Source organism: Amphibalanus amphitrite, unplaced genomic scaffold (assembly GCF_019059575.1).
Source record: "Amphibalanus amphitrite isolate SeventyFive unplaced genomic scaffold, NRLGWU_Aamphi_draft 000210F_arrow, whole genome shotgun sequence".
Classification (NCBI taxonomy): domain Eukaryota; kingdom Metazoa; phylum Arthropoda; class Thecostraca; order Balanomorpha; family Balanidae; genus Amphibalanus; species Amphibalanus amphitrite.
In genome coordinates, this window is record NW_024881705.1 from 537,826 (window position 1) to 679,605 (window position 141,780).

General features: G+C 53.8%; 3 protein-coding genes and 4 non-coding genes across 8 annotated transcripts in view; 4 read left to right on the plus strand and 3 right to left on the minus strand.

The window, feature by feature from the left end:
- The first annotated feature begins 28,770 nt into the window (after nucleotides 1–28,770).
- Nucleotides 28,771–85,550, plus strand: LOC122385166 (probable E3 ubiquitin-protein ligase HERC1). Its single transcript, XM_043373242.1, has 85 exons — nucleotides 28,771–28,896; nucleotides 29,654–29,786; nucleotides 31,442–31,687; nucleotides 31,993–32,161; nucleotides 32,482–32,649; nucleotides 33,092–33,218; nucleotides 33,499–33,659; nucleotides 33,954–34,114; nucleotides 34,685–34,806; nucleotides 35,538–35,641; nucleotides 35,966–36,142; nucleotides 36,420–36,554; nucleotides 37,007–37,146; nucleotides 37,457–37,624; nucleotides 37,858–38,030; nucleotides 38,419–38,553; nucleotides 38,828–38,956; nucleotides 39,244–39,409; nucleotides 39,671–39,835; nucleotides 40,097–40,255; nucleotides 40,529–40,652; nucleotides 40,906–41,076; nucleotides 41,724–41,894; nucleotides 42,439–42,588; nucleotides 43,015–43,180; nucleotides 43,544–43,641; nucleotides 44,245–44,440; nucleotides 44,906–45,068; nucleotides 45,357–45,536; nucleotides 45,838–46,030; nucleotides 46,240–46,453; nucleotides 48,715–48,888; nucleotides 49,143–49,296; nucleotides 49,510–49,818; nucleotides 50,747–50,873; nucleotides 51,164–51,325; nucleotides 51,578–51,713; nucleotides 52,123–52,327; nucleotides 52,612–52,758; nucleotides 52,969–53,052; nucleotides 54,230–54,460; nucleotides 54,731–54,894; nucleotides 55,088–55,208; nucleotides 55,573–55,803; nucleotides 56,087–56,212; nucleotides 56,681–56,883; nucleotides 57,127–57,283; nucleotides 57,643–57,839; nucleotides 58,382–58,509; nucleotides 58,803–59,020; nucleotides 59,451–59,601; nucleotides 59,794–59,880; nucleotides 60,603–60,826; nucleotides 61,272–61,413; nucleotides 61,690–61,872; nucleotides 62,202–62,538; nucleotides 62,826–63,226; nucleotides 63,540–63,700; nucleotides 63,990–64,153; nucleotides 64,663–64,865; nucleotides 65,108–65,323; nucleotides 65,581–65,708; nucleotides 65,874–66,060; nucleotides 66,276–66,461; nucleotides 66,723–66,868; nucleotides 67,091–67,271; nucleotides 67,534–67,662; nucleotides 67,910–68,011; nucleotides 68,343–68,527; nucleotides 68,974–69,175; nucleotides 69,448–69,629; nucleotides 69,913–70,068; nucleotides 72,151–72,273; nucleotides 76,921–77,079; nucleotides 78,911–79,099; nucleotides 79,523–79,753; nucleotides 80,054–80,173; nucleotides 80,500–80,640; nucleotides 81,025–81,232; nucleotides 81,534–81,724; nucleotides 82,124–82,276; nucleotides 83,057–83,190; nucleotides 84,025–84,178; nucleotides 84,411–84,497; nucleotides 84,742–85,550. Exons 2-85 carry the CDS (start codon nucleotides 29,658–29,660, stop codon nucleotides 84,859–84,861), a joined length of 14,097 nt encoding a protein of 4,698 aa, XP_043229177.1. The 5' UTR covers nucleotides 28,771–28,896; nucleotides 29,654–29,657; the 3' UTR covers nucleotides 84,862–85,550.
- Trnai-aau lies at nucleotides 50,035–50,108 on the minus strand. Its single transcript has one exon. It is a non-coding gene; the product is annotated as a tRNA-Ile (tRNA).
- Trnar-ccu lies at nucleotides 53,729–53,801 on the plus strand. The gene has a single exon. It is a non-coding gene; the product is annotated as a tRNA-Arg (tRNA).
- Trnar-ccu lies at nucleotides 54,037–54,109 on the minus strand. Its single transcript has one exon. It is a non-coding gene; the product is annotated as a tRNA-Arg (tRNA).
- Trnak-uuu lies at nucleotides 71,899–71,971 on the plus strand. Its single transcript has one exon. It is a non-coding gene; the product is annotated as a tRNA-Lys (tRNA).
- Nucleotides 85,551–94,528: 8,978 nt separating the features above from the next.
- On the plus strand, nucleotides 94,529–108,296 carry LOC122385145 (aquaporin-like). Its single transcript, XM_043373195.1, has 5 exons — nucleotides 94,529–94,592; nucleotides 98,535–99,173; nucleotides 102,946–103,116; nucleotides 103,407–103,487; nucleotides 107,632–108,296. Exons 2-5 carry the CDS (start codon nucleotides 98,583–98,585, stop codon nucleotides 107,869–107,871), a joined length of 1,083 nt encoding a protein of 360 aa, XP_043229130.1. The 5' UTR covers nucleotides 94,529–94,592; nucleotides 98,535–98,582; the 3' UTR covers nucleotides 107,872–108,296.
- A 4,508-nt stretch (nucleotides 108,297–112,804) lies between these two features.
- Nucleotides 112,805–141,780, minus strand: part of LOC122385146 (trafficking protein particle complex subunit 8-like) — a 35,558-nt gene continuing 6,582 nt past the window's right edge. For both annotated transcript variants that reach the window (XM_043373198.1, XM_043373197.1), the window contains exons 11-21: nucleotides 138,230–138,349; nucleotides 137,033–137,189; nucleotides 136,531–136,728; nucleotides 136,055–136,224; nucleotides 135,552–135,676; nucleotides 134,981–135,165; nucleotides 134,470–134,709; nucleotides 133,191–134,207; nucleotides 132,696–132,952; nucleotides 127,587–127,673; nucleotides 112,805–114,096 (exon numbers count right to left, since the gene is read on the minus strand). In XM_043373198.1, coding sequence (XP_043229133.1) covers nucleotides 113,820–114,096; nucleotides 127,587–127,673; nucleotides 132,696–132,952; nucleotides 133,191–134,207; nucleotides 134,470–134,709; nucleotides 134,981–135,165; nucleotides 135,552–135,676; nucleotides 136,055–136,224; nucleotides 136,531–136,728; nucleotides 137,033–137,189; nucleotides 138,230–138,349 — 2,833 coding nt within the window. In that variant the 3' untranslated portion in view covers nucleotides 112,805–113,819. The remainder of the gene's footprint in view (nucleotides 114,097–127,586; nucleotides 127,674–132,695; nucleotides 132,953–133,190; nucleotides 134,208–134,469; nucleotides 134,710–134,980; nucleotides 135,166–135,551; nucleotides 135,677–136,054; nucleotides 136,225–136,530; nucleotides 136,729–137,032; nucleotides 137,190–138,229; nucleotides 138,350–141,780) is intronic.

Here is a 141,780-nt window from a genome sequence, read left to right on the forward strand (position 1 = left end):
GTGCGCGGCCAAAACGGTGGCGCCGTGAGCCGGCTGGAATTTATAGTGGGCAGACGGCGACGGAAAGTGTCGCTGAATTAGTCACCAGGTTGGCATTTTTCATCGTGCGCCGCGCCGCGGCAGCCGGCCGCGGCGACGGTGGCAGCCCGTCCGACACTCTAATGAAAAATGAAATTCCGGTAATGTAGGCGGCGCTTTTTAGAGAATGGATGCTCCCGTGGGAACCCCGGCTGAATGAGATGAGAGGGGAGCCGGTGGCGCCGAGATACCCGGCCGCCATAAGCAGCCATGCTGAGCGTCCTCCGGCGCCCGAGCGCTGTTTTATGCTATTGATCCGGCTGCGACCATCTGCACTGAGCTTGGGTGCCTCGAGCTGCGAGCTGCCGAGGTGCTTAGACACCGTTCGTCTGCTGGTAGGGGCCGGTGGGCCCGGTCAGTCGGACGGTAGTCCGCCTCATTCACAGCCCGGCCGCGCGAGCTGCCTCCCGACGGCGCGTTATCTGACCGCGCGAGCTGAATGACCGCCCGGAATGAGTTCATATTCTCAATTTCCCGCGGGATAAACGATTCCTCATTCATTTTATCACCCGCATTTCTGTCGCGATATTGCTTGTTTCAGCCTGCTTTGTTCCGGTAACGAATTCAGTCGGCCGTATTTCGCTCTTTGTGATTTTATTTCCGTCCGCAGCTCGAGATCACCCCAAGATCCTTAATCAGACGTGGACCCATTTTGAAAGCCATTGTGATGCTAATACCATTCTCTGGCGGCTTTTTCCGAGGCCGGAAACGTGTCCAGGTGTCACCCCTACTCTCTCCGCCTGACGAACATTATTTTTCCATTTTATCTCGCCGTTTTATTTAGGCGAGTGGGTTTCGACAAAAAGTTTAAAATTGGACACCTTCACGGGCTGGAAACGGCCTCATGTGTCAACTGAAGACTGCTCGGAAGGACGCTTTGTAAAGGTGGCATCCGGAAAACACACGTTGCCACACTTGCAAACCGCGTTGCACTGTGTTAATTTACGGCACAAGCTTTGTTTGTAACATGGGACAGATATGAACGCAGCATTGTGAAAGCGATATCCAACCTCAGAACCAGACAATTCATCTCGCGCTGGTATTCTCTCGGTTGGCCTTTGCCTCGTCGGTTGTGCTGCGGTGTTCTCTCCAATTCTTATCCTTTGACATTCTTTCCTTTCTTTTTTTTCTATCGTTCCGTCTCCGTCTGGGCGCGTTGTTCCCACCTCCCCTGCCCGTCCGTTCTGCCCCGTTGTTCTCCGGCTCTGCTAAGGTCACATACCTGCCCTCTCTCTCTCTTTCTCTCATCCCTCTCCCCTCTGTCTCTCTGTCTCCTCTGTTCTCCCTCCTGGACCAGGGCGTCTTTGATATCGCTGGTCTTTCTGTCCGAGGGGTCGCACGGCCAGCGTCGCCGGCTTAGCGCGTCCACACACAATGCCGTATTAATTACCGTTATTGTGTGCGGTCTTAGCAAACAGAAATAAATGGCACAGTAAATGAATTTCGAACTGCCGGTGGCCGCGCTGTCTGGGGTCGTGGTCGGAGGGCCTGGGTCGCTGCCAGCTCGGTGGGTGGAGTCGGGGGGGGGGGGGGGTGCGGAGGGGGATCTGTTGCTGTTCGGTCTCCGGGCAGGGTAGGACTGTGTAGCTAACACCAGTGGCGGTCACTCCCCGTCAACACTGCAGGCCGAAGATCGGAGAACTGGAGTGGTGCCGGGGCGACCTTGATAACCCGACCCTGCATTGCTGTAGCGCTCTGAAGGGTTGATGACGTTATGCAAGTGTAAGGAATGCAACAGCTCTAATTACCATATGAATTAGTGGGTTAGCAATGCTTCACGACAGCTAAAGCCACAGCTAGCTCTTAGTATCCCCAATTGGTGGGAAAAGTTGGCACCTTCCAGCACACAAAATGCAGCCTTCTGATAATAAATATACACAATAATTAATCTTCATGTGGCCATTCGGCGTTTTGCAGGCGTCGCTGAATCCGAAAATTGTCAGCCGCTCGCCGTCTGATCTGTATTATTTCGGCCGTTAATGGGGCGTGCTGATGATGCATGGCTCGGTCGGTGATCAGCGACTGACGGCTGTCGTTACTGTTATATTCAGCGGGTCTGCGCCGTGTGCGGGGTGTGAACGAAGGTATAGTGACGTCGGAATCGGGCCGCCGGCATAGCGGTGCTGGGCGGTCACAGTGCACGGGCAGCGGGACTCTGATGACATGACGTTGTAGGGAAATCAGGCGGGCTGGTGCAATGTTCCGTGGTTGATGTAGTTATGGTTATTCATCTAATAACTCATATGTTGAGATAGGCTTTGGCTACTATCTGATAAAGGTAACTATTTCATTTACTATGTGAGAAAGCAATGCATTGCACAATACACATCGTATATGCTTACAAATCTAGCGTATCAAATCTGAAATGAATAAGCATCCTTGGTGCGGTGTGAGTAAGTCTCGGCACACACTACCCCGACCACCGTCTGACCAATCCCACCCGGGCGGCGCTGACGGGCACTTCTGCAGGCCGCTTACATCCCGGACCTGCGCGGCCGGCCGCCCTATCAATGGCAATGACAGGCGGGCTCCGTACCGCCGCCGCCGCCGCCGCCGCCGCCGCCGCGTAGCCCGGTAGCCGGCCGCCGTCGGCCGGCGCCGCTCAGGTGTGAGCTGACCACGGGCGGGGGCGGGGGCGGGGGCGGCCATCAAAGGTGGCCGCCGCCGCCGGGCGGCTCGCACCCGCCGCTAATTGCACGCCCGCCGTGCAATTACACCGAATCGGCGCGCAAACGCGCTGGCAAAATAAAGTCACGACGCGACTGCAGAGGCGGCAATTACGCCTGGGTCTGATTGGGGTGGCGGCGACGGTGGCGGCGCCGGCGACGCCGACAGAGGCGGGGCGGCAAGGACACGCCACGACTGGGACGGGAGAGGGGGGGGGGGCGAGGGACACAGGAACTGCTGCTACTCCAGCTGGGGAAAGGTGGGTGATGGAGAAGGGAGGAGGGTGAGGTGGCATGGGAGGCCACATCTCGCCTTGGGATTGGGAAGAAATTTCTATTTTTGAAAGTTTTTTTTTCTGCTGGGATTTTGAAGGGAACAGACGGTTGGGTCATCGCGTGCCCTGAGCCGCACCGGGAGGATGACTGGCCCCGTTTTCCCAGTGTCGAGTCGATGCCATGCCGTGTCGGTTCGACGCAGATTGGCCGGAAGAGCACCATCGACACGCAACCGACACACTCGCTAGCAGACCTTAATTGACCCAATTAACCAATTAGTCAAAGCGAATTACTCTAATGAAGCGTTGCTACAGTAATCAAGTTTGATTGAAAGAAGCGGCTGAATTGGTGTAATTAAGCGAGTTAGCGAGCCGAGAGGAAACCCAATTAGATCTCTGTCGAAGCATTCATCCCGGCACTGCAACGGCGAAGATTTCTCTCTCAGAAACAGTCCCCAGCTAATTGCTGGAAAACGAGCGTCATCGTCCCTGTGTGTTCTCCGAGTCTCAGATGTGTAATTTTTGCTTCGTTTAAATTTCAGATTGGCAAAGTTCGTACCCCTTTTTGATAAGTGGCGTCGAGTTTAAGAGCGGCCCGGTAATTGCATTTGCGCGATGCAGCCGAGTCAAGAGCTCTCTCGGTATCCAGCCGGCAGGGTTTATGTCTAGTGGGAAATCTCGCGAGTGGGATTTCCTTGATTGGCACTAATTGGAACCCAGGAAATGGAAGACAGAGTGCCGCGCAAGGGTGGGTTATGGGAATGAGAAAAATAAAACCGGCGACAAGGGAGAATATTAGTGAGATGGAGAAATGAGAAAAATGAAGAGTGGGGGAAAAGAGAGATAGCGAGGGGGAGGGAGGGCTGGGGAGAAAGGAGGGAGGAGAGAGAGAGAGAGAGAGAGAGAGAGAGAGAGAGAGAGAGAGAGAGAGATAGAGAGAGAGAGAGAGAGAGAGAGAGAGAGAGAGAGAGAGAGAGAGAGAGAGAGAGAGAGAGAGAGAGAGAGAGAGAGAGAGAGAGAGAGAGAGAGAGAGAGAGAGAGAGAGAGAGAGAAGGGAGAGAGAAGGATATACATAAGGTGAGAAAGTTAATTCTAACACGTTATGATTTTGTCCAGTGCTTCTCGATTATCTTTACATGTTAACAGCTTTTTGAAAAGTTTTATGAAAAGCTTACACAGATGGTTGCTTTGTCACATCAGCTTTTTGTACGGGCATCCCGAAGTTGAGCAATGCCCAAGATCGGCTTCAGCATGGCGTCAATGTTAACTTGTCCAGCTCGAAGCACGTTTCTGGCGCACCACCGAACAGAACAGGTTTGGCAGAGCGCAGCGTGCAGTGGAAGCCCGGTTTCCCGGCGTGAGTGTACACTGCACATTGTGCGCCGGCCGCTCGAGTCTGTTGACCTTAGCCTGAGAGGGAGGGGAGTGCAGTGCCCCCGGCAGCGCCCCCGAGCCGCTCACAAAGCCAGCGGATATCGGGGCGGCAATAGAATCATTAGACAAACCTCATTACAGCGGCTGTGAGGGAGGGGGCTGCTGGAACCCTGCACTGGGCCTCAGAGAGCCGGGATATAGGGGTGACATGGGACCGGGCTGCCGGCCTCCTGCACTGGGCCCCGCGAGCTTGGCCTTGCGCTGCTCTTGAATGCACTTTGAAGTCGAACCCAACGTGCTCTTTGGCTAACGGTCAGCAATCGCATTGAGGCACTATTTTTTTTTTTTTTTTACACAGATATGCTCCTAAACGCTGGTGCCCGTGCATTGACTCTTACGTTATTGTAACTTCACCCACATAAAAATAAAACAAGGACTAACGAGCTATCCATCGTATCGTTACTTCTTGGGCACGAATCACCCGAAGACCTCCCGAGGACCGGCTGTCATCTCCTCAGCACCGGCTGTCTGTCTTTCCTCACCCGCCGAGTCGGTTATAGTCTGACAGCCCACAGGACTGTGATGAGCATGTAAAACTCCAATGAGCGGCCCCAGAATAACGACATCAGACATGAGCTGATTAGGGGCGATTTGTGAGGCCATGACCGGCTGGCGCAGCCGCCCCACGGCAGGGCGAGCCGCAGCCCCGAGTCGCCGCAGCTCCGAGCAGCAGGTGCCTCGGGCTGTGACTAAGCTGTAGCAGCTCGGGGATGATGATGATGAGCTGAGACGCAGCCGCCCCCGGGGCAACGTACGTACGGCCCGGCATTTATTTGCACTTAGCTGATGGCAGTCGGGCTTCCGTTTTGGCTTCAGTTGGATCTAACGTATTGGGAGGCCCAGGAGAAGCGTCCTAGGGGACGACTCCGGACAGTTTTAAGGCTAGGCGGCCCTCCAGGTATTTGCTGGATTGGTGAGAAATGTTTAGCATATTATTGAAGTACCCGGTTGCATGAATATTTAATAAATGAGTCTATGGTTGTGATCATACACATCCGTCTCATAAAACATCCTCTTTAAGGTCAAGCTAAGAGTTATTCTCTATAGATTCCTTTTCCAGATCGCCACATTTAATTTTAGTTGGAATCACGTCACCTCCACACTCGATGTGCACTTTAGACCCACATCCGGTCTCTCCCCTCCCCTCCCTCGGCCCCTCCGTTAGCACCCCCAAGGTCGGCCCGATCGTCACCCCTGACCCTCCCCGTCGCGCGGTTGGCACGCCTCTTATGTTGGCGCCGCGCGAATCGCCCAAGATGCCGCCATTGAAAGCCCTCTCAGTATTGACCCCGGTCGCGGACCGGCGACTGGGTGCTGTCAGTGACCGTGGGCGGTTCCCGGCCGTGACCCCGGCGCGCGCCTCCGGCTGTGTCAGTGTCGTGTCACCGTGTCAGTGCCGTGACCCGTCCCTCCCCGGAGGACGGCGCCGGCGGCCACCCCGTGATTAGCGAGTGCGGGAATTGCACAGCGGCCCGCCGTCCGCCGCCGGCTGCTCGCCGTCTAATTGCTGTGTGTCTCCGCGGCGTGCCGCCCCCGACGGCGGCGGATCAACCCTTCATCGGCGGACGGTCCTCCTGCGTCTCCGCTCCAGCGCCGCCCCTCGACCGTCTCCGGAGCCGTCTCCGGCCCTTTGTCTCCACTGGACTGGGTGTCGCCTCCGCCGCCGCCGCCGCGCCGCCGCTCCTCTCAGACGTATTATTTTATTATTGATTTTTATGTCCCTAATCTTTGGTAATATGCAGACGGCACAGGCGCGCGTCGCCGGCCGGTCACCTGCTGCCATCTGTGGGCAGAGTGGTGAACTAGCCGGCGCCAGCTGACTGCTCCCCGGCGAGGATCGAGCGCGGCGATTTTTTATCGAGCCCTGCCGTAACGCCTCCGGTCATTAACGGAAAAATGACGAAAACAAGACATTAGGGTTACGTCCAGTTCATATTTCAATGCGCCGGCTGTGGTCACGCGACCATCGACCCTTATTCAATACCGGGTCCAAAACAGAAGGTGTCCCATCTGCGTCCGTGCCAATCGAATCAAATGGCTCAGCCATCAAGACAAAAGGTGCAGCTCGTCTCGGAGCGAGAGCCATCTCATCACCCGGCCAGGTTTCGAGGTCCCGTCAATGCAGGAATGCTGATGTGCAATCCAGCGAGCAGCCAGGCACTGGGCAACAGAGACGGCGGGTCGCTTATAGGAGGAATGTCCACCGTATACCGGTGATTGACGAGTTAAAAGGACGCCGCCGTCTGACTTAAAGACGGGCAGGAGCAGCTCGGGCGGGTCACAGTTCGGTCACAGATGGTCTGCAAACTGCGCAGATGTCACCGACTCTGTCGAGGTGTCCATCTGTCTGTCTATCTGTCCGTCCGTCCGCCCATCTGTCTGTCTGTCTGTCTGTCTGTCTGTCTGCCTATCTGTCTGTCTGTCTATCCGTCCGTCCGTCCGTCTGTCCGCCCAGCTGTCTGCGTGGTCGTTCTATCGTCTGTCCGTCTGTCCGTCCGTCCGTATGTTTGTCCGTCTGTCCCTCTGTTCTTCTGTCCGTCTGTCCGTCTGTCCGTCCGTCCGTCCGTCCGTCTGTCCGTCTGTCCGTCCACCCGTCTGTCCCCGCCCGTCCGTCTGTTCGTCTGTCCGTCTGCTCCGTCTGTCCGTCTCTCAGGCCAATGGACCCGGATTAATGATCCGGTTCTCGATGCATGTAATAACCGTCGCCGAGCGGGGGCGGGGGCGGGGGAGGCTGCCGGGGATGCCGGGGGTCAGCTGTATGCAGTGGCGGGGGCGTTATTTCAGAGCCACTCCGTGAAGACCATGGCGTCTGTCGGAGGCAGACGCCGCCGCTGCCGAGCCGAGAATGATGAGCCTGCATGACCAAAGTAGCGGTATAGCGCATCTGCCGTGGGACACTGCACACTGCACAGGGCACGTACGGGCCTCCGAACGGCAGCGCATTTGCCGTGCAACAATGCACATTCGGGATTCTGCGACGTGTGTTCATGCATGTAGAATCAGCCGTCTTTCAAGGTGACACTTATTAGGAATATCAGGACTGAATACACCGAAAGGAAACGGTTGCTGTAAAAAGTGGAATCTGTTGTTGCCAGGGTTGTTTCGAGCCTGGAGGACATATTTGATGCGTGAGAAGGATATATTGGAATTCATTTATGCCTATTTATATGCTATTTATATGCTTCCAAGCTATGATTTTAACATGAACTTTAATGCTGGATGTCCTGTTCCTCGCCGGAATTAATGAAATAATTAGTGGTGGTCGTAACTCGTATCTTAAATCGTACTCATCAGTCACTCGCAATGTCGGACGAAGCCTCTGATCCGTCAAAGCTTTTGCTATTTCATTGTTATATTCAACAAATGCAGTGATAATTTTTTGCCTTGCCACGCGCTTGAGTCGACGCATAAATGGAAATCCGTCCAACTGTAAGCTTGCGTCTTCCCCGGTATCTCGTGAAAGTCCTCTCCTGCGTATTCCGTTTTGCCCTGCGCTGGTATACTGTGCCGCCGGACATGGGTGACTGCATCGTCGCACAAGAAGCAAACCCGGCGCATTTTTTATCTCTCAGTTTTGAGTCCCGTCATTTAGTAAATTTAGTCAAGAAATTTAGAAGCATGGATTCATGATTCATGGTGGTATTGTGTTGTTTTTGAGCCGGCGCTTCCACGGCTGCAGTGTTGGCACCGCATATGTAGTTAGTCTACGAACGACATATATTGTACTCGTAGACTATATAGTACCCATATATCTCGTGGTATTAGCTTCCTTGAGCTCTTGGAAACTAAAAATCGCATCATATCAAAACCTGGCGTTTCATTTTAACTGGACGCATGTGAATGACGAATGTGTACAGTGCCAGGTGTCTCAGCTGTCATGTTTTTTGGACATGACCGAAACGAGTGAATTATTTTAGGAAAATGAATATGGACTGCCACTGTGCCGACGATGCTACAGGTGCACTGTGTTTGGTTCTGTCAAATGAGCTGCGGGTCGGAGATGGAATATTATGGATAACCTTAAAAAGTGGAGCTGCGCCGAATCATTACGGCATTTCTATGGTTTGTGTAATGACACCGCCCCCTTTTGGGTAACCTTTTTACACTTCGGAGAGTGTTTAAAGCAGCTTAACTAAAAATGGCGTTAACCATTGCACAAAAATGTTTTGGTTTAATGTTTTATATTTACCCTGTCTTCTTGTTCCATGTAACTTCTTCAGAGAACTGTTGGTAAAGCATGGGGATAATGCAGGCATGTTTTACTCTACATGGGCATATAATCGAAAGTGACGCCCATACCCATTCATTGCGGAGATGAGGAAGCATATCCAACTCGGCGAACCAAATAAACAAACCTCTTGCATCTGCTAGCATATGAGGACGATATGCGGAAACTCATGCATGCATGAAATTGAAAAGCAGATCGGGTCCAGTCTTATTTGAACCAGCCTCGGAACAAAGTTGCATCAGACAGTTCCACTTAGAGACAGCCTGTTGGCGCTACAATTACAGTTTTTCATAAGCCTGCCGTGACCTCTAGATGACATCAACATCTGCACTTCCAAAATGGCAGCTCCGATCTCGCTGCAGCCAGCACGAAGCGGCCATTGTCTTAGCGCATCCATTTTAATCCACTAATTAACAGAGAGCCGGTTTGATTGCTGCAGCGCCGTGACGTCAGCCGGCCGTCGGCCAATGACAGCGCGCCGCTCATTAAAGCTTCTAATTAGTGGAGCGCGCGCCGGCCGCCGGCAGCGGCAGCCAGTGGCCGACGCTGCATATTTATCATTCGACGCACGGGGCGGAGCTTCGTGTTGACTGGCCTTATTTGGTCAGGCCCCGCCCCGCCCGGGCTGTCGTCACCTCCTGCTGGAATTTGCATACAACGGAGCGGCGGCGGCGGCGGCGGCGGCGCGGCCGGGCCGCCGGCGCGGGGTGCGATCGATGTCAGCAGACGGCCCTCTACCCTTCCGGCTCCGGGGCTCTGTCCGCGCCGCGCCAGCTCATCTCCGTTAACTTTAATTGCGTTAAGCGCAGCGTCGGCCGTCCGGACAGGCCTCCCGTCTCGGCAGCGGGGCGGGGGCGGGGGCGGGGGCAGGGGCGGGGTCGCCGCTGTTGTGGTGGTGACCTGCACAAGGCTCCGGTGAGCGGTGCAGGCCACGGCGGCCGCCGATCGAACCGGCCGGCCGAGTTGTGCCGTGTTGAGATGGAGTGGAGATTGGGTCGAGGGAGTGATGTGGCCGCCACCGGCGGCGGCCCCCCGACGACAGCGGTTCAGGGAACGTCCCAGCACGGCCGAGCACGACCGAGCACGGCCCGGAGACCACCCCCGAGCAGAGCACGGCCGAGACACGTCAGGGCACTGCCGAGCGCCGCTCCGATCATAGTCGTCGGCTAAAGTGTCCGGTTAACTATGCCGGGGAGGATGTATGACCGACGTGTCGGTACGACCCTGTCCATTGTTCCCATCAGGAGGTAGCGTCGGACCCGCGCCGCATTTTCAGAAAGGCTCAACAGCTGCCGAGATATGACATTAGTGACCGGTTAAATATCTTGTCGGTGACGACCTAAAAGAAATATTCACCACGCCGAACACTAAGCATTGTTCATTGTTCAGTGTAGCAGGTATTCTAATTTTCTTCCCTTCAGCGCCGCGTTACATATGCACCTCTGGCGCTGCTTACATATCCCTGAGCTGGCGTGAATCGCCTCACTCTGGGTCGCATTGTGTTGTGGCACAGCGCCGGAAACACCGGCGCAGCGTCTACCGTCTCCGGTCCCGTCTGGTCCCGTCGCGCGTGCCTCCGTGTGTGCCGGCGCCCTATAAAAACCGGCGGCCACCGACCGGCAGCACGCGTGGCCCGTCACAATACAGCAGCTCTATGTGCGCACCTGTCAGAAAGTGGCAGCTCTGCGCGGTCGGCTGGGGTGACGGCCGCCCAAAGTGTCCCGTTGGCGGGCTGTCGGGGGAAACCGTCCCGACTGTGACCAGTACTCATCAGATCGGTGGAAACGAAAAATCAGTCAACATATTTCCACTAGTGTTGCAGCCATACTTACGAGTAGGAACCTTGTCCTAAGATACAAACTTAATGATCTTTCTAGTCTGCTTTAGTAGTGCTTGAATATGGTAACCCGTTACCCCGTACCTTATTTGTACTGGCTAAAAAAAATGTTATTTGGTTTTATTCCACCAGAATTTGTCTTGATAGGCAGCTTATCCTCTTCAGCTAAATCGTAGCAAGAATCGAGATTTAGGCAGTTGTTCCGATATCCTCCTTACTACGAACTACATATATAGCAATGACTTCTAATCCATGAAGCAGGCAATGTTTGCTCTATGCTAGGCATGGCTAGGTATGACCTGCAATAACCTCAGCAGTCGGCTGTCACCTGCGCCATTACCGCCGCCAGATCAGCCGGCTTGGTGCGCCAGGACTGCCGCAGGAGCGCTGACGGCGCGCCGGCATTGTCGCGGCGGTATAGGCGCGCCGAGATCAAACGATTTGGATCGGTGAATGTGCGCAGCACGCTCTGTCCGGCTATTTAGTATGCAGGATCGAAGACAAATGCAAATTGTCGCCAGTGCACAGTAGCGTTTTTGAGCAGCGTTTGGCCTTCAGCGAAATTAATGATGTTTAGAACTGGTTTGTGGTGACCACAAGGGAAGAAGATCCGTTCGACGGATTACGTAAAAAAGGCAGTCGGCATGTCCCAGCGTGGGCTTATATTTATATCCATTATCCATGTCCTACCAATATGGCAATATAGCCTATAGGTGATAGGAATTCGAAAATTCAACTGACTTATCCCTTGCGAACGGGAGCCCAGCGAATTTTCATCGGGGTAATCGCCAGTGATGAAAAGTTTGCTCTGGCAATATTCAATGATAGGACGGAGCCTGTCCAAGTAATAACTGCAGCACACTGTGACGGACATTTTAATTCCAAATTTTATAAAATGTTGTCCATATCTGACAGCGAATCTGTGCTGTCAGGCACTGCTTACGTTCACTGATCACTATTTGCCCGGATGGTTGAAATAGGACGCGGCTTAGCAACATATCGATCAAGAATCAACGACATTATAAGCACCAACATCAGTGCTGGGTGAAACAAATGAGGAGCGGTATGGAAGTACGCAAGATTCGGTTTAAAGCTTACGCTCAATCGCCCATCTCTTGGCATCCTCCATTTATGCTCCCGTGCATACACAACAGTTTATCCGACATTGATTGCGCGCCAAACATCACACTAAACCCGTCATCACTGGCGGAGGATCTCTGTCAGACAGGTCTCATCAGGTTGTCTCACTCATACCAACCTATGAGATCCCTCAAACAGAGCGATGGTCTCCTTCAGACCATTCTGTGGTCTCCTTTAAACCGTCGGGTGGTCTTCCGTCCGAAGGTCTCCCTCCGATCATCCTATGATCTCACATAGACCGTCCAGTGGTCTCTCAGACTGTCGGGAGAGGTGATCTTTTTCACAATGACCTGACACACGCCACAGGCCGCAGTCATTTACAAACTCTGCATGCGATGCAGCCGGGCACATTTTCACATATGAAAACATTTAGTCGACGGTAAATCAGTTGTGGCCCGGACGTTTATGGCGGGTCACGAACTCTGACCCCCTGTCCCTTCCTCGTCTGGCTGCTACATCATGCGGGGGAGGATGTATCCTCAGCCAAGAACAGCTCGAGCTGAGCGAGCAGGGGTGCGGCTGGGTTTGTTCCTAAGGAAAGGGAGATTTAGGATGTGAAGGGATGTGAATGTTGGACGCCTTGGACAGACACATTGGATATCCGAAGATCATCAGATGGATGACGGACCCCTCGAGACAGTTTGTAGACCCACGGTTGATTTTTTTTTTTTTTTGAGGGATACACGGTGAAGAAGGTTGCTAAATGCAGTTGATGTCGATTCTGAAATCAGTAGTTAAAACACAATCACTATGTGAGGGGTAGCATTGAGTTTCGACGGAATTTTCGGAGTCAATTAAAAGCAGAGTGGCCGGCCGGCCTCATTCCACCAAATGCCGCCTCCATTCCGGCTGCATTTCATTCCGCCCGGCCGTCGCGGGTGTCCATTAGTTTCGGTGGCGCCCGGTGCACTGCGCTGGTTCAGGGGGTCCAACAGACGGTCCTGGGGGGGGGGGGGGGGGGCGGCGGCCTCAGATGCAGATCAGGCCGAGAGCAGCGCGGCGGCTCCGCGGCGCCGTCGGATTATCTCAGCCATAACTACCGGATCTGTGATGTTTATTGGCTTGTTGGACGCCGGCAGACCGGCCGACCCGATACTTCAGCCGTGATGTGGTGGTGTCGGCCTCTCCGGAGACGCCGTCCGATGGAGGCCGGTCGGTGTCTGCAACGCACGCGACAAATACGAACTGTAATGGGATGCCGCCATTTGCATATGTGCGGGCCATTGAGGGTGCGTATATTGACCCGCATACACAGTGGATATTAAATCTGACATGGTTGTGCGGCTCTCCAGAGAATTCAACTCATCGTTTGTTGGATAGCTCACTGAACTTTATTTTCACTGAGTGTGTGCATTCATGTTGCTTTCCATTAAGCCTTGCCCTTAGGGTGGAATAACAAAGCAATGTAACCTATCACAAAAATATGCAAGATTTAACTAATAGTTATTCTAACAAGAACAGGAACCTGTCCAATGGTTTCGCCTATTCGAGCTAATGGCGTACGATACGCACACTTTGAGCTCCTTGAATGAACGAAAGATTGAATAAACGCAACAATTACGTAAATGTTGTGAAGTTGAAGCAATCACTTGCCTCCGCATTCTCTATAACACTGGTCGTTTTACGAAGCACAAGATGTTGATAAAATATTTGAGCAGTCGTTATCATTAAGAGCTTGGTGGTCCCATAACGTATTCTTCGCGATACCAGCGGCCTGTTCATCGAATAACCAGCCGTATATCACAGTTATGGTAATTGTCTGTCATGCAATGTAAGACAGGCCAAATATTCAAATCAAGCCGAGTACAATGACCGCGCCGTGCATTAAAAGTAATCCGCCCATCACAAACCCGGAAATCCCGCTCAAAATGGCCGCCATTAGGCATACGAGCCAATCACGAGAGATTCCTGGCTGACTCTGCGCCGGCGGGGATCCGTGCTGAGTGCACCACGGGCTCATTCCGGACGTGGTCCGATTTCTGTCTGCCAAAACTGCATGCCGGGGGCGGCGCCGAGTCGCTGACCGGTGCTCGGTGCCGCCGCCGACCGGTCAGTTCGATGAATTCCTCCATTACAAGCTGAGCGGGCCCGTTAGCAGTGTTTGACAGGGCCGTATTCAGCGAGCAGCCGGCGTCATCCATCGCGGGCCGGCCGGATCGTAAAGGCCACTGTCGCCGAATGCGCCGCGCCACGGCCTGGTTTGTTATTTACCGACTGCCTTAATGTGCGGTGGCCGGGCTAATGGTATGCTCGATGTCGGGATCGGAGACCGGCCCTCTCTGTCACCGGCCTGCTTCGTACGATAGGCCACAGGAATCGAGAGGAAATCGGCCCCGGGCGGACTGATGTCAGTCGATGGGCGATGTGACGTCACGGTTGATGGTGATGATGTGAGACGTCCTCACGGACTGATGTCTGTCAGGACAGGTGGGCGATCTGACGTCACGGCTAATGGTGGTGATGTGGGACACCGTGACGCCGCACCCAGAGCGGTTCGCGGGGGTGGGAGATGTGAGGTGGGTAAGTCATGACCAGCCAACGGCTATAATCGATGTCCCACTGTTTTCAAAATGAGGGTAAGATTAGATGCGAGCTTGCCTAAAGCCACCTCTCCCACGTAACTCAGCGGCTTAGAAGAGTTGTTTCGAAGTTGATCAAATGAGCTACAGTGTCTTCATTGCAGCTTTATGCTGCTTTCTGGCGCATACAGACTTTATTTTCACTCATTTTTTTCTAACCAATCTCTTCATGCCGCCAGATAAATGGCCCTTATATGGGTAGTGGGTACCTACATTTCTTTAGAATCAAGAATAAAAAGAGCTGGGAGTTCGATTAGAAATTAATGTACGCTTAATGTACAGTACAAATGGAAAAAACTAATCGCTTGTAAATAAAAATGCACTGTTCAGGTAACGCCAATGGAGGCGGAAATAGCAGAGTTCCCCATCACTGCAATGTGAATTTAAACGGGTACAACGATGACATTAAATATAGATTGAGTGGAGGATAAAGAGAAAGAGAAGTGAAACGATTTTAATATATGTTGTCTGCATAAAACTTTATCAGCGACCAATGTACTTACATTGTTGATGTTGAAAATTTAATTCATCCCGCCAGCAGACTGAGTTGTTACCTGATCATCTACCTTTATTTTACACGCTTCAACTTCGGGCATATGTTTGGAACCAGAGTCAAGTTTTGCGCGAAGTTCCCGCAATACTTAGCTTTCATGTGTTTGTTTCATGCTTATAATGCTTTCACTAACTCATTATTCCAAAGTATGTATTCTGTAACACTCTCGTTCGTGTCCCCCCAATCATGCACTAAAATTTTCTATTCAATGCACGTGACAAGTATGTAACGTGTTACACTACACTCGCTTCCAATAATAAGTCAGCCAACGTCACATCCTCCTTCCTCCGAGGACATTGAGGAGGATCTGACCTCCCCTTCTGCAGGTACAGAAACGATTCGGAAGAATAGTCCCTCTCTTGGGAGCTGGGTGGTTGTCTGCTGCTTTTTCTTAATAACTGCGTCAATGAGCTTAGCCACGTCACATGAGCCTAGACAAGCCACATCTTCCCTCTGGCTTAAGGTAGCCTTGACCTGCTCCTCAGTTGATATGGAGACCGGCTCAGAGGAGGTGGCTGGGTCGGCCGCTCCTCCCGAGTGCCCATGTGGGGCACTGGTATGTACAGGTAATCATCGTCAGATGATCCAGCTGCCGGGTGACTACAGGTCTCTCCAGGTGAGAAGAGGCGAAGGTGCCGCCTGTTGCGGCGATATCCCGGCACTATCCGTCCTCACCAGGTACGACCGGTTCCCGAGACAGCTTGTGATCACTCCGGGAATCCACTTGTGTTTCCCTGGCGCAGGCGCCATGTACACGTTGTCACCCACACTCAGCTGCTTCAGATCCTGAGCGGTCCTGTTGTAGTACGTTGCCTGTTTCTGTTGCCGGTCGACTAGCTTACTCGGGACCTGTCGAACAGTTTCCGGCACCAGCAGTCGTGATGACGTTGGAAGTAGGGTCTTCGTCCGACGGCCGAAGAGTCGCTGTGCAGGTGAGCTCCCGATTCTCTCTGTCGGGGTGTTGCGCCAGTCCAGAAGTGCGAGATATGGATCGCGGCTATCTTCCTGAGCTTTGATCATCAGACTTTTCAGTATTTTGACAGCACTCTCTGCTTTTCCATTCGACTGTGGATAGCCTGGCGAGCTGGTGACGTGTTTAAACTCATACAGCTGAGAAAAGGATTTGAACTCTGCAGAGTTGAACGGAGGACCATTGTCACTCATCACCTTGTCAGGAATTCCGTGCCTTGCCATTTGAATCTTGAGTAGTCTCACGATATCACTTGCCCTCTTGCTGATGAGGCGATCAACTTCGATGAAGTCAGAGTAAACATCTACTGTTACTAGGTATGAGTGTCCTTGAAAATCCATTAAAGTCACATGCTATGTTCTGCCACGGCCGTTCCGGTACTTCATGTGACTTCAACGTTTCTTTTCTTTGTTTGCTCCCGTGGGCCATGCATGTTGTGCACTTTGATATGTAGTTTTCGAGGTCTTGGTTCATCCCTGGCCAGAAAATGGCTTCTCGTGCTCTCCTGAGGCAGCCTTGAAGTCCTATATGAGAGGAGTGCACGCGTTCTTTGAGTTTCTGCTTCGCTGCCTCTGGAATGCAGAGCCTATCTCCTTTGAGAACGAGTCCGTCTCTCATCGTCAGTTCATCCTTGACATTATAATACTGCCTTAGATGTCCAGGCACTCTGTTCTTGTCAGCAGGCCATCCCTGTTTGATCATCACCTGGACGTCTTGCAACGTCTTATCCTTCGAAGTGGCTTCTACAATCAGCTCTTTCGTCATCTTTGAGACAGGAGCCACTCGATGATTCCACGTCCTCTCACTTCAAATTCATCAGCCGAAGCAGTCTCTCTGACGTGGCACACATGTTCAGTGGGTGCGTCAGACCCGGTTGACTCTTCATGCGCGCGGCTCAATGTATCCGCGAGATACATTTCTTGGCCTTTCTTGTACACCACTTGGAACTGAAATTTCTGTAGTCCCAGCATCATTCTCTGTAGTCTCTTTGGTGCTTTTATCAGCTCTTTCTTGAGTATAGCTTCTAACGGCTTGTGATCCGATTCCACCGTGACTTCTTTCCCTTGAGTGTACCGCTCGAACTTGTTGAGACCGTATACTATCGCCAGCATCTCCTTCTCTATCTGTGCATAGTTTTTCTCTGTCTCAGTCAACGATCTCGACGCATACGCCACAGGCTGCTCGTTTTGCATGAGACACGCGCCTAATCCATGGTGTGACGCGTCTACCTGTACTACAACATCTTCGTTTACATTGTAGTACTTGAGGACAGGGTCACGCGTGATGATCTGTTTGATTTCTGCCAGGGCACGTCCATGGACATTTTCTTCGTAGATGAAGAGATTTTCCTTCTTTAGAAGGGCTCTCAACGGGGCAGATACTTCAGCTAAGCGCGGTGAGAACCTTTGCAGATAGTTGACCAGACCAAGAATGCGCTGAACACCTTTTCGGTCCACTGGTGGAGGCATGTTGGTCACTGCACTGATCTTTTCCGGGTCCGCTTTCAGGCCTTCTGCTGTGAACATGTGGCCCATGTATTTGACCTCGCTCTGTCTCAGTTTCAGTTTTTCGAAGTTCAGCTTTATTCCGACTTTTCTGCAGCGTTCCAGGAGGCAGATCAGCTTCTGATCGTGGTCTTTTGTCGCTTCATCACTGGTTGGTCCGACTCCATACACTAATATGTCGTCTGCGATGGGACGGACGCCATCAAGTCCCTCCAGAGCAAGATTCAACCTCCTCTGGAACTCTTCAGATGCTAGGCAGATGCCAAATGGCAGACGTTTCCAGCGGAACCGGCCCCACGGTGTCCCAAAGGTGGTCAGATAGCTGCTCTCCTCGTCTAGTTCCACGTGCCAATAACCGCTCTTGGCATCACATACCGTGAATACTTTGGCCTTTGTCAGCTCCGGTAAGATGTCTTCGATAGTTGGCAGAGGAAAGTGGTTGCGTTTTATCACTCGATTGAGTGGCTTCGGGTCTATGCAGATTCGTATTCCCTTGTTTGGCTTCTGCACCGCCACCATGCTCGAGATCCACTCTGTGGGCTCCGAGACGGGCTCAATAATCCCATCGCGTTCCATCCGTTCTAGCTCGGCTTTAACTTCTTCTTTCAGTGGTTCAGGGACAGGCCTCGTTGGTAACTGCTCTGACGGTTTAGTTTTGTCTGTTTGGATGTGCAGTTTTCCAGGCAGTCTGCCGATGCCTGTGAAGACGTCTTGGTATCTAGCATGTAGATCTTCTTTTGACTTTGGAATTCCATCTTCTTTTGATTGTGGAGCCTTGTTCTCTTCCTGTGATTCCAGTGTTAAGATATTTTCTGTCCTCACGCTGATGAGGTGCATTTCCTGCAGCGTTTTTGATCCAATCAAGGGACTGAAGTCTTCACGCACGACGATGAACTCCACACTGTAGTTTAAGCCGTTCCTGGGGTTCATGACGTCCATCTTCACCTTTCCCACGGGCTTGGTGATGCTCTTGTTGAACATCACCAGTTCAGTGGTGCACGGTCTCAGTTTCCTCATCTTTTGATCACGACATGCCTTTTTGTACACATGTTGAGGTATGATGTTGGCTGTTGCACCGGTGTCCAGTTGAAACTTTTGTAGATGGTCGTTTTCCAGCAGCAGATGAGCGAAGATCTTGCCAGACACAGATCTATCTGAGATAGCCCCTACATCTAGGGACAGCACGCTTTCTGTTCCGCGACTCGTTTGGTTTTCAGTTTCGGCGAGTTCGACTGGTGCGGTCATATGCACTTCAGCCTGGTGACATCTGGAGGAGAAATGATTTTTCCGGCCGCAAGCTTGGCATGTTTGGCCCCATGCAGGACACAGCTCTTTTTTGAACATGTGTTCGCGGCCACAGAATTTGCATCTCCCATGGCGAGTAATTTGTGCTCGCTGTGACCGTCTTGGATCCGGCACCGTTGCTCGCTCCTCCTTGTATCGGAAGTCCCTCCTTTGTGTCTGAAGCTTGTGCACCTCCGCACCCTCTCGATTTGTCATGCTGTTCATTTGTTTTTGGGTAGCTTCATGTGCCTTCACAACCGCGGTAGCTTTGGCCAATGTCAGATCTGGTTCTTGGAGCAGGCGTCGCCGAACCGACTCATCTGGGATCCCCAATACTATCCTGTCTCGGATCAGGCTTTCTTCCAAATCTCTATAGTTGCACGACTTCGCTAGTTTTCTCAGCTCGGCCACATATAAATCGATACTCTCACTGCTTTCCTGATTACGCAGGTTGAACTTGTATCGTTCGAATGTCTCATTTGTTTTCCCGATGCAGAATTCTTCGAACTTTTGCAGAACCACGTCGACCTTCTTCTGTTCTCCCTCATCTGGACACAGTCCATCGAGAACGTTCAACGCTTCTGATCCCAGACATGTGAGCAAGGTAGCTGCTTGAACCTCCGCCGTTTTCCTCATTCAGTCCTGTTGCGATGCTATAATTATTCCATTGGCGTCGCCATGTCTTCCATGTTGCAGTCAGCGCGTCTGTATCTGTCAGTGACAACGGCGGCGGAATGGGGAATCCGACAAACCCGTTACTTGCCATTCTTGCACAGTGAATAGGTAGTAAGATACTCAAAGCTCACAGTACCTATTGTCTGAACATTACGTTAATATTATTCTTAGCGTGAGAGCTGGGTTACGTTCACTTCTGACACCATGTTTCATGCTTATAATGCTTTCACTAACTCATTATTCCAAAGTATGTATTCTGTAACACTCTCGTTCGTGTCCCCCCAATCATGCACTAATAATTTTCTATTCAATGCACGTGACAAGTATGTAACGTGTTACACTACACTCGCTTCCAATAATAAGTCAGCCAACGTCACAGTGTTGATCTATGTTATATGCAAGGTGCCAACATAAAAAGAAAAATATTTTTCATCCTTGTACCTAATTGTTATTCCTTCAACCAAGCTGACCTCTGGGGTTCATCAACCGCCATTGGTCTATGGTCACTGACCAGACCCAAAAACCTCCAGCGAACCAGCGACCACTTCAGGTCTGCAAAATGTTAATGTCCCTCAATGACACGGCGGTCATAACGACGGGTCGGCCCGGCGCATTACCATACTAAAACTCTGCAAAAGTGGAGCCGACCGGTCACCGGCCCGGTGAAAACCGGACTTTGCGCCGCGATTTGCAGCCGCGCCACCGTCACGACAACAGTCACCGCCGGTCTTAACATATTCCGAACACGCCGGTGGATTTCGGACCGGGATAATATCGATATTGGCATGAATATACGAGTCTGGACGGTCGTTACCGACGAGGACATGCACAGCACTGCCCGGAGGGTACTGCGGCCGGGTGAATCTCTGTTCAGATCGGGGGACATGTTTCTGAGACGATGGGAACTCGGGCCCGGGGTGTGCGCGAGCGCCGCGCGGCCGCCCTGATAGTCCCTCAGTGGGGTATCGGTCGTTAGGTGGGAATGCTGCGGTGCAGGTGCGACCCGGGCGCGGTCATCTGAGCAGGGCCGGGACCGGTGTTCTGCGTGTAATAAATGGGAGCGCTGCTATCGGCGGAGAGTTGCATGTCCTACATGGTGATGGACCTCTTTGCCGCGCCGCCGAGCCGAGCGTTCACACGGTCGGACCGGGTGTTAATTGGGCGACGTCTTCTGCCTCGAAGGCACTGCCGAGGCGAGACATCCGCTTCATTGCAAACATGAGTTTGAACATGGTTATTATATGTGTCTTACCTTTTCCACGTTTTTTTTTTTGTAAGCCTCAAGGTTCAAATACCTTCCTTCCCTTCCTTTCCTACCTTCCCGGCATGAAATGCGCCACCTTTTGGCTGGCTGATCCCTCACAAAGCAAGGTTCTTGCAGCTGAATGTTTATAAATTTATCTCTAAATACTGGAAATTTAACATATACAAGCTTGCCGCCGTGTTGCTGAGCGCTTATGTCTACCATTCTTATCCTCCTAACCGGACTCCCAGTCCCCTGAGGTACCCGGCGTATCGCCCTAGCGTCCCCTCCGGAGCCAAGATGCCCCGAGGCAGCGCGGCCTCTGAGTGAGCTGGCGCCGGTCTTTGAAGTCGGGTAAATTAGCAGCTCTCTCTCCGACTGGAGTGGAGACTCCGTCGGCCGGTTCCGACTCAAATTGTCGCTATCGATTTGAACAGCGCCACCTACGGGCATATCATTAAAACGACGCCCGCGGGCTTCACAGGAAGGCTCAGAACTGATAGAAAATGGAGGGAGACCGGTACGTCATGATGTGAGAAAATCTTACTCGCATGCAACTTATAATGATGAAATTGGAAAGGCGTAGAAAATACGAGCCTAAATGCAACAAAGACCTATCGTAAATCGCTGCTCTAGAATCTTGTTGTTGATTGGGGCTTTAGGGCGCGCCGACTGCTAAGGTCATTTTGCGCCCATAAAATAAAATAAAATGCTCTAGAATCAATATCTGAATGTTTCTAGCCCTTGGGGAAAGCTAATACAGCGAAACGTCGGGCGGTTGATGCGTCTATCTTTAACTTGATAACGTTTTAACGACTAGCGATTAACGCTTATCGATTTTTTTGAGGATTGTAGAGTAACGATTTACGAAAAGTCTTTGCTGCATTCATTTTCTCGACTTATAATGAGATTACAGTATGTATATTTTTAGATCTAACGTGGTTCCTTTTGGCCTTCACTGTCGCCCAGTCTCGCCGTGTCAGTCCCGGTGTCAGCAGAGTGTCGGCGGTGTCACCTACCCGGCTCTGTCTGACACTGTGTCAGGCCGGGCGGCTGGCCTGATTAAAATGCGAGCCGCCAGTGCCGGAATTGAGCGTGCTTGGGTACTAAGTAGGCGGCCGGCGGCGGCATTGGTCGAGATAAGGAGATGGTAATGCGATCGGAGAACGCTGTCGAGTCGCCATCTTGGGTGATGCTGCTTTGCGTTGTTAATTTCCAGCGGTAACGAGCTAGCCGTGTTTGTATTCCACTACTGCGAGCTGAATTGTGTCTAGAGATAGCGTCGCGACTGGCTGAGCCTTGACTTAAGAGGGAATTGTTTTTATGGTAATTGTAGCGAGAGGAAGCTTACAGCTTAGAAGGGTATTAGGCCGAAGTGCATGTATATTTCATCACCTGATCAGTATATTTGGCTCCGAGAATAAAACAAACAAAATATTAGCAAAGTGCATGCACTTTAGCTTCCTATATTCAAAATATTAAATCAATGTTCACAGATATTCCATAGCAAACACTTTGCCGTTTCGTTCGGTAGTAAATTGACGTATGTTACCACGCTAAACATCGAAAGCATCCGTGTTGATTTACCTACTGTTTCTTTTTCGTCTCGGTTCCTAACGCGAACTTTGAAACATCCCTTGTAACACTTTATCTTCAGCCTCTTTTACCCGAGTCTGCCACCTCCCTGCATGCATTATATCGCTTTACATCACAAATCCGTATACCCAGGCAGTCTCTTAAGATTGGTATTGGCCGCTGCCAATCCCCAGCAGGTCCGCCGTGACTCTGCCATATGCGGCTACCATCGACAGCGCCGCCGCGTCGGTCGTCGTCGCTGCGCCACCCTCGTCGCCGCTGCGCGGGACTCGCCGCCGTCGGTAATTACTGTAAGTACGTCCAAGATGGATGAGCCGACGATAATGCATCATTCCCGCTAATTACAGATCTGAGTTTCATCCGGTAATGCAATCACAGAACGGGGTCGGCAGCATGGCGACGGCGGCGACGGCGGCGCGGCGGAGACGACGAATGGCGCGCCCACCAAGATGAGTGGCGCAGTTGAGGCGATGGTTGGCTCAATGGCCGCGGCTTGGTGAAACCCGGGGTGGGTAGGCTGAAATGAATATCACATACTCCGGGGCTATGCATCAAAATGGATGCGAACTACTATTTGTTCGGAAACTTTTTTTTTGTTGAATCAAGCAAACTGTATAGTGGTCGAACCATTCAAAACATTGATGTTTTAAAATGAATAATAAAGATATTTAAATGTTTAAACACTTCCTCATTTATCCCTCCCGGTACCTAAAGACTAAAGAGATATTCAACCCAACTTGCATAAAGTTGGATGCATGATCTTGAACTAATTTCTGTGAACAATTAGGGCTCAAACGTCAGTAATTCTTATCCGCATTGCCTGCAGGCTGCATTACATAATTGACAATACGTATGTATTCGTTGACATTCCATGATACTGAGGAAGTATCCCAGCTCCACAACTGTGTTAAAATAAACGACGACAAAGCACATTGCAGCCAGAGTGTATGTACATACCTATCATATATCGCTACTACACCTGGGTTGTGACGCGACGCCCATCCGAACAGAGGGGCAGGATCAGAGGCACTCCTCCGCAGCTCTGTTTGTGTCGCGCTGTTACCGGGCACCAATTTTAGCCGACCCCGGATTGTCGAATGCTGATTGGCTGCGTCGCAATGCGGCAGTAGCAGCGCGGGCCAATAACACCGGCGCGCCACTGATGGGGGATTCAGCTGAACGGCGCTGTGTCGAGAGCACAAACTGGCGCGCGGCCCATCCTCTCGTCTGGGTGGGACGCGTCACACTGCGCGCAACCCGGCCACTTCATTAACAGCTCGGCCGTCCTCCGGCCCTCCCACCCGTCACCTCGGGGCAGGGGGAGACTCCGAGTCCACTAGGGCGCCGTCTGCGCGATTGGTCTGCCCGGCCGGACCAGCGGCCTCGCCGTCCGGCGGGGCCCCGGCCGGCGAAATTAGGAGCTCCTCTCGGCATGCTGATCGACGTCGGTCGCCGACGCCGAATAAAAACGGCGTGTTTGCAATCGCCGCCGCCGCCGCCGCGCCACATTTGCATCTGGATCAATACGTGCGCCGGAATTGCAGCGACAAATCCTATCTCGCCGGCCAAATTGCAGTCCGGGCTTTAAATTTCGCGCAGCGATGTAAAAAGATCTCGCTGAGGATTATGCGTCCGGATAAAATTCCGAGTGTCGTCGTGGAGAGGGCGTCGCCGCCGGCGGACAGGAAGTTTGTGTAAAACACGACTGCAGATAACAGGACCGTCGAGCAGGCCGGCCGTAAACCTAATATCAACGCTAAAAGGCTCCGCAGAAACTCTGTTTACGTTATAGCGTTACTGACGCCATATTATGCGGACGCTCTGTGTGTCAAGTGCTCGGGAGAAAAACTGATAAAATAGAAACGAATGAAATATTGTAATTGGATAGTCCTAGCCACTGGGTCGTGAGCGATAGGGATGGCTCGCTGGAATTTGCTCACTAATTCTTTAGTACGGGAACTCGACAGGAGTTGTTATGGACGCCAGTCGCCAACGAAACACAATGCAAACATGACGCTCTAGATTCAGCATATCAGGCTCGGTCAATCAAAAATACGAAGAATGGCGGTATAACAGTCGTAGTGCGTTTTCCCGGTGCAGAACGCATTGCACGTAGATAATTGTGCTAGGTCAAAAATACGAGTAGAAGGGCTACGCAACGCATGCTGAGCCATGTAAGGTGTCTGACATTTCTCAGCCTCTCTTGACCCCGTGACGGGTAAACCGTATCCAACATCGGTAACCCAGGCAAAAACACATCACCGAACCGACCTCCCAATGTCACTAGGGCCCACACTTAGACCCCAGTGTAGTGTCACCGGAACCCACACTACAGTGTCACCAAAACCCACTCCCAGTATCCCCAGACCCTTGAAGTTCATCTGCGTCGCTCTGTCTCCGCCGTGCCGTATTCAAATGAAGGCTCGTCTCCGCTCGGCTCGCCTCTAATAAACCGGGGCCGTTTGCATGTCTCCGGTTCTGAACTCGCGATACGACAGCCATCAATCCGTGAGGGCGCTCGTCGGCCGGGCGCGGCGCGATTCACATCATCAGCCGCCGCTCCCGGGCGGAGGTGGAACGGCTACGGACCCGCTGACCCCCTCCGACCTCACCGCGCACTGTTGCCGAGTTCAGAGCGGATTGGGAAAGACAACCGGAGGTGTAACTATTTGTGGAGTTCATTTGGCTGTGGGGAATATTGGAACCTAACCGTCAGCGGTACGTGAGAATACAAATGCCATTGGTGGATGTGAAAAAGATCCTACGGAGACGTTTCTTTTTACAATAAGAAAAGAAGTTGTCGATAAGCATTACCTTTTTTCAGTGCATTACCTTCTTTCCAATTTAGTCCTTTACGAATTACGAATTACGTTTTTGCATGCTAAGGTCTGTTCTTCGTTCAATATTTCTCTCTGACCACGAAATCGTCTCTTCCTTCCATCACCTGCAGTTGCGGCGCGTCTGTTCCAGCCTCCGGGAGTCACACCTCTGGCATCATCACGTCACTCACGAGTCCTGCACCCAAATCCGGCACCTAGATCCGGCAATCGCCAATATGGTTCCGGATGAGCGACGTTTCTTCGACTCTTCTCGGCACGACGTCTAACTAGAAAACGGCGGAAAACCCACAGCACCACCCGTCACCAATGTCGCATTCTGTTGGAGATTCAATGCATAATTGCCCTGAAGAGAACCGCGTCTGGTCGTCAGCACGCCTCTGGCCAGCTCACGATGCCCGGGTCAGCTTTCCGAGCTCAACATGGCAACAGGAGGTGGTTGATTCGTGTCTGCTGAAATCGCGGCTGAATTAAATTTACGTATCGTGATAGGCCCGGTGTCAGTTTCGGCCGGATTTTACGCTTATCGAGGTATTCACAGGTGCATAATCACGGAGACACGTGTGTCACGCTTCGACTTGTTCATGATCAACGAGTAACGACTGTCACTCGTGCAGTTCAGGCGGCTGACTGACTCAATGATAATAGATTCTATGCTTATTTGTATTTAAATGTGGCGCTTGCATATACTTATAAGGGCCGTGGACCGTGCTTACATATTTCACATCCTTGCCACCTTCATCTCGCAGCTGAATGCGGAGTTAAATACATATTTGTCTCAAAAACCTCACAGCCTTCCCGCCAGACTTCTTCAGCTACAGCACAGCCTGCGTGCATTGCGGCACAGCCTAACCATCAGCCTGCCTCGCCCGTCACAAACGTACGTACATAGGTACATAGTATGTATGGTGCTAGTGCTGCTCCGATGAATTCACACAGACCTGCATACCGATTAAAACAATAAGATCAAAGTCCTGTCCTTGGATACCAATTACTTTACCCTTAACTGTCTTTCAGGCTCTGATGTTTATAGCAAAGCCTTCTAGCATCATGATCTGCAGCTCCTCTCTTCACATCAGTCTTGTAAAGCATTCACTGTCCATCGCTTCTTTCACGAGGCCGTTCATGACCAGATCGTCTCTCCATCCTCCGTGTTACCTCGTCCAACCCTTGTCCTCCGGGTGAGGACGATCTCTGCGCAGGTACCTATCTCCAGCAGCGCCCGTACCGAGACGACGGAGCCCGAGCTGCGCGACAGAGCGGACGAGACGCCCACTGAAAGCGCCTCAGAGAATCCCTTACGGCCGGTCGGCTTACCGCTAACGCCATGTATTCTTATTAGTCGGCGGCGGATATGAGCGTCGGCGACACTAAAGCGGGCGTCGCATCCGCCAGCCGAGCGCCTTTTATTAAATTTGGCGGTTTGGGCCGGCATTTAGATGATTAGTTTGGCCCGAGTCGAGTTATAAAATTGTGATAGCGCCGGCCGCGCGGCGTCACATAATGTGAAAAATGGCGGCGCAGGATTAATGAAGAGAATAAAGCAGTCGCCGGCGAGGTGTAATGAAACTGATCGAGCGACGGACTCGGCGGGCATTTATCTCGCGGCTGAAATGAGCCGCCCACATGAATAACTGGTGAGCGGAGGCACAGTGAGCCCCACGCCTTCAGTGTGGCGTTCGCCCACCGCTCAGGCATATTCAGCGGTGGTTCAAAGGTCGTCAGCAATGGCTAATGATTGCCGATGACTTTTCAGCGATCAGTGGATCTGCTAATCGAAGGAGCTGATCGCCAACTTGCTGCTTATATCCACAATCGCAGGCTCAGCGCTCTGCTGCAGGCGCTCCAGCATTGCAATGGCAGCGGTGGCACCATTATCCTGTTTGACAGGTGTGATGGGGAGGTTCGATGATTGTCAAAGGATTGGTCCCGTCATTTTCCATGAAATCTTTTGTGTGTCCAATGTCGGTGTTTCTTGACATTAGATGGCTGCAAGTCGCACTTCGTTGCGCAACTTAGAACCTTCACCTGGCATCATCTACCGTGTTGAGCGTCAGCGCCACCCGCATCATGTTACCATGTCGGCCGCGATGAAATTCAATTATTTGCTGAGCCGGGCGGGCGGCGGGCACGCTCTAATGGAGAAGATGTGTACGGAGATAGCACCAGCAGCTCGCGGCAGCCGATGTCGGTGCGATACAACCGCGCAGTGGAGGCACGGCCGCCGCGGTGGGTGTCACCGGCAGCCCGCGCCGGTGTACTTACCTATCTGTCCACGGGCGGCTGTCAGCCAGCAGCCACAGCTAACAGTCAGAGAGCTGCGACAGCTAGAGACCGCTAGAGCTGCGACAGCTACCTATAACCTTCAGAGCTTTTCACAGCTGGGCGTCCACAGGGGCTGGCAGCCAGCAGCCATAGGCGGGTCAGATATGTCGTCAAGAGCAATACCATTTGTCAAAAGATAAAACAGACATCAATACTGTCATAAAGAGCCCGTCGAGTAGCGTTTTGTTGTTACGCCAGTTTGGCCGAGCTGGCCAGTCTGGCCGAGCAACAGGCCAGACCACCGAGGAATGGTATGTTTCTTACCACGTATAAACACTCGGCCACCAAAGTCGGATATAAATTATACTGTCCTTCCATGTCGACATTTATTGGTCATTGGTGGTGGCTGAGAGCCCACAGAGAGTCGTTAATTTGTCGCGACATTTTATTGTTGTGGACGCCGTTTTCGGGGTGAACACCATATCCAAATGTTTACAGCACAAACAGGTCTGGAAGCTGGAGTATGCTACTTTGTGCTACTTTTGTGTGCTGGACATTAGGGATGCCGCATGCCAAGACACATTTAAAAGAGTGAGGCTGTTTTAAAAGGGAAAGCGGTGTAGTGTTACAGATTACAGATGCCAAGTAAAATGTGGTCCGTTTTAACCTTTCGTAAGGCACTTTACCTAATTCACAACCAAGGGGATGCCGCTGTCCAGCTTGGATGTCATTTTTGCCTCTTTAGATACGATCAGATGACATCGATTACAAAAAAAAAGAATCGTTCTCGTCATGAGAAGCAGCGGATGGGACACAAATGTTGCTCCTCATATTGATGGAACGAATGCTCTCGTCTGCATATAGGGGAGTTCCACGGGTCCCAGTAGAGGCCGCTCCGCCTTTTCCCAGGTCACTGGAGCTCCTGCCTCCTGGATTTCCACGCGCCTTACTGCTATAAGTACCTAGGTAGGTACAAGGAAGGGGAGGGTTGAACGCCCCCTCGTCGGCTTCCAGGCTGGCCAAGAAGAGCGTCAAAATTTTTGAAGATGTTGTAGGTACAGTCACTTATTAGGTAAGGTCGAAGGTCAGGTCAGCAGAGCTGAGGTCAAAGACGGTCAACGTTCGCCTAGATATTCGACAATTGTTCTGACAAAACGGCGCAAGGAAACGAAACTCGGAAACGAAAAGGTAGGTAGATGAAATAATCGATGCCGGCCAAATGCTCCAAAATGCTCCGCGATTTTTTTTTCAATTGAAAGGTTTCAGAAAGGTGTGGCTCGTTAGACCGTCCTGCCATCTGCCGAGCAGGCGCCCATGCCCTGGCCTGGTCCTTGCCCTGGCCCCCATCTCGAAGTTCGTTGAACCTCAGCGCCATCTATAGTATAGGTATACAAGTGTACAAATATCCAAGTTTACGTCCAAATTTGTCTCGATACCATGCAACTTTTATGAAGTTTTTATTTTTTTTTTGCATGAGTAGGCGAATACGCTAGGAATTGGTCTTTTTCTGGGATAATTCCGTAATAGCATTGCCATGATTTTAGCTCTTGATAATTTTGTGTTGTAAACAATCATTTTTGAGACTATTGTGGCTCGTATCTCTGCAAGTGTCCTCTGGGACGTTTTGCGAAAATTTTTGAGTGTTTTTGTGCACTCCGAATGATATTATTTGCCATAGCTATCAGAAAATCATGAAGTAGACATCTATATAACGCCTCATCCTACCAAAAGGTAGAATATAATGTAATTGCTATGAAAAAGATCATTCCCTTGCAAGGTTCAAATCGGCCTTGCATTTCAGTCGGGCAAACTGCAGGGAGGTAATCTAAAATAAGATTAATCTAATTTAAGATTATGACGTCACCAAAATGGGCGGAGCGATGACCATATAAGGAGCGATAATCAATATTTAGATTACATTTCCGACACGTCCTCATTCAAACCCCGTGCACAGTGCGTTATATCATGTATTATGTTGCTTTGGCATATAAAGGAATTAATTGATTTCTTTATTAGAAAGGCATATTTTGTATTTTGGCAATTGAACTCTTTTCCAAAAATGTGACTGTTGTTGAATTTTCAATAAATTGTTCATGTTCCGACTTCGGAATGATCTCATGATGTTGATGACTGATATTTAACTTTTTTTTTACTTTAACACTTAAAGTTTGTTCTAGTCAGGTTTACAGTGTACATTTGTAATTTGTAATTGGTTATTGGTAACTTTGGGGCAAGAATATTAGGTAGGTACTTGATGCCTGGGCCCTGGGCTGATGGTCAATGCCTGACCAGATGGAACAAATTAAGAAATCACCCTTAACCTTGCCTATCAAATATAGCAACTTTTCTCCTATTTCATGTTTTTGACATTGAGCGCTTTTGTTTTGCGACTTTCTAGCACTGAGGTTTAATCTATTGATCTGCTAGCTAATTGTGTTAGCTTATTATGATTGTTTGATCTGTTCTGTATTACCTATTTTGTAAACAGGACCATGGCTGGGCAGGGTGTGAAGATCAAGTGGTCTGACCACCTCAACTCCTCCTGGATTGGGGAGAAGCCCGAATCAGTCTGCCACAGGGAGGCTGCCGAGGGTCTCTACGCCCGCCTCATTGAGTCCAAGGTGAGGCTTCCTACTCTGGAACACTGGAGGATTTAGCTGCTTGTGATGGCAAAGGTGGAATGGTGCTCGTGATTTTAAAACCTGCTGTCAGCCTCATTGTCAAGAATATCCTTGTGTTTGTAGTGGATTATGTTAACCTACTGATTTTATTTCAGAGGCAGCTCATACATTTGGACTTTATTGCCAAGTAGCTTATAGGCTAGTAATAACAATTGGTATATGGTGATGTTGTATATTTTACAGTGCAATTTTGGTTGTGATATAATAATTTATACCCATAAAGGTGGAAAACTCCTCTATGCCTAATTTCAAAATGCTGGACAATGATGCTATAGTTATTTCTATTTGTACTCTCCTAATCACAGCAATGCTACTTTCCCTAAAACTTCTTTGCCTTTCCTAAAAATGCTATGGAAAGTCATACTTTTGGCCATTCCTCCTATTCCAGTCAAATTTCTGTTCAAATTAATAACGACCATGCCATACTCTTACTCTGGCCTCTCCAATCTTAAAGGTAGTGTGCCACCTTCGAATGATTTCCCATTTTATTTTTCCTAGGATAAGAAGCTTCTGTTTTTACCTAACATCGCAAAAAATCAAAAATGATCCTAAAATAGTGCTTTTTTCGCCTAAAAGTTTATCGGTTTTTCGATATGTATAACAACTGTAGTAGGCTGACCTGCAAACAGGCGTCGGCAACAATCACGAATGCGGCGCACATGTGACAATAAGCAAAGGTCATTATAGAGTTACCGGTTACGACGTACAGGAATGAGTTATCAGCTGTCTAATCGTAGACAACACAATGTCGAATTTAAACTGTAAGCCTGTATTGGTATTGTTTCTTTAATTTGGCTGTCAAACATTAATTTATGGTTTGAAGTATTATTTTATGTAAAATAATTGATATGAAACAGCCGTCTGTAAAGTTATGACCCCATTTTACCACATGAAAGTGGCAGAAATGACAATGATCAGCTGACGCATTTTTCTTGGCCGAAGTCAGAGCGCGCGGCCCGACGCACCACCACCGCACCACAAAGTATGAGCAGAAGCCGCGCCCAAAGCCAGGGCCCCGGTAACGTGAGGTAGCCGAGTCGGGGCAGCGTGCGCTGACCCAAGCCGGGGCCGCGGCTTTGGGCGCGGTCTACCGCATCCCCGCGGGCAGCCCCGGGCTATCACATGACACCGGGAGGACGCGCGGCCCCGGCTTGGGTCAGCGCACGCTGCCCCGACTCGGCTACCTCACGTTACCGGGGCCCTGGCTTTGGGCGCGGCCTACCGCACCACCTAACAGCCGTGTTCGAAACCGCAGGAGATTATGAACGGGTTTATCGAAACTTGATTGGATGAGCCTATCGGTAATAGCGATTTCAGTGTGTGCATTTATTGTTCATAGTGGTGTGAAATGTGGTTGGGGTACGACCGACAACCCGTCGGGGCGAATTTCGCACTGGGGTACTCAAAATTTGAAGACTTTAAGACGTTTCCATGAGTTTTGAAGGTATGGATAAGTTCTAAAAATCCGGTTCTCCTTATCTGGGCCATTAACTCCATACGGTCCAGGAAAGCTGGCACACTACCTTTAAGATCTCAGTGACATTTCTGCTAAACTCGCCGTACGGTAACAAACCCTCTCCTCTCCCCTCCCCCAGGAGGTGGTCCCACTGCACGACACCTGCCCGGCCCCACCGACCACCCGACTGCCCGACTTTGAGCCGGAGAGCGGCGCCAGCCGGGCCGACCACGAGGCGTTCGTGGGCAGTCTGCTGAGTGCCCAGCTCGGCCTGGCCGCCGCCGTGCTCGCCGACTCGCCGATCTCCGGTCTGCTCAGACAGCGGCTCATCGTGCTGCGCAGGATATTCCACGCGCTGGCCACCAAATACCATGACGCCGGAAAGGTGGGTGACGGGCTGGATAACTGGTGCTGAGTAGCTTATTGATTCAATACCACTTCTTGTTTTTTAATCGTGATTAGCTCGTTACGGTGCAATCTGTTGCGATCGCATCTAAACAAGTTTTAATGCAGGTAAGCATATTTTTATGAATCAAAAGTAAAATGCCATTTTATTGTAGCAAGTATTCCTTGTACCATTTCATGATAGCTATTAGCTTTTACCACCAAGCGTATGCACACTGGGTCACACATCCAACTCCCTACCACCCTGACACCTCTAACGCCCCCCCCCCCCCCTCCCGCTCCCAGAGCGTGTCCCCGTCGCCGGGCCGGCGGGACTCTGGCCGGGTGTGCGCGGACGGCGCCGGGACCGGCTCCGGCGGCGGACAGGCGGCGCTGGTGGCTATGGGCGTCAAGACGGGCCTGACGCTGGTGTTTTCACTGCTCAGACAAAGCTGGGCGCAGCAGACCGGCGCCGGTGAGGGGAGAGCGGGGCCAGGGGGAGAAGGGACGGGTGTGGAGTGAAACACGACGGGTAGTCTTGTGTAAGACGGTAGGATCGTAACGCCGTTTGAGATGATTGCAACTTAAGCTAATGGTGGTCAGTGGACTATGAAAAACTCGCTATGATTTTTGCGTAGCCGAACGTAGTCACTTTTCAACGTTTTTATTCGCTGCTTTCGTTGCTGGATTTATTAATTATGATCGATCGTAGTTGATTAACTTTATGGAATAATCAGAATGCTCAAGTGCACCCGGCGTGAAATCAATATCGAGCTCGCGTCTCTCTGTCGGCAGCCATCTGCACGGACGTGCTGCGCACGGCGCTGGACATTCTGAGCTCGCTGCCGCCGCTGTCACTGTCAGACGACGCCAAGATGTCGGCCATCGGCCGCCAGAGTCTGGACGACGTGTCGCGCTTCCTGCGCTCGGTGGCACTGCCCTCGTCGTCGGCCGACGAGCAGGGTGGGTGGACCGAAATTCGACCCTCGTGACAGTGTTTGTGATCGTCACAGCCGCCGCGGAACTGTTTTACGTATAGACGAATAGTCACTGTTATTTTGCTGTGATCTAGTTAGTTTAAAGGCTGCCTCTTGTCCTCCGAGCAGCTGCTGCATTGTTTCTCAACCGTATTGACCGGTGTAAATAAGCTATAACGCATCTTAACTGCCTATCCACGGGACGTCTTCTGCTATCCTGTCATGTCCTTGAGGTTTGTATCCCTGCTCAGGCTGGTTTGTGCTGTGTACCGGACTATTTTTTCTTCACAGGCCGTCTGCTGTCCTCCTCGTCGTCGTCGTCGTCGTCGTCGTCGTTGCTGCTGGGTATCTCCGTGCAGCGCGGCTCCCTGCACCACCTGCTGGACTGGTGTGTGTTATATCTGACGGACCCCTCCCCACACACACAGGTCGTCTGTTGTCCTCGGAGCTGCTGCTGGGTATCTCTGTGCAGCGCGGCTCCCTACACCACCTCCTGGACTGGCTGGACATGGCGCTCACCGCCGCGGTCGAGGCCACGCAGAGGACAGACGTCAGGTAAGTGAGGAAAAGTTATGCGGGAAGGTGGACCTAAAGCAGCTTACAGCGACCAAAAGTGCAACTGCTCATATTTCTTTTTATCAGAACTCTGCATACGATTGCTGAATATAAAGATTAGACTTTAGTTAGGCGATATGTTACACGTGGCAGGCACGGCCAAACTCTGGACAGAATTACAAAATGACTCGCCTGCTTGGTTTCGACGTAACTATACACTGCCCCCCTACCACCACCACCACTAATAATAATTATGACGCACATCTCTCCTGTCCCGCAGCCGCCCGGTGATATCCTCCGAGTACCTGCACGGCGTGCTGACCGTGCTGAACGGAGGAGGTAGTGGCGGTACAGAGCCGGTCACAGAGACAGACGGAGGGAGAGAGATCCACCTACTGGAGGCCGCCATGGAGTTATTAGACAGACTGGTGGACATGGCCGGTAAGTAGAGAGGGAGGGGAAGGAAGAGAAGGAGCGAGGAGGGGAGGAAGAGGAGGCGAGAATGAATGAATTAATTAATGAATTAATGCGCAAAAAAAGATTGTTTAAGTACTTTACATCGCTTAATCGATTTGATCCTCATATTTCACTGTGTGATTCCCCATCATATGTTTTTGACGTCATGTCTTGCCTCAGCTGCAGAGAGTTAAGTCTTGCGAGGCTGCCGCCGTCTTGTCCAGATTTCCCTCATTGACCTCTCCCGTTCATCACCCATCCTCTGTCGTGTCTGTGTAGAAGAGCACGCGGCGCCGGCGGCCTCTGCGCTCCGTCCGACCACAGTCGACTCGTGGCTGGTGTACGTGTGGGGCAGCAACTCGGCGTGTCAGCTCTCCGAGCCCACACAGGACAAGATCGTCACGGCGCGCCTGGCGCCCGCCTTCGAGGCCGTCCAACAGGTGGGGCGATCAGAGGACGGGACGGACGGGAAAGGAGGAAAGGAGAGCTGTTTTTTAGTACGACTGTGAAGTAGTTATGATGCAACTTTTGAGATCAGACTTTCTACGTACTCATTTAAATAAGCTGCGATAAACGAGTTTAATATTTGTGGAATAGCATAAACACGAGAATTACTAGAGTAAGAAAAACAGCCAAAATTTTTGGAGAAACGCGCACGGCTTCATCTCTGGCATCCGTAATTTGAAAAAAGTTATGATTACCTGCTGATGTAATGTTTTTTTTTTGCCTGTTTTCCTGCAGACTGTGTATCCTTATGTATTTTGTATCCTACAACGGACGTACCCTTATGTTCTTGCGTCAGTCTTTTGTCCCCGTACAGATGGAGACGGGCCAGTACTGTTCGTTCACCGTTCACGACTGACCAACATCATTACTAGCCACTCCGTATTCCACTGAGACCATGACTGTCCACTGTCCTGTGCGTCGCCCGACAGATGGAGGCGGGCCAGGTAATCCGCTAAGATTAACTCATGTCCACTGACTGACCCGTCTCGTGCGTCCCCCGGCAGATGGAGGCGGGCCAGTACTGTTCGTTCACCGTTCATGCCGACGGCAGTGTGTCGGCCTGCGGGAAGGGCTCCTACGGTCGGCTGGGGCTGGGAGACTCGGCCAACCAGCCCGTACCGCGCAGGTGAGAGCACTGAGACAGTACGGGTCAGACGGGGGACGGGGGTAGGCCGGCAGCTGGGGTTGGGGTACTCGGCCAACCAGCCCGTACCGCGCAGGTAAGTAACTATATGCACATAGAGCAGGCGGTGCAGGCCAGACTGGGGGAGGGAACAGGCTGGGGCTGAGAGGCTAGGCCAACCAGCCCGTCCCTCGCAGGTGAGGAAATGTTCTGAGAGGGAGACAAGCACCTGTGGGTTTTGCATTTGACGGAAGATGTGTTTAGGACGTGGGGTGGTTAAGGACGGAATACACGATTACTCTGTGTAGTATGGTTATGAACTTTGTCAACTGCTAATTGTATGAATATGTATGCGGATGTTCGAAACAGCAGTAACTGCGGACAGCAGATTGATGGAGTGTGACACATGCAGGGTCCGGATGATTTCATAGCACGACGCTGACGTGGTATGCGAACTTAATGGGTCTGTCACCCTAGTCTGTACCCGGCGCCCGCTGGATGACATGATTTTATTGGACTCGCTTCATTTGGCCCGTGACTGGCCTGTGAGTCGTTCTGTGCGGCTGGGAATGGTTACCGCGACCGTGATATTGAGCGCCGTGAGGAGTCGCAGTACTATTGAATGTGACCTGATTGTACCGCATATGGTAGTGAGGACGGCGACCTGACCTGGCGACCTATCTGTTCTACCTGATCTAACATGTGACCTGACCTGACCTCCCTCACTCCCCCAGGGTAGCGCTGGACGCTCCGTGCCGCGCGGTGGATAGCAGTAAGGGCAGTGACGGTCACACACTGGCGCTCACCACAGACGGACGCATCTACAGCTGGGGAGACGGTGAGAAGGCGGACAGAAAGTGTGCTCGGAACTGGGGACGGAGATGGGTGTACACTGGGCGTCTTCGGTGATTTTTGAATAAGACGTGGACAATCTGTAGTGTATCACATTGTGGGTGTTCCAGATTTCAGTAGCGCGTTTAACATTTTTGAACTTAAATTACCGAGCAATGTTCTCAGCTCTTGATATCTTTGCCGATTCTTGACAGTGATTCAAATACTCTTCAATTCTGATTTATACCACGGATGTCCGACAACAGTGTCTATCGTGTACCGTGGACATTCTATCTCCTCTTACAACTGCCTCCTTTCCTACCGCCCACAGGGGACTACGGCAAGCTGGGTCACGGTAACACGGTGACCCAGAAGTATCCGCGGCTGATCGGAGGCCTGCTGTCGGGCAAAACAGTGACCTGTATATCGGCCGGGTATCGCCACTCGGCCTGTGTCACCTCTGACGGACAGCTCTACACCTGGGGGGAGGGAGAGCACGGACGGCTAGGTGAGAGGGGAGAGAGGAGGAAGGAGAGGAGAGGAGGGAAAGCTAGTGAAGTGGCCTGCACGTTGCTGATGAAGATGTCCGTTCCAAAGAATCATGAGTGATGTACAAAATTAGCTTATGTTATCTGCCACTTTAATTTGGTTTGTCGCTGAATGTATCCAGTGTCTCGAGTTACCCTGCCTCCCCTCCCCTCTGTCAGGTCACGGTGACAACACGAGTCGTAACGTGCCGACGCTGGTGGCCAGTGTAACCGGTCCTTTTCCCTCCCCTCTAACAGGTCACGGTGACAACACGAGTCGTAACGTGCCGACGCTGGTGGCCGACCTGTCCGCGGTTGGCCAGGTCAGCTGTGGCTCGGCACACACGCTGGCCGTCTCCGCAGACGGACGGACCGTCTGGTCTTTCGGGTCAGGTCAGTTCAGAGGAGGGATGGGTAGGGATTGATGAGCTGTGCTCACTCGGGAAGACCGACCTGGGACATCTAAAAAAGCATGCACAATGCACTGACTCGTAGAATATTATGGCGATTCCATGACCGCAGAAAGAAGCGGGCCTCGAGTCTGTGTCTGTTAAGTTGCTGGTTGACGCGTGGTTGGGCTGATCACTGCCCCACACACTACGGAGCGGCACCATGGTTGACCCTCCCGTTCCCCCGGGCGATAACGGCCGTCTGGGCTTCGGTGACCTGGCGCGCTGACCTGTGTTTGACCTGTTCTCTGGCCCCAGGTGATAACAGTCGTATGGGCCACGGTGACCTGGCGCTGACCTGTGTTTGACCTGTTCTCTGGCCCCAGGCGATAACGGCCGGCTGGGTCACGGTGACCTGGCGCGCTGACCTGGGTTTGACCTGTTCTCTGGCCCCAGGCGATAACGGCCGGTTGGGTCACGGTGACCTGGCGCGCTACTTCCGGCCCAAGGTGATCGAGTCGCTGCAGGGCCGCACGGTGGTCAAGGTGGCCGCCGGAAACCAGTGCTCGCTGGCCCTGACATCGGTGTCCGGACAGGTACGGACGGGAGATGGGACGGGAATGGAGGAGTGGCGTGATGATAGGGATGGGAGGGTTCGGTGGTGGTGGTGGGGGGACTAGACAGACTTAGGAGGAAATGTAGCGTGGTAGGGAGTCTCGTTCAGCCGGTAAGACTTAGTAGGATCACGTTAAAGCCAAATCTCTTCCAAATTCGCGGTGTAATTGGTCTCGTGTTTATTCACAACCACTAGCCTGAATCAAAGTTTTTGCGTAAGGTGTTCGTTCACTCATCATTCCCTCTGGTGACCCGATCTGACCCGGTGTGCCCGGCGTGTCTCGCTCACAGGGTGACCAGGCGGTCGGGCTGCGGCTGTGGTCGTGGGGCGGCGGTGTCTGCCTGGGCCACGGCTCACCGGACGTGGCCTGCCAGCGGCCGGCGCTGGTCGAGATCCTCTGTGACCTCCAGGTCACTGACTTCTCACTTGGTGACTCGCACTGCCTAGCGCTCACAAAGGTAACGAGAGTGATCAGTGGGCAGCACAGGGGGACTGGCTGGGGAGTACGTGGCGTGATTTTTGCCTGTGTTCCTGAAAACTCTTGAGTAGGACGTGGTGTGGAATTTTCCATTCGTTATGCTTGCATTAAGTTTTCTGTAACAAAGTTCGGCTCAAGTATCTGATTACTCTGCTTCAACCCCCTCTACCAATTGTCATCACTTCACCCTCATGTCCTGCCGTTTTTTCGCAGGACCACGTGGTGTACGCGTGGGGTAACAACTCGATGGGCCAGTGCGGTCTGGGCCACACCACCACGCCCGTGTGGCGGCCGCAGAGGGTGCTTGGCCTGGACGGTGTGCCCGTACAGCAGGTATCGGCCGGCACCAGTCACAGCTGCGCCTGGACAGCGCCGCCCCGAGACAGGTGCGTGTGTGGGGACGGGAGGTCGGGCGGGGGGATACGTGGGACAGTGGTATCTCAGGGACGACCGCGGAGGGATGGGATGAGTCAGGTGCCATCGTGGAGGGATATGAGGACCGTCCTGGTACTGGTGGGTGGTTTGTATGCCTCTCGTTCGCCGTAGCGGGCTTAACAGATTCTCTTCACCGTTAGTGGAGATTTATAAACACTGCTTGACCGGCCAGTTCTTCGTCAGAGGTATCCTTATTCCTTGGTAAGGATACGGTAAATTCCTTGGTAAGGATACAGTAAGGATAGAAGACGTATGGATTCCTTATTTCTTCTGTGAGTGCCTCTCTGTGTATATTTGTGCCCTCGTGTGTGACTTCGTCTCTCCGCCGTCATCCCTCAGACAGGCGAGCTCGCTGAGCCGGCCGTACTGTGTCAGTCTGGAGGAGAGCACCTTCTCACTGCTGAGGGCCTTCCTGGAGCGCTACTGCCACGGCTTCGACCGGCCCGCGCCGCCGCCGCCCTTCACATCATCAGAGTGAGTGAACGGAACTGGTCGGGGTAGAATAGTGGGATGGTGGCGATACTTACTAGGGCTGGTGTGCTGAAATGTTGGGTAGAATGGGCCAGTGAGCTGGGAGCTACTGGAGGACAATATGTATTTGAACTGGCACTGTACCACTGTGCCATCGCGTCTACTCAAGTATGCGGCCACGCCGATCCACAAAATATGTTCCCTTCACTGGCCGCTGGTCTACCAATTAACACCCCTCTGTTACAACCGCCCTAACCCCCTTTGCGTCTCCGCACAGGCGCCACCAGCGTTTTCTGCTGGCCTGCCTGCGGCTACTGCACACCCACCTTTCGCTGGCGATCGGCAGCGGTCTGGACACTGCCAGTATGGGCGCTCAGGCCGGCGCGCTGCGGACACTCCTCTTCAGGTAAGACGGGATGGCTGGTGTGATGTAACACCTAGTCACAGTGCCGGGTGGATATGTCAATGAAATGTAAGAAATGCGATGGAGCTATAGCTATAACAAACATCCTTCCCTCTTTCAAGTTCATCGACACCAGTATGCCCACGGAGCTCCATGAGGCGGTTCGCCCTGACTCTCCCTCTCTAACACCCCTCCCTCTCTCAGGCTGATCGACACCAGTATGCCGGCGGAGCTCCAGGAGGCGGTTCGCTCTGACTCTCTTCCTCTCTAACACCCCTCCCTCCTCCCAGGTTGATCGACACCAGCATGCCGGCGGAGCTGCAGAAGGCGGTCCGCTCTGCGCTCCGGACCGGCGCTCCGCTCCTCCTACCGCCACTGCGGGAGAGGATGGAGATCCTCCACTCGCTGCTGCCGCAGGGACCCGGCTCTGGCGGTGCGCGGCTCACAGACGGACAGGTGAGTCAGATTGGGTGGGGGAGGAGGGACTGAGGTTTGAGATGGTTGTGGTGTTTAAATTGAGTGTACCTATGTGTGTTGTGTGTGTGTGAGGAGGGAGGCTCAAATGATCGTCTGGAGGAGATGGGATCATAATGTGTAGTGGACGTTTACGACCAGCAAATAATTCATACATTATAGGATGCCATACTCTCTAAAAACATCCATGAATCCCCAAGAAGTCGCCAGTCCCTTAGTAACTACCTTCTCTGCTCCGTGCAGGAGCTGCAGCTCAGCATGATTCTGACCTCGCTGGAGGAGCACACCCACGTGGCCGCCCTGCTCGGGTACGGCGCCTCCAGTCCGCCGGCCTCAGCCGCGCCCGCCGACCCCGCCGTCGCCCTGCTGCTCATGAAAACGCTGCTCAGAAACGTCGGATTCGCCACGGTGGGTGCTGAATAAAGGATTGGTAGAGTATTGGTGCGATTTTGAAGACATTTTGTGTGTTTCATATGAACTGAGTTAAATGCTTACATGCAAGGACCTCAATGCCGATTCCGTCACCGCCAAGCGTCCAAATAAACTTCTATAACAGCCGATAGAATAATTTTGTCTAAAATATAGCCGACTCTGCTACCAGTGTCTTAAAAAGACACAACTGTGTTCTGTATGACCCCGGTCGACTGATTCCCTTATTCCTGATCCTAGGAGCGGTGGCTGGAGCGTCTGGAGCGCTCCGTACCGGGCGGGGAGTCCACAGACGGCTCCACGGACCACTCACTGCACCTGGGAGCGCTGCTGATGTCGCTGCAGAGTCACCTGCTGGCCTTCTGCTACACGGCATCGGGAAACGTCGACAGTCAGGAGGTGAGTCTGGTGGGGTTGGGGGGGGGGGGGGTCCCGAGGGCAGTGAATGGGCTGGGATGGTGATGCGTTCCAGCTTAATCCGCCGACTTTAATGTTTGAGGAAATATGAAATTCGTTCGTCCGCTCTTCCGTTCTTTCGGTCGCACTTCCTTTCGTTTATGATAGCTCATTCATTTTCATGCTTTCATTCATTCATTCATTTTTCATTCATTTATTGCGTCTTCCATTCGTTTATTTATGAATCTCACAATCCAATTCTTCTGTTATTTCCAGTACAAGAGCAGCACGGCGCTGCTGCAGAGTCACCTCTCACTGCTGTTTCCACTGGCTCGGGAGGCGGCCGGACGCGCCCTGACCGTCCTCTCACTGCGACCAGAGGTCTCCACAGCCGCCAGAGGTACGGGAGGGTCTCAGAGAGTCGCGAGTTTTATGTTGGAAATGTGCTTACGGCTAACATTTCATAGCGAGTTATTAAAGGATGTTCAAAAAGTGAATTCAAACGCCAATCACCCTTTTCACGTTCGTGTGAAAATATGACACTGCTGTTCTAAATCGTTTGTATCTAGCTAGTTTTGTAGCCTATCTATGTACGTTTTAGGTGACAGACCATATGTTACGGCTTGTTCATCACGCCTTCTCTCCCCGTTCAGAGTGTCTGCTGCAGTCGGCGTGCGGCTCGATGCTCTCCAAGGTGGTGCACTCGCTGCTACTGCTGCCCGTCAGCCTGATCTGCTCCCTGCTGGGACACCTGACGGCCCTGCTGCCCGCTGTGGACGCCCTGGTCAGACTCACCGCCGCCGTGCCGGGGGAGGAGACGACGGGTGAGCGAGGGGGGGAGAGGGAGAGAGAGAGAGAGAGAGAGAGAGAGAGAGAGAGAGAGAGAGAGAGAGAGAGAGAGAGAGAGGGGGGTAGGGAGAGTGAGCCTCATTGGTGGGGAAGGGTCGCTATAGGGAGAGGGCAGGGCGTTCTTTAGAGTTGCAGTACAACTGGTAAGGGCGAGAGAATTAGACGGAGATCAGGGGAGCTGGTAGAGGACGCAGTGGATGTCACAATGTCCCAAAATTTGTCAATTTGGGTGGGAAACGACATCCAAATGAAATTCATTTTCCACTCTCACCACCAATTTTTAAGAACAATTTTCCACTCCCAACCAAGAAAACCTAGATTTTTTACCTATAGAAAGAGCAGTTATGTGGATGCCCGGTTTAGCACCAAGCATCCTACACCTTCGAATAAAATGCATGTTTTTTTGTCGTTTTTCACTCTTTTTGGATCTAATTGAATCAGCAATTTTTCACTCTCGCCCCTCTTTTTGGTGGGTAATTTTCCCCTCCGACACCCAAGACAAAACTCATTTTTGGGACACTGGTGGATGATATATGAATTTACGAAGGTCTGATGTAGTGAAATAGCGAGCGATATTTAAGTTCGGTAGTCGTTAAACGGTCGATCTATCGTCTCTCCACAGACGGTTGGCAGTGGCTGTCTGACGCGGAGCAGGCCTGCGGTCTGCTGGTGGGCCGCTGTCTGGGCGGCCTGCTGGCCGGACCGCCGGTACTGGCCGAGGAGACCGACACGGCCCGCTGGCTGTCCAGCCCGTTGCTCAGCCGCGGACTGCAGGCGGACGGAGAACAAATCGGTACGGAGCAGACTGACCGGCTGACGGGCCGCGGGCTTTGGTCAACTGGTTTTAGGTTGTGTCGATTGTTTTATTTTTATCATTATTTTTGTGGCTGGTTGTGAGAATGAGCAGTGCGGATTTCGCACTGTGTAATGTCAAAAACTATGTGTGGTGTTTCAATTGAATTTGACCAATTTAATTGTGGTGTGAAGCGCGGCTGTTCGAATGTTTAAAACGTGGCGATATTTCTTGCGTTGAATTTGGTGCCAAACAGAGCTCCAGCCCCCGAGTTTTGGGCTGGAGTTTATGCGGGCACCTAGAGCAGTCATTCAGCGGCGGGTCACAGACACGGGGCTACCGTGAGCTCAGGCTTCCCTGCTCCTCCCGCTGCACACAGTTCGTCTTTCTTCTGCTCTGATGATAAACTAAAGCTGAGCCTCATAATTGGCGGTGACCATAAGTTTTCAATCTGAGCTCATGTCGTGTAATTGTAACGACACGCCCACCTGCTATTCAGTCCGCTGACAGTGACAGTGTGTATGTGTCGGTGTGCTGCCCCCAGGCGGTTGCCTGTCGGCGCTGCTGACCTGTGTGACCCGGGACGGCCAGCTGACGGACGAGGTCAGTGTCGGACAGCTGAGCAGACTGCTGGACACCGTCTCCTGGTGGAGCGACCCAGAGCGGGTGGCACTCGTGGCCGCCATCGGATTCGGTGAGTGCTGAGAGGGGCATCGTTTCTTTTCCGTGATTCGGCAAGTGTTGTTAAGGCCTTTGCTGCTCGTGGTGATTCGATTAGGGATAACCGGTCCCGTCCCATTTCGCAACCTTTGGAGTGATTCAATATTCATTCACCCCGATGCCGTATAAGAAAAGAATATAAACTTTCCAGTCATCTCAATGCGACTGTCCTTTCATTTTGGCGCTGCAAAGCGAGCCGCGCCGAAATATCTTAACTCATTACCTTGATGTACTCTTCTGTACCTCACAGACAAGCAGGAGTACGTGTACGAGGAGCAGTGTACTGAGTGACCGGTAACTGTACTCTGTTGTACCCCGCTGTACCTCACAGACAAGCAGGAGTACGTGTACGAGGAGCTGTACCCAGTAACCTGTATCTGTACCCCACTGTACCTCTCAGACAAGCAGGAGTACGTGTACGAGGAGCTGTACGAGTACGGGCTGGCCGAGGGCCTGGAGCCGGCACCGGAGGACCTGCCGCGCACGGCCGAGCTCGTCTGCCGGCTGCTGCTCGTCACGCTGCTCAGACACGCCGGGTGTGATACGGCATCAGTACAGCACGCCAGGTTAGTGTCAGGGAGGTGTATGACCTTGTCACGCTGCTGAGGCATGCCGGCTGTGACACGGGATCAGTGCAGTGCGCCAGGTGGGAAACGAGGGATGGTAATAGTCGGTATAGTAGAGGTATAGTAGTGGTAATAGTAGAGGTGTCAGAAGTTGCAGGCTGGTGTGTGAGACTCGTCGCTTGACACTTTATATAGCTTTGAAAAAATTAGTTACCTGTTTGCCTTTAAGCTACTGCGCAGCATGTTCATTGTTCATGTTGTCCGGCTCCTTACAAAAAATACATCGCCTTCGGCTTCCTCACCCACCCATGCATCGGCTTCCTCATTAATTGGATGTCTCACAAGTGTCCCGGTCTGTTACAGGCGCCAGGACATGGAGGTGATTTACGAGACGGTGTACCGGGTGCGGCACGAGCTGATGGGACACTACGCCGCCGAGAGCGCCGCGCCCCGAACAGACCGTGAGTACTGAGTAACTCACACAGGGAACAGTGATAGGGCCGGGCTGAGACGGTGTACCGGGTGCGGCACGAGCTGATGGGACACTACGCCGCCGAGAGCGCCGCGCCGCGTGCAGACCGTGAGTACTCACACAGGGAACAGTGATAGGGGCGGGCTGAGACGGTGTACCGGGTGCGGCACGAGCTGATGGGACACTACGCCGCCGAGAGCGCCGCGCCGCGTGCAGACCGTGAGTACTCACACAGGGAACAGTGTCCGGGCTGGCCGGCTGCGGCCGGACTAGGGTGTGGGATGTGTTAACTGAGCTGCGTATGTCAAAATGGTGCCAAACAGAGCCCCAGCTCTCAAGTACTGAGCTGGGGTTTATGCGGGCACCTAGAGCATCCTCCGCAAGATCCAGCCAAGGGGGACGCCCTGAGTCACCGGCGTCCCCCGCGTCACTCGCGGTACAAAACTCTCCCTTCCCTCAACTATGATGAACATTCACACTGAGCCGAAACACCGGCTGTGACCATAAGTTTTCAATCTGACCCGTCACGCCCTCCTCCCACTCCTGTCGTCTCCTTCCACCACCTAACCCCTCTCCCGTTCTCTCTCGACAGGAAAGCGGCACCGCACCCGCACCACCACCGATGAGGACGACGAGCGGAAGAGCGCCGCCGCCGACGGCGACGACTCGGCGGGAGAGGAGGAGACGCCCTCGGAGCGGTGCCGCTTCGAGTCGGTGTGCACGGCCGTGGCGCGCGCCTGCCTCTTCCTCTGTCTGGCCGTGGTGGGGCCCGACAAAATGGACTCGGAGTGAGTATAGCGCGGCGGGTGTTCGATTTATCGTAACTTTTTAATAATCTCGGACTGAACATTTCATTGAGGCAAAATGGGTGAGTGAGGGACGAGGGCTGTGATGTTCTAATGTAAGGTGTTCTCTTGCCGCGTTGGTTGTCAATTGTTGGAGACCAGGGGCCGTATTCACGTCGATCATATTCGTAAGAATTTTCTTAAGTTTACCTACTTCTAAAGTAAATTTTTTATTCTTGTGAACTCTGTCGATAAAAACTTAAGAAGTGTCAACGTGAATACCAAATTATACTTACGAAAGAAAATAGACTTACGAAGTCTACGTGAATACGGCCCCAGTTTTCTAAGGTGCTTCGGTTTGTAACTGATATTTCTGTCTTCCCGTTTCCAGCTCCGTCCGGGACCATGAGTGTTCGGAGGTGCTGCAGTTTGTCTGTGGCTGATGTGACCCTCCCTCCCCGTTCCCAGTTCTGTCCGGGACCAGTGCTCGGAGGTGCTGCAGTTCGTCTGTCACGACTGGGGTAACCGTCGGCTGCTGGGTGATCGCAGGCGGCCGGCCGGCGCCGGACTGGCCAGCACCGACCCCTTCCTCCTGCTGGTGGCCATGCAGCAGCAACAGCAGCGCGCTCAGGTCAGCTATTGGGGCTCCGGGGGAGGGGGGGGGGCACTTGATACATGAGCTGCACTGAGCAGGCACCACTTGTGTATTTTCCAACAATTGATGTCCTCTTGATTTTGTAGTGGCGTGCACCTTTATATGATCACTTCATGCTTTGCTCTCAACGGCACTGCAACTCACGATACTGTTTTGTGATCTCATTCGTTTGTTTTCTTGGGAAGCTTGCAGTTCAATGTCCTGTCCCGTGTCAGGACATACTCCTATGGTGACTGACTTGTCGTCTATGTTTCTGTTCGACAGTCTCGCCTGATCGGGCTGACCCAGGTGTGCGAGTTCCTGACGCCGATCGCGGCCAGTCCTCCGACCCCGACTGCCGCCCCCACCAGTACCACTGCGGAGGGCGGCCAGGTGACAGTGACAGCTCCGGTGGTGGCGGCCGTGGTGGACAGACCCATCACTGAGACCGTGCTGCTCAACCAGGTAAGACAGGCGGGAAAATCGTACTCTTGGACGGGAATGAGCTGTTTCGTGGTTTTTCCGGTTTCTCATGATTCGTTGTGTATGGTAGACCTCGTTTGTTTTCTATGAGTGGTAGGATTTCTCACTTTTACCAGACTATATTTTTTAAGGCCTTTTTTAATGTGCTAGCTTTCCACTATGTTATGCTAACATTTTTGCGCTTCATTTTACCAGACAATGTACCTGCCATCCCGTTCAGCTAGCAGTAAACATGTATCCACAAATTACCCACCACCTTACACCATTCCCCTACGTTCTCCAGGTGTACGAGCAGTTCGTGGCGGGCTGTTTCGGTCTGTCGGCCGTCTCCCCGGCCCCTCCCGTGTGCCGGGTCCGGTACTATACGGACGACGTGACTGCCAGCCGGCGCCAGCTGCGGCAGAGGATACAGGCGGTGATGGCCGACATATACCGGCTGATGGTGGCCGCCCTGTTTGAACACCAGAACGGCGGAGGTAAGAGGAGGGGGAGAGGGAGGAAAGAAGGAGAGTGGGAGGGAGGGAGGGAGTTTGGAAAAGAGGGAAGGAAGTAAGGAGACCTTCTGTATGTTAGTGATATGCTTGAATCGGATCGTTTTCCCCTCTAACCCCTGAATGTTGATCGGAGTCTGAGCGTCCCTTCCCTCTCTCCCCTTTCGCTGAGCGTCCCTCTTCTCTCTTCCCAGAGGTACGGTACCGCCTGGAGCTGATCGGCGTGCTCTCTCTGAGCGTGGAGCACCGTCCGGAGGACGTGTGGCGGGCGGCCGACTCTGGCCTCCTCCAGCTGCTGTCGCGGCTCTCCGAGGACAGTCTGTGGCTGACCGACGTGCTGGCCACCACCCACCAGCCGCTGGCCGTGGCCAGCATGAGGTTCCTCCAGATACTGGCCGTCATCGCCGGGTAAGCGGTGGGAGACGGCCTGTCGTGTGAGCAAGTGGTCAGTCCCGGCTTAGAACTTAAGCTGTGATTAGGATATTTGTCTTGGACAAAGTGGTGGCTGAATGTCTGATCCAATGATGAAAATAGCCGCGATGGCGACAAAGTTTTTTCACTGGCATACATTCTGAGTGAAGACAAAAGACACGTATGAAAGAATATACAGCACATTAAATTGTTTCGAAATTTTCAGAAGACGAAAGGCATCATACCAATCGACATTCTTCGTAGACTGGCTGTGTGAACACCACACTCGTGACTCATGACCACGAGGCTCTCCGTACCCTCCCGTTTGCCCGCCCTCAGTTCACACTTGTCCGCTGTGTTTCAGTGTGTACGTGGGCAGCCTGCCGGCCACCACCTGTGACCTAAACCCTGCTGTGTTCGTCTGTTTCTCAGTGTGTACGCGGGCAGCCTGCCGGCCACCACCTGTGACCTATACCCTTCTGTGTTCGTCTGTTTCTCAGTGTGTACGCGGGCAGCCTGCCGGCCACCACCTGTGACCTATACCCTAACTGTGTCCGTCCGTGTTTCTCAGTGTGTACGCGGGCAGTCTGCCGGCCACCACGTGTGACCTATACCCTACTGTGTCCGTCTGTTTCTCAGTGTGTACGCCGGTAGCCTGCCGGCCACCACGTGTGACCTATACCCTACTGTGTTCGTCTGTTTCTCAGCGTGTACGCGGGCAGCCTGCCGGCCACCACGTGTGACCTATACCCTACTGTGTTCGTCTGTCAGTGTGTACGCGGGCAGTCTGCCGGCCACCACGTGTGACCTATACCCTACTGTGTTCGTCTGTTTCTCAGTGTGTACGCCGGTAGCCTGCCGGCCACCACGTGTGACCTATACCCTACTGTGTTCGTCTGTTTCTCAGCGTGTACGCGGGCAGCCTGCCGGCCACCACGTGTGACCTATACCCTACTGTGTTCGTCTGTCAGTGTGTACGCGGGCAGTCTGCCGGCCACCACGTGTGACCTATACCCTACTGTGTTCGTCTGTTTCTCAGTGTGTACGCGGGCAGCCTGCCGGCCACCACCTGTGACCTATACCCTACTGTGTTCGTCTGTTTCTCAGTGTGTACGCGGGCAGCCTGCCGGCCACCACCTGTGACCTATACCCTTCTGTGTTCGTCTGTTTCTCAGTGTGTACGCGGGCAGCCTGCCGGCCACCACCTGTGACCTATACCCTACTGTGTCCGTCCGTGTTTCTCAGTGTGTACGCGGGCAGTCTGCCGGCCACCACGTGTGACCTATACCCTACTGTGTTCGTCTGTTTCTCAGCGTGTACGCGGGCAGCCTGCCGGCCACCACGTGTGACCTATACCCTACTGTGTTCGTCTGTCAGTGTGTACGCGGGCAGTCTGCCGGCCACCACCTGTGACCTATACCCTTCTGTGTTCGTCTGTTTCTCAGTGTGTACGCGGGCAGCCTGCCGGCCACCACCTGTGACCTATACCCTTCTGTGTTCGTCTGTTTCTCAGTGTGTACGCGGGCAGCCTGCCGGCCACCACCTGTGACCTATACCCTACTGTGTTCGTCTGTTTCCAGTGTGTACGCGGGCAGCCTGCCGGCCACCACGTGTGACCTATACCCTACTGTGTTCGTCTGTTTCTCAGTGTGTACGCGGGCAGCCTGCCGGCCACCACGTGTGACCTATACCCTACTGTGTTCGTCTGTTTCTCAGTGTGTACGCGGGCAGTCTGCCGGCCACCACGTGTGACCTATACCCTACTGTGTTCGTCTGTTTCCAGTGTGTACGCGGGCAGCCTGCCGGCCACCACGTGTGACCTATACCCTACTGTGTTCGTCTGTTTCTCAGTGTGTACGCGGGCAGCCTGCCGGCCACCACGTGTGACCTATACCCTACTGTGTTCGTCTGTTTCTCAGTGTGTACGCGGGCAGTCTGCCGGCCACCACGTGTGACCTATACCCTACTGTGTTCGTCTGTTTCTCAGTGTGTACGCGGGCAGTCTGCCGGCCACCACGTGTGACCTATACCCTACTGTGTTCGTCTGTTTCTCAGTGTGTACGCGGGCAGTCTGCCGGCCACCACGTGTGACCTATACCCTACTGTGTTCGTCTGTTTCCAGTGTGTACGCGGGCAGCCTGCCGGCCACCACGTGTGACCTATACCCTACTGTGTTCGTCTGTTTCTCAGTGTGTACGCGGGCAGTCTGCCGGCCACCACGTGTGACCTATACCCTACTGTGTTCGTCTGTTTCTCAGTGTGTACGCGGGCAGTCTGCCGGCCACCACGTGTGACGAGATCGTGGACCTGCTGCGGCGCCAGCTGGCCCGGCTGCTGGACGCCTGCTCCCGGCCAGAGCTGGAGACGGCAGTCATCACCACCGTCTGCGACATCGCGCAGCCGCCGCCGGCGACGGCCGGAAAACATGCCAGGTGAGTTAGGATACTCTCCGGAGGAAGGGGGGGGGGGGCGGTGGAGGCGCTGTGGTATTGTATAAGTGTGAGAATGCCAAAGTGTTTTAACTATGTCTGGACGAAAATAAAGTGGAATATATTTACTTACTTCCTGTTTTTATTTCCAGGGATCATGTCCGATACGTCAAACTCTGTCACCTCTTGCTTTGTTGACATCCTAACCCCGGACACGGCTCACACCACCTTCTAACCTGTTCTACCGTCGTTCTCAGGTACTCTGGCGCCGCACCATCTGCCTCTGAATCGACACTGGACTCTGTGACGGCCAGCTCCAACGACGGTGACTCGGAGCTCATCACGTCGGCCGACGAAAGCGAGTACGCAGAACGGTCGGCCACCGACACAGCCAACGCCAACACCGGAAAGGTACCCGGCATAGGCGAGCGGTGCTGATGACGGGAAGGGTGCGACATACGGTGCTGGGATACGGTGCTGCTCCCCAGCTGGACAGTGTCTCCCCTCCCCCCTCCCCCGCAAGGAAGCTGCGTGGCCGGCCGGCCTACTGCCATACTCCATGCGCTACTGCTCCTCTGATCAGTGTCCTCTTGACTTACCTCCCTTCCCTCTCCCTCTCCGCAGTGGAGCAGCGCCGCGGGCCGTCCCACTGCTGTGCTGCAGGCGGCCCGGCTCACCAGCACGGCTCAGGCGGCGGAGAGCTCTCTGGGCGACCTGCTGGTGTTTGTCCGACATGTGGCCTGCACGGTGTCCGTGCGCCGGCTGATGACCTCGCGCGTGTGGACGGGCCTGCTGCTGCGGATCTGTGGACAGGTGCCGGACGGCTGCGGACGGCAGATCCAGGCGCTGCGGCCCCGCCTGCTGGCGCTGCAGCTACTGGCCAACGTACTGCCCGCCCTGGACACCAGGGAGAACAGAGAGTACGCCGCACAGGTGAGGATCAGAGAAGGATGCTATGGGGACACCAGAAAGGAAGAAAATATAGGGAGGAAGAAAATATAGAAGTTTGGAGGGGGGATTCCCCTCGATGTGTGCTACGGCCATCCTAAAACGTTTCTGTTTTGAGAAAGAAAACCGTTTGTATTGTTGATAAAGCCGGTGCGCGGTCATGTTCATTGTTCATGACTCTCGTTTCTGACTTCAAACAACTGGCCAGTGTGGGGGTCGAACCCACGACATTCGCGTTATTAGCACGACGCTCTAACCAACTGAGCTAACCGGCCGTGAGGGATGGCTGGGGCACGCCAAATTTTGAAAAGGGCCTGACTAGATCTGAGTTTTTTTTTTGGGGGGGGGGGTTAGGCCTTTTCGGTCTGACGAGTGACGAGACCATTTCAGAGGCGGAAGGATGATAGGAATTAGAGGGAGACATTGGTCTGGGCAGGCACCCTAGTGAGTCACCGGGGCTGAGCCCGTCCAGAGGACAGGTCGACCATCCCCCCCCCCCCAAGTCACTGCACCCGGCTACGGGTGTGCTCCCCTGGGTGCAGCCCGCATGGGAAAAGTTGCCTGTCCAGCCCGGAGTGGGGGCTGCGGCGTGGAGGAGAAGGATTTCAGCGTCCTGTGGATGAAAACGACGGAACGGAGGTCAGATGCATTATTTTGTCATATAGCCAAAAAGTCAGGGCCTTACTGTTTTACTATATTCACCTTCTTTCTCCGCAGTTGGTACCGGAGCTGTTTCACCAGCTCTCCGACAGTCTGTGGCTGATCCCGCGCGCCGTGGTGGTTTCATCCCCCCCCCCCCCGTCTCCCCTCCGCAGTTGGTACCGGAGCTGTTTCACCAGCTGTCAGACAGTCTGTGGCTGATCCCGCGCGCCGTGGTGGTTTCATCTCCCCTCCCACCTTCTCCCCTTCTCAGTTGGTACCGGAGCTGTTTCACCAGCTGTCAGACAGTCTGTGGCTGATTCCGCGCGCCGTGGCCGGGCTGGCCGCCTCACGGAAGGACAAGGAACTGAAGAGGCGACTACTGAGACTCAGCAGTCCCGGTAAGGACTGCGGCGCACGGCGATGAACTGCTCTGATGGGGGCAGGACAGCCCAGATTGGGTACAGGTTGCGGGGAGCTTGGGATTGTACTTGGTAAAATGTGCTGCTGAGCCGCCGTTCACATGGGCATAATAATTTTATCTGTGTCCTGTGTCGATGCATAGTTTAGGAAGTGCTTCTGCCTTGCATTGTGGTGTGCGTGGCGGACCCTGGCTATGGGCTGCCGCTGTAGACGCTGACTGTCGATGTTATATTAAAATTTGGCTCACCTATCCTGTTTTGTGTTCCAGAGTGCGCGTCGGACGGTGACGGCGGCGAGAACAGTATCCCCGTGCAGGACGCCGGGTTCGACCCGGACCGCTGTCTGTTCTGTACCGTGGAGAACGGGCAGACGCTGGTCCACTCGCAGGGCGGCAAGGGCTACGGGCTCGGCACCACCGGCATCAAATCCGGTGAGACGTGCCTAGATGCAATGGATCGAGTGATGGGCTCGATTACTGTCGCCGGTAGCACTGGGAGAGGGAATCGCTGCTGAATGGACTTGGGGAAATTCTAGACTGGCTCGGACTGTCATCATCTGATCAGCTGCATATGTTGTTAATTTGATGAGATTCTCAGCCTAATTAGGTGGTTGAGGTCTACCAATCTTTCTTCTGCCAGCACAGTTGTATAACTGTGATCCCGTTTCCCCTCGTTGCCGGCAGGCTGTTACCAGTGGCGTTTCCTGATCGTCCGTGAGACGCGCGGTAACGAGGGCACCTGCGTGGGCGTGTCGCGGGTACCCATCCGGGACTACAGTCACCGCACCACCAACGACATGTGGCTCTACAGGGCTTACAGGTACGGGCGGCCGCTCCACTCGGTATATTTAGTCAGCAGTTTCCACAGACTACAGCCACCGCACCACTGACATGTGACTTTACACTCTACAGGGCATACAGCTGCGGGGTGACCCCACGCCTGCCCTCTCCAGTTTTCAGTTAAAACAGACTACAGGCGGTGACGTCTTCCTAACAATATGCCATGTCACCGATCGCCAGACCCGTCCTTTTCCCAGCGGTAACGTATTTTTGCCTGCGATTGATATCAACTCCGCCCTGCCCTCCTCCGTTCCCAGTCGTAACGTATGCTACAACAGAGATCCCCTCATCTGTCTGTAGTATCTACCCTTCTTACGAGTAACGAGCGGTAACGTATACAACAGTACCCCCCCTCTTTCCACGATGGTAACCTCCCTCTCTCTCCTCAGCGGCAACGTGTACCACGGCGGCGAGCTGGGCGTCACGCTGCCCCAGTTCACCCAGGGCGACTACGTCACCTGTGTCCTCGACATGGACAGTCGCACACTCAGCTTCGGAAAGAACGGCGAACAGCCGCGCGTGGTGTTTGAGGAGCTGGACGCCGCCGAGCTCTACCCGTGCGTCATGTTCTACAGCACCAACCCCGGGGAAAAGGTGCGTTTTGAAGAAAGCTAGCCACTGCTGAGATAATTACACTTATCCGAGGGCCCAAAGATGGGCTCTGACGGGCTAGAGAGCCCATCTTGAGGCGAAGTGGCTATAAAGCAGTGAAGCGTAGTACTGTCTTTTTAGCACGCTTTAGTGAACTATTCTGTTTTTTATGAATGCCATCAAGGACAGCTTATCGCTTAGAATGCCGCCAGTGCAGGCGGTGTGTACAGCGTAGTGCGACCCTTCCAGGCGTGTATTGTGTTACCTGACCCTCCGGTCCGTCTCAGGTGAAGCTGACGGACATGCAGCTGCGCGGCTCGCCGCGCGAGATGCTGGCCGGAGAGCCGCTGTGTGCGCCGGCCGCCGCCGTCCTGCTGGAGGCCCACATCGCGCTCATCAGGACACTGCACGGCACGACCGGATGGACCGAACACGTGAGTGACCGGGGAGGGGCACTCCAAGAGTTGGTGGGGACCACTGGCACTCCTGGGCCGGCAGGGGACATCGGGGATTGGTTGAGGTACTTCGGGTCAACGAAAGGACATTCATGACTCTTGAGTCACAGATTGTCTAGGCTTTGTGGAAAAATGCGACAAGATGTAGGGAGTGGGTGCACATGCTAATGCCTCGCTTCTTCCCGGCAGGTGAACGCGTGTCTTCTGGAGCGTCTGACCAAGATCAAAGGACTGATGCCGTCCACCGACACTGAGGCCGATCTCACCGAAACGGTAAGAAGCGCTCGAACTCTCACCACTGACCGGGGCTGGATACTGGGAACATGAGGCAGTGTCGTGCCGTCCGAACTTGTGAGCGTCCTATTTCCAGTAGGTACGATATTATCAATATCAAAGTCGTTATGGTATGATGTCCGTCCAGCCTGGCGCCCAATGCCTGGTGTCTGGTGTCCTTTGTCTGGCGTCTCATGCCCAATGTCTTGGTTCCTTTGTCGGGCCGGGACGTGTCCAATGTCCGGTGTCCGGTGTCTCGGTGTCCGGTGTCCGGTGTCTCGGTGTCTCGTTGTCTGGTTTCCGGTGTCTGGTGTCCGATGGCTGGTGTCTCGGTGTCTGGTGTGGTGTCCGATGGCTGGTGTCCGATGGCTGGTGTCTAGTTTCCGGTGTCTGGTGTCCAATGTCTGGTGTCTGGTTTCCGGTGTCTCGGTTTCCGGTGTCTCGGTTTCCGGTGTCTGGTTTCCGATTCCTGGTGTCTCGGTGTCTGGTGTCTCGGTGTCTGGTGTCTCGGTGTCTGGTTACTGTCTTTTTCCAATGTGTGGTTTTCAATGTCTGATATTTTCTGGTGTGTAGTGACCAATATTCGCAATGCTGGATGTTGGTGTTCTCACAAGATAATATGAGATTTGGCTTTTAGATTCATTTATGGTTTTGTTTTTCAAACCTTGGAATCGGAGCCCGCGTGGCCTAATGGATAAGGCGTCGGTCTCCTAAACCGAAGATTGGGGGTTCGAGTCCCCCCGTGGGTACGCCTGGTTTTGCGTTGGTTTTGTGGTTTCTTCCTAGCGTTCGTGCTTCGTTTGTCAAACGAATCTGCCGGCAAAACGAGTGAAGTGTCGGCGCCGCATTTTTCGCATGCGATTTTTTTCTTTGTCGGTGTGCGTAATTCAACGGCGTCTGTGCACTGACTCTTGTGGGATGAAAACACCCCTGCACGAATGCGTCTTCGCCAACCCAGTTCGTTCGACATCGCAAAACTAGGCGTACCCACGGGGGGACTCGAACCCCCAATCTTCGGTTTAGGAGACCGACGCCTTATCCATTAGGCCACGCGGGCGGGGTTGGGTACTGACGACGAGTTTTCAGCGTCGGAGCGATGGCCGTGCTTGACCGTCCTAGTTTGCTGTCCATCTCCGGTGATCTGTCGTTTCTCACCTACCTACCTCCCTCCCTTCAGACCGGCGAGGATTCGTCTGCGGCCGGCGCCGACACCGACGCGCCGTCCGCGGTGCGGCGCTCGGCCTCGTCGGACGCGACGGGCCGCCGCCGGCCGGCCGAGCTCACCATGACGCCGATCGTCGAGGAGGCGGAGGAGAGCGCCGGCACCGACCGCGAGCCGGGAGGGGAGCCGGAGGAGGCCACGCCGGCCGGCAGGAGGCGCCGGGCCGTCCGGCAGCTCTGCAAAGAGGTGCGTGAGGGGGCGGGAGGGAGCGGGAGGCTGGGGGACAGAAGGGATGAAATAAGTATCGTGTCTTGTCTCTCATGTCGAGGTGGGTTCGAGGGGACATTTCAACGATATCTAAATCCATGTTTATAGCCTGTTTACTGGTGACCGACAGCCAGTCAATGAAGATGCATAAAGACGAATTAACTTTCTACTACTACTCCGGCGTGACTCGTGGCTTCTCAACTCATCATCCCGGCCTCCAGTCTGAAGTTCCCTTGCCCTCCCCTTCAGGTGCTGCCGGCTCTAGCGGTGGTGGCCGGCGTGGACCGCGGCCTGCGGGTGGGCGGCGCCTGCGTGCACCGTCCCTCCTCCCGCCGAGCTGTGGTGCTGGGGATGCTCAAACAGGGCCTCTCCTCGGTGCGGCTGCAGTGGGAGGACGGAGACGCCGCCGTCAGGTGGGTGCCTGTGGGTAGTTTGCTGAGCTGTGGGCTGATGTTTTTGTCGATACACGGAAGTTAGAGATGTGCTTGAGTGTCGGACGTATTGATGGTAGTCTGGCGTTTGAGCCTCCGACAATCATTATCACTTTGTACCGATTTCTCGCGCAATTACACGCTCCCCACACCCTGTCGTCTCCCCTGTCCACAGTGACGCGCCGGTGAACAGTCTGGAGCCGTGTGACCCGCCTCCGTTCAACGTCAGTCGACTGGGTCACATCACGGCCGACGTCATACACCAGCTGGTCAGACTGTCCGGCATCACCGACGAGGTGGGTCGAACGGTGACGCAGACATGTCATGACGTGGCAGGAAGAGAGGTGTATGCCTCCAGAACAATTCAGCCAATGCCTGTCTTTGCGCTGTCTATTCAATTTGTTTAATGAGATTCTGTTACAACTCCGACAGGCTCTCTTTCTCAAAAAATCCTGGGTGATCCCGGTGGCCCCTCCCGAGCTGCCGTCTTGCCGTCTTTTCCTCTTGGCTCTTGCTGCAGTCTGGCATGACCCTCGCGGAGCTTATCTCTCCTCGCGTTGGTAATTTTCGCGACCCTTGCAACCCTGTCCATCTCAAGGTAAACCTGGTGACTGTTTATCTGGTGACCACTGACAAACCCTCCCCCTCCCTCATTTCCAGGTGAATCTGGTGACGTCCCCGGCCTCTGACACCTCCCGGTCGACCTGTGACGACCCGGCGCCGTCGGGCCGCGGTGTGACCGAGTCCCGTAGTGCCGGATCCTCCTGCGGCGGAGGAGGGGGAGGGGTGGAGGACACGGCCCCGTCAGCCGCCACCCCCGCCCGTCAGTCACACAGCCTAGTCACCATGGAGACACTGACTGACGAACTGGTGGCTAACATCATCGGAGAGGTGAGCCGAGACGGCGGGAGGGGATGGTGGGGACGATCGGTACTTGTGTATGAAATATTTGCGACGTGGACCGTAATCGGCGAGCTTCAGCATTTGCACAGTTCCATTACAAATTTCTGAGGATTGTCTGAGTCTGTGCATATATGTCAGAAGTGAGCATAATCACTGGACGGATTGCCTCGATGCAAAGCTATTGAGCAAGTCAAGCCATATTTCTAGCGTGCCAGACATTGAGTCGCTTCTCCACCGCTCGTCACTACACCAGGCCCGCTCTATCTCCCAGGTGACGGGCCGGGGCGGCAGCCGGCAGCGGGCGGGCCGCAGTCAGCCGGCTGACACCGCTGCCAGCGCGGCGGCGCTTCACCAGCTGACCAGGGAGGAGCAGGCCGTCCGGGGCTGCCTGCTGCAGGTTAGTACCTCACCAGGGTTCCCTGGGACTGACCAGGGAGGAGCAGGCCGTCCGGGGCTGTCTGCTGCAGGTCAGTACCTCTACTGGGTCCCCTAGGTTAGGTTAGACCGTCCGAGGCTGTTTGCTGCAGGTTAGTACCTCCCCAGGGTTCCCTAGGACTGACCAGGGAGGAGCAGGCTGTCAGAGGCTGCCTGCTGGAGGTCAGTACCTCCCCTGGGTCCCTTAGGACTGACCAGGGAGGAGCAGGCCGTCAGAGGGTGTCTGCTGTAGAGGTCAGTCACGAAAGTCACTCATTTGCCAGAATCTACCGAGGTAAATCGACTAAATCATACAAGCACTTGAGGAATTTTTGTTAACTTATGAAAGCGTCCAGCGGGATGAAATCGGACAGACTTTCTTCGTCCAATAAGTGAATCACCGCTGAACTGTTCGTTCCAGGGGTGACTGACCCGCCTCCTTCCCCCTCAGATGTCTGCGCTGAAGGTGCTGCTGGTGCTGCTGGGGGACGCGGGGGTGACGGACCTGCTGTACCCGCCGCCCGATCCCTCCCCGGCCGATAAGAAGAAGGAACTACCGGCGCCGGACGAGGCCGGCCAGGAGCTGCGGGCCGAGCTGCGCAGGGCTGTGACTCACATGGTGGCCGCCGCCATCAAATCCAGCCCCATCAGACGGTGGGTGAAACGGGAGGGAGAGATGGGAGGGGTGGGAAGGACTGGGAGGGAGGGGAGGGAGGGAACGAAAAACGGTAAGATGATGTCCTAGTTAAGAAAAGAACGAAGTGATAGTTCAACAGATCCGCCTTGAAATCTGACCAGCTCCGATCCGTGACAGCTGCCCAACCGAACCTCAGCCTGTCTTCCTTTGCTCAATGAAATATCAACCACAAATTCAAAACCTCCCTCCCCTCTCTACAGACTGGTCTCAGCCGCGGAGCTGGAGCGCGCCGTGACGGTGCTGCACGCCTCCCACCTGCGGTACCAGGCCGAGCACGGCTGTCGGATCCGGCAGACCGAGAGCCAGATCGCGGCGCTGCTCAGCAGCCAGCCGGCCAACGCGCCGGCCGCCTTCAGGGTAAGTAAGGTTGGGACGGGCCGCCGCCTTCAGGGTACGTAAGGCTAGGGACGGGCCGCCGCGTTCAGGGTACGAAAGTCAGTCCCGGCCGGAGCTGTTCAGCAGCCAGCCGGCCCACGCGCCAGCAACCTTCAGGGTACGTTTGGGGCCGACAGACCTCTGTGGTGGATTAGCTGATGGGAGATAAGGATGATGGGATGAGTAACACCGACTTATTCTTCGCTGCTCATACAAGCGTCGTTAGTCATGTGAGTTGTCTGAAAGTAGTTGTCCACTTGTCAAGTTATACGTGTGATTGTGATGCGTCGTGTCTTCCGCCGCTACGCACTGTATGACCTCGCTCCCGTCTCACCCCACAGGCGGACTCTGGCAGTTCGGCTCCCTCCGACTCTGCTCTGGCCCCGTCCTCCCTGCTGAGCAGTGTGCCCATCTGGTGGCCCCAGACGGCAGCCGCCAACCGCTCGGCGCCGCCGGCCGCCACGGCCACCGCTGTGGGCGTGACAGTGACGGCGGCCGGCCCGTCGCCCACCGCCTCCCTCTCCACCACCAGACAGAGGTGAGAACAGTGACAGTCAGACGGCGGCCGGCCCGTCGCCCGCCGCATCACTGTCCACCACCAGACAGAGGTGAGAACAGTGACAGTCAGACGGCGGCCGGCCCGTCGCCCGCCGCCTCCCTCTCCACCACTAGACAGAGGTGAGAACAGTGACAGTCAGACGGCGGCCGGCCCGTCGCCCGCCGCCTCCCTCTCCACCACTAGACAGAGGTGAGAGAAATAGGGGAAAATAGTGCCACTCATCGGTCATTGCAACCTTTTGTTGTAGCACTCCAGCTTTTTATGCGATGCTGAAGGCTGCATACTGTATAGATCTTCCGGATTCGCCTTTATTTGCTTGTTCTTAGCGTCAGCTAGACGCCTCCGTATATGGTATCAATGAATTAGATGATTAATTTGAGTCCTCGTCCAACAAAGGTACTTACCCTTCTTGCGATGTTTTATTGGTCGCACGTAACGAAAGTCTGTGGATGTCGTCTCGTTTTAAATTCGGAAGCTCTCTACCACCCCGGCCGCTGACGTGTGTCTCCCGTCCCGCTCAGACACCCGGCGGGCAGCGGGGGCGCCGCGGCCGTCCGCTCGCCCTCCCCTCCGCCGCCGCCCGTGGCCCTGCCGCTACTGGAGATGGGCTTCTCACTGAGACACATTCAGCGCGCCATCAGTGTGCTAGGTAAGCAGGGAAGGGGTCGTACTGAGGAGGACAATTAGTGTGGAAGGGTTCCCACATAACGTGGGTAATTTTTTATGCTTTTGTTAAAAACTGCCTGTGCCTGGCTGTTATGTATAAATGCGTTGAAACTGCTGTTAGGTTTTGCTACTAGCTTTTCGCCGCTTTATTACATTTGTCATCCCTAGTCTGTCTACTCTAGTCTGTCTACTCTACAATATGTATCGATGAACTCCAAGCTTAAATTGAGACTCTCTCCCTCCCTTACCCTCCGTCTAACCATTGCCTCCCGTCAGGCCGCACAGGTGACATGTCGACGCACGCGGTGAACCAGCTGGCCTCGTGGATGCTGGAGCACCCCTCTATAGACGACGTGAGCACGGTGAGCCGACCGGGCCCTGAGCCGCCCGCCTCTGCCGGCGCCGCCGCCGCGCCCTGCGCCGCTCCAGTGGCCGGCGCCTCGCAGCAGCTGATGACACACATACTGGACCGGCATGTGGCCAGAGAGATGGAGGTCAGTCGGGGGAAGGAGTTTGAGCGAGAAGGGAGGTGAACTTTTCCACAGCAGCTCTCAGCTGTTCATGAAATATTTATTCTTAATGAAGGCAATGCGCTGCTCTCCTGAATCTATTTATCGTTTATTTATTCCTCGTGGCTGGTGGGTAAAGGAAGTTATTGTTTTGTTATATTCTCGCCTTGCTTATCATGACCTGTGTTTCCTTTAACTTACCACAACTGGTGGGCTGCTCCCCGGAAGACGGCTGTGTAGGTGACCTATAACCTCTCGTTACACCGACCTAACCCCTCTGACCTCCGACAGCTGTCTGGGGGCCGCTCTCAGGACGATACTGACGCCTCTGACCCGCTGGTGGAGCCCTCTGACCCCTCTGACCCCTCTGACCCCTCTGACCCCTCTGACCCTCTGACCCTCTGACCTCTGACAGCTGTCGGGTGGCCGCTCTCAGGACGATACCGACACCTCTGACCCGCTGGTGGAGCCCTCGGGCGGTCGGCCGACGTTCCGCGGCCAGCGGAGTCGGCCGTACGCCGACATCCGCTCCTTCCTGGGACCGTCTCCCGGCTCCTCGGCCACAGGTCAGTGACCGAACAGCGGCAGGTCAGAACATACCAGTTAGTGGTAGTGTCAGACATTACACCAATGCTCTTGTTTTGGGCGGTAGTAAGTTGATATTTCAGAGGACTCATGAGTTGTTTTTGCATTGGTTTTAGCCACTGGTGTTCGCTGCATTTCTTTGATAGGTATTTGTGTTTGTGCGTGCTCCCCAGACTGTTCGCCTTTTGAGTACCTGGCGCGCGCGCGCGGCCTGTCGACCAACCGCGACTCTCAGGGACAGCAGGCGTACCCGACACAGGGTAAGGAGATCACACAGTGATCGCCAGGCAATGCAGTGGCGGGACTCACTGGCTGGGCTGGTCGTGATGGGCGAGGGGTGTTGTGATCGGTGACTCGGCCGACTGGCGCTGGACACGGTCAGTTGAAGGCCGTATCCATCCGATCCCAATATTTATCCTGAGGAGCCTGGCTGATTATTCCTGGGGTATCTCTTTAACCTTATTTATCCAATCAGTATTCAGTACTTTTATGAACGCTGACATAGTACAAGCCCACGTCTTGGAATAGTTCCCTTCTCTTGTTCTCCGTTTCCCGTTTCGTGTTCCCTACCGTCCTGCCGCTACCCGCCCTCACCCACCATCCGTCTCTGTGACCCTGTGCTGACCCAGAGGGTGCGGGCCGCCCGACTTGGCCCCACCTGTGTGAGTGTCACACTGCCGACGGACACACCGCCGACGGCGCCGAGTCGCAGCCCGTGAGTGTCGGAGAAGTGAAGGGTAGAACTGATGGGCGTAGCAGTGACGCCAGGCTAGATTGGTAGTTCTGCTAGACCAGCTGTGACTTTATGCCCCTCGCATGTATTTTGTGTGCGCCACGAGCTGTCAGATGCTTTAAGTAGAGTATTCGCCTGGAGCGCTTTGCAACAGCTCTTGCTGCCCTTCATGCCATCAATGCGCCAGTGTCCCCATCGCTCCCCACTAGCTGCTGCTTCACCTAACGCCAGCGCCGCCCTCCCCGCTAGCCTGCGCGCTGTGCGGCGGCCAGCCGTGCCACTGCGGTACCGGTGCCGCCGCCGGCGGCCGCTCTGGGTCGGTGTCTGGCGCGGCGGCGGCCGGCCGCGCTGCGCGCCGCCACTGGCCGGCCCGGCGGCGCTCCTCCGACTCTCGGTACGTGATCGACTCGGAGGATGAGCTGGAGGTGCTGGTCGAGAGGGCTGTCACAGAGGTGGGAGGCGCCGCCGACAGGGTGAGTGGTGCTGATCAGAGCGTGGAGTGGGGAGGGGAGTGCCCCGAACGTCGAGCGGGGAAAAGGAGCGGATGAGCACAGCTGCGGACATGTAGGGTAGTGGGATGAGTGAGTGTCCCAGTCGGGACATTGTGTATGGAGAGACGATGCTGCAGTAGAAATAGCCAGATGGGACCTTCAAATCAAATCTTAATGGTGTTTTCTCTTTCAAGTATTGTGCAGTTTCGCGTTAGCGATTCACGAATCACGTTTCTTATTTTGTTCATATGAGCTAAATTACAGATATCTTCCACTGTTCGCTGTTTGGAGCTTTTTAGAGCATGTTTCAGTCGTTCGTGTCAATGTCACTGCCCCGGATCGGACTCTATCGGACCACCCTCCCCGGCTGCTATACTCTGACCTTGCCCTCCCTGACAGCTCCAGTCTGACTCTCTCCTCCCGGCAGCTACAGTCTGACTCTGACGAGGCCAACCTGGAGCTGTGCGACGTGTGTAACGCGCTGGTGTTTAACCTGACGCGCCACCAGCGTACCACCCACCCGGGCTGTTCGCGCAGCTGGCTCAACACCTACTGCGGCGCTGTGCTCGGTGAGACACGGATAAGGATGTGCGTGTGGGGAGAACTAGAGAAAACTCGCCCTCAAATATGTGCATTTTATTGGTTTCATATAATTGTCGGCACCCCGGACCGTCCACGATTTGTAAAATATTGCAGATGGCTTGTCAATACTCCTGAAACAAATTTGATTTTATCTCTGCAGGGTTTGCTGTCGATATTCTAGGTTGGTTTAGTCTTGCCGGGTGTTTTTCAAAGCATGTTGTAATTTTCTGACTTAAGTGTCCGTCCTTACCTGACCTCTTCAGTGAACCCGAACGTGCCGGAGGGTCTGGTGCGCACCACGTACGTGCTGTGTGACCTGTGCACGGAGCGCTACTCGGCGCAGACGCCGGCCGGCCGGCGCAATTCGAGTCAGAGCGTGGGCGCGCGGCCACCGCCGGACGCCGGCGCTACAGATCTGCTCACACCGTCAGCCGGCGAACAGGACGGTCAGTGGCCGTGCGAGGTAATGGATGCGATGGCTGGGACGATGGGGTTTTCGGTAACTCCAGGAAAAGTCACTTTTCGCAGTGCCCAGCTCACTTTCTGTTTTCGCTCTTGTGTCTCGATGTCGCTAATGTCCTAGCCTGTAATGCCTTGCTCAGTTGTGACGTTAACTTTCGGCCAGTGAAGCGCCTTGAAGCGCTCATCAAAGCATAATCTAACGCTGCGGGAGTTTTCTGTCCTCTTTCTCTCGTCCTCAAATTGTCTTGAACTCCCATATCCTCCTAAAACCCCAGCAGAGTCGCCGTTAACAACCCCCGCTGTCGGTCCACAGACCCGGAGTCGCCGGCGCGGCCGCCGCCTCTGTCTGGCGACTCGGACCTGCTGGCCGACTCTCCACTGCTTGCCTCGGACCGGCAGCGTCCCGAGCCAGTCCCGTTCTCCGAGTCGGACCCGCTCGGAGCCGGCCGGGTGCCGCTGGTGGCCGCCGAGCCGGGCGCCGGGGAGCGGCCCGAGCCGCCGACCGGCCGGCACCGCAGCCTGGCCGAGCAGGCCGCTCAGCTGACGGCCTCCGCCGACCGGGCGGCCGCCCTCCGACAGGTGGCCAGGGCCGGCAGAGTGCTGCTCTGCCGGGCGGCCGTCATGAGGGTCGTGCAGTACGTGGCCGCCAGGTGAGATGGACGAGGCAACGGGTGGGGCCATGATGGTGTGCTGGTTTCTTGACGGGTGAAATGAATGGTTTTACGTACCACAGGTAATAACATGCATAGGTTTTGGTTGGTAGGTTTGGTAGGATCCAATTATTCTGTTAACGATTCGTAAATCGCTGACTCGTAAATAAGCATGAATCACGACGTAACAACTCTTCGCCTTATCAGTAATTCATAACGGCAAACATGTCACCAATGTCCTCTTCCACGTAAACCCATCTGACTACTTTGCTCTTCCGTTCCGGCAGCGGCAGCGAGCGTCACCTGGCCGAGACTCTAACGGCCGTCGGTCTGGGCGACATCCAGCTGCTGGTGCGGCTCATGTGTCTGACGGCCGCCGGGCGCGTCCAGTCGACGGCCGAGTCGCCCTCCTGCCGGCCCCCGCCGGCGCCCTCGGCGGCCGCCGGCGCCGGGCAGCTCCCCGCCGCCGCCAGCGCCGGAGTCCGCGCGCTGAGCCGCGCCGTGGGAGCGCTGGCGGCCGCCGGGGACGGCGCCGCCGCCGAGCTGGTCCAGCTGTGTACCCAGGACCTGATGACGGCGGCGGTGGTACCGGCGCCGTCCGGCGGTACAGCGGCCGCCGCCACCAACTTGGCGGTGACTCAGACCCTGGTGGAGCTGCTGACTGCCGGCGATATTCTGGGGAAACACGGTCAGTGCACGACGGGAGGTGGACAGTTGGTAGTGAGAAACGAAGCTTAAGTTCCGGCGAACAATAGAATGTGACAGGTTGGCCGTTGGAGGCAGGGCTGCGTAGAGAATGGACTACTACCTCAGGCACTGTAGGAGCTCTGAGATGCCCAGTGAATGTTCTTTTAGGCCAGTTGGGTTACGAAAATGATGACATGACTTAATATTCTGTCTCGTAATTGCACGCGTGGGTAGTGTAGCTAATTCTCTCAGATCGTGACTGGTGCCAGCTGCCCTCATCTAACCGTCCGCTTCGCCCCTGCCCTTGACGTCAGGCGTCCCCCACAAGTCTCCGCCGAGCTCTCCGGGCGGCAGCAGCGCCGGCGGCGGCGCCCCGTCTCTGCCGCCCCTCTGTCAGCTGGCTGACGCGCTCAGCGCCTGTGTGCTCTCTATGAGAGCGACGCCGGCTTTGCGGACATGGGCCACGCAACAGCTGGTGAGAAACGGGGTCTCAGGATCAGGTATAATTATCGTCCTGATTGGTCTACCTCGAGTTCAGGACACGATGAGACCCGGTGGACAGAGAAGATTGTGAGCCGCCATTTCTCGGTCGTACGGAACAATGCCGTACTCTTGTTTCACGTCAGGTGGGACATTCTAGGTTACAAATGACAAGATCAGCCGTATTTCTTATCATAAATTACTTCCTTGCCCTTGTCCCAAGTTCAGCCAGTAGCTCCAATGTTTCCGTCCATCCGTTTAACCACTCGCGTTCCCCCCTCTAGGTGCGTTGTCTGTCAGTGTGCCAGTCGTCAGCCGACCCGGGCGACGAGTCGCTCTGTGACCTGGGCGGCTGCCTGCCGCGGCTGCCCTCCAGAGAGGTACAGGGGCACGGCGAGCGGGTCACACAGATCTGCTGGAGCAAACACAGAAACTGGATGGCTACATGGTAAGTGTGCACCGAGCTAAGCGTACCGCGGAGAGGTTTTGACTGGTCGTCTTTTTTAGTAGCGTGTGACATTACTAATGTTTTATGTTTTGTTTTACCGTTCGTTTGGAATCTCAGTGTCAGAAGTTTTGAGGCAAAATCAATTTAAACGCTTGAAGATTGTTGATGGATGTGACGGTACTCTGGTCGGCTCCGTGAGTGGTGAATCCAGTACCTAGGTGTGGACTTGGTGACCTTTCTCTTTATTCTCCTCCCAGCTCTTTATCCTCCCCCCCCCCTCCTCCAGCGGCAGTGACGGCACGGTGTCTGTGCCGTCAGTAGTAACTCCCCCCCCCCCCCTCCCCCAGCGGCTGTGACGGCACGGTCCGTCTCCGGTCAGCCCAGTAGTGACTCCCCTCCTCTCTTCCAGCGCTGTGACGGCACGCTCCGTCTTTGGTCGGTCCATTAGTGACTCCCCTCCCCCCCATCTTCCCCAGCGGCTGGGTAGTGACTCCCCTCTCCTCTTCCAGCGGCTGTGACGGCACGGTCCGTCTGTGGTCAGTCCCCTCCTCGGGCGTGCCGGTGATGGAGCAGACGCTGGTGTTTCACGCGGCGGCCGGCGTGTTTGGGCCGCAGCTGCAGAGCCGCCAGCTGGGACACCTCAGCTGGGGAGACGCCGGAGCGCTGGTGGCCGTCTGTATGGAGAGCACGCTCAACGTGTGGACTGTGCCCGGTGGGTGACGCGGGGGACGAGATAGAAGCAGAGTGGGATGCGATGTGTTGGGTGGTGTTCGCATGTTGTACGGTTGAATAGGGTGGTATTGGATGGGTTTGAACCATTTCAATCTGTAATGGATCTTATATTCTCTTTCTCAGCTAACTCTTCTGTGTCGCCTGCCTGTATAAGCTTCACGTCAAGACATGTCTGTGTCAGTGTATTCCATCTCTCTGAATGTTCTTCTCTCTCCCTCTCAGATGCCCAGCTGTTCATCTCTGACGAGCCGGCGTGGATCACGGCTGTGGCGTGGCCGGAGCCGTCGGGCGGCCAGCGGCCGGCGCTGCTGCTGGGCCGCGCCGATGGCCGCCTGGTGCTCGTCACAGTGCGGAGACACGGCGGTGAGGAGGAGCAGCACGGGCCCGCAGACGTCGAGTACGGCCGCACCGAGCTGGAACACTGCGGCAGCGACAACGGTGAGACGCGAATCGCGGCGGGATTGAATGGGGAGATAGTGGTGAGATACCGATGACGAGACACTGGTAGGATTATGCTGAAGTAGAGCTTAGCCTGCGAGAACGGAGCGTGTGTAATAATTGTTTGGGTCGATGGCTGACTGTCTCTTACCGCTCGTTTTCTACTGTTGCCGGTGAGTTGTCTGTTGTTGTTTCTCTGATCGTGCTACAGCGGTGTCTGTCAGTTTTCTGACCGTGCCCTCCCGCCTCCCCTCCAGCGGTGTCAGTGACCCACCTCAGCTGGCCGGACGGCGACTCGGTGTTTGCTGTGGGGTTCGCTGACGGCTCCGTTCAGATATCGTCACCCAGTCCCGACTCGGCCACACGCACACTCACCGTGGCACAGGTATGCCGGGTGATATGTGTTCGGAATTCTTAATTGTTTCATTTGAGATCGGTACTGGCCAACAGCCATTATGTTTTGCCCTTGGTATCATTGCTGTTGAGCATAGTAATTAGTAAGGACAGTGTCCGCGGTCCCTTGCTACACTGACTCTGATCTCTCCATCAGGGTCTGCTGACCTCCGTCTCGCTGTCCTCCGACGCCGCTCTTCTGGCCGTCTCTGGTGGGGACACTCCCCAGGTCACCCTGTTGGCGGCACCGGACTCCGGCGGCCGGCGTGAAGACTGGCTGCAGTTACCGCCGCTGCCGCTAGAGGCGCCACCCGTCACACTGGCCTGGCAGGCCGCCGGACGCGGTGAGTGGAGTGTGGAAGGGACGTGGTAAGAATTCGTAGGCATGGGGATTTGAGAGGAGGAAGCTGTATCAGTAATGGCCACTGACGGTCTGGTTGATGTTTGATGGATGTAATGCACTCCCGCGTCTTCTCCCCTCACTAGACGGCGGACCCTCCCCGCGCTATACCTTATTGCTCGGTTTTGAACCGTCTCGTCCGTCCCTTTTCCCCGTCAGGCGGCGCCGGTCCGGAGCAGGTGCTGTGCACCGGCTGTGTGGACGGTTCCACCGCCGTGTGGCTGGTCCGGCCCACGGCAGAGGGCTGCTGGTCGGCCGAGAGCTCCCTGCGACTGCGCGGACACCCGAGCTACCCGGTGACGGCCGTGGCGCCCCATTCGGCGGGCAGACCCTACCTGGCTACTGGTGAGAGACAGGGTCAGGGAGCGAGGGGGACTTATCAGTTACCTGGCGCCCTCCTCTAGGACGAGAAGTCGGTAGGGATCGACCCCATGATTGATATAGGATGTTTTCACCTAACTAATCGGTGGCGAGTCATCTTCATGAACTATGGTTAGATTTTATTCGCTAGATAGCAGTTGTTTGTCTTTTCTCTGCCCTAACGCCTCACCAAAGCTCCTCAACTGAGCTCATATAGTGAGTTAGCTATTCATTCTCTCCCTACAGGCTGTTTTAAGGGTATGATTGGCCTGGTAAACGTCTGGTCGCTGGTGGACGGAGCGCTCCTACAGACGGTGATCGGCAGCGGCGGACTACAGTCACTGGCCTGGGTCGGAGCCGCCGGCATCGCAGCCTGCTTCGCCAGGTCAAAGGTAAGACGCGTCCTCTGGCACAGATGGAGGGAATTTCCATGAGGGATGGATTATAGGAGGTCGAGTCAACTTCCCAACATATCGTCCGAATATGGTCAATATCGGTTTTTATGGCCAGTAATTTATTCAAGGTGTAGTCTGAGTGCTGGCTAAGCTGACTCGCTCCGTTGACTTACTCCGATAATCACCATATAGAATACTCCGTCCGTTCTGATCTGTCAGGACGTCATAACGTTCGGCGCGGTGCGCCCGGAGCTGCGCCGTCTGCAGCCGCTGGCCACGGCGCGCGCGGCGCTCATAGGCCGCGGCGTCACCGCCCTCCACCAGATGTACTGTCTCAGACACCTGCTGGTGCTGCTGCCGGACCTGATGGCGCACCAGTACGCCTTCGAAAAACCCACAGGTGGGTGTGAGAGAAGAGCGAGGGGCTGGGGTGGTCAGTGTGGACTGTGAGGTGGCAAGTGTTGTGATTTATCTTGTCATGTTTTGTCCGATCGGTTAGCAAAGCGCGAATTCATTTCACCATGGAAAAAGTAATTGAAAAAAATATACTACAAGCATCCTTATATCATAGAAGACGAGGATGCCATGTGTGTTAATTCTTGCTGTAACCAAACAGAGTGGTTCCCGCTTTAAATGACACTGCGTCCGTGTCCTCTCGCCAGTGATGGCCGGAGACCAGCTGGTGCACAGCGGGTACCTGCAGGCGCTGACCTGTCTGGCGCTGGGACTGCGGCTGGACAGGGTCCTCTGTTACACAGAGACGGCCGCCCACGAGCGGCAGCCCCAGAGAGGTGGGTGGGGTAGGGGGGGGGGCCGGGTCCTCTGCTACACAGAGACGGCCGCCCACGAGCGGCAACCCCAGAGAGGTGGGAGGGGTCAGCGCAAGTCAGCGCAGGGTAATGGGGTGTGATGACCGTTATGTGTGGAAGTTCTGCTGTGTTAATCCCTGCCTTCCGTATGGAGCCGTTGTGTTTGTTGTCTGACTGCTGCAGTTCTATCCGAGTACTGACTGTTACCGTCTTCCCATCTGATCCGCAGTGCCGGAGTGGTCGTGGCTGCTGAACTGCAGTCAGGCGGCGCACGTGGCCCACTCCCTGCTCACCAGACAGCCGCTGCCCCAGCTGTTTGTCGCCAACCAGGGTAAGAGACTAATACGGGCCACCAAGAGGGTCAGGGTGATCGCTTAGGGCGTGGCTGGCTGTCGTGGTTGAGACAGAATGTAAGCCTTATTATTTATGGCCATCTGCTTACTCTGCCTAAATCAAAGCTTGACAGTTGACATCGGCTTCCTTGATGAACTTGTACGTGTGTCCACCTGTGAAAACGTTCTCAATGGGGAATATGACTTCTTGTCGGTGAATTTATTTTGACTGACCGGAAAACAGCGCCCGATGCGGTGCTTGCAACGGAGGACTGTCACCAGCACTGCTCAGCGAGTGCTTACACCCCCCCCCCCCCTCTGTGCGTTCAGCGTCTCTGGACGGTGACGGCGGTGACCGGGAGGGCGGCGAGCCGTCCCCGTCAGCCACTGACAACAGTCAGTGGAGCGTGCAGCAGGACGGCGAGCTGATGGCCTGGGCCACCCACCAGCCGCACGACTGGCAGCTGGGCGGCGGCTGCAGCGCCTACCTATGGGGGTCCGGGAGGCACGGACAGGTGAGAGACGGAAGGACAGCGCCTTCCTCTGGGGCTCCGGGAGGCACGGGCAGGTGAGAGACGGGAGGACAGCGCTTACCTCTGAGTGTGTGTGTGTGTGTTTGGGGGGGGGGGGGGGGGCAGCGCCTTCCTCTGGGGCTCCGGGAGGCACGGACAGGTCAGATGAATTAGGAAGGAGCAGGGAGGGATGTTGGGCTTTTGAAGAGAAGGGTTAAGGTTTGGGAAAGACTAGGACATTCATGGGCTTTGACTGACCGAACTGTGCTTGAACTGTATCATTCATGACGAACTAGCAGTCACGCTGAACTTGATGGGGGAGCTGTTGTTTGACATTCTGAGTTGTATGCGATGTTATTGTGAAAACATACGAGGAATGACTGGTCGACTTCATTCGGTACCGGCTGAGGCCTCTGACCCCCACCCCGCACCCCACCCTCCTCCGTCAGCTGGGTGAGAGCCGCTCCACCTTCACGCCCGTGCGCGCCGAGTCGTTCGGCCGCTCGCAGTCGGTGGTGTGCGGCCAGAACTGTACGTTCGTTATCCAGTCGAACGGGACAGTGCTGGCGTGCGGCGAGGGCAGCTACGGCCGGCTCGGCCAGGGCAACAGCGACGACCTGCACGCACTCACCGTCATCAGCGGACTGCAGGGTGAGCAGAGACGGGGAGAGGGAGGGAGGGAAAGGAGTGGCGCCCTGAGAGGGAGATGAGCATTGCGGACACTGGCTGAGTGGCTAGTTTGTTCAATGATTATGCCAGAAGTTATATATCGTTGTTATTTGAACTTCGTCTCGGTTGGTAATTTTGCGAGCTTACCGTCTTTTGCTACTTTTACTCTTGTACCTGTTTCTTTATTCGACTGCCGCTACTTCTACCGTGAATTATCGTCTTCACTGACCCGGCTATTGACCCCCGTCTGTCAGGGTTCGTTGTTGTTCAGCTGACGACGTCCGCCGGCTCGGACGGCCACTCGCTGGCACTGGCCGAGTCCGGCGAGGTGTTCTCCTGGGGAGACGGCGACTACGGAAAACTGGGGCACGGCAACTCGGACCGACAGCGGCGGCCACGGCAGATCGAGGCGCTCCAGAGCGAGGAGGTCGTGCAGGTCAGTACATACTAGGGGTTATAAAGAGGTCGGTGGAGAGGTATTCAGGCCAGTGAGGGGTCATTCAGGTCAGGAGAAAGGTCAGATAGAGGCCAATCAGGTCATATAGAGGTCAGTGGAGAGGCCAGGATACACTGATACAAGGCCGTGGTGAGGTTACACAGAGGTCTGTAAGTGGGCCGTGATGCAGGTTGGTATGATGTTGACCGTGGTTTAGCCGCCTACCGTACTCCAGGGTCGCATACGTCCTACCTCCACATGACCTTGACCTGTCCTCCCGCAGGTGTCGTGCGGGTTCAAGCACTCGGCGGTGGTGACGGCCGACGGCAAGCTGTTCACGTTCGGCAGCGGCGACTACGGCCGGCTGGGACTCGGATCCACAGAGAACAAAAAGCTGCCAGAGCGGGTCACCGCGCTCGAGGACCACCGCGTCGGACAGGTGAAGAGGTGCCGGGGAGGGGGGAGGAGGTCAGTCATCGTGTTGTGTGTCTGGTACTGCTGAACGGCTGCGGGTCCTACTGTATAATACAGGGGCGGGCAAACTTTTGGGAGCGCGGGCCGGGTGTTGCATTTGTGAGCAACTGAGGGGCCTGAGTGCTAAGCTCTCCAGAGTTTCGTTTTCAATGACTAAAATGGATGCTATGTTGCTATGACGCGACTGACTAACGACGGGCAATGACTGTCTCATGACAGAGACAAATAACTATAGTTACACTTATCAAACGAATGACTTTTGACCCATGACAGCCGTACTAAAAATCAAGTCTGCTTTTGTAAAATGCACAGACACAGGAATCATAGGAATAACGACTCACCTTACCTATTTGAGAAGTGCCTCAAGAAGCTGGAGACGGCGGGCTACCTTAATGTTTATGTTTAGTTTCTTGGTTTAAGCCGCAAAACTTTTCTCGATCGTAAGAAGACAAAATACTTTGTGATTCACATGCTATTTGTATTGACACGATACTCCACGTCATTCCCTTCATGCTGTCCCAGAAAGGTACCGGAATGCGTCCTTCGATCACCGCACCCTTGTTTTTAGTGCGAAGGGTGGTGCTGCTTCCTGCCGTGAAGAAGCCCTTCGACATTCGGCGCCACAGATGTCGTCGAGGTCAGCCTGAGGACGTCATTCAGGTGACGATCAGACAGTCTGAATCGGAGGCGGGACTTCACGTACTTCATTTTGGAGAACAGCTGTTCGCAGCAGTACGTGCTACCGAACATGGCAGCGATGCATTGGACGTGCGATATGTAGTTGGGATATCCGCCAGTGGAGATAATGACATCGCGGAAGACGGGCACAGGCGAAGAGGTTCGAAACTTTCCTCTGAGTTCATCACTGCTTTGAAGTTCCACCGACTCGATCTGCAGGGATACCGGCGCTTCATCGACACTGAAGTCGAACGGTGCTGTCACCAGCTTGAAGTCGGTAGCGAGCTCCCGAACGCCAGCGAAGCGGTTCGTGAACTCCTGGCGCAGAGTGGCAAGAGCAGGGGCACATCCATCGCGGTCAACATCTTCCGCAGCACAGGTGGCCAGGCGAGGGAAGTGGTCAAGCTGTCCTCGACCTACCTGGGCTTCCCACAGACGAAGCTTCACCTCGAAGGCAGTGACATGCGCATACATGTCGGGGAGCAGAAGATCTTTTCCTTGAAGTTTTGTGTTCAGCGTGTTCAGGTGGGATGTGATGTCCGTGAGCAAAGCCAGGTCAGCCAGCCACCTGGAATCACTGAATTTATCGCCGTATGACGAGCTTTTCTCATATAGGAAGCTCGCGATGTCCTGCCTGAGCTCCCAAGCACGGGACAGCATGGCGCCGCGACTCAGCCAGCGTGCCTCACTGAAGAACAGCAAGTCACCGTGTCCGTGGTGCTATTGCTACTGAACTCGGATGAACCATAATCCTAAACTGGGCTTCCGTAGGGCTCGCGGGCCGGATTGCAATGCTGGCTGCCTATCCAGGCCGCCGGCCGGACGCCGGAGCTTGGCGGGCCGCATCCGGCCCGCGGGCCGGACTTTGCCCGCCCCTGGTATAATAGGATCTAGCTGACTTCTAGGAGGTAGCATCGGTTCACAGCTGGCAGGGAGGTTCGGCTACAGCTAGCCCAGATATGATAAGAGGACGACTTGGAAGGACCGAAAACTCTATGGGGTTGCCTGGCCATTACATTATTATGATTACGAAGTCACCGAGATTTTGTCGTCACGCAGAGTGGTGCGAGGCTACACTAGTGTGATATCTTGATCCTGTGGATCGTTACGGTTAGATGCCCGGATAGCTCAGTTGGTAGAGCGTTAGGCTTTTAACCTAACGGTCCAGGGTTCGAGTCCCTGTTCGGGCGTCACTTTTCTATTTCGCATGATGCCTTTAGAACCAAGCGTCGCATTCATTATTCCTAGCGCACAACCCCACGACTCCATTTTTCACTGCTAATTGATTGTTAATTAGCCTTCACGCGTCATTATTCAGAGCCCTCACGCGTGATTATCCCGTGTGAATAACTCGGCCGTCGGCCGCCAGGTGGCCTGCGGCCTGAACCACACGCTGGCGGTCTCGGCCGACGGCGCCACGGTGTGGTCGTTCGGAGACGGCGATCACGGCAAACTGGGACTGGGCAGCACCGCGTCCAAAACCACACCGCAGGTAGGTGCTATCGGTATTCTTTGTGCTTCTCCGGCGGAGAAGCTACGCCAAGGTCACTGGGACGGTGAACGCGGAAGCTTCGAGACATGGTTCACGAATAGCCCACACTCTGATAAAACGATGTAAGTGTTTTAGCTAGCGACATGTGATAACTACATGCCGTTTCATAGGCGTAGGAACAGGGGGGGCCAGGTGGGCAAGTGCCCACCCACTTTTCGAGGTGGGGGGGGCCAACCATGTGTTTTGGCCCACCCACTTTTTACTCGAGGCCCCTCGTCTCGATTTGAGAGGACGTTGTCACCTTCCAGAATAAACAAACTCGGTAAAAATAAGTTCCACGAATCCCCACGCACGGACTCCAAGGGGCCGTGATGGATCCAAGGATGCCCTCTGTTCATACTTGTCAGTCGAAGCCCCTGAGACTGATGGCCTCAGAGGCCCTAGTGGACCTGAGGAGGCCTCAATATCCACACTGGTCTGGGGAGGCCCCTGACACTGGCGGTCAGGGAGGCCCCTCTATCCACACTAGTCAGAGGTCTGAGACTGGTGGTCTGGGAGGCCCCTCCATCCACACTAGTCAGAATAGGCCCCTGACACTGGCGGTCTAGCCGAGGCCCCCTACCCTCACTAGTCAGAGGAGGCCCCTCTATCCTCAATAGTCAGAAGAGGCCCCTGAGACTGATGGTCTGGGATGCCTATCCATCTACACAGTAGTCAGAGGAGGCCCCTGAGATGATGACCTGAGAGGCCCTTATAATTACACCAGGCAGAAGAGGCCCATGAGACTGATGGACTGAGAGGCCCTTCTATTCATACTGGCCACAGGAGACCCCCAAAACTTTCGATCTGGGAGGTCCCCCAATCCGGCACCAGTCAGAAGAGTCCCCTGAGACTGATGGCCTGGGAAGCCCTTATATTCACACTAGGCAGAGGAGACCCTGAGACTGATGGTATGAGAGGCCCTTATGATATTCACACTAGTCAGAAGAGGCCCCCGAGGCTGATGGCTGTGAGGCCCTTCTGCTCATATAACTGACCACTGGAGGCCCCTAAAACCGGTAGTCTGGGAGGGCCCTTTATCCACACTAGTCAGAAGAGGCCCCTGAGACCGATGGTCTGAGAGGCTCTTATATTCATACTGGCCACAAGAGGCCCCTGAGACTGAGTCAGAGAGGTCCACTCCTAATGAATCTGAGGGGCCCTCTATCCACATTTACACTTTTCTAGGGAGGCCCCTGATGGTCTGAGAGGCCCTTTTATTTATACTGTCCACAGGAGCCCCCTGAGATTAATGGTCTGAGAGGCTCTTCTATTTATACTAACCAGAGGAGGCCCCTAGGATTGATGGTCTAACAGGCCCTTCTATTTATGCTAGCCAGAGGAGGCCCATGAGACTGATGGTCTGAGAGGCCCTTCTATTCAAACTAGGCAGATGAGGCCCCTGAGAATGATAGTCCGAAGAGCCATGCGGCGGCAACTGGCCGTGGCCATATTTCGGCTCGATAGGGCCCCACAGAGCTCATGAGAGCATCTCAAGGGCTCATAAGTATGTACGCTTATCCCCATAAGGGTGCCACGCCGGCTTCTGAAGGCTCCTTGTAGGCATCTAAGGGCCCTTTCCGGCCTCTAACGGCTCCACCCGCCTGTGATGGCTCCACACCAGTGTTTATGAGCGCCACACAGCGGTGCCTTTGAGGGTCATACTAGTGTCTCTTAGGGCCCTATATCGGTGGCTCTGGGGGCCCCACACCGGCGCCTCTGTGGGCCACCACACCTGTGCATCTCAAGGCTCTATAGGTACATCTCTGAACTCTGAAGGACCCACACCGACACCTCTGAGGGCCCCACACCAGTATCTCGGAGCTCTGAAGGCCCCACACCGGTGACTCTGAGGACTCACCGGCTCCTGAGAGCACCATGTTGATGTCTAACGGCTCCACAAGGCCACTGAAGGCAGCACACGAGCTCTCACTGAGCTCTAATGTCCATGTACCGGCCTCTGAGGGATTTAAGCCAGCGCATTCATAGCTCCACACCAGCAATTGTAAGGGCTTCACACTGAAGTATCTGAGGGTTCCACACCGGTGTCTCTAAGGGCCACATACCGGCATCTCTGAGGGCCCCATACCGGCGTCTCCGAGGGTCCACATCTGGCGGGCACCCATCAGCGACTGAAGGTCCCACACTGTCGACTCCGAGAGCCCCATCTGCGTCTGGGAGCAACATGCCGTTTCTAAGAACCACAGCGGCTCCTCCGTACGAAAGATGGGCGTCTGCATGCCAAAGGGGAGCGGTTCTGAGACAGTAGGGCATAGGCGTCGCCAGAGATTTTCGGTTGGGGGGGCAAAATCGATTTTGGTGCTGAATCTTGCCTTTCTACAGTCATTACTCACACGTTTTACATGTCATTCGACGCGCCATGGCGCGAAGAATGCAGTGGTGGCAAATATTTTCCTCTAGCTATGAAATGCAAAAAAAAAGAGTGGACGACTTCGGTAAAATCAATGCTTGGCCCATTACCCGTTAGGTACGTCAGTTTTAGCAGGGCAGAACCTTGTTATGGGGAGGCCGGAGGGCACAGTGGGTCTTTGGGACCCCCTCCCTCAGACGGGCCCCGTGCAGGGGCTCCCGATCCTCATCCAGAAGAAGTTAAAAATGATCCAGGCAGTCGGTTCACCCTTCTAAAAATCCGTTTCTTGTATGCATAATTGCATAGTTTTTGCGATGTATTTGTTGTATTTTCGACTCGACTTCGACCCCGGCTTCCAAAATCAACTTCGACCCCGGCTCCCCAAATCGGATCTGACTCCGGTCAGAGCTGTCGACCCGACCGACTCCAAAGTCCAACCACGACCCGCAGCCCTGCTGAGAGGCACACGTGGCCCCTCAGATGCTGGTTTTGGGTCTGCAAGAGCCCTGTGTTGCCTCAAGAGCTCGGCTGGGCTAACTATTAGAGGTCAGCGAAGGTTTTAAAAAATCTCCGAAGGTCCTTGTTCGAAGATCCGTTTCTTTCATAGACCTGCCGTATGGATGATTGGAATGACTATCAGAGACTGCCATTGGCCATTGGACACCGATGGGACCCTCATAGGCCAGTATGGGGCCGTTGAGGCAGGCGGAGGCCCTCAGAAAGACTGTCCAAGTAGCCCTCAAATATCTGCGCCTAAGCCTTCAGAATCAGCAGTGGGAGACCGGAGTGGTGTTCGCAGTGCCGGCCCGAGGGCCCCCAGAGGTCGGTTTGGGTTCCTCGGAAGTTAGCGTAGGACGTTCTTAGAGTTCAGTGGGGATTTTTAGGAGCATAAGAGCGGCCTTTAATAGCCCTGTGGCACTTTAACGGCACTTGAACATGCCGCAGACATTTAGCCAGAACTGGAAAAGACCCTGACCCAACTTCGAAATTTTCGAGCTAGGTCTTCACACAAAAATTTCGTGACAAAATTTTCATAGACTGATGAAAACCGAGCATAGAACTCAGCTAAAACCAACCAATACATCCAATGAATCAAAGTATTGACATGTCCGAGTTTGGAGTCAAAGTCCGGAAGAATTTGGTGACTCTCACTCAGACTCTCGCTGGGACTCTCGACTCTGACCAATTCTGACTTCACAGGACATTTTCGAAAACTACCCCCATTTTTTGCCGACCCCAAAATCTCATCGGATCTGCATCGATCTCAGGGGGTGCCCTGCCGGAGGTTGGGGGGGGCAAGCTGCCCCGCTTGCCCCCCCCCCCCCCGTGGCGACGCTAATGCAGTAGGGCACCTACGTGCAATAGAGGGGCGCCTATGAAGCCCATAGGGGCGCCTCAATGCGAAAGAGGGGCGCCTCTGAGGCCTACATATATGGGCGTCCACATGCAATAGAGGTCTGCAATGCAATTGATCAATGCCATGGGGGTGCATTCATAAGAAACAGGGGCGCCGGCTTGGCAAAGAGAGGCGCCTTCAAGTGTCCATAAAAGAGAGACGCCTATGATAAGCACACATTGTATGCGACAACGGGGCGACCGTGGGACATATAGGGATGTCTCTGATGACTATACATAGGGCGCTTATATGCCAAAGAGGGCGCCTATAAAGCTAATGGGGGCACCTGGGAAACGAGGAAGACATTTGTTTGTGTAAGAATTTTCAGGGGTCATGCGCCGCTTGCGGCAAATAGATTCTAAAAAAATCGGAGGGGAATAAGTTTTAAAAATGGTGCGGACTTTCCGCACTGTTCGCTTAAGCGGTTACGCCCCTGCGTACATCTGCCCGATCTCAGAAGCTAGATTTGGAGGTCATACTTGAAAACAGCCAGCAGGACGAGGCAAAAGTTGGAGGCCCCTGAAAATAGGAGGCCCCCTGGAAAAGGAGGCCCCTTGACAGGGTGGCCCACCCACTTTTCATGACGTTCCTACGCCCGTGTGCCGTTTTATGAATATATAATAGCACTTGTGTAACCCAGCTGCATATGGTATCCACAGAACGAGCTGTTATGTTTACGCCTTACCCCATTGCTGAATGCAGCGCCATACCGCGCCCGTCCCATTGACCACCGTACACCCATTACTACCACCCACTGCTGATGAATGCGTCACTCTTTTCCCGTCCGCACGTCCTACCCTCCCGCGCTGTCAGTGTGGTGATCCCGTCGTTCCGTCGTCAGGTGGTGGAGGCGATGTCGGGTCTGGGCGTCAAGAAGGTGCTCTGTGGCAGCCAGTTCTCTGTGTTCCTCACCCACTGCGGCAGCCTCTACACGTGCGGCATCGACAGACTGATCGGACAGCCCGACGGACGCATACGGGGACACACCCGGCCCCAGCAGGTAAACGGGATATGGACAGAGGGCTGTTAGACCTCTGTCTGCCGTTCAGTGCCGTCCCCTTCCCCTTACCCCTAACGAATAGCGCCTCCCCTTCCCCTCCCCGCAGACCTTTCGTTCAGTGCCGGGCAGCCTCCAGCTCTCCATACCTTTAGCCACCGAACAGTGTCTTCCCCCTCCACTCCAGACCTGTTTGCCGAATAGTGGAGTCCCGTCCTCTCCCCTGCTGTCTGCCGTCCCCTCCCCTCCTCCCCAGTCCTCTGGGTCCTGTTTTATGGCTCGACGCTACCAGGCATTGGCGCCTTGGTTCCCGAGGAAACGTGAGCAAAATTGTCAAGTTTGCTTACGTTTCCATGGTAACCGAAACGCCAGCATCCGATAGCGTCAGGCCGTGAACCATGGCCCCGTTTACCGATCAGTGCCCTCCCACCGCCCCATTCCTCCTCATCTCCGTGTCAGACCATGGACGGCAGATGGAAGGGCTCGGGACTGCATGGTAGTTGGAAGGGTGCGGCACTAAGCAATAGTCTAAAGGAGGCGGCACTAAGCGATAACTGGAAGGGTGCGGCACTAAACCATAGCTGGAAGGGTGCGGCATTAAAGGTAATTAGAGGGGCGCGGCACTGAAATAAAGCTGGAGGGGTGCGGCACTGACCGTAAGTTAGAAGGGTGCGGCACTACCTGTTCGCATTCAGTGCCGCACCCTTACACCTTGCGCTCAGTGCCGCACCCTTGCAACTTATGCTTAGTGTCGCACTCTTCTCATCCCTGATCAGTGCCGCACCCTAACTCTACGTTACGGAATACTCTAGGGTGCGACACTAAGCGTAGAATGAAAGGGTGCGGCACTGAATGTATGACCAAAGGGTGCGGCACTGTGCTTTTATTAGTGCCGCACCCTTGCACCTTTCGCTCAGTGTCGCACCCTTGTGGTCTTTATTTAGTGCCGCACCGTTCCGTTGACAATTAGTGCCGTATCCTTGCGTTGTTCGTTCAGTGGCGCACCCTTTTGGCGGACGTTCAGTGCCGCATCCTTGCACCTTGCGCTTAGTGTCGCACCCTTCTCATTTTTGGTCAGTGCCGCACCCTGGCATTACGTAAAACGCAAGGGTGCGACACTAAGCGTAGAGTGTAGGGTGCGGCACTGTGCTTCTATTAGTGCCGCACCCTTGCATCTATCGCTCAGTGTCGCACCCTTCCTTTCACAATGAGTGCCGTATCCTTGCGTTGTTCGTTCAGTGCCGCACCCCTCCTGTAGTGCCGCACCCTAGTCGTTGTCCTTCGTTCAGTGACGCAGCCTTCCCATTAATATTAGTGTTGCACCCGCCTGGCTTCGTTTAGTGCCGCACTCTTACGGCTGTCGTTCAGTGTCGCACGTCGAGCGTCAAGTGCCGCACCCTTCCGTCGATGGCTCAGCGGCGCACACCTTTCCGACTACCGTTTAGTGCCGTACCCTCTCGTTCACCGTTGCCGAACGCCTTCAGCTGGCCCATCGTTCAGAGCCGCATGCCGCACTCTTTTCTGCCTACCATTCAGTGCCGCCCCCTCCCCTTCTCAGACATCCGCCTGATCGGAGGCGGGCCACCGGGACCAAACGCTCGCGCTCCGTGAGCGCTCGAACATGGGCGTGTATTTATCACTGATCTCTACACTCATACCCGCACGGCAGCTGGTGCCCACTTTTGTGGGCGGGCAATCACAGATGTGTATTTATCAAAGCCCTCTGCCCAATCTATCTCCACCTCCCATCTCTCCAGATGCCCGTGCTCGGACACTGACTAAGCTAGCTTGTCGGTGTCGTCCGTCTCACATCACCGGTCTCCCCTGTCCCCAGGTACCCGCGCTCCGTGAGCGGACGGTGGTGGAGGTGGCCGTGGGCGCCGAGCACACCCTGGCACTGACCGCCGACGGCCTCGTGTTCGCCTGGGGGACAAACAACGACGGTCAGCTGGGGCTGGGGCACACGGCCGGCGTCCGGGAGCCGCAGCTGGTGGCCGCGCTCACCGGGAAACACATCAGACAGGTCAGTAATTACGGGGAGGGACGGGGCGAACTGGGGATGGGTAGCTAGTGCTTTGAATGGGCGTAGGGAGGGAAGGAGTGATGCCTGTTGGTGTCGTAATGGTTGATTTGTGGGCCTGTGGGCACAGAGAGCTCTCAATTCATGCTGTCCTCTCACATCTCTCACATCCATGCTGACACACATCTTCTCACAGCGTCTTACGGTCGATTTTACAGAGATTCACGTGAACCCATAGGTGGAGGTTTGTGCCGAGCTAGGGGTGCCCGAGATCTCCCAATTCCATGCCGGCTTGGCTTTGGAGCCGCAACGGATGGAACTTCCTCCTAATCAGGACTAGCCCACTGTTATATCAGTAAAGATATCCCTAACCCGTCCGGTCCCGTCCCTCCCGCGTTCTACTGACCCTCCCCGCCACCTCCCCAGATCTCGGCCGGCCGGTGTCACAGCGCGGCGTGGACGTCGCCGCCGATCGGTCCGCGCACGCCGGGCGTCTCATGCGGCCCCAGTCTGGGCGTGCCGTCGCGGGTGCCGCCGCAGTACAGCCGGCTGCAGGGGCGCGCGCCGGCCGCGCTCCGGCGCCGCCTGCTGCTGCTGCACCGCTACTCGGACCTGGTGTACGCCAGTTGGAGACTGCTGCCGCTCACCAACGCTCAGGTGCGGAGAGGGGCTGCGGATGGGAGAGAGGGAGGGTGTCAGAAGCGGGAACGAGGGCTGAATGGGAGACGGGGACTGTCGGCTCGGTTAATTTCTGAGCTGCATGATAAACGTTTTGACCATTCGATGAATATGTGCCCGTTTTTTTATCCTATTAGGTAGTCTGCATTCTATGTCTGCATTCCAAATGGCAGTCCGCCACGTCGCCGCTCTATGTCGACGTGCTCCGATGTACATTGTGCAGTTTACCACGCCTCGGGTTACTGTTCCTCTGTAAACTGTGTCACGGTTGTGTTTCAGCCGAGTGAGCAGCTGGCGCCCGGCCTGGCCGCCGTCACTTCCCCGGAACTGAGGCCCCTGCTGGCGCCGCGCGTCTACACGCTACCCATGGTCCGCAGTCTGGGACGGACCATGGTCCAGGTACGGTTCATCAGTGGGGTTCTACTCGTACACGCTACCCATGGTCCGCAGCCTGGGGCGGACCATGGTCCAGGTACGGTCCCACCCTGCGGGTCTACACACTGCTGAGCTGCCTACAGGGTGATTGACTGTTGTAAATTGTATCAGTCTTGCTAGTTCGTTAAAGCTTTTGCGACCAGCTACTTCCAACAAATTAGCATTAGCATGGGTTAGTTTCTGCATTCTCGCTCAGTCACAAAGCCAATGTTTCAGCTGTCATTTCCCGACCATCTCACCCAGCTCTGACAGTTGTCCAAATGTCCTGACCGTCGATATCCCGTTCGCAGGGTAAGAACTACGGGCCTCAGATCACGGTGAAGCGTTTGGCGGTGCGCAGCCGCGCCTGTAAGCCCATCTTCCTGCAGATAGCGCGACAGGTGGTACGGCTGAGACCGGCCGACCTGCGGCTCCCCAGCAGGGCCTGGAAGGTAGGTGCCGTGCAGGGCCTGGGAAGGTAGCACGGGTGGTTAGAGTAGGAGCGACTCAGTCGCGACTGGGGTGTCACCGTGTGTGAACGTGGCTATGAGGGAGGGGCGCCGTGCAAATATAACTACCTAACAAGCGATGCTATGGAGGTTCACTCATTCATTCATCAAGTTATGAGTTTTCAAGTAGATGAAGATTGAAAACGGTGTGATTTTTTCTGTGATCTTGGAATTGTCAGTGGAGCACGAATAATAACGGGTTCCATCAGATTACGCCCCGCCCTTACCCCTTTCCAAATAAAAAATAGCTCGCCCCCTCGCAGGTGGAGCTGCTGTTTCTCCAATTGCCGCAGCTGACCCCCTGCCCCCCCCCCCCCCGTCCTGCAGGTGAAGCTGATCGGCGAGGGTGCCGACGACGCCGGCGGCGTGTTCGACGACACCATCACGGAGATGTGCGTGGAGCTGACGGGCGGCGCCGTGCCGCTGCTGGTGCCCACGCCCAACGCCGTCTCCGACACGGGCTGTCACCGCGACCGGTTCCTGCTCAACCCCGAGCTGGCCGCGTCACACCAGCTCAGCCTCTTCAAATTCCTCGGTATGTGTCTAGGGGATAGGGGAGGGATAAGGGATAGGAGTGGCGGGATAAGGGAGGATAATGTCTTTATAGGGATGGGATACTGGGCCGAAAGATTAACGCGAGGAAAATTTATATTTGCTGGCATGGAGACAGCTCTAGGCAACAGACCAAAGGTTGGTTTGTACTAAACGTTGGCTTCCACCTTTTAGATGATGCAAGTTTTCTTTCCGTGATTGATCGAAGACTCCTCCCACTCTGTTGACAAGTGTCTGTATTGACTGATGCCTCACCTCGCTAACAAGCCACCTTCCCCCTGCAGGCATCCTGCTGGGCGTGGCGATCCGGACCAAGAAGCCGCTGGCCATCCCGCTGGCGCCGTTCGTGTGGAAGCTGCTGGCCAACATGACGCTGGGTCTGGACGACCTGGAGGAGACCGACTCGCTGTTCACACAGAGCCTGCGCTACGTGCGAGAGCTCAGCGACGACATACCCGAGGAGACGCTCAATGAGGTGAGAGAGAGAGGGAGGGGGAGGGAGGGATACAGGAGAAAGTACGAGAAATGAGCGACGATATACTGGAGGAGACTCTCAATGGGGTGAGGGAGGGAGAGCGTGAGAGATAACGGGAGACAAAGGAGAGAGTCTGGGAGTTGAGTGACGAGATACCGGAGGGAGGTAAGATAGCCACAAAGACCATAATGTTGTCAAAAATGTCGTTTTTTAAATTACCATAATGGCCTTGATAGATGGCATGTGACAATTTTGCACTTTATAAATTTGATATATTATATCAGTTATCTCGTAGCACGTGAGAGTACTGAGCAGCGGACGCCACAACCCCTCCACTCTCCCCTACTAGCCACTGGCCACCTTGCGAACCCTGACTCCCCCCCCCCCCCCCGTCGTCAGGTATTACCGGTGGAGACGTTCGAGGCGCCGTCGTGCACGGGCCGTCTTGTGCCGGTGGTGGCCGGCGGACGCACCCTGCGCGTCACGGCCGCCACCCGGCGCGAGTACGTCCGGCGCGCCGTGCTCTACAGACTGCACGAGATGGACCTGCAGGTGGGTGGAGCGGGCTGAGAGAAGGCAGACGGACGGACGGACATAGATGAACGGAAACAGAGATGGACGGAGGTAGACAACTCAAGTATCAACGGACGGACGGACGGACGGACCGACGGAGGGACGGACGGACAGAGATAGAGACTGCATACAGAGAGACAGACAGACAGGCGGACGGACGGCGGAGAGACAGACAGATGGGCAGATAGACAGACAGAGATAGACATGTGGACGGACGGACGCAAAGTGACAATGGACAGAGTAGAGTAGAGGACGATAGCACCGGTCACCTCGTACATCTCGGAAAAAGATGTCCATGGTGAATTTGAAATATCGTGCCATGGATTTGTTTAGTCTTATGCGAACGTGTTGTAACATCCTCTGTGTTTAACCCCAGGTGTCGGCGGTGAGGATAGGTATGTCCTGGATGGTGCCGGTGCCGCTGTATGGTGACGTACCCCTGTACCCTTCAGGTGTCTGCGGTGAGGGAGGGTATGTCCTGGATGGTGCCGGTGCCTCTGTATGGTGACGTACCCCCTGTACCCCCAGGTGACTGCGGTGAGGGAGGGTATGTCCTGGATGGTGCCGGTGCCGCTGTATGGTGACGTACCCCTGCACCCCTTCAGGTGTCTGCGGTGAGGGAGGGTATGTCCTGGATGGTGCCGGTGCCGCTGTGTTGTGACGTACCCCTGCACCCCTTCAGGTGTCTGCGGTGAGGGAGGGTATGTCCTGGATGGTGCCGGTGCCGCTGTATAATTGTGACGTACCCTGTACCCCCAGGTGTCTGCGGTGAGGGAGGGTATGTCCTGGATGGTGCCGGTGCCGCTGCTCTCCCTGCTCACCGGTCAGCAGCTGGAGCAGCTCGTCTGCGGTCTGCCAACCATCTCCGTACCGCTGCTGAAAACCATCGTCAGGTGAGCTGGACGGGAAGGAAGGAGGAAGTGCGCGGGCGAGTGAGTGTGTGAATGAGTCAGTCAGTCAGTCAGTGAGTGAGCAAGGCAGTCAGACAGTTATTCGGTCCAGTCACTGGATCAGTGAACGAGTGAGAGAAGAATGAGAGTTAGAGAGAGAGAGAGAGAGAGAGAGAGAGAGAGAGAGAGAGAGAGAGAGAGAGAGAGAGAGAGGAGAGAGAGAGGAGATAGAGAGAGAGAGAGAGAGAGAGAGAGAGAGAGAGAGAGAGAGAGAGAGAGAGAGAGAGAGAGAGAGAGACCCACACGTGCGGAGGCGAATTATGCCGGCAGTACGCCGGTTGTAGGAACTCACTAGAGCTGAGAGAGCTAAGCCAGGCAGCGGAGGCATCTCTCACCCCTGTGCCTTGCCACTGACAGTCTGACGGCAATTTCGGCCCACCGCAGTCACCATGTGACAGTGAGTGGGGAATTTTCGACAGAGTTCGTCCCGGTAATTGATAAAGACGAGCGGGTCGACACCCGCTGTCAGCAGTGTGGCAATCTGCCAATTTAACCCATCTGTGTGGGACTCTACCTCGGTGGTGGCCCGCCTGCCTGTCAGTCACGGGAGCCGGTTAATTTACCCCGGCGATGCGTGGTCAATTTACAACTTTGGCGTTTGGTTATTTATCTCCGCGATGCGCCGGTTTATTATCCTGGCAATACGCTTTTGAACTTATCCTACTAGTGTGCCTAATAACTCCTCCCCGGTGCACCTAAACCATCCCCGGTGTTCACAGATATTTTAATCAGTTCCCGCTCGGTCAAATAACCTCTTCCGGCGTTGTTCCATTTCAGGTACCGTGAGCTGGACGAGCAGCACCCGCTGGCCCAGTGGCTGTGGGCCGTCCTGGACAGCTTCTCCGACTCCGAGCGCGTCCTCTTCATGCGCTTCGTCTCAGGCCGGTCCCGACTGCCGGCTAACCTGGCAGATCTGTCCCAGAGGTTCCAGGTAAGTGCGGTTCCTGATTGATTGGCTTGTGGGTTGCTGAGCTGGTTGAATTGTCAACTAGTAACGTCGACCAAGTTCCATTTAAGTGCTGTTTGTCGTGATGGCGACTGATCGTTCGGTAATTGAGGTCATTACCAACCAATCACCGCGAGGGTTTGCACCATTCAGTCCGTTGATTACCTCTCGGCTGAAGTACCGTGTCCGCCATTAACTCTGTGTATTTCTGCCGCAGGTGATGAAGGTGGACAAGCCGACGGACGGCCTTCCCACGGCTCAGACGTGCTTCTTCCAGCTGCGTCTGCCCCAGTACTCCAGCCAGGTGAGAGTCTTTGACCGTTGTACTTCAGACCGTTACACGTCCTTCTCACTAGCTCCCACCTTCGTGTCACAATCCTTCGGCCGTTCCGACAATTTCATTGTCGGAACGGCCGGGTGACAATATCATTGTCGCCCATATTCTTCCCTCCGTACAGCTTCTGCCTGCACCAGCCTTCCACTGTGGCTAGACTGCGTCAAAGTATGACAGTCTTGCTGGTATTTCAACCCTCCGCCTTTCACCTCAGGAGATGCTGGCCGACCGTCTGCGGTACGCCATCAACAACTGCCGCTTCATCGACATGGACAGCTACATGCTGGCGCGCAACACGGACGGAGGCACCGTCTCAGACGACGAGATCATGTAGCTACAGGGAGACCGCACCGCGGGCTCTTCGGAAACCGCACCGCGGGCTACTCTGAGATCGCACCGCGGATTCTCCCTCCAACGGCAGCTGGTGAGACAGACGAACTTACCCAAGCTGCGCGATAGGCGGTATGAAATCTATATCCACTACCGTGGATTGTTTGGACGGCTGTCGGGTCCCCAAATCAAAATCCGCTGTGGCAGAGCGAAGAGCTGTGGAGTTTTGACCGAACTGTGTTGTGTTCCGCGGAGAGAGAATACTCGGCCCTATCCGATACTCAGGTTGGTACTGGGAGAGAATGAAGGGGAGGTAGAGGGGAGCGAAGTAGAACAAAGAGATGGACGGCTGGAGATATCGATGCGATGGCTTCGTTCCTATTCAGTGCGATGGTGTTGCTAACAAATTGTACATTTTGTTGTCTCAAAGTTCCAAGTGAGTGTTGTTATGCCGTGTTTTATGTTGCTGCTGCCTGTTTTAATCATGTTCTCTTTCAACTTGCTTTAATTACTTTTAATTCATTGTGTGGAGCGCTGTGGTCCCGACTCTGTAAATCGAGCTTACGACGATATTTGTTTCTTTACGCGATGCGTATTACAAATCCAGCGATGTCGTATTTTTACTTGTCTGAATCTGGGGACTGTGCATGCAGATGTTTGGGATATTTCCCAAAATATATTTTGAAACTCATAGCTACCTTTGTTTAGTTATATTTTGGATGGTATTTAGTAGGGCTGTTTGCCCTACGAGTGGATCAAAAACAGCCGGTTATCGCACACGAAGAACGTCTTAATTATGTGAGTCGTTGGTCGTGAGCCTGGAAGGGCGACCCAGTTGTTCATAGCGTGACATGGGCGCATTGTTTACCACCGTACCGCATTAGTAGGGATGCCAGTCAGCCAGCAGCCTCTGTGGCGGGGAGGGGGAGAAACGAGGGCAGACGAGGGCACCGGCGCGGGCGGCGGGGCTGAGCGAGTTTGTTGTTACGGGGATAAAATACAGGACTGAGAAGGGGATGTGGAGAAGAATACCGAAGAAGTCCATTATCTTAACCGTTTGTCTAAAGCCTGAAACAGACTCTTTCCGCAGTCAGGAAATCGCATGCGAGAGCCTATTCAAATACATGGAAGCACGCTCGCATCAATCGCACGCACCTCCCGCAAGCGATTGATGCGAGAAGAATTACAATGTATTTGAATAGGCTCTCGCATGCGATTCCCTGAACGCGGAAAGAGTCTGTTTCAGCCTTAACAGTTGACCACCCCTGTGCCCTGGCTATCGTGAGAATCTGGTACAAAAGGGTGTTAGCCGCACAGCCAATCAAATACTGGAGAAACGAGGTTCACAATGTGCAATCAATCCTATTCAGAAACAGCAATGGATGTCTATTGGGGCACCTGATCGAGTTTCGCAACTCTGTCCCCGGTGACGGGGACAACGATCAAACGACTGTTCTCCGGTCCGGCGGCTGTGCTGGGCAGCCACCGAGAGAGTCCTCACGGGACACAGTCGGAGGGTAAGGTGGGAGTTCCCCATTTTAACAACGCTCACCGGCTGAGTGGATCCGGAGACCCTCTGACGGGTCGAGTCAAATGTCAGCGCGATGGAGATCGTTCAGACTTCAGAGTTTCATACGGCAAACGGGTACTGGCTGATCAGTGATCATGCTCGCTTCGAAATCGTGACTGACATCTCGAACGCCGACGCTCTGGGTTAGAGGTAATGTGAAGTGGCGGTTTATAGGCGACTCACCTGGCTGGAGTACTGGGGCAGACGGAGCTGGAAGAAGCACGTCTGAGCCGTGGGAAGGCCGTCCGTCGGCTTATCCACCTTCATCACCTGCGGCACAAATACACAGAGTTAGTGGAGGACACGGTGATTCAGCTGAGAGGTAATCAACGGACTGAGTGGTGCGGATCCTCGCGGTGATTGGTTGGTAATAAATAATAATCGTTATCGGACGCTGAACGATTGACAGAGCCGTACAATTCCCTCGCAGTCAGCCATCAGCCTCCGCCCATTCTCCATAAACTCTTACCTTCTGTGCATAGTCCCTCTTCTTTATCCGTACCTAACTACATGCATTGTATGTAGTCTTCACGACGGGTACCTAAAGCTCGATGTGAATATGAAAGCTTGGGTTAAGTCGCGTCCGGTCGGATGCAGCTAAACGCGCCAGCTCCAACTTTCAGTAAGATAAGTTAGCGAATGTTCTTGCATGTTCCGAGCTTGTCGGCGTGCTCTGTATTCATTTTCACTCAGAGCGGTGGCATCCCTATGTCAGCCCGATATTGTTCCCACATCTACATTTCAATATCGGTTTCCCTACTGCGATTCCAAGAGATATATTGTTCATATTGTGGCCCCAATTCCATTTCGGCCGTCGGGCTGGACCATCTCTCCGTTTTATTTTCTCATCTATCCCGCCTCTCTGTTCATCTGCCCGTTTCAGTCAGCCCACATTTTGATATTGGTACCAGACAAGAGCTTATATGTGATTGGTTCCCAGATGCTATAGAAAAGAGGAGTCGTAAAGTGAAAAATACGAGGCACGTCGCCTGAGCCGGCGACTGCCGAACGGTGGCGAATCCGCTGGCGTTCACCCGGCCTTATTGGTGGCCGGTATATAGGGGTCAGACTGAGTTGCAGCCAGGTCCGGGGTGCGGGCAGGAATCTGCAGCACCTGATGTAAGTCGCGGGAGCTGGGCGGACGTTCATTCCTGCCCGCACGGTCATATGTTACACAGCTCATCTCCGGAGAGATGGCAGATCCCCGAGGACCCCGCCGGCCGGCAGCATCTTACTGCCTGGCCGAGGCAGCCCAGACTCCGCCCAGACCGAAACAGATGGCCGGCTGCCGGGGTAGCAGCTCACAGAGCTCAGCCCGCCACTCTGGCAAGCGTCATGTGAAACTTTGATAAGGGGTAAGTGCACCCACGAATCAAAGGTCGCTGGGTGCTCACTGGCAGATGGAGGAGCACGTGACATGTGAAATGCGAACGAGGGAGGGTGGCGCCGAGCGGGATGGAATTAGCGGGGCTATGCAGGTGATGTGATGACACATCACCTGCACAGTACAAATGCGACACATTGGCACTTCGACGCAGCTTATTTTCTACGCGACGAATAAGACGAAACCGGGTGATTATGACATGGAGCAAACGAGAACATTCACGATCCTAAAGTAATTGTGTAGCCCCTGCATGTACCGCCGGTCACCGCTAGGCGCGTTTACTTCCACCGGTCACCGCTAGATGCTGTGAACCGCTAGTTATAGTTTTTCTCATAGGTGTCGCTTTTACCAGTCTCTAAATTGCTAAAGCCTTCGATTAAGTTGTGCGCCCCCCTTTTAACGTTCCGTTCGCTTAAATTGCTGTATTGTTTGGTCAGTTGTATTGGCTATGTGTATATTAAAAACCATATGTATTCGTTTATTACATTCGATGTTCTCGCCAACATGTGTGCAATACTATATAACTAAGTTCGTATGTAAAACTATATATGTCTCGATTTTGTGGCGAAATACAAGATATATCTGTATGTTACATTGTTTCTACTGGCTACACCAGCCAGATTGGTGACCCCGCGTTCTACGCAATATGGGATCGCTATCCCCTCGTGTTCCCAGTCACACCGACACTGGCCTGCACCCTGAGCTATCTCCTCCAGCTCTCTTTGTGTAGGAAGGAAGTGGCGGATGGTGTGTCTCCACGAGGATCCTTCTCTTGTGCTGTGTGAAACTGGATAACGCCGACTACTACTGCTGCACTACGGTCCAGCCACTTCATCGGCTCACCCTACCGTCCGACTACCTCTGCAGCTGCACCGCGGCACCTGCCGATCGCCGTGTCGCCGTCGCCGCCACCGATCTTCCCGACCATTGCTCTCGGCAGCCATGGACCAGAAGACCCAGCCTGCCGGCGCCGGTGCAGCCGCCGCCGCCGCCTCGCATGCCGCTGCTGCTGCCTCCGGTGCCGCTGCTGCTGCTGCCGGTGCCGCCCAACCGGACTACCTCCGCATGGCGACCGCGCCACGCAGCCACGTGGCGCCGCCGCGCTTCTTCGAGGAGGACCCCGTGATCTGGCTCGTCCAGCTGGACCTCTTCTTCTCTCAGGCAGCTGTGGACGATGAGCTCAGCCGCTTCCGGATCGCCGCTACTCTCCTTCCTGGCTACCTCCTGCGCGACTTCACCGACATCCTCCGCAACCCTCCTCTAGACCGACCTTACACCATCCTTTCCGACGCCATCCGTCAGCGGTTCGGCAAATCAGTCGAACAGCGTCTTCGCTGCCTGCTCTCTGGCCAACAACTCGGTGACAGGCGTCCTTCCCAATTCCTTCGGCATCTCCTGGACCTTGCTGAAGCTGAAGGCTCACAAGATTCCCCGCTCATCCGTCAGATCTTCCTCAATGCTCTTCCGCCTCGGACTCAGCCCTTCCTCCAGTGCCTGCCGCCTGGGACGGACCTTGCGACCATCGCTAGCACTGCCGACCGACTCCTGGAGCTTCCGCAGCAGTCGGACGTCGCTGCACCTACCTCAGGCCTTCTCGCCGCGGTATCGACTTCTGCGCCTGCTGCAGCCTCACCTGCTGCTCCTGCAGGACCCTTCCACCTCCAAGACCTGATGAGCCAGCTGCTGACTGGTATCACGGCCATCACAACATCAGTCGCCACACTGCACTGGTGGACGAGACGCGCCGCCGAGAGAGGTCTGCATCCCGTGCCCCCGGCCGCGCTCGCCACCGTCCACCACGCGACCTTTCTGCTGCTGCCCGGTCACCCAGCCCTGCAACCAACACGTCTACCGGCGCTGGTGCTTCCTTCTGCTGGTACCACCACAAGTTCGGTACCAACGCGCGCTCATGTCAGTCACCGTGCTCGTGGTCTGCAACCGCAACTCAGACCTCGGGAAACCAGCAGTAGGACAGGTGACACAGACGTCTGCACCTGCCCTGCTCAACCCTGACGTCCCTCCAGCCAGCGGCCTTCTGAGACTCAAGGACAACAACACTGGTATCACCTTCCTCATCGACACTGGAGCCGAGTACAGTGTTCTTCCAGCGACACCCACCGATCGTGCTCGCGGAACCAACGGACTGGATCTGCAAGCAGCCAACAACAGCAGCATCCAGACCTATGGTCAGCGCATGCTCACGCTTTCTCTCGGCCTCAGAAGAGATTTCAACTGGATCTTCATCATCGCGGACGTCTCCCATCCTCTCCTAGGAGCCGACTTCCTCTCCTCGTATGATCTCCTCGTCGACACCAAGAGAGGCCGTCTCATCGACCACCTAACTGAGTTGTCTTCACCTGCTTCCCACTCTTCAGTGCCATCCACCGGACTGACAGCCGTCGTCAGAACCGACAACCCAGCATTCCTTAACCTCCTTCGAGAATTCCCCAGCCTCACCCAGCCGTCACATCATCCGGAGCCACAGCACTCAGTCCGACATCACATCGAGACTACCGGCCCTCCAGTCTTCTACCGCCCACGCCGTCTGGATCCAGCTCGACTCGCCACTGCCAAGGCAGAGTTCCAGCGCCTCCTCAGTCTCGGAGTCATCCGACCCAGCAGCAGTCGGTATGCATCACCGCTGCACATGGTGCCCAAGTCGTCTGGAGATTGGAGACCCTGTGGAGATTACCGTGCACTGAACCGCATCACAGTGCCTGACCGGTACCCACTACCACATCTCCATGACTTCACTGCCTGCCTCGCTGGGACATCGATCTACTCTCGGCTCGACCTCGTCAGGGCCTTCAACCAGATACCGATGGCCCCAGAAGACATCGCCAAGACAGCGATCACAACGCCCTTCGGCGCCTTCGAGTTCCTCCGCATGCCGTACGGTCTCCGGAACTGCGCTCAGACCTTCCAACGGTTCATGGATCACATCCTCCGTGGCCTGGACTTCGCCTTCGTCTATGTAGACGACATCCTCATCGCCAGCAGCAGCATCTCGGAACATCTCACACACCTCCGAGAGGTCTTCAGCCGTCTTTCCCGCAACGGTGTGCTCCTCAACCCATCGAAGTGCGCCTTCGGCATGGAGAGCATCTCCTACCTCGGCCACCAGATCTCCAGCGGAGGCATCACTCCTCTCGACGATCGAGTCAGTGCGATCAAGAACTTCGACCGTCCAGAGTCAAAGAAGAGCCTCAAGAAGTTCCTGGGGATGATCAACTTCTACCATCGCTTCATCCCACACGCTGCTGCTCTTCTGGCACCTCTCCACGGCCTGACTGCCTCAGACGACCGAGCTGCTTCAGTCACGTGGACCCCAGAGGCAGACGCCGCCTTCTCTGCAGCCAAAGCCGCCCTCGCTGACGTCACCCAGCTCGCTCATCCCGTCAAAGATGCAGCTCTGAGCCTCAGCACTGACGCCAGCAGCACTGCAGCCGGCGCCGTGCTTCACCAGCGAGTTGGTGGTTCTCTTCAGCCTCTCGCCTTCTTCTCGCGCAAGTTCACGCCCACCCAACGCCGCTACAGCACCTTTGGACGGGAATTGCTCGCCATGTACCTCGCCGTGCGACATTTCCTGCCCTATCTGGAAGGATGTGACTTCGAGATCCTCACGGACCACAAGCCGCTCGTCTTTGCTCTCAAGGCCAACGGCAACGCCAACCATTCTCTCCGTGAACAACGTCACATGGACCTGATTCTGCAGCACACCAGCAAGATCGGACATGTTCCTGGACATCTCAACCCGGTAGCTGACGCCATCTCACGGATCAGCTCAGTGTCTGCGTCAGCTTCTGCCGCAGCTACACCTTCACCCGGCCTTCTGAGCCTGGCCGACATCGCCCTACACCAAGCCAACGATCCTGACCTGCCGAAGCTGCAACAATCCTCATCTCTGATCATCCGTGACTTCCCAGTCCCTGATCATCCGCATCTACGTCTCTGGTGCGACACCTCAACGGCCACACCTAGACCTGTAGTCCCAGCCAGACTCCGCCCTTCCATCATCAAGAGCTTCCACGACTTGTCTCATCCTGGCATCAACGCTACGCGTCATCTCATCTCATCGAGGTTCATCTGGCCCCACATCAACGCGGACATCCGTGCCTTCGTCCGGAGCTGCCAGCACTGTCAGCGTGCCAAGATCCAGCGCCACACGAAGCCACCCATGGGCAGCTTCCAGCCACCTGACTCTCGCTTCCTGCACATCCACATCGACCTTGTCGGACCACTTCCTCCGTCCCATGGCAACTCCTATCTCCTGACTGTCGTCGACCGCTTCACCCGATGGCCCGAGGCAATTCCTCTGCCCACCATGGACGCCGTCACGGTGGCTCGGCATCTCGTCAGCGGCTGGATCGCCCGCTTCGGAGTACCCGAACTCATCACCACCGACAGAGGATCCCAGTTCGAGTCCCGCCTCTGGACAGAAATCTCCAAGCTTCTCGGCACCTCTCGGATCCGGACCTGCGCCTACCACCCAGAAGCAAACGGGATGGTAGAGCGCTTCCACCGCCAACTGAAGTCAGCTCTGCGGACCGATGACGACGCCGCCTCCTGGTCGGACCGACTTCCTCTGGTGCTACTCGGAGTGCGCACGGCCCTCAAGGAGGATCTCGGATGCACCGCTGCAGACCTAGTCTATGGTTGCAGTCTCCGACTTCCTGGTGACTTCCTCTCCCCCATGTCGTCGGACACTTCTTCTGATCCGGCTTCCCTAGCCTCTCGTCTCCGTGCCGCCATGTCGGAGCTCCGTCCAACTCCTCCTCGTCCTGGCTCCCGCCAAATCTTCATCTCTCAAGACATGCAAACCTGCTCCCACGTCTTCATCCGACGCGATTCGCATCGCTCTCCTTTCCAATATGTCTATGACGGTCCTTATCGTGTCCTATCCCGCGACCAGCACACCGTCACCATCGACCGTCTCGGGCGACGCGACACCGTCACCCTGGCTCGGTGTAAACCGGCCTTCACGGACAACATGCCTGCCGCAACGCCGCCTGCAGCACCGGACGTCCTGGTGAACGACACGCCTACTACAGCGACAGACAGCTCGGTGGACCGCCCGCCTGCTGCATCGCCTGCACCCAGCCGCTCAGGTGCCCCCGGCGGCTCTCGCCCGGCTCGCCGCGTGCCGCCGGACCCGCCGCCTGCTTCGCCACCCCCTCTCCGCCGTTCGTCGCGTACTCGCCGCCAAACTTCTTTTTATGGTGTTTAACTAGGGCGGGGGAGTGATGTAGCCCCTGCATGTACCGCCGGTCACCGCTAGGCGCGTTTACTTCCACCGGTCACCGCTAGATGCTGTGAACCGCTAGTTATAGTTTTTCTCATAGGTGTCGCTTTTACCAGTCTCTAAATTGCTAAAGCCTTCGATTAAGTTGTGCGCCCCCCTTTTAACGTTCCGTTCGCTTAAATTGCTGTATTGTTTGGTCAGTTGTATTGGCTATGTGTATATTAAAAACCATATGTATTCGTTTATTACATTCGATGTTCTCGCCAACATGTGTGCAATACTAGATAACTAAGTTCGTATGTAAAACTATATATGTCTCGATTTTGTGGCGAAATACAAGAGATATCTGTATGTTACAGTGTTTCTACTGGCTACACCAGCCAGAATTGCAGAGCTTAGCGGAAAAGCACGCAAATTAAATCTATTCTAACACACAGGCGCTGGCTCTGGCATTGCCGCGCAGCCTGAAATGTACAGGAATTAGCGCGGATTCCGGGTACCTACATCGCGGAAACACATCGCCTCTTTGGACATATGGGCTGACGGATGAACCGGTTTCATGGGCTACAGATTACTAACGGGCTAGGTGTCAAGATGGTTGCTGGTATGGAAGCTATTCATTAATTACGGGTGTTAGATAATAGATTGGCCCGGCAGTCTTATTAACGGTACGAGCTCCTAATTACAGGCACTGGCGATGATTACACTGACAGGATAAAAGGAGCAGCGCTTCCCTATATGGAACGATGTAATTCCTACACGAAGTTGGCGCCCTATCGTAAATCTCTAAATTAATCCCGAACCTTCCACAAGTTTCGACAAAGATCGATCAAACGTCCATCATTGCATCCTTAGAAGTCGAGGTGGGTCGTCGATCAACCAACGTATAGCTACAATTTATTGCCACCACTTTAATGGCTACATAGTTTGAGTATAGGTAATCGTTATCTAATGAGCTCTGCCGTAAAAGGCAGCGAAGCGTGGGAAGCATTCTGTCCCACTAAACCACGACATAGTGCACCTGGCACCATTCAACAATCAAAACTGAAAGCGTCATAGTTAGTTACATTAGACGCAATTGTAAGAAACGCAACTCAGTGCTATGAACTTCGGATGGGTATCCACAAGTTTGACACGGCTTTCCATCAACAAACTCGCAGGTGTTTCCCCTATCTTCATCTCCATTCATCGAACAGCATACGCTCTTTTTCACTCGTTAACGTCATTAGATTTAATTGTCCCAGTAACGTGGTCGACTACCACAAGCGCTTCTAAACGTCTACCCATCGGCCGTGCCGGTCTCTCCTGCCACTCTTTCCGTCGCTCTCGCCGACCCGCCGACCCCTCTGCCCCCGTCGGCCGACGCTCCGCCCGTCGGCGCTCGCCGGCAGCCCGTGACCGTCGCGCTCCGACGGTCGTCGGCGTCGGCGGCCGACGGTGACCACAGGCTGCCGACACGACCGACGGTCAGTAGCGCCGTCGACACACGGGGGTGCGGACACTCGCGGGACGGGAACAACAGAGCGACGGCACGGACAGGTGAGCCGAGGGTGGGGCCGGCCGGGAGTTGACGGAGAGGGCATCCGCGAAGTTAGTTATCATATCCACCGATAGATGGCTGCAGAATGTAACGCCTGATCCATGCTGTCCCGTATCGCACTTCGGTTCCGGTAGTCGCCAGCAGATAGCTCTTCGGCGTAACGCCTGATGCATGCTGTTCCGCAATACACATTAATAGTTCTCATGTCCACCGACAGATGGCTTCTTAGTATAACGCCTGATGCATGCTGTTCCGCACGACACGTAGTTCTCATATTCACCGACAGATGTCCCTACGGTTAAACGCCTGATGCATGCTGTTCCGCAAGGCCCTCAGTTCTCATATCCACCAAAGATGGCTCTACAGTATAGCGCCTGATGCATGCTGTTCCGCAAGACACATAGTTAGTTCTCATATCCACCAACAGATGTCTTCATAGTATAACGCCTGATGCATGCTGTTCCGCACGACACGTAGTTCTCATATTCACCGACAGATGTCCCTACGGTTAAACGCCTGATGCATGCTGTTCCGCAAGGCCCTCAGTTCTCATATCCACCAAAGATGGCTCTACAGTATAGCGCCTAATGCATGCTGTTCCGCAAGACACATAGTTAGTTCTCATATCCACCAACAGATGTCTTCATAGTATAACGCCTGATGCATGCTGTTCCGCACGACACGTAGTTCTCATATTCACCGACAGATGTCCCTACGGTTAAACGCCTGAATCTGATGCATGCAGCTCCGCAGGGCTCTTGCTTCTCATACTAAACAACAGATGGCTCCACAGTATAGCGCCTGATGCATGCTGTTCCGCAAGGCTCTCAGTTCTCATATCCACCAACAGATATCTCTACAGCATAACGCCGGATGCATGCTGTTCCGCAAGGCTCTCAGTTCTCATATCCACCAACAGATGGCTCCACAGTATAGCGCCTGATGCATGCTGTTCCGCAAGGCTCTCAGTTCTCATATCCACCAACAAATGTCTCTACAGTATAGCGCCTGATGGATGCTGTTCCGCATGACACATACCTAGCCGGGCAAAATTGCAGAATTGCATGAACGTAACTGGAGCAGGATGAAGGGCTAGTCTTAGGTCGGGCATCATAAACGATTTTCTAAAATTTCATTTTCAGTCTTTTGCAGGCTTTTACGTTTGCTCTAAGTGCTAAATGGCTTTACTCTTGCACTTTCGAGTAAGCCGCTTTGTCGGGCCGTCTGTTAAATGCATAAGTATATATGTTCTATATTTTTTACATTTCAGCCGCGCGCTTTTCTTTAGCACCGGCTACAGAGTTCGTTTTGTGGAGTGTGCCGCCTCCTTATGCCTGCGCCATACCAGGGCAAATGGCGAGTGATCCGCCTCGTTTGTAGCAGCCAAGCCGCTAATACTTCCCGAATGGGAATGACCCTTATGAATAGCTATTGGTTTTTGCGAGTGCGGCCACTTGGTCGTCTCCATGTGTCACGCGCGGCCGGCGATGGACCGTCGTTAGAGGCGTTTAGGAACGATCGGCGGCGACGGACGCGACTACCGGCCTGTTGATAAACTGACCCCGCCTGACAGGATCGAACGTTGGCGGAAACGCGATTTTGGCCTTTCGATGAACGACTTAGTTTCTATACGTACGGACGAATCAGCCCATAGTATCAACTTTCATAACAACAATTTCATTTACGAAACACTAAAGGTATTTTCCTTGGAGCTAATGCATTTATAGATTGTGACAGTGCAGCCTGTAGCGGTAATGGTCTCCAAATGCGAGCCACGCTCCGTACTCCTCGTCACGGCCGGTCTGTGGTCGGACGTGTCAGTAACATCACAGTTCTCCGGTGACCATTACCGTCACTTTCCGGCCGTCAGATGACCCTCATTTTCTGGCCTGGCTGTCACTGAGACGGGCCGCCGCCCGGCTGGGTGCCTCTGATGGTGCGAACTGGGCTGCCTCGACTGTAGCTGATGTGAAAAAAGCACCCGGGCTGTCTGATGTTGCTGCGAGATGGGCCACCACTGTCACAGTCAACAGTGTTGACTGTCTGTTGCCTCAAAACTCATCACCTGTCACGTCTGTCGTCTCATCAACTATCACATTCAGCACAGTGTCGTTATCCACCGGCAGCCATCATATTCAGCACAATATGCCATCATCATCCATCAGTCATCACACTCAGCACAGTGTGCCATCATCAGCCGGGGGCCAATGGCCATCGCTCATAAGACTGGCCACTGGCCAGAGCTGACCTACGCCCGATTAGGACACCGGGTGCATGAAAACCTGGCACTCGTTACGGCAGCCGTATGACCTCAACGGCCTAACGTGAACCCAGTGAAAACAAAGGAATAAGGAGCTGACACAGAAACAATATAAGAAAATATTGAAAGAATGCCGGTGCTTGCGCTTGTTTTAAAACATCTCACTGGCGCTCTGTAACTCTGCTTGCACTTACAAATGACCCTGGCATAGTGTATCATCAAAACCAGATAATCAGATTGCCCCGAGGAACTTTAAAAACCTTGCTGTGCTGCGCAACGCTCAGTTTCCAGATAGCGGAGGGACAATCTGAATACAGAATGACGCTATTCAGCAACTTTGCTGTGGCGCACATGCATCTAAAACTGAAAGCGTGACTGCATCGTGCCTATAGTCCAACTTTGAACAGTGAGAGCCCCTAAGATGTGCAGATGCTAAGACCTGAAGGCATTTTTAGTTAGCTACGTGCCCACATAGTTAACCAATATAGGCAGGTAGTAAGTACGTACGCATTTCTATGCATCCAGCACCCTGTTTTAGTCATTATCGAACGGGTTGAGTCGGTTTTAACAGTCCAAACCGTTTTTGCTGGGGTGGGTGAGTTAAGCGCACTTACTCGTGACTGAAACCCACATCATTGTGCTTTCGTTCTGCGATTTTGAACGGATGACACTTTTCAAAGCCTCAGTATCATGAACATTGTGCAACGCATTATTAGATGTCCTAGTCTGAACCCTACAGAGATAATTCGCAGGATGTCGCCTCTTAAAAACAATCATCAGACATTACCTCAATCGATTATAAGAGCATTTCCACATTTTTGGACGAGGTTCTAAAAATGAACGACTAAAGGCAGATCATTATTTTTATGATCGGACCGCGATTCGGGAGTTCGGCACGCGAACGTGAACAAGTTTCCTTATAGTGCCAAACTGCCGTCAAACTTGGTAAGTGTTATCGAACAGCGCTCTCCACTATCGCTTTATCCGGTGACAATGGACTATGCCTGTATTTTGCTTTTGCCCTGGTCCGGAGTTCGGACGGGGTATTCGGCCAGCCTCTCATCGGCTTAGGAGATTCAGCAGTCGATACTCCTGGAAAACTTCCAAACGAATGTTCACACAGAGAGGCAGTAAAAAAAATGACAAAATATCTTGAAGACATTTCTTCTGATATTAAGAAATTTCCTCAGCCAGGTCGAAAGTAAGTCGGAGAAATATCTTTCTGACAAGTTTGATCATAAATGATCTCAAAATTCAAGCAGGAGAGTGTTGTGGATTTCAGGTCATCAGTCTGAATGGATTACTCCAAATTATCGTAACTTAAATAATTACGACAATTTGTAATTCAACCTTCTTATTTTTCGTGTGGGTTCTTTCATCGGCGCTTATGCTTCTAGATAGCAGGATGTGTTTAGTGTGACTGCAGCGTTCCATTAACAAGACATCCGGAAACACACTACGTCTCTGCAGTGAGTGACAAGGCACAACACTTTAACTACAAGATGAAAGCCGAGGGAGGGATTAAAGCTCCACTAAATGACGCACGGAAAGCAGCTAACAGAAACATCAAGATAGGAGAGAAAACACGTCCTCTCAATCTTCACAGCAGCTTCTGAAATACACCCGCCTCTACTTCCAAGCTAATGAGCGTACTAAGCCCGTTTCCGTCTTTCCGTTTCAGATTAGCACCCCTCTCGTCTGGCTGCTTAGTTCGTCCACCGGCCCCCAGATGGCAGGCGGCCTGGAGAGCTCCTCAGAAGCGGCCCTCACGCCCGTCGAGCTGATGCTCCGCTACCTCGAGTCGCTGCCACAGGAGTTCAGTTTCCGCGAAGAGGTGCGCTCGCCCAAGTTCTGGAAGGCGCTCCGGGCGGAGTTTCTGGCGTCGCTACTGCTGATGATCTTCCTCGGTGGATGCGGCGGGGGTGGAGTTGGAGTCACAGGAGTCGGAGTCGGAGTCGGAGTCGGCAGCGGCGGCGGAGCTGGAGTAAGGACAGACACCACATACAGCTCCAGTCCGGGTGCAGAGAGCAGCCCTCTCCCGTCCAACTGCTCTTCCCCGTGCCGCCCTCCCACCTCAGACGGTGGCGCGGCAGTCCGACTCGCCCTGGCCTACTGCCTCACCACAGCCACGCTGATCCAGTGCTTCGGGAACGTGTCGGGCGCCCAGACCAACCCGGCCGTGACGCTGAGTCTGCTGGTGACCCGGTACATCTCTCCGCTGAGGGCGTCCGCCTATGTGACCGTGCAGCTGGCCGGCGCGCTGGCCGGCGCGCTGATCGTGCTAGGGCTGACCCCGCCCGACTGGCCCGACCAGCCCCAGGTGAGCGGCAGGGGGGCAGGGAGGGGCGCTGATCGTCTTAGGTCTGATGCCGCCCGACTGGCCCGACCAGCCGCAGGTGAGGAGGAGAGGGAAGGGGATGAACGGAAGAACCTGTGTGAGGGAAGGGGAGAAAGGGTCTAGACTGAAGAACGAAACCGAGGGGCCGAGAGCGAAATATTCTGAACTGGTTAGGCGGCCATGAATGGTAAACCAGCTCCAAAACAGGCGAACCAAGGAGCCAGACTGCTGGTTTGTTATTTTTACGAAACAAATACTACGCATGTTTTAATATAGAATCTACAGATAGAGGGTAAACACGTTTAGGCCGTAACTGTTAATGTTTATTCATATCCCGGCCGGGCCCGGGGGGTAATCCCAACCACCGCAGCCCGGGGGGGGGGGGGCGTTTTTCGCCCCCCCTGTCTAACTCCGTAAATAAGGGAGCTACGGAAACAAAAGCGATACCAAACGAAAGGTCCTTACGAGACGATTCTAATGCACCTAAAATTTTTGACCTCAGGTCAATTTTCAAGGTCAGAGGTCAAGGTCAAAGGCCAAAACCGGCACATGTGTAGTGATCTCAAAGTAAGCCTTCTAGAGGACGGCAGGCTGCATCAAACCGGCAAAATTGGGTGTCAAACGAAAGAAGAGAATCTGAGGATTCTGAAAATGTGCTCCAAATCAAAAGTCAATGTCAAGGTCACGCTCAAAATTGACCTCAAACTTGGCACTTTTTCGCACATCTTGCGTGCTAACTTCCAAGATGTTTTGAAATGTTTTGAGGCTTATCAGTTCCCTATTTGTGGTTCATCTTACGATACAAGGCTGCTCAAAGGTCAAGGTCACAGAAGAGTATCCCTGCTAGAGGCTATTTCACTGATTCAAGTTAGTAATAATAAATAAGACAATTTTGCCATCCGAAAGCTCTAAATGAAAGCTTAGAGGAAAATAGATGCCAGATTCGTGATCAGCGGGTACAAATCCATCATAAACGACCTTTCATGTGTCAAGGTCAACCAGAGGTCATTCGAGGTCACATGAGGTCAACATGAAACTTGACCTTTTCCGAACAAAATATATATCATTCGACGCGGCTTGACAAGGCGAATGCGATGGTACCACTGCCGTAGCTCTAGGACCATTTTTGTCGAAGTTATTTGCGAAAAACTAAAACCACATTTCGGGGTCGTTGACCTGACCTCTGACCTCAGGTCACCAAAACTATTTTTCTATTTTTCTCTAGGTCAAACGCTACACAGCTGTGCTCGTAATTTGTCTTTATCTCTAAAACTCTATTTTTAGCAGCTATTTGAAGTTTGCGTCTGTGACGCCGAAGTTTGCCGTGCAGGGGTCTAGAAAAATGGACCTTGTGACGTCATCAAGGGGGCTAGGTCCAAATTTTTTACTTCAGAAGATGTCAAATTGATGGGAGAAAAGGTACTGAAAGTTTCGCCTTCCTATCCCTAAGCGTTCGGGAGTTATCGCAAATATTCGCCAGGGGGGGCGAAAAACGCCCCCCCCCCGGGCCCGCGAGGGATATCGATCTTTGATTTGTTGTAATGCCTTGTTGTAAAATGTTTGTCACATTTGTACTAGTAAAGTAAACAATTGATTCCCAAGAAGATGGCAGTCGAGCCCACAAATAATTCAGCATCCTGGTTTACTTTGCCAGTCGCTTCCAAGTCCAGCGTACGTGAGTCCCTTGCTCGCTACTGCAAAGTTAGCAAGCCGCCCAGGTGATTCCCAAGGAAAGATACAAACTTTGTTCGCCATTATTGTGTCAAGCTCCAGAGTTCGAATGCCTTAAGCTGTACAGTTCCATGTTTCACTAGTGCCCAACTTTTAACAGGAGCGTCGTTTGGCTCAGAACTTGGGCCTGATAAATAGAGCAACGCACATACTGGCTGGAATAAAAGCCTACGCAGACATATCCTTAGATAAAGTAAAATGAAGTAAAGTTCATCCTAACTGTTGTACGAGGGGGTACCCAAAAGTAACGGGAATCGTTCTCTGTAGGCCAAGCCAGTTGTAGCTCGGCATTGCCCTGCTAGGGGCAAACCAGTCTGGCCCCTGGGACTTAGTCTGCACCGTGAGGTGACGAAATAAAGAGGCGCGGCCGCGTGGTGCACGTATTTATTGAAGCACTCCCGCCCGATCCGGCGTTTTTTATGCATAGCGGAACTGAGCAACAACGCACATCTGTGAAATTTTGTTTCCTGCTGGGGAAGTCCGCGACTGAAACGGTTCCAATGCTTCAAGTAGCATACAAATATGCTGCCGTGAGCAAGACGCGGGTTTATGAATGATTTTCGCACTTCAAAAGTGGTCAAATGTTATCCCAAAAGCGCCCCAAAAAAGCTTGCCAAGTGAATTCAAATGTCAAGACAATGCTGATTTGTTTTTTCGATGCAAAGGGAGGTGTGCAAAAGGAAATTGTTCCTCCCTGGTCAAACTGCCAATCAGACGTTTTACTTGGACGTTCTGCGGCGTGTGTGAAACACGGTGAGACGAAAACTCCCCGACAGGTGGCGAAGCGGGGAGTGGTGATTTCATCACGACAGTGTGCCAGCGCACACCGCCTTGAGTGTCAGACAATTTTGGACAAAAAATGCATGACCCCACGGATCCACCCTCCCTATTCACCGGATTTGGCACCCTGTGACCTTTTCCTGGACCCCAGAATGAAAAAGACCTCAAGGGAAACCATTTCGACGACTTTGATAAGGTAAAAGCAAAAACGACGATGGCTCTGCAAGGTATCACCTTGCAAGAGTTCCAGAGCTGCTTTGAGAGCTGGAAAACGCGTCTGCATAGGTGCATTGTCTCGCAGGGAGAGTACTTTAAGAATGACATGAGTGACGATGTGTAGGGATCAGTGAATGAACAGATATGAAACAATTCCCGTTTCTTTTGGGTACCCCCTCGTAGAAGGTAATTCGTCGATATATTGATTAAGTTATGAAACATCTATTTACATTGTACAGTTACATTAAGGGCAAACATAAAACAATATAATCGTAACACAATAAATGAAAAAACATGTCCTATGGCTAGTTTTTACATGATCATCAGGCCACATACGTCGCATCCAGGGAAGATTTCGGACGCTCTGTCAGTCTCAGATTTCCCCTTTCCCGCCCAGTTGTGGGTCTATCAGTGCTCTCAGTGCTCTTCAGTGTAACCTAAATGGTTCATGTATTGAAAAATGCATGAGCTATGTGGAACAGAGTTTGCCTACTCACCTACAATATTGATTGAACTGAGGAGCGAAAACCCATCTCAACTAGGTCTAGCCGGTGTGAACGAGTGAATGAGTAATGAACGTCTGTGACGCAGCAAAGTCAGTCTGCTTGTGTTTTTGAATGGCTAGCAAAGTCCAAATTCATGGTGAGTACGAAGTAACTGGATGGGCAGACTTCGTACTTATGTTAAAGGAAACTCAATGTAAGCATAATTCATGATTCACTTTTTAAGGCAACTGTCGAATGCATACAACCTGCAATGCACGATACACATGCTTTCCAATTTACATATGTTTTGTCTGACCTTATCTCCATCCCTGCAGCTTTATTTGGTCTGACATTGGACTTGACCTGATCCTGACCTTGACCTACTCTGACCAGACCTGGATCTGACCCTGAACTGACCTGACCTGGACCATAACCCTGACCCGATTCTGACTGGCTGGTTCCGACCCTGGCCTGACTCTGACCCCACCCTGACCCTCAGCCTCACCCTGACCTGACCGTGACCTGGCCCGCCCTGCCCTCAGGTTCTGTCTGTTGCTGAGGGCGTCACGCTGACGCAGGCGTTCGGTGTCGAGTTTCTGGCCACGTTTCTGGTCGTGGTGACCACTCTGGCCGTTCTGGACCCGGTGCGGGCAGACGTCGGCTGCAAGGCGCTCTCCATCGGCCTGGCCTACGGACTCGGCGTCCTCTTTGCGGTAATTTGGCAGATATTCCTCAGACATTATTGGCTTTATGTCATGGTGACATTCTTATGTCATTATGTCTAACCATAGATAACATGAATTGGTTCATGTTATGTTATTCATGTTATCTATGGTCTAACTTATGTCATCCTTTATTGAGCACCCTGCATCTTTTGAACGCGTCATAATACGTGCCGTATGAAATGTTATCACCCTACGAAATACTGATGTCAGTACCTAAACCTAATTATGAGCTTTTTTTGCGAGAATGTCCCAGGGGAACTAACATTGGCTGCCTTCAGTTCCAGAGGACCGGTGCGTGTCTGAACCCGGCTCGGGCGCTGGGACCGGCGCTGGTGAATAACGTCTGGCGAGATCACTGGGTAAGCGACACATGCTGGTATTTGACTCGGTAAAGCTGTCATGATATAGCCTTTTATTTTCAACATTAATGGCCATGCTCTTTGGCCATGCTCCTTATAAATGTCAAATGTCTCATTGAATTTCATGGTATTCGCTTGCTACATCAACTGCAGCAATGACATGGCTAAGATAACATACGGAAACTGAAAAATTTTCAACGGACGAGCAATGGTAAACGATAGCCATGTCGAGAAAATTATACAATCTGATTAATTAAAAACATGAGATATCACTTGGCCTTTGGGTCTCTTTTCCCTGAAACAGGCCTCCTTCTGTTTCAATTACATCCCGAAATAGAATTATCCATCTTCTTCAGGGAGCCACTTTCCAATAACTTCCTCAGTTATAATTGAAATGCAATTTGTTCGTCCCGTAGCTCAGATGGTAGAATATCAGACTCCCAGTGGTGAGAGTTTCAGTTTGTGACGCTCCGGCGCTGTATACACGACTCCCCTGACGAAGATAGTCTGCCGTCTGCGGCTGGTTAAAGTTACCACGGTCTGTTGAGACCAGCGAGTGGAATGGATATGTTTAGCCCGCGACCGCCTGGGGGGGGGGGTCGGATCCGACCCCCCCCCCCTCCGTTTTTCTTGAATAACTCATGAACCGCTTTCGCTATCTACTTGAAACTTGGCATACCTTCTCCCCCATCAATTTGACGTCTCCTGTGCAATTTTTAAGAAAACATTTCCAAAAATTTCTGAGATATATCGATTTTAGTGATGTAACTACATGGCGTTTTTAGTCAAAAAGTGGTAAATGTTTAAAAAATCGCCAAAAATCAGGGTTTAAGGCAAATTGCAAATTAAGGACATGAAAAGACGCAGCTCAACGAGTTCTTTAAAATGGCTATCTCGGATTTTCCATAAAATGCGTTTTTCACCCCTAAAAATTCAAAAAACTATATTTATAAAATCCAAAATTTTGGGAATTTCCAAAAAACCGTAATATATGTTGTAGAGCTCTATTAGAACATTAGATGCCCCAAATTTCAACTTTCTATCTTGATTTTTTACCCCAAATTGTAAAAAATAGTTCCAACATGCATAGGGCAATAGGGCATGGTGACGTCATAAGCATTTTCGTGAATTAGAGGCACTTCTTTCTGAACATCGCATGTGAAAACAAATGGCACCATTAGATTTCTGAGACAAAGCTCGTCTAGAAAAGTGCATTTTTATGTCAAAAATAAAAAGTTGAAAAATTGACTTTTTTCTTAGCCCTCGTTCAGTTATGTATGGTATAAACGATTTTTTATGCTTTTAATGCACAGTTATCACCAGCACAGTGACCTGGGGTCACATATAACCATTACCATCGGATTCGGCGTGAAAAATAAGCCATAAAACATGTGTCGCACGCCCATGTAGCAGAAAGTGAAAACCGTGACCTTTCGTGACCTGACCTGACCTTGACCCGTACTTAGTATGACCCCTATACGCACATGGTACCTTCACTAGGCCTTTGAGGTCATTTTTGGTGAGTTTCGAGCAGCAGCTATTGATTCCGCTGTCCGTAAGCCTAATCATGCAAAACCCCTAAATTTGACCTTTGACCTAACCTTGACCCGAAAGTTGACCTCAATCTTAAAATCTTAAGAGTGCTTTGGGAAGATCTCGTAGAGACCTTTCGAACGCCGCCTCGCGGGGCTCGATACGACCATTGGTTCTCGAGATAACAGAGGGGGGGTCGGATCCGACCCCCCCAGGCTGTCGTGGGTACGGAACTAGCCCAGGCGGTGCCGGGTTAGAGTTCGGCTATGTGGGCAACTAGCTTTGAGTTAAAAAAACAAACATATTTACCACTTTGACCTTTCAAATTTGACCGTAAATGTCATGAGTCTTGACCCGCTAATACTAAATTATCTTAACAGAGAACATATGTATTGTGCAAGCATGTTTGCAACAATTATATCCTTGCCGATATGACGCTTCATATGTATACCTCAGATCAGTCTAAATGTACTATGCAGCAGCACCCTTGACCCTACCACCTCAGATAGCCACACGGGCTGTTGAACGCTCCCGTTTGATGAACCGACGGCCAGTGTCCGGTAATTCAGCGGGCCGTGGCGCGGCGCAGCTGGGCCTCGCCCGTCCCATCCATCGCCGGGACAATAGCCGCCGACGGTCGGGTGTGTTGATAGCCAGAGAGCCATACATCTCCGGTGAATGGCGTCCCAAATGTCCCCCCGATGGCCCCCGTGTGTGTGTGTGTGTGTGTGTGTGTGTCTGGGAGACGGACGTCGCGGCGACGGGCGACCTCCGAGGGCGGGTCGAAGGGAGAGGTCACTCAGGAATGACAGCGGGGCGCCCCGGCAAGCAAGGTCATAGGATAGGGCCGTCCCCGATTGACAGAGTCGGAGGATCGGTCACCTCAGGGCTGACAGCGTGTCAGAGGGCCGTCTCAGCCTGGTAGAGGGGTCAGGGTCGGAGGGTCACCGCGAACTGGCAGGGTCGTAGGGTACGGGACGTTCCCGACTGACAAGGTTGTATAGATGCAATACAATCTGCAATACAGCAAAAATGTCTGCCGACAAGCGGTCAGACATAAAACAACACTGGTCTAGAATCCATTGTGGTTGGAACGCCCAAAGTGACAGGAATTGAAGATTAATGTCATCCGCAAAGCACCCCCCCCCCCCCGCCCGCCCTACAGGTAAGATGAATGGTTGATGTAAATTGATTCATTTCGACAGGAAAGCTTACAATAGATGGTCGCAACATGATATGGATATATGATCTTCGACTGTTTGGCATTGCTACCGTACTACCTAAAACTGCATTGGGGGGGGGGGGGGACTCAAACTTATGCTACCCATTAAATTACATAGGTAGAGATTCTGTTTCAGTTAACCGTCAGAGTTAATCATGTCGGCATAATGCGGCATACAATCAAATCCTAAAAAAAATCAGTCTACATAACACTCACGTCCTCATTGAAGTCCTCACTCAGTTTCTCGACTGTGCAGTGACCCTCGGCTCGGTGACGTCTGCACTGTGCAGTCCTTGGCAGTGTGTCAGCCGCAGCACGCGCAGGTCACGGCCAGCGGCCCCTTGGCAGTCTGCCAGCTCCGGACCGGCTCGGTCGCGGCGAGTCGGCCCCCGGAGGGTAGGCTGTGCCGCCGGGCGCCGGCAGCGGACGGTCCTCGGCGGGCGGCGAACAGCTGTCAGCAGCGGCTGCGGCTGCGGCTGCGTCCTCGGCGACGGATGGCGACAGGGTGGCCCAGAGCCACGCTGGTAGCACCACGTCGACCTTGTCAGTGGTTCAGCACGGGCCGCAGAGCGCTGGAACTCAGCGTTGGCCAGCGAAGCTGAGAGCCAGGCCATGGCGGCGCAGATGGAGTCGACCACTGGAAGTCACCACGTTTTGAGTCGCCGTGCTCATCGAGTCGAGAGTCTATTGGCTCGCTGTCACCAATTCAAGCGCTGGCCGATGGTCGGCAGTCGACTGTGTCGGTTCTCGAGTTAACAGGTGCCAAATTCAACAACCTCACTGGTTCATATTATTCAGACGCACACCAGTGCGATGGACAATCGTTCCCTACGGCTGCACGAGCAGCACACAGCCCGTCCTGGACAATGACAGACAATGTCTTTCGCATGCCTTGTTTACCCACATTCTACAATGCAAAAGCGATGACTTAACTATAACATCGCGTTAAATAATTAACCACTCACACGCACGATATATCACACCAAATCATTATCATGGTTATCAACCAAAGATATTAAAGCCTCACGTTACTAAGTGCAAGTCACCTGAGACCACGGTTCCCTGGAGCGAGGATTGCCAAATGGCCCGGTGTTCGATTTCACGCCACCAAATCGGTCGGTGTAATGGGGCACAACGAGCGGTTTCTGATGTAACCCAGCCCTGCCATTTCCCTGGAGACACTCGAAGCCAGCGCGCTGCCTCTTTCCGAGGATTTTGGACTATAATAGCACTGTTATTCCCTCCTCAGTCCTCACGATCCCAGGCTGTCGAAATAATGCACTACACCCCCTCCCCCGAACCCCTAGACCGGTGTGCTGGTGTATCGCTCCGCTCGACTGTAAAGTGTCCCCTCACACCCCCTGACACCCCCGTGTGTCCCCGTTCCAGGTGTACTGGGTGGGCACGCTGTTCGGCGGCCTGCTGGGCGGCTTCACCTACGAGTTCGTGCACGACTCATCCCCCCACGGTCGGCTGCTGCACCGCTCGTTCCGGAGGAAGCGCGGCGGCCCGCCGGTCAGCCGGGGCGCCTCGTCCCTGGGCCGCGACCTGAGCGGCCTGAGCGCGGCCACCTCTGAGCTGCTTCAGCACCCCGGGCCAGAGGATATCTCCACCGTCAGCCGACACTGAGGCGGCGGCGCCAGCTTCGGAAACTTTGGGCGTTCACGTGATAGATCTCGTAGGAATTTGAAAAAAGAAGACATCTTCCTATCGAGTTTGACAGTATTATGTTGATATTTGGAAAAAGTCATAAGGTTTGATGGCTTTCCAGTTTCCAAAGTCATGTCGTGTATGAGCGAGCGGCATCGAATATGTGAGGCGTGCCCAGACTAACGGCATTCACTATATCAACGTCTTTCGCCGATGGCTTCTTCATCGTTCCAGTCATCAGGCAATCCGATCTCATCATGTAGATGAAATGATAACATTCCTTCGCTATTCGCGACAGATGTAACCGCATTACATCTCACATTCATTTCTGTGTCAACAATGTGCTTCATTGCTATGCTAAGTGTGTTGCGCTTGCAATAACGGTTGTAAATAAACTTCATTCTATTCGGAATTGGATGAGTGTTATGGCCGACCCAGGTGAAGTTCTTATTCAAGATTCGCTTGATTCAATTAAGCTTAATAGCATATGCGCACTGCGAAGGCATAATATATACATACCTACTACACATAAGCACAAAAATTATCGATAACAGAGATATTGTCGGTTTATAGCCAACAACTTCAAACAAATAATCGTGTTTGGCACCAGCACCATTAACTGAAACAACTAAATAACAGCACGCCAACTTACTTTTCTGTACATTTTGGCTCGACTGCTGGTGACAACTTGCAAATTCTCGCTCGGTCCGACCCCCTGCGCCGCTGCCGCTAGCGGTTGGAAGTGTCCACATTGCAGTCGAAATGTTGACTTCGGGAGCGGCTAGGCGCCCCGGGCGGAAACCGCACACAACGCGAGCAAACACAAAGTTGGCCCGGCGATTAAAAACAAACACAGGGCGATTTAAGACAAACAGAAAATTTCGCCAGCCCCGCGGCCAGGTCAGCTGGTTTGGTGAGCCACACAGCTGTTGAACTTCACAAGCACGGCGCGCTTACAATGCAAGCCATTCCCTCCGGCCAGCATACTAGTCATGGGCTTTGCCGTTGTATAGATTGCGTGTTTCACTGTCAGTGAGCTGGTTGAATGGGGTTGGTCATACCGGGTAAGTAGAGTATAATAACAATGTTGACTCTATGTCAAGTATCGAACACCATGAAGTTTCACTCGCAGAGAGACAAAGGTACAGAAATCGTTTTGGGAAACTATGATTATTTTATTTGATAGCGCAACTTTCAATGTTCATAATTATATATTTTGATATAGATATCTTAATTTAGTAGCTACGAGATAGTATGGTCTATTTACCCAAATTTACCAATCGAGAGGGGAAGTTTTGTTAAAAAAAAACAAATAACTTTTAGAACGTGCGAGCCATAAAACAGTACAGTGTTGCTTTATTGTGTAAAACCGGCTGCCCCGAGAGATCCAAGGCATGTCCAGCATATTTGCTTTTAAGCGGGCGATCAGGCCACCACGAAAGTATAGTTTGATGCTGAAGTGGTCTAAGGTGTTGCCTTGGTCCTGTTTTTTTCTTTTTCTCCTCTTTAGAAAACTCGAACGCGGCTCGTGGAAAGTGCATGTGCATTGTGCATAGTGGTTCCCTGATCATGTGCCATCCTGAAATAACTATGCCTGCATGGAAGGATGTGCAACAAATAAATAAATAAGTAAAGCTTATAGGCACGACACGACCAGCCTGAAACCTCTTCAACCACTACCATGCAAGCAACAACGGGACGGAAATGAGAGCCTGCTACCTTCGGGAAGGTGTTCGCTTCCCGCGGGAAGCGAACTCCACTAAACCGGGAATGAATGGCTTTACACCTTAGTAGTAAACGGAGATGAGACAACGCCGTAAATGTCGTTGGCGTTGCTATCCGGTATATGGTACCGTCTACCATCTGGGGCAATGATGCCGTGCCTCGCCTCGGCGCTTCTCTTCCCCAATGACATTCTATTGCCAACAGCTAAAGCTTCATTTACATTTTACCCTTGTCTTTTTGGTGCCGATCACTTAAAACACATTTCATAACATTTTGTCAGAATGAGCATGATTGCTTTAAGAGTTGAAGTCGGAATCAACTGCAGAAAGCACTTAAACGGCTGGGACCGCAGGCCCTCAGTAGCAGTCTGACGATTTTCTTCAGGTAATTGATTTGCTTTCAACTTAAATAATTGATCAGTCCAACATTTAGGTACTACGATAATCAGAATAGATTGTTTATAAGGAAATCGACATTTTTTACACATCCCGAAAAAGGAACGCACAAACACGCTTATAAATTATCGATTCACCGGTCACCTGAACACCAAAATGAAAGACAGTTTTCAATTAAAATAGCACAAGGCCTTCAAGCACACTTCGTCCAAGGCCCTACATACCTTCATCGTCTGCTAACGCCATAGCTTACCTCAAAGATGGTATTCACTCGCTCGCTGCCTTTCTCGACATGTTTTGGCCAGAAAGTTCGGTCGGAAGCCACCAAAGGACGGCGCGGTGAAAGATGAACGAGCGAGCACGGCCGCCCGGACCGATCACATTATACCATACGAGTCTGTTTACTCCGGGCTTCACACATCACGAAGCGTCGCCGCTAAATGTTTGCGCGAAACACACCAGAGCTGTTTGTGCGCTAAGTTTCGGACGTGTTTTTCTTGGAAGAAGGATGGGGCTGGTTGGTAAAAGGCGATAGTACAGTAATTTTGTTGTCGGTCGAAAGTTGAAGGCACTTTAAAGCGCTGCTCAGACAAGCACGTAGGATGATTTTAAAATTACACTTAGCTTTCTATGTTGAAGAATGAAAGTTTAATCTACAAAATATTTTTTTTTTCATATCTCTTGCATTGGTGAAAACGTAGTGAATCAGTAAACGGGAAACAACACCCGAGCATTTGTAGCATTTATCAAGTTGTTTTGTTAAGTTCATAAGAGAATTAGCCATAGAAGCAGATCCGATTTAATTATAAAATGTGCTGTTTGTCCAAGGTGCTGCTGTGCCTGTGCTTTCTTAATCACGATTTTGTCGTCTGCAGGAATGTATGCGAGTGCATGTGCGCATATAAATTATCACGCCATGATGTTCGACCCTGTCACCGTTTCATCAATTATGAGACCTATCGAGTGCGATAGCTCATTCATTTCTATTGCATAATGCATATATGCTGTAGTTGAGTATATCACATGGAAAGCAGCAATGCGACAAATTTGGCGACAGCATCACAAGTCAACACGAACACCAGCAGTCATGTTAGGTTACGGAAGGGGAGTGCTGTACTCACCACAAAGTTCCTGCTGATACTTCTTTACTAATGCAAAAAGTCTTGTTCTCTGTACAGCGAACATTTAAAACGTGAAAGCTCTGACCCGGTAACCACTTCACCGATACAACATCAACATGAAAATATCACACCTCAGGCAGACCGCCCTACCCCCAGCATGAGCTGCGGTCAAAAGGTCAGATAACCTCGACTGTCTAGACAGCTGAACGACAGTTCCATGTACGCGTGCCCCCGTCTCCGCATGAGGACGACCCCGTGCGTGCCGCGCGGGGCGGGGCGCACGCGTAGCTGAGCGACATTGAGCGGCGCAGCGCCCGAGGGGTGAGGTGGGGGGGGGGGGGGCAGAGGAGGAGGTGGAGGGAGGGAGCGCCGCCCAGAGCATGGCTCGTGTCACAACGAGGTCCGGACAATGTTATGTCCATTGTAAACCTACACGAGGCGTCAAGCGAGTTTTGATGAGCAAATCTGCACGACTTTTCGACAGAAATACAGAAAACGACGTATGCTGGGACAATTTCAGTAATCAGTAGCATTTCATGGATTTATTGATTAATCTTACATATTTACAATTTATTGTTCAAAAAATATAACTCAATTCCAGCCGTCATGTCACCGATGACAGAAGGGGGTGCCGGAAGGCAGCACGTAGAGCTATGAATTGTCAGTTTAGTGCCACACTGCCGGATGGGGATAAGGACGACTCACGGCAACCCTAATTACCAGACTAAGTGCCGCTAAACATTTTGCCGTACCAAATCAACAGCCCAACAGACATCAAACACACCCGACCTCACCGCACTTAATCAGCGTCTTGCACTCAGATTTCAGAGCTGGGAGGCCATTTCGATTCCAGTTACACCTGCAGATAGTAATGGCCGAGCCTGAAGCCGTCGATTGCGACGCTTCACCAATCTCGGCCGGGATATATTTGACTCGTGATAAATGACCCCTGGAGCCTCCGACGGACCAACTTCGCGTTCGGCCCACCCACACCTTCCTGAGGCGCAGGTGAAACAAATGACGGCGATTTCGCCCCCGTAGATGATTATTGTGCGATATTTCATCACCTATAATAATCGCAGGTGCACAAAAGGCTATAAAGCTAAGCGGAAACGGAAAATGACTCTGCCAGCTAATACCATAATCCGCTCCTGATTTAGTCTAAGGATGCTGACATCTTACTATAGCAGACACCACGAGGAGCGAAGTCGGCGATCGGCTTCGAACTGTCGCCGATAAAAAATGTGACCGAGACGTGAGTTGAATCGCGCCGTCTACATTCCGTCGAATTGACTGGCAATTGGAGTGCCCCACCTAGACCGTCCGGCAGGTTCCGAGGCGTAACGAGATTTCAGAGTTTGTCGACGCTCACCCAGCGGACTGAGAATGCCAGGTAGTTACGTAAGGTCGATAGAAACTTTGATGTGAGTGGTATATTTCAATTTGTAGCTACTTTACATATGTAACGATGCAGTCTAAAAGGCTACCAGGAAACGTAAAAAATCAGATTAGAAAACATGTATGCCAATGCATCGACTAGCATCGCAATGCACAGAAGGCAAAGCTGTTTACAATTTAAGTCTTGCGGATACCGGATAAAAGCAATTAAGGCTCAGGTTATAAGACCATACGTGTTCCCTCTCTATCAATCTTCACCCAAAGTCGATCATACCGATTCCCTATGATGTATATTGTCACATTAAACATGTCATCACCGCTCCAAAGCTCGTCGTCTGTACACGTTTGGACGACGCTTCTGGACGCCTGAGTGGCCACAAGAACAACTTCAGGAAGATATGGTGCGCCTGGCGGGCGGTACTAGGGCACACAGCACGCGCTATAACAGTGGGCCGTGCCCCGCGCCGGCCGGGCCCCAGGGGCCAGTCTCTATACTCGGCTCGGTAACAGGGGTCAGCGGCGGTGGCACACACACAGTGGGAGAACCCTAAGGCGTTTGTTGTTCGTGGGAAGTGACTCTGGTCGCTCGTCGTCTCACTAGACTGCCGCCATTGCAGGCGAAGTGAGACCCACCCCCTTCACCGACCCATTGCCTCCGGCAGTGTCCCCGGCGCCTAAATTCACTGACGGTGCTTCTATCATCTGCTCAATCACTATGGAGCGCCGACCAATCACTACCACCGGTATCACACCAACGGGGTCAGGCAGCTGCGACACCGCGGCCCGTCCCCCGGAGCCCTTCTGGCGTACTCAGCCCCTACCTGACACTGGAATCAATACACTGCCGACCGGCGAGATACAGCTCACCTGACCACCATCCGCAGCCCGACCCGAAATAGTGGCCTCATCAAATAATCAGCGCGCTACACTCACGAGAGATGGCTGAGCGCACATCACAGAGCCTCATATGCCGGACGTCACCGCTCACTGTGATGACGTCACTAGCGGATGTGACGTCACTGTTGATAACCCGTGCCGCGAGACCGCTCGATAAATCCCCGCGTGACGTCACAGCATATAATGACGTAATAGTCTACATCGCGTAACAGTGACTTCCTTCATTAAGTTCGTTGATAGCCGTTCTGGCACCATCAAACAATCGGCCAAAAGCCGAGTTGCAACAAAATTCTCACCGCTGATGGAATTAAACATTCCTCAGTGTTGCTAACGACTCCATCCTAACAATCACATCCCTCGGATCACCTCCTGCTCCTACGCTCCCCGCCTATCATTCCGCCCTGGCTGTCTCCACCAGCCGGCGCACCACCACAGCCGACTCAGTGTGTGCGCTCTGCTCGGTCAAATCGGTCGCCTCTGCGCCTGCGCGGCGACACGCCACGCCCACTGACCCGAGGTCGTAGAGGCCGGGCCGGGTGACGGCGGCGGCCAGCGGCAGCCGCGCAGAGCCGCCGGCCGCGACAGTCACGTGCGGGTGGGTGCGACCCACCCAGACCAGGTCTGAGGAGATGTGGGACGAGTACGGCAGCGAGCGGCGAGACGACGAGCTGCGGGCGCAGAGAGACGGGCGGGGTCAGGCCAGAGGTCACCAGGGGTCAGCGCGGTTCAGCACAGGTCAGGAGAATGTCAGTGCAGGTCAGACAGTGTCCATTATACGAGTATGTCAATGTCAATGCAGGTTCGGGTCGAACACCGAGCACAAGTCAAATCAGGTAAAAGCAGGCAACAAGATAGAAAGGTCACGACAGGTCATGTAGATTACCAGCAGTCAGGGAAAATCAGCATGTATTTGGGAGGCGAAAACAGATAAGCAGAGGTCGGTCAGCACAGAGATTAGTGAAGCGCGGGGAAAATCAGTCAAGATCAGGAGACAGTCAACAATCTGATTCAATCGATTTGTTCGAATCCAAGCATGTGACTAGATACATTTCGCCGCTGAGTCTAACGCATCAATTCATTTTATGGATGTCTGATTAAATCCATTGAATGCTTCTGATACCCCCGATCCGGACTAAACGCCATTCCAATCTACCGTAAGTCTATATTCGTGACCAAATGGATAGTTCACACACTTCATTGCGTGCAATTATGGTTCAAATTAAAGCTTGGGAAACATTCACGTAATTGATGAATTGAGATCAAAGACTTACGACTGTAAGCGATTGAATCAAATAACTTTTCCAATGATTATTGAATGATGATGTGATTACTTCCATAAGAATCCTACAAAAGTTTGGACATCAGAGGTAAACCTGTCAGCCACGTGTGAGAGCACGTGTCACAAGACTGGACATCCCGGTCTACCACGCGGTCGCCACGTGACTCCTTGTTACTGGCCGAGACACGTGGAAGGCCAGATCCGTAACAGAGAACATAACGAGGTCGACCGCGGTCAGAGATTACAGACCGAAGCCGACCAAAATACACCGAAACAGACGGCCAAAAACACAACACTGGACCACCGCAAGGCAACAGAAACATCTCATCGCGGGAACAGCCTACGTCATCATATTCATGAAATGCTTATTCTGGGCGCTCGTTGCATAAGTTCATTACATGCAGTCTTTGATTTGAATATTTTGCAGCTAAGTGATGACATTCAGTCCATCAAAGCGTGAGCTAATCAAAGGCCGGCGACCCCGGACCTCGGGTGATGGTCCGACGCCGTCTGCTCGGTCCAATGGGGCCCATTTTCCACCCCGGTAGGTACCGCCCGGGTCACACGCTGACGAACGGAGCTTTGATCTGGCGCCGAGCCAAGTTTTCCAATTAACGCCACCTCCGCAGAGGCTGCCGATGGACGGAGGGAGGGGTCACCGGGAGAGGCGCTCGTCCGCCGCTATTTGTCCACCTAACGACCCAATCTGACCGGGGGGGTCGGGGGTCGGCACGCCGACCGAAATCCAATTAGAGCCGGGGCGTCCGGGCCGCGCACAAAAACGCTCCGCCCGCGCTGTCCCGCCGGGCGACGGCTACAAAACGGACGGTGCCGCGCCGGCCAATTTGGTGCGGCCGGCCGGCGCTTTTTCAGAGTTCTGGAAAAGGGTTTCGTCGTCGACGAAGACAAAGTGAACGAGCCCGTCTGCCGACTGGGGTGTGAGGTCGCTCGAGGATATGTTGTGTAAGGACACGGGATCGAACTCTAATGATTTGCGTGTCTCGACAACAAGCCAACATCAATCGAATATTTAATCGCTCTGAAGCCAGCCTGTTGCCACTTAGTCCGCACCATTTCCATGGCCTGTGGAGCGATCTATACGAAATGAGACCCAGTTCTGCCCAGAATAGCACGACCAGCCACGACATTCGCGAGGTCCGCAGGCGACTGTTTGGACAAACCCACAATTAGCGAGGTGTTATGAACAGGGATGCGGAGCCGTGGAAATTTCAAACGGCTCCGGCTCCGGCTCCGGCTCCGGAGAAAAAAATCGGCTCCGGCTCCGGCTCCGGCTCCGGGTGAAATGTTATGGCGGCTCCGGCTCCGGCTCCGGCTCCGAGTAAAATGGTCCGGCTCCGGCGGCTCCGGCTCCGACTTAGTACATCCCCTATGCAATCAATTAAATACGGGTGGAAGAAAAATTGGATTGGTTATACGCGTTACCTACTCTTGCCATGACCGGCTCACCGCACTCCCCGCGCAAACGCACCTCGGAGAGCACTGGCAGAACAAAGGACTAGGAAGCGATGGCATTGGAAACGCAGTCGCCGCGAATCGGAGTTCACTGAACCATCGTAAGCTGACACCCATCTCGGCTGCATTGGGGGGGTGGGGGTGAGGGGTGGGGGTGGGGGTGGGGGTGGGGGGTGGGTGGGAAGAGACGGCGCTGGGAGTCGCAGTCCACTGCACTGGCTTCAAAACAATGGCCGTCACCTGATGACCGGTCCTCATGTTCTGGGGATGCAGTAGACGTGAGGGGGGAGGAGCAGACAGGAAGCTGAATGCGTACTGTGGGATACTGGGGATATTCGGCTTTTCATTCAATTGATGGCCCATGACGTACTATTGGTCTCAAGATAAGGGCCCAGGCGACCTGTAGTTTTGATGCGGTGAATACCCTTACCCTCGCCACAACTCGGGCCGAGTGCACCCCTCCTCCCAGCCAGCGCCACCCCCACTCGCATTGTGGCGAGGGTGAGGGTATTCACCGCATCAAAACTACAGGTCGCCTGGGCACTTATATTGAGACCAATAGTACGATATGTTTTACTGCCTTGTACTGTCAAACCGAACTAGGTCAATTATTTTTTCCTCTTCAAAAAATAAAAAGGAGCCGGAGTCGCCCCCTTTTTTGGCGGCTCCGGCTCCGGCTCCGGCTCCGGGCTATATTGTTTCACGGCTCCGGCTCCGGCTCCGGCTCCGGGCAAAATATGCCGGCTCCGGCGGCTCCGGCTCCGACTCCGGCTCCGGCTCCGCATCCCTGGTTATGAATGCTGCCATCGATCCAACAGGCCAGAGGGCGTAATGAACGCTGCTAATACGACCGGCGGCTATTGTCACGGCGGTCCGCAGGGTCCCAGCGCAGCGAGCTTCCAATGCAGCCACTGAAAGGCCGCAAACACTCGGCTCTAAAACGCCCGGCAGTGGAACACCCACTGGCATTTCGACGTTCGCTCGGACGCCGCTCGACGACTCTGAATGGTCACCAGCCACGCGAGGTCAGCGTTTGGCCATCGGCTGATGGCTCAGTCGTCAGAGGCCGGCAGGGGCGACAAAGATATCCTATCGGCGGTATCCCCTCCCGGGCCCACCGGCCTAGGGCAGATCCGGCTGGTGAGGGGATTAACCGATGGCTACGCCCGAAGTCTAACCCGTAGGGTGTATTGCTCAGTGGCAGATATTGCGGGAAAAACACCAGAAACTGTTTCGGATGGGTTAATGGATGTCGTTAACTGATGAGCTTGCCTTCAAGTAGCAACCAATCAGCATACATTCTTATAAGCTGGAAACCCACGGCAGAAAGAAATCCACTAGCCCCCAGGATCTGTGAGTACCTACAACAACCATCTACACGGTTGTTCCACATCAAATGATTTTTCCGCCCCTACAGCCGGCCATTCCCGGCACGGCGGTACGTGTATTTTGGCGGCGACTCGGTGTCGGGGGCCGATCACACGCCGCCGAGCTGTTTACCAGCCACAAAACACGGTCATTATTCAGCCAGCCGCCAGTGCAGAACGGCAATGACATTCCTCGGCGCCGCGCCGGTCGAAAACTGACGACTGCCGCGGCGCCGCTCCCGTCGGTCCCACATCGCTCCCGTCCTGCTGAGACTGGGAACGGAATTGGGACTGGGACTGGAGAGGGAATAATATCCCCGCCCGAGTCAGGAGAATGACCGCAGTTCCTCCCCAGAGGCCTGCCCGCGGCACGTGGGTGAGCTCTCCGCTGCCGCAGACGGCCGCAGTCGTAAGACCGCCCTCCCGCCATCAGACACGCGAAACTGGGCGGTAAAGTTGCTGCCCGAATACAAGGTGTGAGTTATTCATAGGGCTTCTGATAACGCTGTGAAAATATTAAATAACACTATGAAGCGTTCCTCATCTAAGCACGGTCCATTTACTACAAAAGTTTTCGAAGCATCCTGGTTTTATGGATGACGAAATAGCGAAATATACTAGGCATCTCGCGAACTTTGCGGAGGGTGGATTTGACAAGGCCGACTACTTTGTATTTTTAATCTTCTTTTCCCGGCACTCCCATATAAAATGTCAAGACTTCGGCTCTTGAACTTTTCTATTATCCTTTACCTCCCAGCTTTCTCCGAACCTGAAAAGCTTCGACCATCGTATATATCGAGTTTCGCTCATTTTTAACCTCGGCTGTTCTAGCTGCCATCGCTGTTATTTTCGAGGTTCCGCCGCACCGCCTCGGCAGCTGCCGCGGTACACCGTCCATCTTGAGCAGCTGTTAGAACACACTGCTACACCTCAGCAGCTGTTACAGTATATCAGCCCACGTCAGCGGCCGCCAGAGCCCACCGCTAGCACCTGCCACAATACACTACCCAGCCTGAACGGCACAGCGCCTGACCTCAACGGCTGACACAGCCCACCATTCCACCTATGACCTAACAAGCAGTAATATCAATAGAAAAACACAATTCTAGCGAAAAGCGTTTACAAACAACCTGCGGTTATAGTTCGCCGTCCGACCCCGGTAGCTGCCACAATACCACAATCCACAACTCCAACTTTGCTACCCACCAGACTACCGCCCCACCTCAACAATTACCACAGCCCCTCGTACCGCCCCTGGCACTATCATCCCACAGGCGTCAGTCCGATACCGGCCGGCGGTGACGGCCAAATCAGCCGCGTCCATGCAGCGTGGCACACAGACCGGCCTCCATAGGCACGGGACGACGTGCGCCGCCTCCGGAACAGAGGTGTACCGGCCAATTGGGTTGGGAGCGGGAAGATGTCAGTCGGGTGTCAGACGGAACGAGGAGGACAGGGAAAGTGTGATGTGGCGAAAAAAAGTAGGAGGAAAAGACGAGACATGGCAGGTCGGAAAAAGCAATGATAGGTTGCGAAATGACAGGGCAAGGTAAGAAAGGATACAGTAGCATACCACGCGCAAAAGAAAAGGTCAAGGCAGGTCACGTCAGCACTTGATCGGTTGAACGAAGAAAGCCAGGCAACCAATGGATGGAACAATGTTTGGCTGTAGTAAATGGGAAAGAGTGGCAGTGTAACTTTGTCAGACTAGTTTCGCAGGATAGTTAAAGTGAAGACACCTGCGCTGCGTTTCCGGTCTTCAGAGAAGCATCAAATATGCACGGAAACTAAAGGCAGATGGGCTGCGGAACATCAAATGACTACACCATCAAACAACTGCGGAAACCACGCCTGTGAAGACGTTCGATTCGACGAACCGTTCGGAAAAATACCACAAAAGTTGGTCTGCTGGTCCCCTGTTCAGTATCACGACAAAGCGGCCTGCACTGTATCTCAACTCACAAACTAGCCACATGGCGCGGCACGTCAGAAAGTTCGCCACTTGCAGCATCCAGCCAGCGGGCGAGACAAACGTCCGCATTTAAACAAATCGGCTCTGTTCAAAGTTACCGGCCACGGCTCGCCACCAGCACAACGCCGCCGCCCAGCTCCCCAGCCAGATATCCCAACTTGTCCGGCCAGTTGTTCGGTTCTTTATCTAGTGAACTGTCCGGTTCCCTATCCTGTCAGTAGTCATAAGTTGTTTGGTTCAGTGAATACGGTCAACTGACCTCAACTGTCCGTTCCACTGCACTGTCCGGTTCCCTATTCCCTTTGCTGTCCAATCAGCTGTGATGCCCTCTGTCCAGTCTGCTGCGATGTCCCTATCCGGTCCGCTGTCTGTCTTGTTGTCCTCAGTTGTCCGGTTCCCTGTCCGCTCCGCTGTCCAGTCCTCTGTGATATCCTCTGTCTAGTCCGATGTGGTGTGCTCTGTTCGGTCAGCTGTCTGAATCTCTATGCGAGTTCGGCAGCTGAGGTCAGCTGCCCCCGACACGGACGGTCGACGGTAACGGACCGGCCATCCAATCTCAATAACTGCGGCGATGTGGCTCAATCGGCGGTCCGGCCGCCGAGCGGTGTCAGGGACCCCGCGGGGGTCTGACCGACCACTCGGTGCTATACCCCGGGGGAGGATTGGTAAACTGGGGCCGACCGGGAGCAAATGAGGTGATATGGCCACGTCACAAGGTGATCGTTTTAGGGACAGGGACAGAGGGTTCGTTCGCAAACGCAAACGACATGCAAACGACATAAAGTTCGCAAACAGACGACATGCAAACAGGCTGCGAATATAAGGACGCTGACGTAGGATAGTGCGCTGGAAGAAACAACAGCCTGATAACGGACCGCGTGCATTAGCTGCGGTAAAACATTCTTCTAGATCTCGTGCGTCACTGAAACTCACTGACACAAAGGTAAAAACCAAGTAACAACCATAAAAGAGTTAGAACGTACCGACATATATTTTGAAACAAACTCATCAGTTGCGACAGCATCAGATGGCTGCTAACGGAACAGCTGATCGCAGTTTCCAGATTCCTACCTGACGGTGGTCTCCGCAGACTTATCGGCAAATCATTTTCTTATACAGCATTGGAAGCTCTCACAAACTTCAGAAATAGACATCGAAATAAAAATGTCCGCTCGGTCGGTATCCCATATGCGCGTTACTCCAAGGTAATCCGAATCAGATAGCCTGAACCCCTTGAAATTCGCAGACATATGACAATATTGGAAATGGAAGGAACGGTTTATATCCTTCAATAGTGAGAGCGTCGTACCAATGCCTTCTCCAGACCTCATCACACACATATATGCGCCGAAGCAGAAACTCAATAAGGCAAGGCCTGCGAAGCAGGAGAACGATGCCTTATTCAAAAGTTAAACCCCTAATCTCCGGACACATTTTGGAGTCGGGCGAGCAGCGGACACATTCATCGCCGACTATAGCGCAGCATCAGAGGGCCATCCCATTATGGAATCTCGTATTCCACGCTGTCAACTGAGCGGCTAAATCGGGTCCGGCGCCGAGGCCTGTATTTCCGGACCGGTCGAAATAGGCGGCGCATGAAAGCAGCGGGGCACTGCTATTTGCTAACGCTATACTGTTGAACCAAATCCGACTATCCAACAGACATGCCCTCTGGGATGGAAGCCGAATACACACGGAGGCCTTCGGGATTGTGTATTCCGGCCGGGGTAGGTCAGGTGATCTTGTCAGTGCAGATAACACATCCAGCTTCGTCAAAACACATCAGCCTGCGACCTGGTTCTCGACAACAGACTCATCCAGATGCCCCAGCGCCGTCCAATCTCCGCCGGATAGCCAGTGAGGCGCTGCGGCGGCCGGCCGAGACTGCCTGGCGGGTAGGCTGCACCGCAGCACACCCGTGCAGCCCGGCACAATCTACCCACTCAGGCTGCCGGTCCACGACGGGAGACAGAGAGAAAGAAGCGCAGGAATAGAGCGAACCCCTGACGCTCTAGCTTTTCGAAACAAGAACGCTGAAGTTTTCGAATGCAAGCAGAGCAAAGAACCGCTCGAAAATAGCTTGGGTATGAATGGAGCAATGCTCAACCTACCAGTGCATCGAGAACAAAATATTCTAAAATAGAAATCTTCCAAGTTTAGCCGCGTCCCAGTGTTTTTTTTCTTTAATCGCACCTCCCTGAACGTGTCTCTCCAGGAGGGCAGCTCGTTAGCCAAGTGCCGTTTGTCCCTTCGGTCCGGAACTACCAATGGTCTCCTCACTGACACAGAACATCACCTTCCGGCGCTCTGCCGAGCCGTCCGCCGAATCAGCGTGTAACGAGGCTCACGCGCCGACAGGCGAGAAACTCGCGAGCGAGCCGCCACCGGCCGCCGGAGGGGCGTTAACTGAACCGTATCCGCGGGCGCGGGTGGCGGCGACGGCGCTGATTTCTCTCAGGACATGAGGCGGCGCCGGAAATCAGCACACTCAGAAGTTGGACTCCCAGGGCGAGGTGGGGTGATGGGTCGTAGGATCGAGATGCGACCCCCGACACCCGCTTCGTCGTCGAGTTGGACTCCCGCCGGGGTCGCCTGATCAGGATTAGATCTTGAGCCAAGTCACCACGGTGATGGTCTGCGCCATATGAGGTCACAGATAGCCTCACAGGCTATGACAAAGTCCACGTACTCTGTATTTATTACATTTCTAACCCAGTGACGCTCTCTAGAGGATAAGTGGTTCCATGAATCCTGTGAACACGATTCCAAAAGCTAACTAAGCATAACAAGAGCGCCACATCAACAGGTCGCAATGACACGTGCAATTACGGAGGTGGGCTAATTTTACAGATGGGACAGGCCCCCAACATGCCCTGCGGCAATGGCAAACCCTCGGTCGCTATACATCGTTTGACGCATTAGGACGGACTAAGTTTAAGCTATGAGCCCGGTTTTGTTAAATGCGCTCCCAATTTGTGGCATTAATAACTTACAGTAATGCTTGCTCTGCGTGGGTTCTGATCAGTCCTAAGCCTCTAATGTAGGCAAATCCTATCAAGTGGGAATTTGTTCAGCTGCACCGTGCTCTAAGTGTTCCCATGTCCGGCTAAACGGGGTAGCCAGCGGAGGTTGACTGGGTTCCACTTGAGCTTAAATAGAAATAAGCACGTTCCTAAGTCAGCCAGGTCGTCTCGAATTGCACATAGAATGGTTGAGCGGGAGGATAACAAACCAGAGTAAATATGAAAACAAAGTAGAGAAGCTTACTTAGTAGTTAAACAAATTACACAACTAGGATGCTACACAGTCGACTACGGATGGAGTACTGAATGTTTCTCTCCTAAACCCAGCAGCAATGTAATGCTTCTTTACGGCCGGCTCCGCTCTGACCAGTGAAATATGCTAATATTGTGACGGAGTAGCGACATAATCGGTGTCATACGACGGCCCATTCAGACCACCATTTGACACTGGCGCCGGGAGATTCTGTCCATGAGACGGCCGGCTGCAGCGCTCGGAGTTATGGTCCCGCTCGCGTTTAGCCACAAATCTGCCGGGGTCGGGACGCGGCCGAAATATACGGCGCTGCGGGACAACTCCCGAGGGGGCCGGACGCCACAGAGGACAGGGCGGCAGACGGACGGCCGACGGGGCATCCGTCAGCGCCGTCAGAACACAGAGATAGCGAGAGACGAGCGGACGGGACCGACGGACGGGTTAGGACGGTCATGCGGGTCGGACGGACAGTACCGGCTGACGAGACGGGCGACGACAATCAAGGACTCAAATCACAGGGCTCTGCAGGATATCACTCGAGGCGGCTTTCTGAGGGGATTTGGGGTAGAAGCTTAGCGAGAGCCGCAAGAAACGGTGATGGAGCCTTCCCAGAGCCAAGCGTCGCATATAGCCGAGCCATCAGCATAATCGATCATAATCAGTGGACTGACGCATAATGTCTCACTGGTGGGGCAGAGATTGCTCGCCGGGCGCAGATGTGACGGTTCGACGTGCAGGCCGTATAATCCACCGACCACATGTCGCAAATCTGTCAAAAAGTCTTCCTAAAGTACTAGAAAACTACAATCTTGAAAGACAGCTCGAAACTTTAGAAGAAACGCAACGGCGTGCATTTTTACTGCAAACAGAACCGCTTGCAAACTCAAGTTTAAATTGGCAGAATGTCACAAGAAGTTTCCATCAAAATTAGCCGCGGTCTATTGCAGACTACCCCTACATTCCCGGCATTCCCGTACCATTTCCTCCCGCCTCCTCCGAAAGACTGCCATCCCGGCATCTCGCCAGGTCTCTACAGCTCGAGGCGTGGCGCGGCACACCATGTGAGATCGATCAGAGTTCGGCAGCAGCCAATTACCCACACAATCGAGGTGACGGACCGGGGGGACGAGGGGGACGAGGGGGACGAGGGGGAGATAGGAGCGGGAGGTGCAGGGGAGAGGAAGGAGGAAGAGCATAGGAGTGATGGAGGTGTCTGAGAGGAAAAAGTGTGTCTGATTGGACACATTTCATGGTATAATTGGAGAAACAAACGACGGAAACGGCCCGAAACTATTCGTCGTACAAATAAGCCTCAACCAGCCATCTGCATATCACTTCAGGTTTCTCATAAACCATAACAAAAATACGGCACCATGAACAGTTCTGCTCAACACGGATTTCCACGCCCTCGTATGGGAGCACAAACCCCGCCAGGTAACAGCGTCCCACGTAATACAGAGCGGTTCTCTGTTCGCAGAGCTCCAGGAATAGGATTACCAGCTCCGGGCCGTCCAGGGCTGGCCAGAGCCCACCAGCAGTGCCCAGAGACCTCTCAGGACGACCCCGTCCCCGCGGCCCGCGGGGTGCGTGAGCGGGCCAACGAGCGCGTGAGTGGACCTCATTACATCAGGACAGCCGGGCAGACGCATCGACACCGGGCAGTCCGTCCTCCACAGAGGACAGCGCAGGCGAGATGCGCATATGTAAAACCGGGACGGCTGGGATCGCTGCCAATTGCTAGCGATATATCATTTCTGTCACCACCAGACACGAACGCCCTCCGTGCCTAGCCAACCCCTTCACGCCAACCCTACCGTTCAGAGCCGCGCCACACACGGGGGCTCCTGTCCTCTCTCCATGGTTCCGATCCACGGCCGTCGTTTAACAGCTCCTCCATTGTTACTAGCGGCGCTCGGCGGCGATCTGACGCACTCCCCTGCCGGTCATTTCGCCGGACAGGCCCGCCCGAACGGACCATTTCGGACGATAAACCGCCTACAGCGTCGGCCCGACGGCGGCTTTACATAAAGTTCGCCCGCGAGCCCGGGAGCATGAATATGCGCGGCCCCGGCGGAGTGAGTCGGAACGGAACGGGATGGACCAGGATTGGACTGGACCAAGTCAGACCAGGCCAGACAGGGGCCGAGATGCCCGGACCACATTGGACCAAGCTAGGTCTGCTCGGCGCGGATCGGTCCGGCCCGGTGCGCAGATCGTTCGCTACCGACGCGTTCCCATCCCCCGCGCGATTAGAGCCGGTAACGGCCCTTATCCCCGGCACTCCCGTGCGGCCAGCTCAATCTCGGCAAGGCTTATAGCCGAATACGACCGGTGTCGGGAGCGGAATAGCGCCGCCGCCGCCCCCGGCCGACCAGCGTCATCGGAATGAGATCGCCGCCGCCGCCACCGGCGTCCGACAGATTCGCCGTCATCGGGGAAATGTGAGCGGAGGTCAGAAGGTCGGACGGTGCGGCGGGTCTGAATACTCGTCTACCAACGGGTCACGGTCCAGCAGCTTTTTGTCAGAGGCTTAGAGGAGCAACATTGAACAAATTTGATCGAGACTGAGAGAAACAAATGAGATGGAAGGACTTTTCTGTCGATATTGATCATGATACAAAATTTAAACCAGAATTAGTTAATATGAGCATAGCATAGTATGCATTGCACATTAATCAGCAGTCAAAAGAAAATATTCTTATTAAAGAGGTTACGAATAAAAGCTAAAAGTTGTAAAATGTTACGAAACCTATTGATAAACAAATCTCAACCTCAACCACTCTGCTCACGAAAACCTCAATAAACCAGCGTTGTCTTTCACCTCGTAAATGAAATTTAAAATCACTAAAGGTACCTACTTTGGAAACAAATGACAGACTAACCTACACCGCTAGATATCCACGCATCATTGAACAATCAATAAACGAACAGCAGCACGAGAAACAAATGTGTCTGAGGCACGGAAATTGCTTTCCAGAACAGAGCTTCTAAACAATCAAACACCGGAGCAGTAGCCGGCAGCTGACACATTATTGAACGAACGGCCTTCCCGGGCATCGAACTTGGTCCAGCAGACCATTAATTCGAACGGTGGCCAGAATTGGTTTCAGAAACTGGGAAATTGAGTTTGTAAACTAAAACTTCCCACTCACAAATACATGGACGCGGAGAAACACGAAAGATTCCGAAATTAAACACGGTTGCCGATACAATGTAATTGCGATGAAAGATACTGTTTATTTTACATTTTAAAATCTAAATATAAGGACAAAATATGAGTTGTGAGAAAGTGGTTGTTTTAAGAACTTGGGTTACAACAGGACGAACTCAGCAAGAAACTTTTGCCTGCCAGGTGTAAAAGATAGTATTCAACAGAGGTTGAACAAACTCGACAAAGTAGAACAAGGAGAAACTTAAAACAAAGTACATAAGTAGATTTACTTTATCCTCGTAGCGACTCAGACTAATGTAGGCCACCTACCGATACACTGCGAAATGTTAATTGCCCGTACCGGGTGAACCTACGCAGTTCTGTGCAACTTCTTTAGCCCGCTCCACCTTCTCAAGACACTGCACCGATTGTGCAAAGCTAATGGGATCCCAGCGTGGACTTTTCTATGAAATTATACTACTTAATTATACTACTACTATTATATATTATACTACTGGAGGATGATAGGGTACATACACCATCAATTAAGCTGAGGCCTCTTGCACCAAACTACCCAGCTAGGTAAAATCGAAAAACCGGTTTCAGAATAAGCTAATCTAACGGTGGTAAATTTGTTTGCAATAGCCCAATACATAATCCTACATGTGCTTGCTAAATTTTGCACGCAAATTGTTACATTTGAGACTTAGACTGGGTATACGATGCAAAATAATCCAAGCATTGGTGCAAGAGGATTTTGGTGCAAGAGGCCTCTGCTCGCTAAATAGTTCGCCATTAATTACATTGCTGGTAGCGCTTTCATTCTTGGTGGTGCAGGCTTGGTGCACTGGTTAACGCCTCGTGCGGAGTATATCCCACGCACTGAATGCTCTGTTCAGAAAGCCACGGATTGGGACCATAATGCATTCTTAGCTTCTGGCCGACTGCATCTGCACCGTAAATGCTTCAGCTATGAGTTCAAAACACTGCGGCTTTAGCGGCATGAATAACACATTTCCAAGAGCGCCATGTAAAGCCAAGTTGCCACATGGCCGAATACAAATGCTCTCTGATGACGACGCTTTTCTTTTATTGTGTAAATGCTCTCGATTCACCCTCATTTGAAGACCATTTACGAGTCACCGGCGCCTCAGAGAAAATATATGGCTGATACAGAAAAGCCACAGTGGTGAAGTAAAGAACTCCGTTCCATTCGAGAACACAATATCCTATGCAAGAGTCGAGACGGGAAAGCCTCGGGGAGTGCTAACACTTCCGCAACTGGTGCTCGGGTCCATGCATGTTTCAGCAGAACTGAACAATAGCTGCGAATGGACGACGGTCTCCCGACAGCCGCTCCTTCACGTGAAGTCACGGCAATGGGCCAGCGCTGGCGGCGCGCTCAGCGCGAGAATTTCAACTCTCGTGGGATCTGAGTGACGGAGAGACGCATCATAAAAGGACACGCCTTGATTTTTCGTAGTTCCCTGATGAAGTTTCACGTCGAGTGGGATTGTTTCCTTCGCTATGTTCATCATTTCTAAAGCGGTATAAGTCAAGGTCATCGAGTTTCTCAGAGGTCTGGACCTAACTAGCCCGAGTCAGCCGCTCAGGATTTGCTTGGTCATGTGACTACTCACCTGCCCACAGGTACGGTCGAGAGATGTACCACCAGGTCGCAGCGGCTGTGGTTTTGCACCAGCATCGTCACGGGTATCACACATAACCTGTCGAACAAACAGACAGAAATACAAATCAATACAAACTGGCGATGGCAGCCGAAGTAACGGCGAGGTCAGTAAAGGGCGAACAGACACACTCGTTCAACTGCGAACGGTGAGCTACCGGGGCGCGGAGATCAGGCGGTGTTAGCGCTGACGGGACACTGGGCCGTATAGAGCAGGCTGTATCATCAATCGTCAGCATGCTAACAGCGCTGTAAAACGTGAAGGCAGAAACACACGGACACTTGAGCAACAGATCACGGGGAGTTAACAGCATCTAAAGGACTGTCAACGACAGAACAAACACTCGGGCTGAAGCCCACGGGGAGTTTACAGCGTCGTAACAGTGGCGTTACCTCGGCTGAGGTGCTGCGAGGAAGGGTGATAACGTGGGTTATAAATGGTCGGGTGTCACACTGCACGACGATGTGACGGGATAAGTAATGTCACAGCAGCATAATTGTGTCATTTCTCAGAACAGTGCACAGGAACTTCGGCGCACATAGTTGCGTCCTTTGTGAACGTTTGAAAATGAATGGCTATGCTCTCAAAATAATTACTGCCAACTGTCAAGTGTCATGAGAAGCAGGGTGCGCGGTACGTTGCCATGATCTCACTACATGAATTCCCACACAAAGTAATGAAATAACATCCGCACAGTCGTATGCAATCTAAAGCGCACCTTTCAGCTCGCAGTAGCGCCGCACTGACGCCCCACGGTAGTGGTAAATTAGTCCAGAGCCGTGACATTTCGTGCCAGTGCCACAGGTATCAGCCGTGACACTTTCGTGTCATGCACTCTGGAGGCCTCAGAGGGTGGCGCCGGACGGGGTGCGGTCTGCCGCGACGGGCCGCGTGGGCAGGGCTTCCGGCGCGCGATCCCGGCGACCTGGCGCCTAGCGCGGGTACGACCCGGCGACCCGCGACGACCCCGGGCTGGCAACCAGCAGGGTACGACCCGGCGGCCGGTACCACTCAGAAAATGCACCAGACACCGTTTCGACCCAGGGTCTGACATCACTACAGTCCGGTGTAAGCGGAACAAGTCGCATTGTAGGGGCCGTGCGGTCGAGTTATAGCGGCAAGAACACCGCCGATTTGGATCTAAAGCCAAGAAATGTCACCGATTCGGGTTACTGCGCCAAGAAACATCACCGATGCGGGTTGCAGCGCCACGAGCCATGACGATCCGCCCGGGACTGCAGCCGACAGAGATGGCGGGCCAGCTCGGACCATTCATTCTGATAACGTCACGCTGGAATGATGCTTCTTGTTCCGCTTCACACCATTCATTTCGATAACGTCAGCCGAAAGTGATGGTTTCACTTCGGGACAGCCTAGTGGCGCCTATATTTCACACATTTAGTGATTCAACTGGCACCGGTTGACAAATGAGTTTTGTCTTAATTGGTTTTATTTCGTCTGTCACTCTAACCGTGTACCAGAGCCTTGGTCGATAAAGCCAGCCCTCTCGAGTTGCAAAAGCTATCGCCCATAAGGGCTACATGGCCCTTACGTACCCTAAGGATCCTGTGTACCCTAGTAACTAGTTAATCATGCAAATGTGCCCTTTTCATCCTAAAAGTTAAAAAAACAACTTACTCAACTACAAAGGCAAAAGCCTTTCCACCAACAGCGAGCAATCACCGAGCCGACTCCACGGACCGATCCAATCCCACCACCCCGTCCCACACCGCTCGCACCTCTGTCCCATCAGACGGGAACGACCGGCAGACAGCCGCGCGGCGCCGCAGTCCCAGCACGTCCCCTGACGAGCCACCAACATCGCAACACCCTCCCAGCGCGCCGCGCGTGCACCGACTATGCAAACACCCAAACAACAGCGCCTCCGGCCAGCCGCCAAAGTGCTCTCAACACGCGGCCTGCTTCGGGGAATCACAACTGGGTTCAGTTTTACGCCGAACGCCTCGCCGTTACAGTCGAATTCGCTGACGGCCGGGCGTCGGACGGCTCCGCGAACTAATTCAATGTGTAAGCGAACGGCGCAGTAGCGGTGAGGAAACACCTCCCTGAGGGTATGTACGACCACCCCCGAGCACCTCGGGCCGTAAAGGAGTCCGGACTGAACTTCGGTCATCCTAGCAGCCCATTCCAGTCGTTCGTCAAGCTATCTCATCGTTTCCGATGTCTCCCTACCTCTCGCTCTCTCTTCTATTGTCTCCTCATAATCTCGCTCTCTTCATTATTTCTCCCTCCCATGTTCAGAGCACATTGCCCTATCACTTCTCTTACCTCTTCTCACTCTCTCTATCTTTTCTTATCTCCCTCCTACCCTCTCTCTTCCTCCCTCTCCCTCCGTCTCCATCATCCATTTCCCTGAGCGCACATAAGCGGCGTCGTTTCGGTGGCGATACGGCCAGAGTCTTCGCCGCCACGGCAGCGTTGATGGTCGATTTTCTCGCCGCGATCGTCCCATCCGATAAACTGCGAGTCGGTATTTTCTCTGTCGGCTGATAGAGCCGAGCCGCGGCGCCGCGGACAGCCGCCGGCCGCTGAACCGTGAAGGACCCTTCACGGCCTCGGCCGCCGCTCCAACAGCTAATGGAGGCGGGGTGGGGTGGGGGGGGGGGGGGCGAGGGGGCTAAGGGAAGGGGGGGGGGGGCTGAGAGGCTTGGTGGCCATGATGAGTACAGCCATAATGCGATTAATGGGATGGGTTTGGTGCTGATGAGTTTCTGCCCGACAAGATAATGACTTGTAGGCGTAATGACGATACGGAACATTGTTAATGAAGCCGGTGCCGGAGGTAGCGCAATCCCATACAACCATCAGAAATATAGGGGAAGTTGGGGCAATGCCGGAGTTGGGGCAAAGCCGAAATTCCAGATATTTCGAAAACCGTAAGACATGGATGCCACCTGTCAATGATGCTCTGAAGCTTAAGTGACTACAATTATCGCATGTTTGTTACGAGTCGTCTTTCGGAATACTTCGACTGTGAGGGCGCCAAGAGCGTTTTCAAGGTACGTTTCCCTTGTACTACATGCGCCTTTGAAGCTGCATTTTTTACTCATTATGCTACCGTTTGTCTGGCCAATTCGGTCAAGTAATCTTTAGCATGTCTTTGCATAAGTGTGCTGCCTATTTGAAATTTATACAGCACGTTGAAAAGTTATGGGCCTGCAAATGAAAGTATGGCTGGCTGGGGTACTGCCGAAAACGTGCGATTACGCACGTGTTAAAAGCACGCTACGTGGACTTTACTGCTGTAGAATAGCAACGCGTATTTTTAGTCACACAAATTACACTTTCAACCGACACAACGGCCTGTTACCTATAAGGAATGATTTACCTGGCATTTTCTTATTATATCACACAATTATAACTTCCAGTGTGCACCGCGTCCTCAAGCTCTTGAAACGTGTGTCAGCTTTGATGAATTCTGGATAAAGTTTGAGATAAAATGGCAAAACATCAATGTCGGGATTCCCCGTAGATCATTTCTCCCATTTTCGGCTTTCCCCGCAGTCCGGGGCAACGCCGAAAAAGTCACTTCTTTGATATTTTTAGTTTGTGCGCTTAACGGTATGCGAATTCATCAAATGCGCCTGGTATGTTTGAAAGGCAAAAGACTGGCCTCTCGAATGACGCCAACAAGAATAGCGTGTGTTGTCTACCTTGCGTGCTACGGGCGTCAGAAAAAAAGTCTTCGGCGTTCCCCCAACTTCCCCTACACACTGAACGCAATATAAGCGCAGCCCCAGGCAATGAATGCGGCAGCAATGGCAATGATGAAAACCGTAACGACTATGATGGCAAACACAAAGACACCAAAGAACCAGTCACAAAAATGCCTCCAACAGTCAAGTCCATCACTATTACCGCGATGTGCTAGCGAGCACATCCGACTGAGAGTCGCGCGGCCCTTTGATGGCGACATCGCCTTTCGGTGTCGCCACAAACGGTTCCCAGGGGGGCCGTTCCGGTCGAGGACGGGACTTGTGTCAGAGTTACTGGACGGCTGGTGGTGGGGGGCGGGACCTCGCGAGGCTCGAGTAGGACGACCTATTCAGACTGGAGAGGGAGAGGGAGAGAGGGAGAGGGAGAGGGGGAGAGGGGGAGAGGGGGAGGGAGAGGGAGAGGGAGAGGGAGAGGGAGAGGGAGAGGGAGGGGGAGGGGGAGAGGGAGAGGGAGAGGGAGAGGGAGAGGGAGAGGGAGAGGGAGAGGGAGAGGGAGAGAGGGAGAGGGAGAGAGGGAGAGAGAGAGAGAGAGAGAGAGAGAGAGAGAGAGAGAGAGAGAGAGAGAGAGAGAGAGAGAGAGAGAGAGAGAGAGGGAGAGAGGGGGAAGCGCCGTGTCTTCATTATACAATAGCGGAGGTGTATGAGGAGAGAGGGGCGATGACAGTGAAGGAAAAAGAGGACGGCGAGGCACGAGGGAGAGTGTGAGAGAACGAGCGAACGAGAGCCATCCGGCCGCACGGAGACGGCGTTATCTAATATTGGATCAAACGCCACATTCGGTACGTTATCAGACTCCCTGAGAGGGACACTGAAGTGACAAATGGCATTACTGATCTCGTCACACATCGTAACACGTGTCAGACGATTTTCTATGACGTCGTGCTCTGTTCAGAGACAGACCTGGATAGAATGCCCTGGCGACGTTCGACGAAAGGATGAGTCGCCATGTGCAGGGAGTACTGGGACGGACACATTCGGAACAAAGGCAGACAATGACCTGAAGGCAGATGATATTGATAGAGACCCGTGGCCCGATAAAACGGGTTCTTCATCGGCCTAGGTCCTAGGATCAACTAGAGTAGCAATTGATCGTTCGATACCATCCCGAGCCGGGGCAGGCCCAGTACCAGCGCGATTTATGGCTATGGATTACAGAGAAGCACTTCCCGAAATGATAAAAAACGTCTATCGTGACCCATCCCTTAGGGAGAACGATGTAATCTGTTCGAAATAAAAACAACAAAACTACACAATCCAGCATCATCGCCATCATCGCTCGCTCAGCAAACCCCGCACCTCACTCCTACCCCGTGCTGCCACCTACCGTTTTCTGTCGAAGTTGTGGTTGACGGCCGGCCTGTGGAGCGGCACCACCGTCACCAGCCGGTCCATCACCCCCTCTCCGGGCCAGTGCGGCGGCGGCGGACTCGGCGGCCGGCTCGGGATGATGGTGACCGGCGGCAGAGGCTCCAGTTCGGCCGCCGACGGATAGGTGGCACTGCTGTCGTCCAGCAGCTCGGCGGTCACGTGGTGCTGACCGTAGACGGTGGTTTCCCGGCCGGCGGCGTCCACTCCCTGAGTCTGGAGAATGAGATAAGGATGGAGGTCAGATGACACAACATACAAACAGTCTTCTAAGCATGTAGACAACATGTTCAAACCTTATCAGTATGCCATCTCGTCATTGTCTTCGTTACCCACGCAGTGCCAACGGAGCCAACATTCTATGTATTCCCTTGGGTGGGGTGCACTCTTCTCCAAGCCCCTCCACTACTCGTCCCAACATTCGCTCGCCACTGGAGGACCCCTGAGCACTCACCCGCCACTGTAGCAGCACCGTAGCATCCACCCGCACGGCGGCCGCCAGCGCGGCGCCCTCGGCACTGGGCGGCTCCGGCGCGGCGCCCGTCGGTCCCGAGCTCTGCGGCGGCAGCAGCGGCGGCAGCTGCAGCTTGTGCCGCAGCAGAAACTGCACACACGGCCACTCTGACAGGCCCGAGTCCGAGTCACCGGGCTGAGGGTGATCTCCACCCTGCTGGTGAGACTTGTGATCCATCGAGGGAGAGTCTGAAGTTAACGCTATCGAGCCTATGTTCAACAGCTCGTCGTTCGCTGCCGTCGGATTTGTCGAGCCGTCTCCGGCGGCCGTCCTCACCGGTACTCGGTCTACCACGACCCCCAGGTAGGCCGTCTCCCCGCGCTGGACCTCAGCTGCGTCCACGGGGGCTGTTCTGTCGAGCCTCCAGCCGGGCGCCGCCACCGCTACTCGCTCCAGGACGATCGGCGCCGCCGACGGCTGGACGCCGCTGACCTGGATGTCCAGGTGGAGGCTCTGACGGGGCCCGACGCTGCGGGACGGCCGTACGGAGACGGCGGCGCTGGGTGTGACCAGCAGTCTGCCGGCGTGCCGCAGTAGCCGGGGCCGGCCGGGCCCGGGCGCCGCGCCGCACACCAGCAGCTCCAGCGGGCGGGGGCCGTCAGCGTGCGGTGCGCGGAGCCACAGCCGACGCAGCAGACAGCCGCCCGGAACCAGACCGCCCTCCGGCAGCGGGACCTCCGTGACCCGTCCCAGCCGCGCCGCCTGCGCCCAGCAGAGGCGGCCGGCGGCGGGCGGCGGGCCGCCCCGCACCTGGGACCACCGCTCGCCGTCCGGTGGCGGACTGAGCTCCAGCGCCAGCAGGTGGGGGTCCGGGGTGGCGACCATCAGCCGGAGCAGCGGCCGGCGGCCCGAGTTGGTCAGACGAACCAGCACCGGGTGGATCTGACCGCAGAGCAGTGACGACGGCAGACCGCAGAAACTCAGCTGCAGCTGCGCACTCGCCTCCTCCACTCGCAGCTGTGAACGAACGGGAGAAAATGAAGGACCGGGGTCAATCAGAGGCGAGACTGGTGCAATTACTTCAGATGGTCTATCGGATAGAATCTTCACGCGGATCACTGATTAAATACCGCCTGCAAATAACTTGACCTCATGAGGTGTGTAAGCAAACTAGCATCGTCTATTAGAAAGTAAAACAACCGATGACGTTTCATCCCATGTGAGTGGTTGTCTCTTTAAAAACACCGCACCACTATATTGTCGCCAGCACTTCACCCACCTGCAGTCGTTTATCCTCAGCGTAGAACACCCCACTGCGCTCCTCCTTGGTCCCATTGAGCCTCCGTCCCCTGACTGTGATCGGCTGACACCCCCGCACGGCCGGCGGGGTCTCCTTGGCCGCGCCCGGTCCCGCCGGAGGGGGCTCCGAGTCGGCCGGCGCCGCCGCCAGCGACAGAGAGAACTCGTACCCGAGGATGGTCAGGTCGCCCGGCTCGTGGGCGGTGATCGACAGCGTCACCTGGCGACAGGAGAACGGGAAATGTGAAAACACCAGTCACGGGGCATATGAGTGGCGTAAGTTCAAACATTAACGTAACTATTAGCCAATAACATACACTTAGCGAGGGTGAAATGACAGCAAGACATTCCAAGGCATGTCTTGCGAGCTGGGATCAACTACTCGTACATAAATTATCACATCGCAAAAATTACAAATTGCCCATGACGGCGATCTACACTTAATCCAGCACTACCGTACTCTCCTAAGCCCAAGCGATTCCCCTCCGTACCTCCTGCGTGGCGTTCTCCTCGAGTGTACACCTGCTGAGAGTGTGCGCCGTGACGGACGGCGTGGTCCCGTCCGGTCCCCGGTCCCCTCCCTCCGTCCGACTGAAGGTGTGCTGCAGGCGGAGGTCGGACAGCTCCAGGGGGACCCGCAGCGGGTTACGCAGCACCAGCTGAACGTGGACCGGCTCTGTGGGAAACGAACACAGGTGAGTGTAGGGAGCAGGTTCATTTCTGAGCCCACAATCTAAGGGACATGGGATGAACAAAGTCGCGGCGGTGGATGGCAGAACCAGCTGACGGTCGAGACAATGGAGAGAACACTAAACTGGACAATATCGCTCCTGAAATTTATCTGAAATTAAGTATACCTAGTAAAGGCATAGTTGATTCAAGGACACATTTTAAGAACGAGCCACGCGCAAAAGCTGCATAAACATGTCAATTTTAAGACACCCTTGATCCCATTGGAGCGCATTCCTTGGCGAGACAACAATTACGGATGCTTATATGCAAACCCTTATGCAGTGCTCGATGCTGCATGCCGATCTGTTGGTAGACCCACTGACCCCTCACCTGATGCGGGGACGCGCGGCTGGTGTCTGTTGTTGGTCTTGTCGGACATACACTGTATGGTGGGTTTGAAGGGGACGCTGTTCTGACCCAGCCGCTCCAAACAGAGCTCCTCCAGACGGAACCACCTGCGGACATACGGTCATTTGTGGATTTGCATCCCAGCTGGCCGAAGCTATGATGGGCAGTGCTAGCAAACAGACTCGTGCATAGTGTGAAAGAGGACTGACGCGAAAATATGTCACGGATGAAAGTGCAGCATTGTATGCTGGGATGAAGCACGCGTAGAATAAAGTCTAGCGCCGCAACAACCAAATTTTGAAGGTTGGACCATTTCTTTATTCCTCTTTTTCGAAAGCAGTTCGAAGTCAAAAGAATGACACCACCCCAATATTACAAAAGTTCCAATCTCACGACTCAAAAACATGTCTCTCGATAGTCTACGAAACAGAATCACCACAAACATCCCCATGGCTCCCCAGCCTACACCCAGCCATCGCTCTCACTTTGCGTTATCCTCCTCCTCGTCGGCGAAGCTGGCTCCGGAGGCGGGCGTCCAGCCGTCGGCGGGCGGCTGCTGCGCCGGACTGACGAGTACCCGGGTCTGCTGCGAGAGCAGGTGTGGTACGGGCAGCTGCGGCGGCCGAGCGCCCGGCGCGGACGACGAGTCGCACTGCTGCTGGGAGAGACGGGATGCACGGAGAGTTAGTGGGGTGGGGGTGAGCTAACATGATTACTAAAAATATACAACGGTAAATTTCGACGCTCATAAGATATCAGGCATTTAAACCGTCGGGCAATGATAAAGGAGCATCAGTGTACGGATTGTTGAGCACTTTCTGTGATACTACGGCAAATTCCCATAATAACAGACAAAACGCCGATGAAAACAAAAACACTCTAAAGTCGGTTCAATCAAATCCAAACCACCCACCCCAATCTCTCCCGACAGTAGCCACTCGAATCCCCAGCACGCACGCACCCTGATCACGTGCAGGTACTCTCTGACGAAGGCGGCCTGTTGAGCGGGCGACTGTCTCGTCTCCACGGCGGCGGCGCCGGCCAGCAGCGAGCCCAGAGCGGTGCGCGCCGCCTCGTGCTCCTGCAGCGCCTCGGACTGACGGCCGAGGGTGAAGGCGATGTGGTCGTCGGCCAAACGCCAGCCATGACCCTCGTATACCTGACGGGGGAGATACAAGGTCAGCAAGGAAGGGCGTAAAGTGGTTAAGGCGATTGAGATATGAAAAAGAAACGCACAATTCAGGAGAACACCGTCATTGAAGTGGTCATGATCAAAGTACGAACCCCGAGGGGTCTTATAAAATGCACGTGAGGAATCCTTACTGAAACTAGGTTCATTTCATGTCATCAAACCTTCACGGGTCCCTCATCTCACTCCCCTGTCTCCAGCCCGCCCTTGCTATCCCTAACCAGCCCTTGATATCCCCAACAACCTAGTGCCACCGATCCCTCGACCCTCTCACCTGCGCTGCCTGTTTGTAGGCCCTCAGCGCGTGCCGCCGCTGACCCGCCTTGGAGAACCGGTGACCGGACAAAATCATATGGAACGCATATTTGCGCAGCGCCGGTGGCTGGGAGTTGAGGAAACAGTGCGCCGCCTGCTCCAGCAGCAGCGCAGACCTGGTGGACAAAACCGGAACTTTAGCTTCAGGGCTGGCCGACAGGGGCGTGAGGCAGAGCACCGGCAGAGAAACTTGCGCAGTACCGCGTGTGGTGGCTGTTTGCTCAGCGTGGAAAAACAGATCAATGTCGGGGTGAGTGACACAGCGTCAGGTAGCGAGACGCAGTAAGTCAGCGGGAGAAACATGCTAATATGAGCTATGGAGTTATCGTGAATGGCGGTGGAAGCCTCGATGAAATGAATAGTGGCTGGAGGTTGAGCCGATTTTTAATTCGCTTAGCTATTAGCCGTCGTTAAAGATAACGCCAAGCTGTCTGATCACTAAGCAGGCTATGCTGTTGTAAGCGACACAACAGGCTACCACAGGAATTTCACTGAGTAAATGAGCTTACAAGTTACAACCACAGTTAATTAACACAAGGAAGCGATTAATGAAATTCAAACGCCGTCTGCAACACAACGTTCAACGGCATGATATCATAATCTAGCGACATCACATGACAATCATTTATTCTGATAATTATGTAATAATAAGGTCTCGCAACCCGTTGCTGTCAGCATCCCTGGACTGATGTATTATGCATTGAACCCATTGACCCTCCGTTGGCAGGAGCCGGGAGCTCGAAATTATTGGAGCCAATCATCATAGATAGTGGCTCTGATGTCCGGCCCTTTTGGTTAATGGTCTCACTGGGCACCAAACAATGTGATTAGTCACGCGATTGCATGCGAAATGGGCCAGCGTCAGGCGGCGACCGCCAATGACATTTAGAATGAACTACTGGAGAGGAGCACGAGATGTGGCCTACCAAAGAGAAATGATATTGCGTATTGACTGAGCCAGGCAATAACTGAACAGTCCCCTAGCAATAACGACAATTTATCGTTTGCTTCAAATGACCTCATCTCCAGCAACTATGAAACCTTTAAAAACCACAAAAATGAACAAATTGGCCTCTATGAACTCTGCTGATCCAACTATGATCCAACTAACCCACCCTGATGACCCCCACTGACCCATCCTGGTGACCCCACTGACTTGAGGTCGGCGTCCTCGGCGGTGAGCCGGATGAACTGCAGCGCCGCCTCGGTGAACTGCGCCCGGTCCTTGAGACACTCGGTGCTGAACAGGGTGGCCCTCAGCGCGTAGTTGGGCATCCTGCCGGTCGGGGGAGAGGGGTCCTCCTCAGCGGAGAGCGAGCGGCGCAGGGTGGCGCTCAGGCGCCGCGCCAGACGCCGGAACCGCCGGCCGCCCGAGCCGTCCCCCTCCCGCTCCTCGTCACCGGCTCTGTCCGCGCTGGCGATCAGCTCCGCGGCGGGACGGACGGCCACCAGCCCGCCGCACACCGTCTCCGGCATAGAGGTGCCGCCGGAGCCGGCCGGGCTGCGGGACGAGCCGCAGCGAACGAACATCGCGGGACGGAAGGACGCTAGGGTCGGGTAGCGCAGGGAAATGGAGTGGATCTCGCTGTTTGGGTAAGTTAGTAGCGAGCGCTGAGAGTATCGGACGTTAATATGGCCAGAGGTGAGGGATATCACTGTCTTCGGGGGTGAGAACTGAGAGGATGTCCGTACTGAGACTTGTTGAGGAAGAGAGGCGAGATATCGCCGCCGAAGTCTGGTTAGGATGGCAGGGACAGGTGTACCACGACTCTCCGCGCCCTTCGCCCCCGTCGATAGCACCCGCACCGCCGCCGCCGACACTGCGACCGCTGTCACCGTCACCGGCGCTGTGCGGGCCCCCAGCGACCGGGCTGACCCCTGGCGGACCGCGGACAAACTACAGGGCTCGACTCGCCACGCCGCCGCGCGGCCGACCTCCGCGCTGCCCGGCCGAAAACCGGTGATCAGAAATTGATTTTCCAGCCGGGTGTTGAGACGGAAAATTCGTTGAAGAGGCGCGGCGACGGGGAAAATTGGGTTCCTCTCAAAGGGCCGACGTCGCCTCTGAATCACTATGCTTCAAAGATGAATATGAGATCGAATTGAAAGGGTGGCAGCTATTGCGTTAAGCGTTGACAGTCATTGGGCGAAAATAGATTAACCGCTTGTCGGTTGCGAAGTGTTGTGGACGTCAGTGACAATAAAAACGTCAGAGCACCTCGCGAAAACACGCGACTTGTGGCAAAGTGAGACCTGAAGTAGGGATGCACCTGAGCCACAAAAGGAAAGGAAGACTCTGCACATGGTTTTTGCACAGCCAAAGCAATGTTATATCGGTGCTTAATCATCAGAGTATGGTGCCATAACTACGACAACCAGGTACCCAGCGGTAAACCCCAGTAGAATTAACATTACAACATCAAATAACATTTAAGCGCATCACAGCGACCTCATAAACCACCAGCTTCACACAGCCACGAAAATCCCTGGGCTGAAATCCTCTGGCCGGTGAATTCCCTGTCGAAATCTAACTACTGCAGGCCCGCGCTGAGCCGCAAATTAGGGTGAGGAGTAGGACCGTCCGACCAGTGTTGGCGGGTGTGTCAGGTGACAGGTGTGTCAGATGTGACAGCTGACAGATGCAGGGGTGACTGTGTGCCACCACCTGCCGCCCGCAGATGCCCGCGCGGCGTCGAGGGGCCGTATTGATTGCTACTCCCTTCGGAGGCCCTCTGAGTCAGGGGCGATTTCACAACACATCGGCTCGGCAGGTGACAATTCGGGCAAACGATGGAACCAACTGCTGCTGGTACTGGCGAGCTGTCGGAAACGATGTCACAATTACCGCCAACACCTTCGCCACTGCCTCGTTTGTCGGCTGCCTGACATTATTTTCGCTCCTGTACCATGTCAGTCATATGTAAGTGAAACCGAAAGCAGTTATCAATGTCAAGCCAAACAGGCCAGCAACTGGTCCAAATGTCACACTGCTATCGACTGCATCCGGCAGCTGAATGTTATGATCGCTCAAAAACCGATGCGTTTTTCCTGGGATACGCTACTAAAATGCTCGTTGTTTCAAAAATACGGCACACTGGTAATCACACCGAGTGTGATCACACTAATCACATAGCAAGTGTGTAAACTGTAATCGTCAATGAACATGACCTAAGACCCGCTAAAAACTGACAAAATTAATCATGCATGCTAGAGAGTTACTTGGTTACAAAATGACCTTGTGAAACGTAGAACACCATCGCACGCCTCCGAGAACGAGAATCAATATATCTGACCGCCAGCCCCGGCCACCCCGCAGAGGGCCGTAACTCTGACACATTGGAGAGATGGCCCCACGAGCGAACCCAAGACTTCCTTCAATCCACACGGAAATAGGAGAACGGTCTTACTGCCCCACAAATGTAATTTCATAAATGTCTCAGCTCTAACACAAAATGAAGTGCTGCGATGTAACATGGAACGGCGCGATCAGGCGGCTATCCTATCTCGCAAAGCGGTAGCGAGAAAGGCAAGGCATGCCGTCTCCGCCTGCCGCAATCTAAATTCACACAAAGTGATGCGGGTTAGAACACTCACTTGCCGAACTCCCGCCATGGCAGGACGATTAGCAACCCGCATCGAATCCCGCCAGCTGGTCGTTTGATTATCACACGATTGCCACCGAGTGCGGCGTACATCCAAGGGGCGCCCCCAGCTGTCACAGCCTACCAGCATTGCGGGCGCGGAGCCATCGCTCGGCCCATCGGCTACACCACAGATGTGTCTACAGTGGCCGCAGGGGACGGGATGGAGGGGGACAATCGTGACGATCGACCAGACCCGCCGCGAGGCCCCCGCAGTTGCCACAGCTGTTGACAGCTCCGCGGCTGTGACGGAAGAATCACAACACAACAACCTCGGAGGGGGGGGGGGGCACGCACGAGACCTGTGTAATTACGGGGAGTGAGACACCTCGAGGAGGCGTTACCGGTATGTAATAACGGTACATCTATGATAGTCCCATGTCCTTGCCTATCTATGATAGTCCCTTGCCTGTCCCATAGCTCAGTTGGTAGAGCGCTGGACTCCCGGTAGTGAGAGCCCGGGTTCGAGTCGCTCCGGCGCTCGATATTTGAAACTCCTGACGGGGATGGTCTGCGGTTGGTGGGAGCAGCCGCAGCCAGTTGAAGTCAATTGAGTGGGACAGGCCGTGTCCGGCTTTGAAGGGCACGTTAAACTTTGGCATCTAAATTCTCCCGTTACCCGGAATTGCGCGATCGGACGGAAGGGGTCAGGGTCTCCCGGTCTACGCAACAAGCTCTGCTTAGCGTAGGCTTCGGCTCTGTCAATCCGTCCATTCAAACATTCGAGCTAAATTTATAAAAAAAAAAAATAGTGAAAGGGTTCATCGGTGTCCGAAGACTTTCTAAATGGACAATTTGGTTTGCAAGCTTTTCATAGCGCTTTCGGTAGCGTTTTCCGCGCCAAAGCTGACGACCATTTTACGCAACGTGAATGAGAGGCGTCATTTCATCTAAGGTTACATGAAATTTCGTCGAAAAGAGTAAAACGACTCTTGTTTGGTCACTGAAAAAGAAACCTGGGACAAACCTATTTTCAAGCCAAGTGGCAGGTAGTGGAAAACGTGCTCTTCTCGCGTAGCTCGAAAGGTTGTCGAAAGATGCTTTACAGCTGACACTAACCAAGCGT

What these genes read in the sequence shown, in the direction of transcription:
- LOC122385145 (XM_043373195.1), top strand. Translation starts at nt 98,583, where the DNA reads ATGGCAGGCGGCCTGGAGAGCTCCTCAGAAGCGGCCCTCACGCCCGTC. An exon ending in ACTGGCCCGACCAGCCCCAG is followed by an intron (nt 99,174 to 102,945) that starts GTGAGCGGCAGG and finishes CCCTGCCCTCAG; the next exon opens with GTTCTGTCTGTTGCTGAGGG. An exon ending in ACGTCTGGCGAGATCACTGG is followed by an intron (nt 103,488 to 107,631) that starts GTAAGCGACACA and finishes TCCCCGTTCCAG; the next exon opens with GTGTACTGGGTGGGCACGCT.
- LOC122385166 (XM_043373242.1), top strand. Translation starts at nt 29,658, where the DNA reads ATGGCTGGGCAGGGTGTGAAGATCAAGTGGTCTGACCACCTCAACTCC. An exon ending in TCCCGGCTCCTCGGCCACAG is followed by an intron (nt 59,602 to 59,793) that starts GTCAGTGACCGA and finishes CGTGCTCCCCAG; the next exon opens with ACTGTTCGCCTTTTGAGTAC. An exon ending in TGGGACGGACCATGGTCCAG is followed by an intron (nt 80,174 to 80,499) that starts GTACGGTTCATC and finishes TCCCGTTCGCAG; the next exon opens with GGTAAGAACTACGGGCCTCA.